The following is a 113809-nucleotide window of genomic DNA, read 5'->3' as shown; positions in this document are numbered from 1 at the left end:
ATATTGATAAATTCTATTATTGCATTCATTACATAGAAGATTTTACAAAATCATTTATTCAGGAACAGTTATCATCACATGGAATTATGCTTCTGTGGGAGAAAGAAGAACAAACCTTTCCAGATTGAGTATTGAAATAAGAAAACCATTGTTACCTTTTTTTTGCCTAGGTAGAACGAGCTTGGTTGGTTTTGTTACACTAAAAAAGGATGACGGCTCAATTTGTAAACAGCATAATAGCTACAGAGATTTTGAGCAGAAAAATAAAAATGGGAAAAACCAAAGACCCAGAATGGCAACAGTAGTAAACTTTAGTTGGTCATTCTTGGCATTCATAAAGCATACAAAGGGATTGTATTAAGTATGCAACAGATGTGACCAACACATATGGCATGAAAATGATTTATTGAATTGAACTGATTATGTTGTCTGAGTAATCCTAAATAAAACGACAGGATGACCTAGAGCAGAAATTCATTGACTTAAGATGATCCAATGGCTTCAGGAAATGCCATTGTTTGAAAAGAATAGATTAGGGCAACCCTTTACCTGGAGTGACATAGCAACTCTCCTCCTATCAAAAACAAACAACTTTGCTAAGCTAAAGGTCAGAGTTGTTTGTATGTGCATGAGCTGCTATGTGCGCCCTTCCTACTGGAGTTGTGTATTGTAATAATCATTTCTGAACAACAGGAAAGAAACAAAGGGAATAAAAAGAAACTGGGGGAAACAACAAGCAATGCAGGAAGGAAGCACGACGGGGCTATTTTCAGCTTTTACTGCGTACAGCCTATAGATGGATATTGCCGCAGAAGTGAATATGCTGCTGCATATTTTTCCCCTCCAAAGTGGAAGATTGCAGCAACGAATGCATACAATTAGCCTTAAGAATTAATTATAGGTTATGTGCAAAAAGAAATGGCATTTTAAACAGCAGCAAGACATCATGAGCCAGGTAGTCATTTATGGGCTAAAAGAAAACAAACAAACAAAATTGACATCTTTAATGTATCCCTGAAGCTCATCTGGAGACAATCCTTTCTTTCCACCATCTGATGATATTGATAATGTTCACTTCAGCATCAGACACAGATACAGTACATAGAGGTGGGTGCTGTCACTTAGATCAGGGGTCTCCAACCTTGGCAACTTTAAGACTTGTGGACTTCAACTCTTAGAATACCTCAGCCAGCAAAGCTGGCTGAGGAATTCTGGGAGTTGAAGTCCACATGTCTTAAAGTTGTCAAGGTTGGAGACCCCTGACTTAGATGATCGAGGCCAGATGTCTACTCTGAGCAAAAATCCAAGCAAAAACATTCACAGCGCATGCCCGTCCTCTGCTCCCTCACAATCAGCAAAAGGAAGGCAAGCCCCTTCCTGGATTATTGGTTCCATTCTTCAACTGCTCTTACCTGAAGGCATCCAGAATCTGCCTTCCTATAATGTTGATTATTGTTGGATTCCCTCTGAGATAATACAGTAGATAACCTGTTTCAGATAGTGGAATATCTTCTGGTGCCACATGGGCATTGTGGTGTCAGTAATGTAGGATATAGTGGAACTATTCCTTTCCATGATTTGAAACTTATACAGGTTAGTCCTCAACATACTACAGTTATACATACTACAGTTCATTTAATGACCATTCAAAGTTACAATGATACTGAAAAAAAGGGACTTACGACTGTTTTTCACAGTTACGACTTTTGCAGCGTCCCCATGATCATGTGTTCAAAATTCAGATGATTGGCAACTGGTTCATATTTATGACTATTGTTGTGTCCCAGGGTCACAATAATGACCTTCTGTGACCTTCTGACAAAGTGAATGGGGAAACCAGGTTCACTTAACAACTGGGTTACTAACTTACCAACTGCAGTGATTCACTTAATAATTGAGGCATAAAAGGTTGTAAAATGCGGCAAAACTCATTTAACAAATGTCATATTTATCAACAGAAATTTTGGGCTCAATTGTGGTCGTAAGTTGAGGATTACCTGTACTTCTTTTGATGCAGCATAACATCCCATCTTTTTTTTTACAATCACATCATATTGTTGATTTAAGATACCATTTTTTTTCACAAACACTTTCACCAAGCTATCTCTGTTTTGGTGTACAGGTAGTCCTTGACTTATGAACACAACAGAGCCTCAAATTTCCATTGGTTTTTTTAAATATTATTTTATATTATATAATTTTCTTCGTTATATATAAAATTTACATAGCCAGAATGGCAGTATACTGACTGGGTATATCTTTTAAATACAAATAATAAATCTTATACACACAGTAGCTATAACTATTATTCTCAAAATCTATTCATTAATTTTCAATGTTAATTCAACCATTTCAGCACATTCTAGTATTTTCATTTCTTCTAGCCACATTTTTATTTTTAACCAATATTTTTTTGCCTAAGGACAAGTCCACCACATATGATAGTAAGAACTTGGTATCTGTTTACATTTCCAACATCTGAGAGATACGTTTTGGAACATTTTTGCCATTCTTGTTGGTAACAGATGCCACCTATAAAACATTATTTAGATATTTTCTTTGTAGGCTTTTGCCCAAATTTCCATTGTTAAGGAAGGCATTTGTTAAGTGAGTTTTGCCCCATTTTAATGATCTTTTTTGCCAGAGTTGTTAATTGAATTACTGCATTTGTTAAGTGAATCATTAAGCACATCTGTTTAATGACTTTGCTTGTTGGAAACTGGCTGGGAAAGAGACACATGACTCTGGGACAGTGCAGCTATTATAAATACAAGCCAGTTGCAAAGTGCCTGAATTTTGATCATGCAACCATAGGGATGCTGCAAGGGTCGTTAAGTGAGAAAAATGGTTATAAAACACTTCTTTTCTTTTTTCAGTGCCATTGTAACTTGGAACGGTCACTAAACAAATGGTTGTCCTAAAGGTGTTTTTTTTTTCAAGAGGCACCTGGACTTTCTTGTTTTTCTTTGAAGATGTTTCGCTTCTCATTCAAGCAGCTGCTTCTTGAATGAGAAGCAAAACACTTCCAAAGAAAAACCAGAAAGTCCAGTTGCCTCTTGAAAAAAAAAGTACCTTTGGGACAACCATGACCTGAGAATCTCCATAGACATTGATTGAATTGTTGTAAGTCAAGGACTACCTGTATTTGATTTTTATTTTCTAAATGAAGAATGTATGGATTCAGGATCACTTGTAACCACAATGCATAAAATAAGGGATAAAATCAGGGGTTTATTTCAGCAGGTTCTGACAGGTTCTGGAGAATCAGTAGTGAAAATTTTTCTCTTTTTAATTCAGAGAACCGGCAAATACCACCTCTGGCTGGGCCCAGAGTGGAGTGGGAATTGAAATTTTGCAGTATCCTTCCCCTGGAGTGGGGTGGGAGTGGAGATTTTGGAGGATCCTTCCCCTGCCACGCCCACCAAGCCACGCCCACAGAACTGGTAGTTAAAAAAATTGAATTCCACCACCGGATAAAATGTCCTACATATCTGCAGCAAAGAGATGCATGAGATTTAATAGCATCACACATCAAATGGTGGTTTGCAAAATATCGTGAACAAGAGGCATCAAAACCACCATGATGAGTTTCTCTTATATAAATGACGAATGCAAGTGTTGTTGTCACAAGAATAAAGACAAGCTTTGTGGCAGAAATTTTTTTCTTTTCTTCCTTTATTCATGAATCATCCCATCATATAGCACTAGGAGACTTGGCTACGGGACTCCTGCTGAAGAATAATTTGAACTGTATGAATAATTGTAAGTCTATGAAAAGCTGCAGGCCCACACAGAAAGAAACACAGTATGTGACCCTTCATAGCTTTGGTAGGCAAGTAGCTAGTAATGAAAATCCGTTGTTTCCAGCTGACTTTGCCTTCATTGTTGAAGTGGTTACCCTTTTGTTTCATTATGAGCTACAATTATGAAGTACAATTATGGAATGCCTGCTTGCAACAAAGATGTGTTTATATGTAAGAATTGAGCATTCAGGAAATCTTTGAGAAATTTTAGGCATAAATGTTTCAGCATGGGTGTATGAGAGTGCCTGTTTTAAAATTAATGCATCGTGGCCAATTTTAAATATTCTAGAAAAAAAACACAAAAAAAATTAAATAAAACTTGATGATAATAATTATAAACATTGTTTCATGTGTCACAGCAATAACTGGTCCTGGAAGGAACCATAACAGGGTTGAATTTTTTGTTTCTGATATCTCAGAACTTCAAAGTATTTGTAGCAATGCCTTGCTAACTTTTTATGTTTAAAGAAGACTAAAAGGTTTTTTTGAAAAAAAGCACATACTCAAATCATTTTATAATTATAGAAAGTTTGTGTAGAGGTATTCTAAATTAATTTAATATCTGGTTAAAGAAAATATTGTATTTATTTCTATCTTTTTTCAGCATCTCCATCTATTGATTTTACCCGATCATGACCAGTAAAATAACTATCAATTTCCACTGGACATTTTAAAAATAACTATTTATGGAATATTTATATCAGTGGTAGTCAACCTGGTCCCTACCACCCACTAGTGGGCGTTCCAGCTTTCATGGTGGGCGATGGGGGTTTTGTCTGATATTGAAGCACTTTCCTTTTAATTTAATTGACTTTTAAAAAAAATTCATAGCATTATTTAAAAACATTTTCATTAGGTTTTCATAAAATTCCCCGTGACAATTTAAATTTCTGAAAATATACTATTTGTATCGCCCGCGCATAAGTTTAGTTCACGTTACGTAAGTGAAACTAAATGGCGCTATAGTGCAACCGCAAACAAAAGAGCCTTGTCCCAGAATAGCTCGCGCATCTCCCCCCACACTACCTAGCTGTAACAGATAAGCAGAGCTGGTAGCCGGCGCCCCCCCCCCAATCCAATTCACGATCCGCGAGAGGTAAGCACAGATGACGATACACGACGCATTACTGTGGAACCGGTGGGCGGTTAGAAAGTTTTACTACTAACAGAGATACAAAAGTGGGTGGTCGGTATAAAAAGGTTGACTACCCCTGATTTATATAGTTTCATATTCCAAAGCAGTGTTTCCTAACCTTGGAAACTTTTAAACTGTCTGGATTCCAACTCTCAGAATTTCCCAGGCTGCACATTTAACTCCAGGCATCTTAATGTTACCAAGGCTCTAAAGCCCCGTAATATGTGTATGTAACTGTCTGATTGTCTCAAGGTGTGAGAAAAAGATTCCACTGTAGCAATAGCAATTCCAAAATGTTTTTACCTGATGCACTGAGAGTTGAGAAAAAATCTGATTTTGGAGGGAAAACTCCTAGGTCAAACTCCCTTTTCCTTCCCACCATTGTATTTTTCAAAATAAGACAGAGGAGAAAAAACATATTACTAGAAAGATCTATGGATCTACTGCATACCTCACCATCTTTCAGCTAGACTGAATTAATTCCCTGTTATTATTTCTAATGGGATGGAAATAAACCATGCAAACCTCTTTCTCTCTCATTTACTTCCTGCACTATGAACTGAAAGCAAGCTTGCAGGGCTTTCCAATCTATACAGAAGCAACCTGACTACCTCTATCATTTCCATACTTTAATGAACATATTCATTGGGGTACTTCACAAAGTAATTTACAAGTACCAAGGCATATGTATTGCCTTTTCTTTTTGCTTAGGAAACTTTAACATATGAAAAAAAGAGGAAAGGAAAAATAATTATTGAATGTTAAAGAAAACAATAGTAACAGATATAGGAGATACTTTATCTTAATTTGTAAACACATTATTAAAAATTTCACAGCATGAAATAATACTGATGCATTGAAATTTCATGCCATGTGTTGCAGATTAGCAACCAAATTTTGGATGTCTCTCAGCGAATATTTCCAAACTCTATTATGTAACTTGATTTATCCCTCTCTATGTTTTTCGGGCACCAAGAGAGCCTTTCCATTTTTGATTACTTGTTGCACAATAAGGCATAATACAAGAAAGGATCTCGGAGATAAAAGCTATTGGAAGACGTAATTTTGAATTGCCACAACTGATTGTACATAATGAAGGACTTTGTATCACAAGGAATTCATTGCTCTTAGGGCTTAGATTTCTGGCTGCTGAACCTATTTTGTCATGGGTACACCTAAGTACCATCTCACTTTGCATCCCATATCAGGGTAAGGTCATCATTCATGGGATGGCACATCTTTGCCAGAAGGCGGGGATGGTATATAGTTAATTTTAGTGCCTTCTCAATATTTTTCACATCAACAAACCACTGGAACTAAAGTAGTTTTTGCTGCAAGATTACACTTTTGAAATGCTCTCTACATGGGGCTCCCCTTGAAGAGCACTCGGAGGCTCCAACTGGTCCAGAATGCGGCTGCGCGGGTAGTAGAGGGAGCAAGTCGAAGCTCCCACGTAACACCTCTCCTGCGCAAGCTGCACTGGTTGCTGGTGGTCTTCCGGGTGCAATTCAAGGTGTTGGTTACCATCTTTAAAGCGCTCCATGGCATAGGACCGGGTTACTTACGAGACCGCCTGCTGCTTCCAAATGCCTCCCATCGACCAGTGCGCTCCCATAGGGAGGGCCTTCTCTGTGGGGGCTCCTGCCCTCTGGAACGAGCTACCTCCAGGGATACATCAACTCCCTGACCTCCGGACCTTTAGACGCGAGCTAAAGACATTCTTGTTTCATCGCGCAGGGCTGGCCTAATAGTTTTAATGATGGCTTTTAAATTGAGTTTAGTCTTTTATTGAATTTTAGCTGTTTGCCAAATTGAATAAGTCTTTTAATAATGTTTTTAATTTTTATATTTCTGTTTTATTCGGCTGTAAACCACCCTGAGTCCTTCGGGAGAAGGGCGGTAGATAAATCAAAACAATAAATAAATAAATAATAAATAAATAAATAAATATATTGCATTTTAACACCATCATGGGGAATGCAAGATGATTGTACCCTGGAACTTCCTCCATTGCATGATGCATACATAATCCCAGGTAAAGCACCATGTATCTTGGGTTACCAGATATCTGAACAGTCAAAGAAAAAGAGGAAATCTAGGTGGGTGGGTGGAAAGGGAAACACACTTTCTGTTTAACTTTCTTGGCAACTGTGACAACAATTACAGTGAAAACCTGCAAACCAGAAGTACTTAGATCTACATGTATATGAAATTCTTTTTTCCAGTGTCAGAAAGACTGGTTTTTCCGATGGCAGGATTGGGCTAGAGTCAGTTAGGAGACAAAAGACATCAATCTGTAACTGATTAAGCTCTTGTCAATTTTAGGCATCAGTGCAAGCTGGCTGGAGGATACTACTTAATTAATTAAAGGCACAGAGCTGAGCTTGTTAACTTGTGGTTAGCACTTATTAGGGAAGCGCTGTGCCCCTAAGAAAAGCTGCTCAAGAAGAGACACTAAAAAACTGAGACAATATTTGATTGCAAGATTATGCCTGATGTACTGAGGAATAAAGGAAGACACGGCATCCTTTTGCCCAACATCTGGTAACCCTGTGTGTACCAGAATACAATACATGATCAGAGTTGGTTCAAATATGGGAAAAACAGGGAACAATCTGGAGGTTATACAGATATCTGTGCAGCTGTAGCACAGGCAGTGGTGGGTTTCAAATTTTTTTACTACTGGTTCCGTGGGTTTAGCTTGGTGGGTGTGGTGTGGCTTGGTGGGCATGACTTGGTGGGCGTGGCAGGGGAAGCATACTTTAAAATCTCCATTCCCACCCTACTCCAGGGGAAGGTTACTGCAAAATCCCCATTTCCTCCCGATAAACTGGGACTCAAGAGGCAGAAAATAGATGGGGGCGGGCCCAGTCAGAATTTTTCCTACCGGGTCTCCGAATTTATTCAAAATTCCGCTACTGGTTCTCCAAAAATGGTCAGAAGCTGCTTAAACCCACCTCTGGATATAGAGTATTGAGCAACTATTCAAAGTTACCATGTGTCATTGGATCCTGGTTTGAAGGAGGAGGAGGAGAGGAGGAGGAGGAGGAAAGGAGGAGGAGGAAGAAGAGGTCCAATGGAACCATCCAATGGGAATGGCACTTCCCCTGGAATGTTTGGAGAGGCCAGGGCTGAGGATGATGCTGTCCCAGGCATTTCTGGCATTGGGAGATGGTCAACCGTAGAGAGAATTGCCTGCCCTCAGTCACAGGGAAGGATCGGCTGCAGACAGGCAAAGATGAGAGGCAGCCAATCCCCTATAATAAGGAACAGCTGCCTCCCCCACTGATCCAAGGGCATGGAGAGTAGAGTGGAGGCAAGCTCAAAGGAGGTCTGCGAGGCTGCTCGGGAGAAGGTCACCCACCCCTTCTCGCAAGGAACACCTGGCTTGACTTAAACAGAGACTGGGGGAGGTTGTCTTTGTCAGGAACAATTGTTTGCTTTGGCATGGACTTCCCTGGCCTTGGGAAAAACTTAGCCGTGACTCATGTTTCTACCTCTGCCTTGCCTTGTGCCTTTGCCTCATGGACTTGCCTTTCCCTGTGGACCTTGACCTGTGATCTTACATTCTCTCTTTGGACTTCCTCTCTGCCTTTGCAAAATGGTTTTGTTTCTTACTGGCTTTTGTTTGTGGGTCTGTGAGTGGCTGCCTTCAGGGAAGTTTGGGGTGGAGTCTTACCGGCTGTTGTAGAATTTAATAGAGCAATAAAGGTCTCTACAGAAACCTGCTTCTGCCTAGGTGACCTGGGTATTGGTCCTCATGCTTAGAATCATCAGAGTATCTCCACAACCACATGATCAAAATCTGGGTGTTAGGCAACAGGCATGTATTTGCAATTTTGTAGTGTCCCAGGGTCATATGATCACTATCTGCAGTTAGCTTCTGACAAGCAAAATCAATGGGGGAAGCCAAATTTAACAACTGCATGATTTGCTTAATAACCAGACTGATTCACTTAACAGCCATGGCAAAAAGATCATAAAATTGGATTCAACTCACTTAACCAATTTGCTTAGCAACGGAAATTCTTCAATTCACACAATTCCAGTTGTGGTCATAACTCGAAGATTACCTATACACACCTACCGCATCTTACTTTGTGAACTTTCATTGTCAGGAATAAACATCGCTTTTCAGAAAAAGTATGCCAGGAAATGCCTAAGTGTTACGAGTATTGTAGTAATGGTAATCAATAGCATTTTAGAAAATTAACGTATTATTAGATCTAGCCAGGGGTGAAATATAAAATTTCTGTGGGCGTGGCTTGGTGGGAAGGGGGGTAATGTGATTAGGTGGGCATGGCCATCTTTTTTTTTTTTTTTTTACTTTTAAAAGCATTTTAAAAAATGCTTTTAAAAGCCTCTGATGATCAGGCAACTCAGCTGGGATCACCAGAGGAGCCTTTTAAAAGCATTTTTTACAACTTTTTCAGCCAAAGAGGTTATAGAAAAAATGCTTTTAAAGTGTTCTGACGATCCCAGCTGAGTTGCCTGATCGCCAGAACCTTTAAAAGCATTTTTTTACAGCCTCTTCGGTCAAAGAGGTTGAGAAAAAATGCTTTTAAAAGGTTCAGACGATCCCAGCTGAGTCACGTGATAATCAGAGCCTTTTTTTTAACTTTTAAAAACATTTTTTTGGCAGAAGAATAAATGCTTTTAAAAGTAAAAACAAACAAACCTCTAATAATTGCGTAGCTCAGCTGGGCATGCAGGGGGTGCTACCGGTTCTCTAAACCACCTACCACCATCGCTACTGGATCAGGTGTTCCAGTCTGAATCGGTAGCATTTCACGCCTGGACCTAGCATATTTACACAAAAACTTTCATTATAATAAAGGATAAAGCCTATCCTTTGCCATAACACACAGTGCATATAACTCTTGATCTATAAATATGAATCTATAAACTAGCAACTTATATCATGTTTTATTGTTTGTTTGATTATGGCTTAGCATGCATTAATAATATTAAAGGAATCAAAAAATATTAATCTAGAAACACCTAAAAAACTTTTTACATCTAAAAAATAAATTATTTGCTGACTTTATAGAATGGAATAGAATAGAATTTTTATTGGCCAAGTGTGATTGGAATTTGTCTTGGTGCATATGCTCTCAGTGTACATAAAATGTGAATATTATTTGAATATAAATATTATTTATTTATACTCAAATAAGGTTTATTGGTTTAAAGGTTTATTGAAAAAGTTTATCACCCATCCTTTTTTTAATTAGTGCACTTTGTCTTTATTTGCATTAGGCTTGCCAGGAAGTAAATACTTGGTTCTAATATGATGGATTGTTTTTTTAAATGATTTAAAAACCAACAACAACCAGGGACAATCTGCTCAACAGCAGCAAATATTTCCTTTCCTATCAGCTGCACTTCCCTTCAATGTTAAGTTATTTTAAAGGCAACTGTACAATTTTCACCTGCCCACATACTGTATCTTCTCTAGAAATTCCCTGTCCACTCTCCGCCTACTCTATTGCTGGCCTTTACTGAGCATGATTTAAATGCTATAGTTAGCACTAAATTTTGGGTGGGTGGAAGATATGAGGTGCTGTTTTAAAAACCTTCCTTCCTTTGCCCATGATGAAATATCCAACATCCCAATAATATTTAGTGCAAGGAATCACTTTTTATGAACGATTTCTATAGGGTTTCATACACAAAAAGGGCCATGCAGATAGCGATCTCTGTGTCCTTCCTAACATCAGAAGAATTTTTTTTCTGCAATCGCTAAGTACAAGGAAGGGTCTCTCCCTGAACAGATGCAAATCCAAGCATGCAACTTCAGATCTGGAGGTAGCGAAATGGAGCATACAATTCCCAGCATGCAACGCTTCAAAGGAATGGCGAGACGGAGAGAGTCCGTTCTAGACTACATACCCCACGATGCTTCTCGGCAGCCCGGCTAGTTTTCCTATCACCTTTCTGGCCTAGCGCCCTTATGGGATTTGTAGTCTTGGTGCCTTAACCCCATCTTGTTCGCCCGCGTCTCTGAGCTCGGCGCAGGCGCACGGCTCCTAAGGAGGCCGTTCCTGTAGCTTAGCGATGTCATAAAGTTTCTTTTTTTGAGGAGGGAAGGGGAGGAAAGCCGAAGCACTGTGAGGGAAAAGAGGGCGGAACGGCGCCGAGGACGGAGCGAAGCAGTGGCGGCTCTGCTTGCCCCAGAGGCTTCGCGGGAGCCAGGACCAGCTGGGCCGAAGCGGCTCTTCCCGCCCATTTGCTGCGCCCCGCAGAGGATCGCGCCGCTCCGGTGGAGGCGGAGGGCTTTGCCGGGGGGAGAAACGGGCGAAGGTACGCCTGGGTGGGAGAGCGAAGGAAGCGGGGGAAGACCCGAAGCGGGGCTGGAGAGGGATGCGGAAAGAGCCGATGCGGAGCCTGTTGGCGGGGGAAGGCTACGGAAGGCGCTTTAACTCTCGGGGGGTCCGGAGGCTCCGCCATAGGGGCGAGCTGCTCTTTCTCCCCTCGCCTCCGTGCCATCCTCCTCGCCCCTTTTTTATGAGTTCATTTCCATGGACGCTTTGCCTCATCATGGATGGAGAAAGGTCGGTTTTAGAGAGAAGTTAAGATTGGGGGTGGGGTGGGGACGGGACGGGACCCCTAACATCCTGGATGAAGCCTCCATGTTCAGAGGCAGCATGCTGCTGCTGCTAAACGCCCGGTGCTGAGTAGAAATAGCAGGAGAGGGCTTTGTGGTCTTCATTTTTATTTTATTCTTATTTTTGGGAAGCCTTTGGCTGGCCTCTGAAGGAAAGAAAGTGCTCGGGCTTTTGGAGGTCGTTTTAAGTCCATCGAGCCCCCTTTCTGGTCCTAAAGGTGCTTTTTTTTCCAAGAGGCAACTGGACTTTCTGGTTTTTCTCTGAAGACGTTTCGCTTCTCATTCAAGAAGCTTCTTCAGCTCTGGTGCCTTAAAAATCTGAGAACTGAGAATTTCCACAGACAGCCCCTTTCTTCTGCATCCATTGAGCAAGGGGCTGGACTAGAAGACCTCCAAGGTCCCTTTCAGCTCTATTCTATTCTGAGGAGGAGCAGCAGCTGAGAAGCCGCAAAGCTGGGGAAGCAGGGTGCATTGGGAGTTCAGGTGCAGGGTATGGTGGACCTCATAAGCCCATCTGAGGGGGTTGGGAAAAGGCAAGCTGCTGAGAGGAAGAGGAGATAAACAATGAATGGGGGAAAAATAATGGGTGTGAAGAGTTACCTGTTTAATAAGCACAATTAGGCTTGGCTTGGTTGTGTAGATGCCTGGTTTTTCTCTGGCAGGAACGCCTATATATTAGTATTATTTTTTGACTAGGGCTTTTGGTGGCTTTTTTACCTGGGAGGGAAATGTTGCAGTTGCGTGGTGTAATTAAACTGCTAAGTATTTGAAGATGGTGTAGCTTGCTTAGTGGCCAAAAAGGCTGATTGTGTCTAGGAGTCATTCTTGTTAACTTCAGTGTTTTTTGTTTTTTTTTATGTTTAGTATGACCTGGTAAGGGACTCCGATCTTATCCAGCTTGAATTGTAAGGGTGATTTCAGTTGTGGTTGCATGCTTTTGTTCCTATAAAGGATGGGTGGGGGCATGAATGCTTGCAACTCTTTTAAGTTTTCAGTTGTGCACTTCAACATGTCCTAGCCAACTGAAATCTTAGAACAGCTAATAAAGGACACATTAGATTTGAGTACATTTTTAATGGCTGAAAAAGCCTACTGTTGGTGGATTTTTTGTTACATTAGGCATTTCTTCTGTGTTTGGAATTTTTTATTGACCCAGTTAGTAATGTTGCTATGCCTATTATTGATACTTTGACAGTTATTAAACCTTTTTTTAAAAATTGCAGTGTTTTGGTATAAGTGATTCTGTACGAAATGAGAAATATTTTTTTTTCTGAACAACTGAATTTCAATATTGGTGTATTGTGTGGAGTAATTCCATGTGACATGCAAATATGCACTGCTCAGAGTCCACTTTGGGGAGAGATGGGTAGTTATATGAATTTGATTAACAAATAAATTCACATAAGTTCAAATGGTTGGTTGAAAGAAGATATTTTTTCTACACTTTTAAGAAAAATGTATTGAAAAAATATATTTTATTATTCAAATCATGATTACAAAAATCTTTTTAAAGTTATGGCCATATTTATTTATTAAATTTATTTTCTGTCCATCTCATATTGAAATGGTATTCAACAGATAGCTTTTAAAATCAGTAGCCATTTTTGGGGGGGAAATGGATTCAAGATGTTGAGATAATACTCTGTTTTGAAGCATGTATAATAAAAATAATGTTTTAAAACAGCAATTGTTGACTATAAAATATGATGTGGCTTAGCTTTATGTGTGTTAGTACATTTACTAACATAAAAACTGATTTTTATACATTTTAAAAAGAATTGCTGAATTGAATGCAACTTTTTCTTTACATGGTTTGCTTTTTTTAAAGCAACCATTTCCAAAGATGGTATTTTAACCTTTAGCATTAATTGAGAAGTGTACAATTAAGCCTAGATGTCATTAATTCAGTGACAAGCTAATGACTCTGTCTCTGCTATGAGTAAAATTAAGTTCTATCTGCCTTTCAGGGAAGAAGCTTGACTACTCCCTATAAATGCTTGTGTAAGAAGAGATTATTAGCTTCCCGAATTCTTAATTATTTCCTAAAACTATTATTTCCTGCTATTTTAGCTATTTCTATATTTACAAAATAATTAGGCTAATAATAAACATGTATGTTTTATATAGTATAAAAACAATATGTATACATAAAAAAGTTTCCTAAAAATGCTGTTGCACAATTGTTGAATGATAGTTATTTAGGATAATAAAGTTAGTCCTCGAGTTACAAATGCAATGGAGCCTGCCCGTTCCATTCGTAATCTGAGGATTCGTGGGAGTGAATCTTGTACCTTGAACGGGATCACTCCCTCCTTTCGCCCACGCATTCGCTAATCAAATGTGAGACTCGTTAAGTGCACATGAGGTATTTCAGGGTGGGGAAGGCCATGGAAACAGGCCATCTGCCTAAAACTACCCAAGGCCTCCCTGACCCACTGAAATATCTCATGCTCCCCACAATTGCTTTCCCCATCCACCCAACCTACCATGCTGGATCAATTACTTTGTGAAGATCTAGCAATGAGTCTCCTTTCCAGCCTTTCAGCCGCATGCGCCCCTCCGATGTGCAGGATGAATGTTGCAGAGACTCTGTGGTTGTTCATAAGGGTGAACAACTACCATGGTGCTGCAAGATTCGTAGTTTAAGGAGTTGTTTGTAAACGCTAGGGGGTTCCTATCATGTAACTTCGAACATTCGCTAAGGGAATACTTGTAACTCAGGATACTAGTTATATCTTAACTGCTTTTCAGTTTTCACATTAAATCAAAAAGGAGCTAGAAATATTAATGAACATCTGCATAAATCTAAAAAAATAAAATAAACTGCAATATTGATTACTGTCTCCAGTGAAAATGGGATAGTTGTGTGCTAAACTGATGCTATTATGTACACACACACACACTCATTGACACATACACATGGGAGAGGGAGATTATTTTAAAGAACTGCATTGATAATTAAAAATTAAGGCAACTTGATTTTTGAAATTTGAATCACAGTGTACTGTAATTTTTGCCAATTTCTTTAAAATAAGAAAGGAAATTAATGAAGTATCTTTAAAAATAGATACATTTTCTTAACGAAAATACAATGACAGTGGTGTGTAAGTCTCCAAGTTTACAGAGCACAATATAAGAAAAACATGATTTTTTCATGTAAAGAATAGACATTTATATTTGGATGTCTAATATCTTATACAGCTTTGGGAAATAGCCAAGGCCTATAGCATATCTGGTTAATATATGAGTTTAAAATTTTATGAATTTAAGTGAAGTTATGTGAGAATTTATGGAATATATATATATTTTATTTATTCTGCTTTGTTTGCTTATATGTTTTTAATTTTCTGTTATGTCTTATTGGTGGCTTATTTGTTGAAAACTTTATAAACTGAAAATCTTTGCTGAATGGAAAAATAATATAAATTACTTTATGGGAGGTTAGAAGCAGTCAATATTGACAATGGACTAGGAGAACAGAACACTTTTCCTAGTAAGATTATGTGATTCAAAATTGTTAATACAATTTGGAGTTTTTAACAGAAAAAATTCTTGGCATAATGTCCAGAGAATTTTTTTTTTGCTTGTCCTAATATTAAAACATAACATCTTTAAATTTTGGATAACTTCTTAAATGAAGCAGACTAATTGAAGAAAGAATCAGGCTACTATTAAAACAGTACTATTAAAACCTTCAATATGCTGATCACCAGATGTGATTGAATTTTGGCAATTGTCGTAACACATCTGGAAGGGACTATCTGGAAAGCACCACATTAGAGTGAGCATATTTATAAAGAAATTTGATTAAGTTTGAAGGGTAGATAGAAATGAAAAAATGCTAAAGGCTTCCATAAAGCACATGAAACATTAAGTGCCACTATCATTTTCCTTGATCCTAAAAAAATGAAAACTACTTATATGACACCTTCTAATGCTACTGGTGTGCTAAGGTCTGCCTAGCAATAATTAAACGTGGATATAAATCTAAAACGTTGATTCTGCTCATATTTCAGTGATATCATAATATTGGCAATTGCTTAGAAATTTACCCTATGTCCAAATGCACAGTACCTTTTTTTAGGGAAAGTGATGGGAGAATAATGTATGAGAAATATCAGGTCTGCAGGCTAAAACCCCAGAAGCTGAACAAAGACTTGAAGAATATTTACATTAGCATTCTACTGTTTTTTTATATTCTCAGAAGTCTAGATCAGTGGCTGGGTTGTCCAAATTATACATAAATCTGTACAGTAATACAGAAAGTCCTCGACTTACCACCACAATTGAGCCCACAATTTATGTTTTTTAAGTGAGACGTTTGTTAAGTGAGTTTTGCCCCTTTTTATGACTGACAGTTGTTAAGCGAATCATTGCAGCTGAAAAGTTGTTAAGTGAATCTATCTTCCCCGTTGATTTTACCTGTCAAAAGGTTGCAAAAGGTGATCACATGATTTGGGGATACAGTAACAGTCATAAGTATGAACCAGTTGCCAAGCATCTGAATTTTGATCACATGATCATAGGGATGCTACAAAGGTTGTAAGTTTGAAAAATGGTAATAGGACTTTTTTTTCAGTGCCGTTGTAACTTTGAACGGTCACTAAAGGAACTGTTGTAGGTCGAGGACTACCTGTATCTCGTAATACACATACACACACTCACCACTTTTACTTTGCAGAAACCTTTCCCCACAACATATTCACATACATAACTATTCCTTGTTCTATTCCAACATGTACCCTGTAATATTTCTTTCATGTAGAATGTGACTTTGTACATTGTGAAGAGACTGTGTGCAATCCAGAGGAGTGAAAGGCAACCCAGTCCAGATATTATCTGTTCAAGAACGAAGGTGAAGACAGCCTCTCCCTGATAGTTTACAGAGTATATTGTAGATACAGTGAGTAGAGTCTGCTTTCTGGCAAGGTTTTGTCAGTAGGTGTGAAACAATAAAAAAAAGCTTCAAAGCTTCCCTCAAGCTGGGAAGAATCACCAAGTGTCTTCTTGATTTTTGGCCTGATATAGCTACTTCCTTTCAGTGTTAAAAAATACTGAATAAACTTCCGGAAAAACTTCACATATAAAAAACACAAACATTAAATGTGTCCAAATAATCTTGTAGTAGGTATTGAAGTGCAAGCAAAAAACAGTCTATCTATGATTATACATAGGAAAAAATATTGGTAGGATGTCAGATACCAGTCAAAATAAAAATTTGTATTTTTTTCTGAACACAAAGTATTAACATAACACTAAAAAAAATGTAGATCATATGAATTGTCTAAACAAACATCCATTTGTTAAAATACGGATTCCTCTGTTAAAGTAGTGAATTTTTTCAGATAATAGAACAGTCATTTGAAATGGACACTTATCATTAGAATCGTCATTAAAAAGGCACAACAAAGAATGTTTTTCCTGCGTTCTATGTCCTGTCCTATCTTGTCCTTTCCTGTCCTATCCTATCCTTAGCCCTAACTCTAACATTACTTCTATTTCTATTCTCAGTTTGACTAATATACAGAGCACTGTTGATATGTTGAATCCTTTGCTATTATATTTGAGCTATTAGAATTTCAGTAAATTGCCAAGCAGCAGATATCAGATAGCAACAAATATCTTGATATCAGAGATGCAGATTTAGTTTCTTTTTTAAACAGAGACCTGACTAGCCTTTTAGAAATATGTGTTTCTTGATAATTTTGTTAATAGATCAATACATAACCCAAGTGAAAACATTTTTTTTATAATTAAAGGATTTACAGTTCATTGGCTGGAGTTGTTTTTATTATTGTTAAAAAACAATAACGCCAGTTTGGGTGTATTGGTGTATAGCTGTGATGGCAAACCTATGGCATGTGTGCCAGAGGTGGCACACAGTGCCCTCTCTGATAGCAAACGAGCCATTGCCCCAGTTCAGTTCCACTGTGCATGTGCGTGTGCCTCCCGCCAGCCAGCTGCTCTTCGGGTCTCTGCTGCGCATGTGCGGGGGGCATGCAAACATGTGCAGGGGACCGGGTGCATGCGCCGGGGCCATGAATGCATTGCATTTTGAGGGTTTGGGAGCTTTGGGCACTTGGTCCGGAAAAGGTTAGCCATCACTGGTGTATAGGTTAAGGCATCAGGCTAGAAACAGGAGACCCATGAGTTCTAGTCCAGCCTTAGGCACAATGCTGGCTGGATGATCTTGGGCTAGTCATTTTCTCTCAACCCAAGGAAGGACGCAATGGCAGAACACTTCCCAAAAACCTGCTGGAATAGCCCAGGCAGTTGCCAGGAGTCAAAAACTGATTTGTAGGCTTGCACACAAATATGCAGAAATAAATGAAGTCAGCTATCTGGACTCCTCTTCATAGATTTGTTTCATTCTTTCACGTTAATTCAGATTAAAATTCTTTTTTTCCCCCGAGAAAAGAATGGTTGTTTTCAGCAGGTGAAGGAGCTCTGGAATCCATCTACACAAAAATGTGACATAGTTTGCAAAGGAAGAGTATCAAAAAAAACAATAGAATCTAATGATTGAAAATATGTCTGTGCTTGTTTTATCTCAGAAAATCTGGAGTATGTGAAATATTTGTCAGCTCTTACGTTTTGTGAATACTGTTCCTTTTAATGTCAATTTGGTCTTAAATATATAGTTTCTGTCTACAACTCCAAGGCATAGTGGTAAAATGTTGTAACTTGTTTCACCGTAGAATTTCTAGCACAATATAGATATAGTTCTCCAGCCAACTATAGCAGGAAATAATAGTCTTCTAGTATCTTAATCATTTCAAAAATACTTTAGCTTATAGATCTTGATCTATATACCCTAGATGTCTAATTCTACTGACAGACAATAAAAAGATGACACATGTCTCATTTTGAACAAGTGATAAAGCTAGCTTTTCAACAGTTATTTCTCAGTAAATATTTTGAATTGTATTCAGTATGAGTATATTGAGTAAAATATCCAAAGATTATATCTCTAAACCAAAATAGATTTTTAGTTATTAAAGTCTACTATTCAACTCAGTTTTTAATTCAATAAAATATCACAAATGCATTTTTTTCCATTATAGCTTTGGTCACCACACTTTGGTCTGGTGGTCAAAGTACCAGAATAGAAAGCAGAAGACCATGAGTTCAGGTCTCGCCTTAGCCATGAAAACCAGCTGGGTGACTTTGGACCAGTCTTTCAGGCCAAGTCACCTCACAGGGTTATTGTTGTGGGGAAAATAGAAAGAGGAATGTATGTTGATTTTGTTTACTGCCGTGAGTTATTTGTAAAAATAATAAAAGCAAGGTACAAATAAAATGCATTGTAAAATATGTAACCATAAATATACAGTACTGCTCTCACTTGCAATATAAATAAAAACAAGTTTCATAAAATTTTATAATAAAATGGCATAAAAGAAATAGTATCGTAATATTGTTAAAATTATTTTTGGAAAATCTGCATTACAGTTGGCAAACCCTTCAAGCTTCCTGAAATCCTTAAAATAAATAATAAACTTTAACATTTTCTAATTTCTATTGTATTTCTTTCTTGAGTTTTAGACTACTAACTAAGCCTGTTCTCTCTCTCTCTCCCTCCTCATTTTTATTTATTTTTTACTTAGTTTATTTATTACAGACTTATCTTTTCCTGACAAGAATCTCCTGTCAGGTTCTTTTGCAACATTTAAACATTACAATTTACAAATAAAACAATAAGAAAAATGCTAGACTAATAGAATTGGCATTTAAAATCAATGGTGTTGGTGGAATGGATAAAAACTAATCTTCAATAATTATCCAACAACCTTCTTTCACTTCCTCTCTTTGCACATGTGGGCCAACTATACTTAAGGAATGTTATGTACACTGCCTTAGGTTATACAAAATAAAAGTAGGATATAAATTAATAATATTTTATATGTAGGAAACAACAGTTGAGAAATCCACTTCTCGAAAGGGCTTCTGTTTCAGATGGGACATAGGGTTTCTCTTGCATGCTCAAAGCATGTAGAATGGCAAGAATGAAAGTTGCCATTCTGCAGTTACATCCTCTGTAATTAATTTAATACTTTTAAATACTCTTAAAACCAAACACAAAAAACCCAATTATATGAATATTGAAGCTTTTGCAAATTCACAGTTGAAGAGGTCATCTCTGGGCTGGGCTTGAATTGTCCCAGGACAATTGTCTTGATTTCAGTGTCAATGCTGTTGCTGTTAATTCAAAGCTGTCTCAGGATTTTATGACTACTGGCACATTGGGACTGTCCAGAAAATTGCAGACATAACGAATATTGCAATGATCACACTTTAGGCTCTTGCTAGCATGCCTATCCAGCTGTAGCAGGGAAAGTAAGTGATAAAATTTCGGAGGGCCTTTTAATTGAGAGAGTGATCTCCACTGCTTTGAAAAAGGGAAGTTTTGAACAACTGTCAGTTGTAAATATCCCTTTGCTGGACAAAGTCCTGGAGAAGGTAAATGTCACTTAGTATGAGCATTGTTGTTAGTTGCGAAGTTGTGTCCAATCCATCACGACCCCATGGACAATGTTCCTCCAGGACTTCTGGAGTCTACCATCTTCTGGAGTCCATTTAAGCTCACGCCTACTGCTTCAGTGATTTCATCCAGTATTAGGCTCTTCTCTAGTGAGTCCTTCTCATTAAGTGGCCAAAGTATTTCAGTTACATTTTCAGGATATAAAGAGCAGTCAGGGTTGATCTCCTTTAGGACTGACCGGTTTGATAGCCTTGCAGTCCAAGGGACTCGCAAGAGTCTTCTCTAGCACCATAATTCAAAGGCTTCAATTCTTTGGCACTCAGCCTCTCATATGGTCTATCTTTCACAGTCATACATTACAACTGGGAAAACCATAGCCTTGACTATACACACTTTTGTTAGCAGGGTGATGTCTCTGCTTTTTAGTATGCTGTCTAGATTTGCCATAGCTTTCTCCATCAGCTTTTCCCCCTTCATGGATTACTGCCTTGTCGTGGTGAAGGGGCTTGTGTAGCTCAATGAAGCTATGAACTATACCATGCAGGGCCATGAAGACGGACAGGTTGTAGCAGAGAGTTCTGACAAAACGTGATCCAAGTATGAGAAAACTTGAATAAAATACAGTAATTTTAGACTAGACCTAGCTCTGAATAGAACTAGGAAACTATTCTTGATTGTCCTGCTTAGTGGCCTCTATTGGGAGAGAGACATGAGAGTTTTACATTGTATTATAAGCAATGAATGACAGAATGATTCTTTCAGATCTCTCGGCAGCATTTGATAATGCTGATCATGGGATATTGGAATAAGTCAGTGTATTGGTCATTGAAGGAACAGTTGTACGATGCATCCATTTCTACCTGCAGGTAGGTTTTATCAGAAAGGAGATTTGAGACCAGTATTTTTGACACCACGCCATTTGAATGAGGGAATTATGCAAAGTTTCATTCTTTGTTTCCTACTATTTGTTATCTCCATGAAGTATCTTGTTCATGATCAAAGAATTTGTAGGCTGCCTTTGCATTTTAAGTTCATAGTCCCTTGAATTCATGCCATTGGACATTTAAGTTTATATTCAAATTTGGGATTTTGCTTCTTATTTGTTGATCATGGTATGTTGTGATGACTAAATTTATTGAATGGATGTAAGTTATTTTATAATTTAACAAAGATAAAAATGGATTTTTATGGGCTAAAACAGGGGTTCCCAATCACTGGACTATGGACCGGCCTATTGGGAACCAAACTGTGCAAGACGCGGGTGAGTGCATGAAGCTTTATTTGCACATAATTAGGTTGTGTGCGCGCAACCATCCCCTCCCTCCTCCCCTGCAGCCACCACTGCCGCCAATCAGTGGATCCAAAAAGGTTGGGAACTGCTAGGCTAAAATTCATTTTGCAATTCAAGTTATTCTTTTTTGCTTCTCTACCTGCTTGTGGATAGTAACATGTTATAATCTGAGTAAAATTGTTATTCTTTGCAAACAGTGCTAGATTGTTTCCTTAGAAATATAGGACTTGGTCTGATACAAGCTATTAGGATATCTCCATTATGTATTATAAACAATGAATGATAGGAGATCTTATAAAATTGACCAATATTGCACTCTTGAGATATCTGGAAAAATAATCTGACAACTAAGAATATAATGTCATTTAAATTCAAAAGCATAAGACCTTTTCCATTCTATCTGGAATTCATGAAATCTTTTTTTCCCACCAGCAATATTTACTTTTCTGTCAAAATCCATAGCCTGCAAGAAATGTTTTATCTTTTGACTCAGAATTAACAACCAAACAGTTTTGTATATTCTCTGCTTTTAGCAATGGTTAAGACATTTTCAGAAATTTTTGGTATTTTTTTTAATACTCTCAGCTTGAGTAATAATTCTGCCAGCATAGAAAATTTATCCTTGTGAATGAGTTGAACATGGTGGGTGTAGATATACATGTGATAGTAAACTATTTTTCTATAAATTTAAATGTTGATAGTGCTATGTCAGAAGCAAAATTCTGATGTGAGAACTATATCAGTATTTAGATACAGATCTCTCTGTGTCCATCCATCCTCTCTCATACAGACACACACAAACACAGACAAATGTAAAGAATGTTCTAAAAGTCTACTAAAATTAGTACTGGGTATCTTGACAAACTATTTGCTACTGCATGTATTTTGCCTCAGTGATATTCAGTATGACTATTATATATAAATATCTGGAGAAAAAGTTTCTGGCATCTCATTAGCATTTTACCCAATTTATCAGTGAAGCCAATGGCTTAAGTTTTATATATAGTTAAGAGGGTTTCAATTCATATAAGTACCGTGTAAATTGTTTATATATCAACCCTGCAGTAAATTTTCTATTTGGGTAGATCTATAGATTTTTGGATCTATGAATATTCTGGAACAGTAAGCTATTGTTTTCAGTTCTTGTTGATTTTGAGGGAATATTGTGTTTATTTCATAGCTACTAGTGTTGCATTCAAGCAGAACAACATAGAATGCAAGCATTGGGGTTTTATAAATTGGTGGTATCTCCTTTCCCCAACCTGTATTCTATTTCATTTTTGCTCCAAGTTTTAAAAGTCTAGATATTTTTAATTAACCAGATAGGGAAACAATAATTATCTAATTGCTACATGACTTTGTTGATAGAATTAAGCAAGTTTAATTATTTGAGAATAGTTTTAATATTTGAGTCAACTTAATATAATCCTATAATTTTAATGGCTACTAGAAAACTAACATTTTGACGTACAACATTGGGTATATTGTTAGATTTTTTTTTTACAGGTCAATGACATACATCTAAAAACCTGCTAAATGCAGTTGTTTGTTAAATCCTATTTTATGCACATAAAATGTTTGTTGGTTTATGCAAGTAATACATTTCCTGCAATTAAACTGAAAAGCTGAGTTTTTTAAACGAAACTAAAAATATAGCATTTTCAATTTACATACTTACAATAAAGCAATCTTTCTGTTTTGCAGTGTAATGTTCAGGTTCAGAAATGCCTTATGTGGATCGTCAAAATCGTATTTGTGGTTTTTTAGATATTGAAGAAAATGAAAATAGTGGTAAATTTCTGCGGAGATATTTCATATTGGATACAAAAGAAGATAATTTGGTATGGTATATGGATAATCCGCAGGTAAACTTCAACTTTTTTATTTTGTTTATACAAATTAGATAAATATTATTATATTTATTAATGTAAAATTTGTAAGTTTCTGAAAGATTCTGCAGCTTCTGAAAATACTAATTGCTAATCATTTCATATTTTTATTGTGCTAAATATTAGTTTAGAACTGTGCAGCATAGTGAAAACATTTATTTTTATAATTAAGCTGATAATCATTTAAAACTTTATATCTTTATACTGTAGATAGGCAGTTTAAATTCCCATCAACCTAGACAGCAAGGAATAATAAAAGCTGCAACCTGAAACATCACTCATTGCTGATTCTACTTTTATGTTATGGAAACAAATGAATAACTTAGCAAGTGTATAAATGGGATATGGTGCTTATTATTTGATTATGGGCTAAAATTGACAGTGGAGTGTGATTTAGAGAAATTTAACATTAAGAGTATATTTCAGTTTTAGTTGCTATTTCAGAAAATAAATAATTGCAGAATTTTGCAACTTAGGATAATATATAGCAGTGCAGTTGCCCTGAAGTAATGAAACAAAGCTTGTTAGAACCTTACAGGTAGTCCTTGATTTATGACTGGTCACTTAATGATAGTTCAAAATTACCAGGGACCCAGAAAGCACTTTTGACCATTGTAAAATGTATTGCCACAACCCTCCCCCTCCCAAAGTCACATGACCACATTTTGGCACTTGGCAATAAGTTCATCTTTATGATGGGTTGATTTTCAATTCTTTTTACCATAGGATAAACCTGGAAAAAGGAGTTTGCATGTACAACTTTGTCATTCACTTAATGAATGTGGATTTGCTTAATGACACTTCAAAAAATATGAAATTGGGTCTGGTTACTTGTGTGCCTCTATGATATTAATGATTTTCACCAGTAACCCAGTCCCAGTTCTGGCTTTAAGTCAAGAATGACCTGTACAGTTGGATAAATTTTGAAATATCTGGGTTGAAATGATAAGGGGTATGTGTGCGCACGCACGCATTTCTTTTATACTACTATGCTGTATTCTTAACTGCAGAACCTCCCCTCTGGATCTCCACCAGTTGGATCCATTAAACTTACCTACATTTCAAAGGTATGTGTATGCTTCTCAGATTATTGCATTTCTAAATTCATAATGCATAAAAAAACCCTTCACTTCTATATTTCTCCTACTCAAGCAAGGTGTTGGATGGTCCTTTCCAACTCTATTATTCTATGTTCAAAATAGAAGTTGGAATTATATTTAACTGAGTATGTAATCTGAAAGAGTATGTAGTTTGAAAGAGTTGAAAGTCATTTCAGTTTTTTAAAATTCATTTTGAGTGAAATGATTCAGTGGAAATTCAGAATTGTAAGAGACAATAAGGGCTTCTAATACAACAATACACATATAATATTATGTTTGAACGGACATTTTTCTAACATGAATAAGATATTAAAAATAAACATATGGCTGATTTTATCGGCCACTCATCGTATTTATTGTGTAAGGTAAGATGTGCTCTGGATTAATTGACTATATCATTTTTCTGGTATTATGTAGTAATTCATATTTCAAGCTTTTTTTATTTGTCCATGATAAATAAAGCTTATATAGTAACATCAGATAATAAAATATCCTTTTGCTTATTGTAATGTCAATAGTTTCTGTTTAGCTCCAGTTTTATCAAGAAGTTAAATTCAGGTATTCGCTCCTCTATGTCACTGAACAATTTTTTAATAAAATGTGTCCATTACTAGAATGTGTATTTCCAGAAAACTAGATTTTTAATTAAATGGATATGATAAATAGCAATGAATGGCTAAGTATGAAATATGTAAAATAAGGTAGGGGAGAAATTGGTACAACTGTGCATCACACTTTTACTTCAGAAGAAAAAAAGGAATACGTTGCAAAAAAAATTCAGAAGATAAAGCAGTTATGGTTTGAGATGAGTGGCCGTGCAAATCTTTTAAACAAACAAGAGTACCATGTTATTTATTCTCTTTCCATCTCAAAGAAGAGGTGTGGGAACCCATGATGAAAGTGATCGGTAAATATAAGATCACAAATGCATGTTACAGTTGGAAAAATGAGATGACATGAGAGGGCAATAATTAATGAATGAGCTCCTGGAAAGTTCAAAAACAAGGTATTGGTCTGTGCACGTTTAGAGAAAGAGTGAGACATGCTTTTATTATAGAGTACTTTATTCACAATCAATTTTTTCTCAGGGCTCTGAATAGCTAATAGGGATGCAGAATCCTGGACATAGCTAAACGATAACGCTCAATAGTCCCAGGTAGTATGACCAAGTCCAAGGAATGCTGTGAATTACAGTTCAACAACATCCAGGAACTCAGAGATTACATTAGGTACATAGAAGGAAGTTGAACATGATGTATTTTCAATAGGAAATTTATGTACATACAGGATAGCTTGTGCCTGTAAACTTAACACTTTATAGAGGTTTATTCAACAAATTTATATGGCTACCCAACTCACACACATGGTTAACTTTTCAGAAAGTATGTATTAGTGGTAGAATGTGACGGAACATATGAAACAAAGATTAAAAAATGCTGTTCTTGCATCAGTTCACTGCTTCATTTCATAGACCCACGTGAACAGCAGTGTGCTTGATTTATCTACATATTACAATATATAAACTTATACTAAAATATATACTATTTATACATGCTACACAATATAATGCCAGTGTTTCCACTTTGTTAGGTAAGTGATGCAACTAAACTGAGGCCAAAGGCAGAATTCTGTTTTGGTAAGTTTTAAAAAGGCTTTAAATTATGCACCATAAATAATTTTTGGTATGGAAATAAGCTTTTTCATTTTAAAACATTGACATTTTTGAATACTAGTTTATTCTATGTTTTCTTTCTAATACAAAGAGAACAATGTTTTTTTTTAAAAATAAAAATCCAGTATTTTATAGAACAAATATTAAAAAGGATGATTCTGCTGATCCTATAATAAAAATGGCAGTTGCCAATGGTATATATAAGAAATAACAACAATATTTTTGTTTTACAAGCTTTGATTTTGAATTCCGCTTGTTATGGCATATTTTTGGCTTGCTTTTTTGGATTTATTTTCTTGGTTTTTGAAAAAAAAATCAATCTTAAAGTACAATTTGGTAATTATTTTAATAAAATGTATATTAATATATCGTACATCAGGGGGACTAAAAAAATCTAAAGAAAAATATCTTCATGAATTTGCAGTATATGTACTAATATCAAAAATTATGGTTCCCAACTTTTAAGTCTTTTTTTAGACAAAGTGAAAATGTCTTTATTTTTCACACAAGCACATGTTGAATTTTTAATCTGTCTATATATTTTTTTTCTCTCCAACAGTCATGAATGCAGGAATGAGGAAATACTTTTTACAAGCCAATGATCAGCAAGACTTAGTTGAATGGGTAAATGTCCTGAACAAAGCTACAAAAATCACAGTAAGTGATCATTTTGACTTCTAGGTTATTCTGCTTAGGGTCTCATTAAAATGGGGCAACTATAAGAACTTTCATTAGTATTTCAAGGTTATATTATTTTGGCAGATTAAAATAGGTGTTTCCAACCACTCTGGGGCAGAAGGGGGCACTTGACATTTTGAGGAAATGTCATGGGCACTCAAAATAAATGGCTGCTATTTACAAAAAGCTGCCCATTTACAAAAAGCTGTACCACTCTCAAAATACTTTTCAAATCTACTTTTTTCTGAACAGTAATATATATATTTATAAGCAAAGCTTAGCTTTTAGAATTTTTTTTCTGTTCCATTAATAACTCAATCCTGAATTTCATGACCTACCAGGAAGAGGGTTTAGGAATGGGGAAATTAACAGTATTGTGAAATTTAGTCTCATTCTATTTTGTTTTGGGAAAGTTACCCTGCTGACATAATTGGATGGAGTTAACCTGTTAACATTCCATTAGATTGGAAAAAATAGCACAATTAAAAAGCAGAGTAGGACAAAAAGAGTTCTAGTAGTTAGGACTTAAGGAAATTCATTAAGATACCATGTTGAGATCCCAGGTTAGGAATTTTATGAACTCTTTTAGGTAATAGTTACCATGCTAGGATCTCAGTAAGTCATAAATGGTATATCAGATTCTATACTTGCATTATCATGTGGACCTGCAAATCAGAGCTATATGAAAGCAAATTGTTGTGTCTGCGCCTCCCAAGCCGGGCCCCCTGCCAGAAAGTGACTTGTGAGGGGGAAGGGCCATCAGGACTTACCTCGGGAGCACCGGCTTCCCTGGCTCAGCTCCAGGAGCCAAAGGCAGGCCAGCTGGAGGAGATAACGAGGCCTCCATTCCCTGACTCTTCCCCCCCCCAGGCCATGCCTCCAGATCCAGGTTTTGTAGGCAGGAAAGGCGGGAACAACAGAAGCAGGGGTGGGGCAGGCCTAGGAAGTGCTGAGTCATGGAGCACACCTCAGAGGATATAAAACCAGCAAGGGCTGCTATGCCTCTTCGTAGCAGGCAGATCAACTGCTTAACTAGAGCTGAAGTACTGTTTGTTCCTGGGTGACTCATCGGCATCAAGGGAAATAACAGAGTCACTTGGCAGACGCTCACTAGTTTGCTGCCAGAGCTGATAGTGCCGGCTAATTAAGCCATCGCTTGGATGGAGACGAAGGGAGACAGAACACAAACGTTACTTAAAATGTCTTGATAATTAGCAATAACACTTAGACTTATATGCTGCACAGTGCTTTACAGCCCTCTCTAAGTGGTTTTCAGAGTCAGCATATTGCCCACAACAATCTGGGTTCTCATTTTATTGAGCTCGATGGGAGGCTGAGTCAACCTTGAGCCGGTGAGAATTGAATTGCTGGCAGTTGGCAGAATTAGCCTGCAATACTGTATTCTAACTACTGTGCCACCACAGCTCCTATGACAAAGTCAATCAATCTTAGATATCAATGCTCAGCATTTTAGAAAAGAAGAAAACATTTGATCAATCAGGTGAAAATAGTTTTGATTGGAACTTCTTTAACTTGGAAGAGAATTTATGCTTATCGTGCTTGTTGCTACAAAGAAATCTTCTGATTTAAAAAAAATATCTTGATATTATATGCAACAATAGCTGCATCTATGCCTCACTCAATGAAATTAGAAAAATTTAAACTCTATGAGAAGTAGATGTGGTTTTGTTTGTTTTAGAATTTCTAAAAAAAACCCTCTGCATTTGTTGTTGAGCACCCTAAAAGAAAAGAATAGAAACCACAAAAAAAATTTTTTTTAAGAATGTGAGTGAATTTCTTGCATCAATATTGATTTTAGTAAGTGATGGAAAAACATACGATGTAACTTTCTTCACTATTGTTTCTGCACCATGTTCCTGCACCATTAAAAAAAATATTTCTGAAAGTCTGCCTCATCCTGGTAAAAGAATGAAATCTTAAAAATAATCAGTAGGAGGAGATTTAAGATTTTACATCTCAGCTAAGTTATTAAAGAATAAAATAGCTTTTTTAAAGCAACTTTTAAAAGATAGGAAAGTAAATAATTTAGCCATGTCTTAAGAAAGAGATCCAAAAGGGATATCGGAAATGTTGAACATTTGCCTCATTTCTCTTACTTCTGAATAATTAAAAATAGACAAGAATAGTCAAATTCTGAGAGAGCCTGATTTAGAAAATACATTTCAGTTCAGTATTTTTATAATGTTCTATTTTCAGGTACCAAAGCAGGCTGACTCATTGTGTCATACTGATAATGCATTGCATCATTCTGAAAATTTGGGAATAAGAAAACAAATGTCTTACAGAACAGAAATTGTTGGTGGTGTTCCCATAATTACGCCTACTCAGGTAACAATACCAGTTCCAAGATAATAGATATATTATTGGGATGTTGTCCTTCTTATTGATGTTGAATAAACTGATCTTGAAAAAGGGGTGAGGGATTGTCAAGATGCTTCATTGCCTTATGCTTGCAGCAGTTAAGATACCTCTTAATTTTCATATTAGAAGAAAAAATAAAAGTAGTTCTTAGATGGAAAGTTTTAGTTTGCCTATATTTGCAAACTCCTTTAGCTTATGATATGCTGCCTTCAGTGAAAGGAGGATTGTCCTTGTTCTTTAGCTTTTCTAGTCAGTGTGAAACTTACTGTATATCTGTGGTTGCATATGAGATTCTTTGATTTGTAGCTATATTATTTTCTGGGTCTTTGTGGAACACATAAAGCTCACTTACTTGTATGATAAGTTAGCATTTAAAAAGCAGTTTTTGAAGGTTGTTTATTAAATTTTGTGATGATGTCTCCAAGAAACGTGAAATAGTTGATCTCTATATTTAGGGTGTACCAAGGATATAATTCCAGAACAACACAAAGAACTCTGTCCCCAGTATCTTTAAAATGTTTGGTTTGCTTTTCAATGTACATTTATCTAGTGAAAATAATTTTTATATCACTTACTTGATGTAAAACATAGATGAAAGGATCATAGCTGTATAAATCCGATTCTCTCTAGATATGGAAGCAAAACCAACTTTTCTTTCTTTATTCTAAATTATCTTGTTTACTTTTTCTAGAAAGAAGAGAGAAATGAATGTGGTGAAACTGATAAAAGCTACTTGAAACGGTCCCAAAGCCATCTTCCATACTTTACTACTAAGTATCCTCCAGACAATCCAGTTATCAAAGCAGGCTATTGTGTTAAACAGGGAGCAGTGGTAAGCAGATAGAGTACCTTTTGAGATTAATGAAATACGTTATGCAATATATAATGCAAAGGTGTTGTTTTTTAACCCATGTAGAACAGATTCCCCAAAACACTAAAGAAATAATGTTTCTTGGAGTAAAAGGTTCAGAAAAGAAAAAAAATAGTATACTATTTGGTACTATTAGCTACATGTGTTTTGGTCACTGTTCTTGAAGAAAGGTTCTTAGAATTATTGCAACTGTTGTTGTTTGCCTGTAATTAGTATTTTTTTTAAAAAAAATCAAGGCCAAGGCTTTTTCAAATTCAACGCTTTGTTTCAGGTATTTCTGATATTTCTGCATTGATTCAACTCATATTCTACTTCTTTGGGCATGTGAACAATACTGTTTTGGTAACAGGACTGCTTATTGTAATATGTACTGGATGTGAAAATAGGACCATAGGAAATCCACTTGAAATTATCTCTATAATGAATTTTTAGTACATATTATCAGCATATTATCACTCACTAACCAAATATAGAACTGCATAGTGTACAGCAGTATGCATCATGAATTTTTTCATATAATATAATATAATTCCTGTATTGGAAACTTTACCATATTAATTATTTTGACCAGAGGTTCCCAATCTTTTTCGCCCGCGGCTCCCCCGGAAATCCGACCTGCAACTGCGCATGCGCACCAGACGCCCCAGAAATGGCGCATCAGCGCCAGACCCAGCGGGCGCAGATATTCAGCTCCTGGGAGCCGCGGCTCACACTTTGGGAATCACTGATTTTGACAATAGTATACCAGTAGTCCTCGACTTACAACTGTTCTTTTACTGACAGTTCAAAGTTACAATGGCATTGAAAAAAGTGATTTATGGCCATTTTTCACAATTAAGACCATTGCAGCAACCCCAGTCATGTGATTTACATTTGAATTCTTGACAACTGGGTCATATTTATGACTGTTGCAGTGTCCTGGGGTCATGTGATTCCCTTTTGCAACCTTCTGACAAGCAAAGTCAATGAGGAAGCTAGATTTACAACCATGTTACTAATGAAACAACTTCAGTGATTCACTTAACTGTGGCAACAAAAGTTGTAAAATGGAGTAAAACTCACTTAACAAATTTCTCACTTAACAACATAAATTTCGGACTCAGTTATGGTCAATTGTAGTTGAGGAATACCTGTAATATAAAGAAGTCCTCAATTTTACTTCTATTTGATGCCAAATTGGAGCCTTAGAAAATACTAGCAACAGCTGCTGCAGATGACCAGTTACTGTTATCTCTGTTACTGAATATGAAGACGTCTTTCCTATCTGAGCACTGAATTGATCAGCCACTGATTCCCAGTCTTGGGGACTTAGCATTCCACTCTTCAGATTCTTAGCAATGGCCATACTGGCTGGGGAATTTTGGGTGTTGATTCAGCAAACAATTCGTTTTGGTTTTTCTTCTCTTGTGGAGGAGAGCAAGTTGTAAAGGACTTACAATCAACTAAAGAATGAATTGCTATCTTTTTTCTGGTTGCTCTTGTTGCATATTGGACAATCAGCTTTTCCTGCCAATTTAGAACCATTTTCATCTAATGAATACTATAAACTTATGCAGTTTTTGAACCCTGTGCAAACATCCTCGCTTATACTCAAGTTGAATCAGAAAAATGCTTATGATTTAAGGAACTAGACCTGAATAGTGCACAAAATATGAATATGAGAAAAACAACATGTAGTCTTGATATAAAATGAATAAACAATGAATAAAAAAATAACATGTTTCTTTAAAATATATTTATTAAATTTTTGTTTATATACATAGATGAAGAACTGGAAAAGAAGATATTTCCAGCTTGATGAAAACTCAATTGGCTATTTTAAATCAGAACTGGTAAGTATCCATTTATATCTATTTGATTAAGCAAAACTTAAGAAGAAATATTTTGACCAAATGTATTAATGCATAATTGCTTTGTTTCCATTATTTTGATAGAAAAATCAGTTTTTAGAAACAGAATCTAGAACATAATTGTCTTTGTATCCATTACCTTTAATTGATGGACATTCTAATATATAGTGAATGGAGCAATAATTAGATTCCAATATAATGATGCTACTGACAGTTTTAAAGTGGATTTAATAATAGGATTATCACTTTCCATACATAACTTAGTGCTCTGAATAAGTAATGTTTCTAAAATGTAAACTGGAGAAAACATGAATTTTTAATAACTAAACACACAGAGATGTATGCACTTTATTTCTTTTTCTGTTATGCACATTGATTTCATTTTGAATTAAAGATGAATAATTAAAAGCAGTTGTTATAATTATCTATCCTAGTCTGAACATAATGCCAATATTTAGAATTGTACTATACAGATACTCTTCATTATTTCAAGGGTGCCAATGGATAATTAAAAACAGAATGAGCAACTTTGAGAAAATAAAGTCAGGAAGATATATTAAAAGAAACAGATATTAAGTTACACAAATTTCAACAACTGGATTACTTTCATTTTAGAGCCCAATTTATCTTTTAGCCTTTTAGGGCAAATATCTTTTCATTTGCTTTTTTAATGCTCTTTCCGTGAACCGTATACATTGTATGTGTTAATGTTTGCCCAGGTCTCTCCTGAATCTTTATCAGGTGGTCAACATAACATTTTATGTATCTCCATATCTAGAAGACTGTCCCTTATATTGCACATATGTAAAATATACAAAAAAAAAATACTTCAAAAGAAAGTTCTCCTCCAAACAGAAACACACACCAAAACCTGTAGTCATATGAAATCCTTTACAGCAGATAATAAATCTGAAAATTTTTCAGAATATTTATCTGAAAATAAATATTATCTATTATCTATTCCAGAGATAATGGAACCAGAAATAATAAGGATGGTTTATAGTGGTGGTTTTCTTAAAAATAGATGGAATGCAGTTTTAAAAGACAATAAATTAGAATATTAGAAAAATGCCATTCCCTTTATCTCTAGTTTTTTAGTACTATAGACAACCACTCTTGTTAATTTAAAACATTGAAACATTTTTCAAATAAGAAAAAAGGAGATTTAATGTTTTTGTATTAATAACATTTAATATACTTTCTAAACAATGTTGTATGTCATGTTGATTTATAACTGAACAGAGAATTATATACTTTTGATTCACTCATGCCTTATAATTATTCTTGCATATTCTTTATATTGTATTACATTTTTTCTATTTTAAATAGAAAAATATTCCCAAACATAATTTATCTTGTAACTATTGATGGTAACATTTTGTAAAGTTAAGCATGAAAAATGTACGCTTGTTGACATGGCTGGTGGTTTTTTTTTTTATTGTTGCTGTTTTATCCTTTTAGTTTCTGTTTGAGCTTTACTTGGTCTTGATCAGCTTTATTCTCAAAAGACATAAGTAGCAATAAAGATCTAATAATTATTTGTAGACTAGTTTTACTATTTTTAGAAGATTTCTTGATACAGTATAAATAGGTACCCTAGATCAGCTCCCCCTGACCTTTTGGGCACCAGGGACCAGTTCCGAGAAGAGAGGATTTCTGCCAACTGGAGGTGTGTGGTTTCGCATGCTGACTGCATCCCGTGGATGGGGCTTCACATGTTTGTGCAGGCCAGTTTCTGGCATGCCATGGTGCAGTGCCAGCCCCATAGATTTGGCTTGGGAACCCCTGTTTAGATGAGAAATAACCAGTTTTTTTCAGTGTAGATAGTGTTATCATGTAGGTTGGTCTTTCTATTATCTCCAGTGGCTAAGAGTTTGTAGATTAGCTTTGCATAATTGTCCTTACAACAGAAAAAGAACCTGCTTTACAGTTCTCCTTTGGAACATTCTTCAGGTCATGATGAAGAATTGACACTTTTTAAAATGGATTTCTAAAATTATTCTTATTCATCCTACCCTCTGTTTAGATATTTAGGGTGAGAAAAATCCAGCATGATAACAAACAAACAAAAATGTCTGCAGTATCAGAATTATGTGGGGGATATGGAGGTATAACAGGTGGAGAAATTTTCTGCCTGAGTTATTAATATTATTCAGTAGTGCCAGAAACTAAAGTTTGAGACTTTATAGTAGGAGCATGCCTTTAAGTCATTGCAGAGTATTCCTGGTTATTCCTGCATGGTTGCATCAAGTCACCTTTTTTTTGGTTAAATATATTTATTATGTTTTATCAATGAGAGTAAAATACAAAACAAAATCAACTCATCAATTTTTTGACTTCTACTTACAGGCTCTCAGAATGTAATGGTTTTTCAGTAGGGTTGGAGCTCTGATTCAGTAATCTTACAATTGACCCTTTCTTTCTATCAAGGGGGAACCTATTTCAACCTTCATTTTGTCACCTGAAGGTGGAAGAATGGCCTAAGTTGGCTAATAATTAAGGACCATCTCAGAAAGGGGGTTTCATGATTCAGATTGTGTCTCATCCACCATTGGTAAGAGAATATCCAGCACCATAACATCAAGGTGGATCAAATTGTGTCTCTCTGCTTCTGTTGTGGGGTGTTACAGCTGATTCCTTGAAGTTTTCTTGTCTTTTGTTTTTATGCATTAATGCATTGGAACTGACATTTATGCTTCAGCAGGGGTACAATCTGCAAATATAACAAGAAATCCAACTCTAGAATATATGGGCTATTCCATTTTAGTAAAATAAATTATTGCTACTATTATAATGGATAAGTGTACCGCCTTATGCACAAGCATGCTAACTTTCTGCTGAAGATTGTAAGGACATGGTGGACAAATCATGGACTGCCCTGCTCTGCCCTCAAGCCTTTTGGAAAAAACAATTTCTTTGGAAAAAACAATTTTAAGTCTCTAAAATTTTGTTTAAACCAAGTATATTAAATTAAACATGTTTACAACATTGAACTTGCTCTGAAAATGCTATTGTGACTTTTTTCATTGATTTCACTGCCCATTCCATACAGGTGCTCAGCTTCATTTTTTAAAATGAACCTGAAAGGTTACTCAGACGATTTGCAAGGAATGGCTCTCAATTCTCAGATTGCTTTTAACTGAATGTCAGGAATTATGTCTTGCTTTATGAAATTTGCTGACCATATTTGAGTTATTTTGCAGATTATAATCTCCTGAGATTTAAAAGCCTTTATTATGCTATTACCGTATATCCCAGAAAATGCTTGGATATAGATGGGATCATGCAAAGTAATTTGCATACCCTTCCATGTGGGAAAAATATTCTGCAAGTATCAAGTACTGCATATATATACTCACTATTGAAAGAAATAAACTAACGATAACATTTTAATTTGTTCTTTATCTAGATAGGATATGTTTAAAACTCTTTAACAGGCAAAAGCTTATATGTTTTTGTTGCTAAGCATTATTTTTTTTAAAAGTTGAAAATAATAAATTATAAATACAAATAAATATTTAATAAATTATAAATATAAATAAATATGTCAAGAATAAATGTCAGTTGTTTTAAAGTGATTTCTTGGTCACCGTGTGTTATGGGCTGTGAGAATAACTTTGGAAGGAGGAAGAGCTACAGCCTAGAGAACAGTCTGATTAGAAGTATCTCAGTATCTCAGGCCACAGGAGAAGTGGAGGTGAAGAAAGGGACCCTTCTAGTTCTCTGGAAAATAAAAGCAAGTGGGGAGGGAAATGCTTTCAGATTTGCAAGATAATGAAAGTAATATGAATACTTATGGTTTTGGTTTCCTGTCTAGACTCCCATGAAGAGCTGACACCTTGAATCTTGTACGAGAGGTACTAGATTCAGGTTTGCCTCTAGCTCTTTAAGTGTTCTTTGTTCTTTAAACAGGATGCATGAAAAAAGTATGAAAATTAAGAAACTTCACAGGTGATTAGTTCTTCCTATATATGACACTATGAGACTATAGTGTCAATGGGCTACAGAATGAATTATCTATAATAATTACTGGTATTAAGATAAGTGTACTTGGAAACAATCCTGCAAATATTCATTCCTGTGTATAAAGTATATAGGATCTCAGTGAAGATGTTCAAAACTGTCAAGTTGCATATACTTTTTAATAACTACCAGAACATCAAGAAGTATTCCATTTCTGAAATTTTTATACGAAAACACAATACAGATTCCTCCAGCAGGATCTTGATCAGAGTGAAGCATTATGATAAAAGAAAAAAAAACACTACTACTTACTATTTCTGAAAATGTAATTATAGTCACATTTCTGGCAGTTAATATTTGAAAGAACAGATGAACAGATTTGCTCTTGAAATATGAAACATTTCTGAAATGTCCTTTTACAATGGGACATTTTACATTAGCTTCATTTGGAGTTAACAGTGAAGTTTTAAGTGTGCATTTGCTTTCCTTAGAGCAACCACATGATGGCGCCCAGAAAAGGTTTTGAAAGATTATAGTTTGCCAGTTTGAGAAAAAGATCAATACATATCTTCTGCACCGTATTACATGAAAGAAAATGTAAAAATTAATATATTTATTCAGTCTTTTATTCTGTCACAAATTAGAATGTGTTCAGATATGTTCATGTGTTCTTTTTTAGTGCTGTAAAGTTTTCAGAAATCCTGAAATCCTTATTGCTTACACAAGAATTAACTTTAGATCAGAACCTGAATACATTAGTATGCATCAAATCTATATTTTCATTCATCACTCAACATAGTCAGAAATTTAATATGGCTAACTATCAGTTTTAATTCCCACTCTATAAAAGAATGGTGTGATATTTGTCCAGATTATGTTAATTGTGAATGGATAAACAAAAGTAATTACAGCAATTAGAAATATGCTCTCTTTAAATTATTTGTGTCTTGTCCTTGTTAATTTAAACCACCAGGCTAAATACTTTGATTTATATATTCTCTGATCAAGCATATATATTAATTTATTAATGTAATTAAAATACACTTATCACAAACTAAGCTCATTTTTATTCTGTTTCGAATATGCCTCTTTTCCTCTAAAATACATCAGGGCAAAGTTTTGATTGTCAAGAGATGGCACATTTTGAAGACAGGTTACTCTGGGAGATCATATGGCGACATCACATAGCTGGGTGGGTTCAGAAATTCAGCAGCCAACTCATTTGACCAGGATATTTAGCTAAAAAGTTAACTAGGGTTAGTCCTGCTTAATACTTAGGTGGAAAACTACCAAGAAATCTTTATAACCACCCTACTTCTGTCAAGAAAACATCTTAGTCAATTTGACTGAAGGCTTTGTTCATCTTCAGAAATTATGTAATTTTTCTGTATCCAAGACATCCTTTGGGAGCTCCATACAGATTGCAATTCTGTGTTTGGCACATTTGAAAATTATGTGCTCAGATCTTTCTGAAATCTGTAGCTATTAGGCACAATAATGTCTCTCCAAAAATCACAATGTTTATATTTTATAGTGACTGAACGTTTAAATAATATTTGTCCTTTAAAATTATAGATTGCCCTGTTACTTTAAAGAGACCAATAGGATGTAATTTTATATCCTTGAACTATTATTAAGCTCATAAGTTCTCTCTTCTCTATATGGTTGGGAAGAAACAGAAAACTATGTGTAAACTGCTCCTCAAGCCGAGTAAATTATAAATTGTATTATCTCTATTCTACATGGAAAAGATCCTAGTTATTTTCTCTACAGTGTTTTTAATATGTGTACTACTGGTATAACTAGATTATTAAGTCTTTTAATGTAAGCAAAATTTTGCAATAACTGGCATCTAATTTTGGTGAATATAAGTAATTCCCAATAAACATTACTATCTATAAAGTAATAAAAAAGGAGGAAGAAGATTATAGTGTAATATCATTTGGTAACCATGATATATTGTTTAGTGACTGCCACAGACAGCATTCATTTGCCGTTGTAATGGCAATGAAAAAGTAATTTTGACTTTCCCCCCTTCTTTCTTTTTCTGTCAGAGTGGAAAGATTGCCTAAATAAGTAACATTTTCCTGAGCTGCTTTCTTTCAGAGTGCAGCATGTCCCTAAAAATTGCAAGCCACAAGTTCTGTTCTTTGTGGCCTTAATTAGTTGGTTAGCATACTCCCTGCCATTCAGCTACTGCCTGAAATTGATGACACCCTAATCAGTTTTTCACTATAGGTGGTCCTGGACATAGCCACCCATTGTTTAACATTGGTTTGAAGTTACAGCGGCCTTGGAAAAGGTGCTTGATGGCTTGTAAAGCATTTCAGTCTGTCATAACATGTAACACCATGCCCTTCACCCCCATAGTCATATTCATATTTATGATAAGTTGTAAAGCACACTGTGATAATGTGATTGCCATTTGCAATCTTCACTGTCTTCCCAGAAAGTTAATGGGGGAGCTGAAAGGAAGATTATAAGCTGCTGCCTCCATCTGCTAAGAGGACTCCCCATGAGGAGGTTTCTGGAGGCTGGCTAAAAGTGTTGCCTGTTGAGGGGAACTAAAATCCTCCAGCGGGTAGAGAAACAGAGCTCAGATCCTGAAGAGCAGAGGTCTGTTCTTGCACCCCACCAGAGATGTTCCCTCTGCACCTTTGTGGAAGAGTGCAAGAACAGGGAACCTAAACTTCAGGGTGGAGTAATGTGCAGAAAAGAGACTTGACATTCTTTGGCAGGCAGCTCTTTCAACATCTAGAGTTGAGAAGGAGCCAAAATCTAAGCTAGAGTTTTAACTTCTTACCAGGGAGGCAGCATAGGTAAGGTAAGGAGCACAGGTTACCTCAGATGGGTAGAAAATATCTTGGGAGGCCTTTTGCAGACCACGCATGAGTGTCTCATCATTCAGGGCTGAAAATGCTGCTTCGGATTTCAGCAGGAAGGATTTTCAGCTCCTGGGGGAAGAGGCAGCATGATAAAAGAATGCTGGGTGCCTTTGGGAGGGTGGGGAAAAACATTAAGAAACATTGTCTTCCTGTTAATTATACCAGCACCAGGGTGAACATTCCAAAGGCCAGAGCAGTGGAGAAAAAGAGCTATAAGATTAACTCTTTTACACAGTTTCTTATGAGTTGAGTTCCAGAAACTTTTCTTGCTGTTTGGGCTTACTTATCTGTTTGGAGTCAAGTAAAATCAAAAACACAATTGCTGTCCCCTTTTTTTTAACTTAAGAATTGCTTTGTTTAAAATTAAGTTGCTGGTCCCCAATTGCAGTCACTAAATGAGGACTACCTGTATTATTTTCACAGAATGTTAATTGTGGAATACTGAAATAAACTGTTCAGTCTCCTTTTTGTTAAGATATTAACTGGCTATTTGAATTCTTTCTGGGCTCCTCCTTTCTCTAGGGAATCAACCTGGTATGGAAGAAACTGGGTTATTTCTGTTAACCAAACTCACAAAAAATGCTTTTATCCTTTTGTCCATATAGCTTTTATTTTGTCAATAAATTTTCTATTTGGCATTTTTCCCCTTCAAAACAGGTTTGTACAACACATATTTTTGATATTTACTTGCTAAAATTTTAATGATTCTAATTTTTCAGGATAAGGAACCTCTTCGGATTATACCACTGAAAGAAGTTCATAAAGTCCAAGAATGTAAACAAAGGTGAGAATTGTAAAGGCATCAAATCATATGTAATTGGAGTAAGGAACCCTGGTCACATTATTTCTCATCATCATTTAATGCATTTCATTTGCTTTATGATCAAGTTATAATATGATTAGATTGGGCAGTTTAAAAAAAAAGCAACTCATTTCCAAGGAGTGCTTTCAAAAAAACTGCAGAGAAATAGTCACCTTGAACATGACTTGAAAGGGCTGATGCTTTTTAACACATTTAAAATTGTCTGGAATTAAGTCTAATTAGTAGAGGAGCCAAATTTGCTGATAATATTAAATGTTTCAGAGTAGTAAAGGACTACCAAGCGCTCAAAGAAATCTCTGCGAATTAATGAAGCGAATATCAAAATGGCAAATGACATTCAATGTGAGCAGGTATAAAATGATGCATATGATGCCAAAAATGCTATGCTGACTTTAAAAAAAGGGTTGGATCAATTCGTGAAAGTCAGGGGGAACAGTGAGTATTAGTTTTGATGGCAGTTTGATTGCTTCTGAAAGCCATCTGCTGGGAGACTAATCGGCTTCTTTGTGCTGTTGGGTGGTCGCAATAAAAATAGTCTGCTGGACTAGATGGCCAGAAGTGTCATTTATCAGGGCACCACTTACGTTCTTATGCAAAGCACTTGGATAGAAGAATGAATAGAAGTAGGGGGATATATCAGATGTATTATTTTGAAAGGGTTGATTGCATTATTGTTCAGGGTTTTTAAAATAATGCCTTTGTAAAAGAATGAAAAATCACCCTGGGGCTAAATAAACTCTTTCCTAAAGATTTCCTAGCTACAAACACAAATAACACATCAAAGCATGCAGTTCATTAACTTACCAGGTGATTCTGTTATGGCATTATAAAGTTTCTTAGGACATCTTTTATGTATTTTTTATCCTGTGTTTGCCTTGTTTAATTTGAGGAGAAAGCTTAGGTAAGATTCAGCAGTGGACATATCTGCCTTGAGTTTTGAAAGAAGGAGATAGTAGGTAAATCTGGAAGTACAGGTGTATGTCTTAGCTTGGTCTTTGTCTGATTATCATCCTTATTGAGGTTGTGCCAAAAAGATGATAATAATGTACATATAATCTAAACACTAGCCAGTCTGGTCATAACTTCAAATACAGTAGCTATAACTTGCTTATCTAGAGCAGGGGTCTCCAACCTTGGCAACTTTAAGCCTGGTGGACTTCAACTCCCAGAATTTCTGGGAGTTGAAGTCCACCAGGCTTAAAGTTGCCAAGGTTGGAGACCCCTGATCTAGAGTCTTAATAATGTAAATGCTTTGAGCTGGTGGTAGAAGACGGGAGGTGGGGTATATTACATGCTATAGTGTACAATACATGTAGGTCTCAAATTGCAACCATTTGTAGTGATTGTTCAAAGTTACAGTGGCATTGAAAAAAGTTACTTATGACTGGACCTCCCACTTACAACTGTCAGAGCATTCCCACAATCATGTGATCAGAATTTTGGCTCTTGGCAACCAGCATGTATTTATGATGTTTGCGGTATCCTGGGGCCACATGATCGTCATCTGTGACCTTTCCAGCCAGCTCTGACAAGTAAAGTCAATGGGACAAACTGGATTCAGTTAACAATATATGATTCACTTAACAGTTAAAGTAATTTGTTTAGCAAAAAATAATAATAATCCACTAATCAGGTATAACAATTGTCTTAGTCCTTCGGGAGAAGGACGGTATAAAAATTAAAATATTATTATTATTATTATTATTATTATTATTATTATTATCATCATCATCATCATCATCATCATCATCATCATCATCAATGGAAATTCCAAATATTCATAAATCGGGGATTATCTATATAGTGCAGGTGGTCCTAATTTAACAACTATTTACAGTTACAATGCTGGTGAAAAAAATTGTTTTGTGATCAGTCCTTGCATTTATGATCTTTGCAGGTCCTAAAGCAGGGGTGAAATTTTGACTAGTTCGGAGAATTGGCAAATACTACCTCTGGCTGGCCCCAGAGTGGGGTGGGAATGGAGATTTTGCAACATCCTTCCCCCAGGAGTGGGGACGGAATGGGGATTTTGCAGTATCCTTCCCCTGCCATGCCCACCAAGCCACACCACACCACGCCCACCAAGCCATGCGCACAGAACCGGTAGTAAAAAAAATTGGATTTCACTACTGTCCTAAAGCAAAGAGAAGCCGAAATAAGATCATAAGCACACTAGCAGTTTCATTTAACAATTGTTTTGCTTAAAGTTGCTGGTCTTAATAGTGATAATTAAATGAGGACTACCTCCATGTAATTTGATTACTTTCAAAGCAGATACTTTAAAACTGTATAGAATACATTTTTCTGTCAGATACATGAGCTAGAATTTGATTTTAACAATACGTACATTTACATTTTTGTATGTTTTTCAGTGATATTATGATGAGAGACAATCTTTTTGAAATTGTAACAACTTCTCGAACATTTTATGTACAAGTAAGTCTTCTATTTATATATTTTATGTAAGATAACAAACTCCATTTGCTTTAAAATATATAGCCACAACTAAGGTAATTTTGCAACTAAAAAGAGCGTGAACTAGGGGCTCCGAATCTGTCGTGTCCCACTCCTCCGCTGACGGCCGGGTCAGGGAAATCCGAATCAGGCTTGCCTCTGCAGCTCTGCCCAAAGTCCTAGCAAAGTCCTCAGAGCAGGCAGGAGACCAGTAAGTGACTTCAGCAAGATAAGTTCGACTTTTGCCTGACTCAGAGACTGCCAGAAAGTAGATCCTTTATATAGGCCATGGGGTGTGGCTCCATGACTCAGCACTCATTAAGGCCTGCCCCTCCCTTCCCTCTGTTGCCTCCGCCTATCCAATCTTCTGATGCGAGGGTCACACCAATCAGCTGTTGGTAATAAACCCTCCTCAAGCTCACATGCTGTGGAGGAGGGGGAGGGGTCTAGCTGCTCCGTTTGCCTGGGCATGGAGTCAGGGCTGGGGCAGGGAGATGCTCCTTCTTCTGCAGTTTGTGTGGGCATGGAGCCAGGACTTGGGCCGGGAGGCATACATTCCTCAGTGTTCGGGAGCAGGTAAGAAGGCCCCGGCTGCTCTGAGGGCGGGCAAGACACAACAGAATCTGGGAAGATTGCTCTCTACCACAACCAATTAGCCATCCAACTTGCAAAGCATTTGATTGCAAGCGTCCATGACTTTTTAAAGGAGGCTTAAGAAACTGAAGTGGGACTCAACCATTTTTACAAATAAGCCATTTGTCTATTCATGATTTACTATTTATTAAAAATTTTGTTAGGTCAGGGCAGTGAGCTTCATAAATATCAAGGAAAGTCCTGTGGAATTATGTTATCCACTGACTGGTAACAAATATCTCAGTAGTATGGTAGAACTGAATGATTCTCATTCTCAGGTTAGATCTTCTGTATTTTAGAGTGACATAACTGGTCTAGTGAAATGTTTTGATTAACTTCTTAAAAAGCCTGCTAAGAGGATTTTTCCAGTGGTGTGCTATACTAATAGAAGAGAACATGCGTAGCTCAGGATTGAATTATAAAGTCCTTGGTACTTGCTGAACAGTTGTTTGCATATATTTCATTACATAATTAGGTAATATCTTTAGTACAAATAAGTGGGGGGTTTGCTTCTTGTGTATATAGCTTGTTCTGCCAGTGTTGATTAGTTTTCTCCTAAGGTGCAGTTCCTTAGGGTATTATTTTTTGCTTGATTGTTCATCTGATATTGATTTATCTAGCTGTTGGTTGCTGGAAAGGATGGGTTCTGGTCTTTTTGTTTCATTCTTAGCTTTTTAGTTATGTGTTTTGGATGGTGTGAAAATGTGGTTTATGTGTCTGTTGATGGCTGATTTGAATTCCCCAATATTTTTGGATTTAATTTGATCTAGGATGTTCATAGTTTCCCAGTTGAAACTATGGTTGAGTCTAAGCCATATATTGTAAGTTTTAGTTTTCATCATATCTTCCTGCTTGTAGTTGGTATTTATAGATGTGCTCTGCTAATCTTTGCCTGCCTGTCCTACATAGTGGCTGTTGCAGTCCTTACACTGCATGTGATGATTCCTGGTTTTTTTCCTTTTTCTTTCTTTCTTTCTTTCTTTCTTTCTTTCTTTCTTTCTTTCTTTCTTTCTTTCTTTCTTTTTGACTGCTGGGTCTCTTGGTTTACTTTAGATGTTTTGGAGGGTTTTGGTTGTTCTGTGTGCTATGGTGATGCCATGTCATTACAAATGGACTGTTGGTTTGTTTCTGAAATTTTCTAAGATTTTTTTTTTATGCACGGCAGTTCATTATAATTACTTGAGTTTTATAAAGTTTTTTTTCTTTTTCCCAATGAAGTTTTCAATTTCTTTTTTTGTTCATTTTTTAGAACGTTATAAATTATTCACATAATTTCAGTGCATATTGAGGTTAAATAACATACTGATGAATCCTCTTCAGTAGTTAGGTTGGTAACAAGTACAACAAGGAAGTTGTATTAATTATTAATGGGCTTTTCATATCCCTATTCATTGAAAAATATCTGAAAATAGCTATGGTCACCTGCCAGGATTTTTCTTTAGAGGAAGTAGAAAACGGCTTTAACTATTTCCAAAATAGTGACCACGATGTCATGAACTGTGCTTTAAATACACTATTGTAGTAAATCTTCAGTTTTTCATGAAAAAGTTTGTTTCTGACAGTCTAGATTAAATGTTTTAAATCTGTTTGTGACGAAAATGTTTGACATATTCTTATATTGTATAGTTAAAACACTTTAAATCTAAAATTGAAATTCCACAAAAGTTTTATATTCTTATTTTAGGCCGATAGTCCAGAAGACATGCATAGTTGGATTAAAGCAATTTCTGGTGCAATAGTAGCCCAACGGGGACCTGGAAGATCAGCAGCTTCCGTATGTTTTTAAACAGCTTAAATTATGACACGTCAGCAATAATCAGTACTGCACATACTCTTTTATCAGTCAACCCTTTCTTAGATCTGGGGTAACACATTTGCATGCATTACAACTTGCATAGACTATTACGTTTTTGATTCAATGCTAATCTTAAAAAAACCCTATTTCTGTCTTTCTGTATTATCTTAATATCTAGAAGTTAAACTCTCTTCTCTTAATTTGACCACAATGAAATTTGTGAATTTATATTATTGTTTTCTGAATTTTGTGCTTGAGACATCCTTAAATTGATTTAAAGCACCTTGGAATAGAATTCTTTGAAACTTTAGTTTTCAATCCTAAAGTTTGTAATTCAAAAAGATTCTAGGTTTCTTTTTTGAACAGTTGGCGTTACAATAGCTAACATTGTCAAACTGTTTGTTATAAGTGTCAGTAATTATGTAGTTGTTCCATAGATGGCATATTTTTTCAATCGAACATATGTTTATACTACTGAGTATACAATTGTTAAAATGTATTGCTGTGGTGATTCTTTTTTAAAGCTATTCTTAGCCATTCATTTATAGCAATATTGGTTTTTTATTTCTGTCAATATATTAGAAGTTTATTCTAGCTTGTATACAGCATGGTGATATTAAAACCATTGTGTTTCTTACACCAAATTTTACCTTTTTTGCAAAAATTGATTAAAACAGTCTAATTGCCACAATCCTTTAGAAACTCTCTCTGGGAATGAATGCATTCTAGTTGATGGAAAGGTTATTGGGAATGGGTATTCCTTTGTGTCTTTGGTGTATTTTCAGTTTTTGTGGTGGGATAACTCTACTAGTGGCTATCAGCAGTTCTTTTCTTTCCCTGTCCTTTCCTCTCTTCCTCCCTTCCTCTTCTCAAGTTTAGGTTACTCTAATCTTAGCTTTGCACTGTGTTCCAGATGCGGCAGGCCAGAAGGCTGTCGAATCCTTGTATACAGAGGTATACATCAAGAACTGGTGAATGCAGCACGTATGTGGGCTCTCATGTAAACCTGCCATTTCATCAGAGGGCTGAAATCCAAAACATTTATTAACATTATATAAAATGATGAACTTAATCTTCTGGTTTCTTCTGTTGATCATTATCACCATGAAATTACTAACTTTTGAAACATTCTCCATTGGCTAATAAATTTGGTCTTTCTAAATAAAATCTATTTTTCAGAATGGCAAACATTCACTTGCTGAAATCTGTTGCTTTCATTGAGAAGAAAAGCTCTAGTAGCAAATACATGGTGACAGAAACTATTTTTGGCCTAATTTGCATGAGAGTTCATATTTGAATTTAATCATTTTAAAACACAACTAAGTAAAAGCCACTCAGAACCTAATAGTTAAATAGTGTGCACATAAGTATGCACACTAAGAAAAACATAATTGACCAACCTGCATGGTTTTATTATATATGCATGGGATCATTAGTCAAGATGCAGGAATTGTTATAGCTTGCATTAGTTTGATTAACTAACCTATGGTTAATCAAAATAATGAATATAAGTCTTTTACATTCTAATCACAAAATTTGTATCTCATCACAAAACTACAAATTGAAATATTTGAAATGCTGCTGCAGCACAAATCTTGCTTGGGTTCAATTTAAAAATGTTATAGAAATATTTATGTAGTATTCACTTTAGAAAAGAAGTTTGTATTTGGAAATTATTTTACACAATCATTTTGTGTTAAACATATTTATTTCTGATTACTTTTAGAACAAAGTACTAAATTTCTTTATTTTCCTTCACTTCGATGATTCCTATAAAAGTTTCTAGACCAGTTCAGGTTTAATCTACTATCTGGATAATCTGATCATCATTATAAAAGTTTGTTGACCAAGCTAATTCTGAATCTAGCTAAGCAGCCATATTCTCCAGCTAATGATTTGTGTAATAGAAATGGAAAATTTTCTGTCAAGCCTACTATTCAAAATAAGAGATATTTTGTTCATAGAAGTATTAAAATGTGATGAGACACAATATAGCTTAAAGTAGAAACATATTCTGGAATGTTATCCTAAACCAGTCTTTGCTTGTTGTTCTAATGCAAATGTTAGAATTTTCAGATTGTCAGAGGCTTCCACTTTAGGTTGATTGATAAATAGATGTAGAACATTGGAACACTAATTCCAAAATTTGGCAGGAAATGGATAACATTTCTGGAACGACCGGTAGACTGCTATAGTCTTATGATCTTTCATTAAGAAGCTTCATATTCTGATGCAATTTTAGGTGAAATTCTCAACTGCTCCAATACAGGATAAGTTATAGTTGCCAATTTTCAGCATACCTTGCTCTTTGATTTTAGTTGATGAATATTATTCAATACTCTTCAGAATTGTTTTCTGATTTTTTTCTCAGTTTTCAAATTAATTGGCAATATTTGCAACCTAGCAAAATCTAGACCATATTCTTTGATGTTTCTTGCTTATTGTAGAAATTATCTTCTGCAGTTTTCATTAAGCATAGTATTAAACTCAATAATGGTATGATCATATTTAATGAAAAATACTGAATATAATAAATAGTCTATAACCAAAGCAACAACTACCATGATAGAGTTCAATATAGAAAAATCCAAACTGCATAACAGATTATATTACTTTCTGGAAATATTGACCAGCAAAATCAGATATTACTGCGGTTTCATAGAACAAATAACAAAGAAATAAAGCACAGTGAACAAAAAGAACCTTAACAGTGGAAGTTTAATTCACATAAAATTTTAAGAATTTAATTATACTTCTTTTTTACAAGTGAATACACTTGCATGAATTTATGGGATTAGTTTCTTGAAATTCTTTTAGGATTAGATTTCAAGAAGTATTTAATCCTATTTGCAAATTCTCAAAATCGACAGTTTCTTCAAAATGCTGCCGGTGGTCTGCTCACAATGGGCATGTGGCAAGTAAGGGGGAAATCTGTTCTGCTGGGAGATTGATAGCATTGGGCATAATAACTCGGTGCAATTGCACTGTCAGAATTAAAAGATATCATGCTAGATTTAGGGATTAGTCTTGGCTGTTTCAGCTTGCTGTTTCACAATGCTGTATGCTCACAGTCTTAACATTGTGCTGCATTGGAGAAGCTTCTGCTTTGTGCTCTTATGCCTTGCTTTGTATTTCCCTTTTCATTATTTCAATGACATAGTTCTGAATTGAGTAATTAACATGGAGTAAATGACCAACTTAATCAGATAATTACTTCTCCTTTACAGGAGCATTCCAGCTGCTCAGAATCCAGCTGTCCTGCAAAAACAGCAGCAGCCACCGCACATTCCACAACCACTCACCGCCCCACTTTGGTCCAAACCCCTAACAGCAAACCCCCTGTCTTGGAGAAGCGAAGATTTCATGAATCTTTTACCACGGCCAAACCAGGGAACTTCAAGATCCAGGCTGTCCCTTCAAGAAACTCAACTTCCAAAGTGACTCTGCAGGCCCTGTTGGAACCTCAAAACAAAAATGGCACTCAGGAACAGGATCCTGATCCAGTGGATCTCGATGATGCAAGCCTTCCAGTTAGTGATGTGTAATGATGGGGAAGAGTCTGGAAAATTAAGAATTGTTTTGGTCCTTGAATTTCCTTTCTCAGACTTTTAGCCAAAGATAGAAAGAACAAAACATAGAATGTTGCTTATGTTGACCTTTGTGTATGCATACATTCAAAATTTTGTATGTTTTAATAGTTATATGCTACCTTGCACTGTGTATCAGAGTGGACTTTTTGCTTTTTCTCAACCCTGATGACAAATCTTTTTGATAGCAAGGGGCCGAAATATGATACTTGATCTAAAAGTTATTTAAGCAAGGTACCAGCTGCTCTTCATCATCAATTTGGCAAAACTGAAAAAAAAAAACCTTCTCAAAGGTTTTTATTTTTTTAAAGCCAATTTACAGCTTAATGATCTTGTAATTCAGGCTATTGTCAACCAAATCGGCTTATTTTCTAAAAATACTGGCACAGTTTTTTTGGGCATCTATGTATACAGTGTTCTTTGATTGTCAGGACTGCAGAGTGTAACAGTAGAGGCAATGTAATGCACTTTTCCTATGCAAAGAGATTTTTCATGTTAAGAATATTAAGAAAAACACCATGCTGCAGTATCTGAAATGAGGTATGTTTTCCTTACAATGAATGCTTAGATTTGAGCAATCTATGTATTCAAGGCACAAAAACTGCTCATAACAAATATAATATTTGTTAAAGTACAATAAGTGAGAATCTCTATGAGAAAAGAAAGCTTATAAGAAAGGCCCACAGATTATTTACAGTAATCTAAATATGCTGACAATTGGAGCTCCTGATAAATGCTTTGTAAATCACTGCCCTTCCATAGAATCCAAATCCTTTAGAATTACAGAAAACTGGTGCTGTGAAATTTACATTACCATAATACAGCTATTTTGAATATTAAGCCTATTTTTGATGCACTCCTAAAGGTAAATTGTAATTTTTGCACATTTGGATATTGATGGACCACCAAAATAAAGGTATTATGTAGATTTTTTAAAAACTAGGGAACATAAACTAATAAATCTTTTAAAGGTTTAACGAAAATATTTTATAACGGGCTTTGCAGTAATTATTTAAAACTATTGTTCCAAATTTTGTTTTCTCTTGTGTGATCTCCACTCTCCTTCCCCCTTCAGTGAGTTGTAACTGGTTCCCATTTTATATTTTGGTCAGTAAAAGACTGAACAAACTCTGCTTCATGCTATTAATTGGTACTGAATTATTCCATCATGCAACTGTGGCCTGTAACGTCTGTGCACTGTATTTATTAAAAGTGCCTGTGGGTTTTTTCTTCGTGATACGTTAAAAGTTTGGGGGTTAGATAGATTTATTTTTCTGGTTTTGAGCCTTGTGTGATATGGTTCAGCATGTGTATAAGGTGAAACGCTTGTGCAATTTCCAGCATACTAGTATCTGAGCTCTGCATAATGATTTTGAAACTGGATATTTGTTCAGTTCCAGTGACAATAATAATAGGCTTAAGAAGCTGATGCTGAATAATTGATCAAAAAGAGAATGCACTATTTTATAGATAGGTAGTGAAAAAATCTGTTTAATCAACAAAATGCCCAAAGTTTCACATGCTGCTGCTTTATGCAATTCATATTTTCCATTGTATAATATTTTGTGTAAGTTATACTTGAGAAATTCTAAAGAACGAATGAAGATATTTAAGCAAAAAAATCCTCCACTATTCCAGTGAAGCAGGCATTCTTTTATGTCTTAGTGGAGCAAAAGCCAAAATTTTCGAATTAGTTGAAAGGGATGTTCCCTTAAGAGCAGAAGTGTGCTGTTCCCTTCAAATTTCCACTACTATCTTCTAAAAAGATAGAAAGGGGATGATTCTACAAACCTCTCCATTTCAGGAAGGAAATATAAATTTTTACTAAGCTGACTAGACTGTACATATTGTCACAGATTTTAAAAGATATTCTAATTTTAAAAATACTTGCTATTTGCTTGCTTAAATTAGTAGCAATGGGAGCAAGACACCTCTTATTTTATCTATTAGAGAAGTTCAGTTAGATCAGTGGTTCTTAAACGGGTGTGTATACGGGGTAATTTTCCTCAGAGGGGGTAGTTGAGAGTAATGAAGCAATTTGCAATTACATGCTTGTGAGTCAATCCAGTTTGGGACTGAAGCTGCCAAGATGTCTCTGTAAAACAACAGTCTGGACTTTTTTTTTTTTGGTGGGATAGTGACATTACTTGGAACAGCGAAGAGGAATAATTGAATCAAACAGTTTAAGAACCGTTGAGTTCAGCAATGACTAGCATATTCCTGCTTTTATTTTATTAGATTTTTATCCCACTTGTATTACTTTTATAAGTAACTCAAGGTGGTGAACATACCTAATACTCCTGTCTCTTCCTCTTTCCCCCAACAATAACAACTCTGCTATGTGGGTTGGGTTGAGAAGAGAGAGTGACTGACCCTTACCTGCTTTCTTTGTGCCATATGTGTAAAAGAGGGTGTATAGAGTAATACTAGAAGTCCAATTATGTGTTTATTTCCATGCATATCCTATTTTGTACACCCAACTCTTCTACAGTCATGAGCTGGGTTGACCTGCATCTTGAAACGTGACATTTTCATTTGCAGTTCATTTGTCCGTGCTAATGCTTGAGTATTTGATTTATGGTCCTTTTAACCAGAGGTGGGTTTCACATATTTTTACTACTGGTTCGCTCCCCGCATGCATGCTCGCTTTGCACTTGCACACACCTTCCGCGCATGTGCCCGGCCTTCTGCACATGTGCTTTGCTCGCACGCATGCCTTCTGCGCATGTGTCCGGCCTCAAAAATGTGGCTAAATAGGACGGCATGGCTGGTGGGCTGGCCCATCTGCGATTTCTACCGGTTCCCCTGAACCGGTCCAAACCAGCTGAATACCACCACTGCTTTTTAACCGCCTTGAACTAAATGGTCTATAGCTCCCAAATTAATTTCCCCAGCTATACCTTCCCCGCAAAATCTTGATCTCAGGCTTTATCTATGAAGCTTTTATATTTGCAATAAGAATCATTTGACACTCTGTAAAAGAGAACATTTTTGCCAACCTATTTTGTTTTTGCACATAAACTCAGAAGGCATACGTATTTTGTATCACTGACACAAACTGAATCAGTCACTTTCCAGATGTTTCATTAAGTTTGTCTCATGGGGAATTTTCACTGTTGTCCCACTTAGCTACAATTCTGTTTGTCATCAAATAAACAGTTTGGATCACAGAGTCCAGCTATTGTGATTGTGGAAATTTGCTAAAGAATTTGCCTTTTAAGAATACATATATTCTACTGTTAATTATACTACCTTTATAGAAAGTTATGTGGATCAAATCTGTAAATATTAAAAATTGAAATAAAAATGGGCAAGGCTTAAAAAGATAGTAGAATGCCAAATTTTTGTGATGTTATTTCAGATTGCTCCAATACAGCAGTACCTTTATATTTCTCAATTATAAGCTAAATATTTACAAGCAGTGTTTGTAAATTACATTTTATTTGCCTTCTCAGTTACATGTGAATTAAGGTATATGTTCTGTTCAGTCTAATTCAGGAGAATACATTTTAACTTGTAACAGATTTAGCAAATGTATGAAAGACCTTATTTTTCACAATATGTATTTTGTGGAAGAAACTGAGTTGGATTGTTTGTTGTATTGCCATACTTTGATGTTGTGCTAGGTTTATTGGTTCTGGTACAATTTCCACATTGCATGTTCATTTTATTCTTTGAATATTACCAGTTTTCAATAGTGAATTGTAATCAAAGCAGCAATCTAATGGATTTCTTTAAAATCAAACTGCTTAGGTAATTCAATAGTGTGGGAAATGCTTGTGGTTGGCAAATTGTCAGGACTTTTAATTTAACAGTACTTTTTTTATAGAAAATTGAAGAAAATTGTTAACTTATTTGGAACCTGTGGTGTTTTCTGTAAATGTCACACTTGTTAATAAATTGACATAAATAATGAACTATAATAATCTTATCAGACTACTGCATTTAGTGTACTTTAAAAGACAAATTGTTCAGTGAATGAAACTATTTTTGCAAACTTTGCTCTGCCCTTCAGATTTACCAAAATTCTTAAAAGTGATATTTTGAATTGATCAAATGAGCAAATATTAAAAATTTTTAGCTTCATTAGTACAACTAATCTTATTTACCAGAAACATTTTAAAGAGACAATATTTCTGAGTGGTTAAAACTAGGTTGTAAAAAACTATTGCTGAAGACATTTTGGTATGAACTGATGGCAGAGTATGTTATTAAATATGCCAGTTTGTAAACATGTGTTTTTATATGAGCAGTTCTCATAAATGACAAGTTAGCCTTGAATGATGCTGAAGAATGAGGCTTCAAAAACCATAGTTTACCCAAGAAACATTGACAACCCTCCATGTACATACTTAAAAATTCAGATGAAAATTCAAAAAGGTTAAATAGCAGTCTCTGCAAGTGAGATGAGCGGTGTCTAAATTAGATAAATAAAATTCTGAAATAGTATAATACCGGATTACAACACCCAAAATTAGAAAATTGAGGGAGAATTCTTTTAAGCTGAATAACAGTACAGAAAAATTATCAGGAAGGAAACTGGAAGTAAGCTTCCAACCAGAGTAAAGCTGGTCTTTTTACCTAGCTTAAAATCCTATTTGAGATTTCAGATTCATTTAATATGCTGTTGGAAGGAGTCCTGTTTTTAATATGAGAGAAGAGGGAACATCTGGTAACTGAACTAGAACTTCTGAAAGTTCTGATTATTGTGGCCAAATGTCCTGCTACCAGGAATTGTGATTCAATAATACTTGGCCAGCTATAGCTATCTCACTCCTGCCTTAATACTGGAGCTATGCCCAAAGCAGCTCTTTTTTCTTGAGATAGTATCAAAGTAGTCATACAGTTTACATCCCATTCTAAGACAGACTGACAAAAAGTATCTCTTATTATTTATATCATTCCTTGTAGGCTAAAAGTACTATCAAAAAGTTTACAAATAACATGATTTGTAAACAAAAATACAGTTAACAGCAACTAACAGACAACTGCCATCTTCATAGGGTAATTAATGGCTTTACAGGACAGTAAAAAAATCCAAGCTGAGATTTCTGGGGTGTTCTTTGCTCCCTCAGTAGTATTTCCTATATTTTCGATAGTATTTCCTATTCATAACAGAATAGGAAAAATATTGCATCACCATCTTGTTTGATACAAGAAGGAATCTCACTTGGCATTCTAAGATTCTAACTTATTTTTCTGAGCACAAATTTGCAACGCTGTATATCTTCACTTAGCATTTGAAAAGGCAGTCTTGAATGTCAGTAAGTGGCCTAACTTTTCCTTAGCTAAGTAGCAGGCTGGTTGTATTCCAGCAATACTACAAATGTATTAGCAGCAGCATAGGAAGGTATTCTGAGGACAAAAAGAATACTTTTCTGTGTCCCAGAAATTTGAAACTTTCCGGGAAGTCTGTATTTAGGGCAGAATATACTGATTCCGTTGGAAGGGTGCATCTCAAATTATAACCTACAGCAGCTCTTTTCTGAAAAGCATAGGCTGTTAATGCTTTGCAGCCATTAGCCAACCAATGTAAATATTCTGGAAAAATAGCATTTTGATAAACTAATAGAAATATTTTTGGGTTGCCTTATAATTATTTTTCATATGAGCATTTGCAAATTGAAATATAAAGTGGGTAGGTTGTAAAAACAAATAGAGAGCTTTAGATGGTGAGAAAATTTTGTAGGATAACGTGAGCAAAGGTCACATTCTTTGAGGCTGTGCTTATTGGCATCTTAGGTATCACCATTGCATCTAACAGTCAAAACACTGTTCAATTCCTTCGCCAGTAGGCCAACTATGTTAATTCCCAAACATAAGCATGTCATTTTTTAAAACTGCATTTTTGGTCCAATTTGCACAGGGCTTAAGATCATCTATATGTCCACCAGTGCAGGTGTTAACCTTCTTGAGGGAATGTTCTTTAAGTTCAACCAAATATCCCCCACACACACCCGTGAATATTTCGTAACTTCTGGTGGCAAGATTTAATGAAAGAAGTCCAAGAACAAAAGCATTGGAAGAAAAATTTGGAAGCACCTCAGATGGGGATTTTAAAAATGCTTTGTGTGTGTGCGTGTGTTTTAAAGGACAACATTTATTGTGCATTCCACAGGCAGCAGGATGGATCTGAGCTAAGTATGGAACTCTAGGTTGTCTGATAGGATGATCTACTTATAGGAAACAGTGCAGAACAGAGTTAAGGGAACGCTCATAATACCACCTGCTCCGCTAGATATAAACGATTACAGAAAATATATTGTATAATAACATACTATCTATCTATCTATCTATCTATCTATCTATCTATCTGAGTATATAATAATATACTCTTATGGAAAGTATGTTCACCTGATACAAATGACAGAACCAGGCCTTTCAATATTAATAAAAATACTTAAAAAAATTATGAAAGGGGAGGGGGGAAAAGTTCCGCGAGCTTGCTGCAGTTTGCACTCCAACTTGGCGCGGCAGCAGATTTCCTTCCCTTCCCCGGCCTTTCATAACGGCGCCAAGTCTCCTCCCAGACGGCTCCTCAAGCCACGCGCGCATCCAACCTCTCCGCCGGCGCCGGCTCCTTTTAAAGCAGCGCTTCCCTCCTCAGTTGCTCTCCGCGCTTTTGCTAGGCGAGGTTTCCAATTCCCGGCTCTCCCCGCGCGCCGGGATCCTCCTTCCCTCCCCACTTCGGCCGCGCCGTCCCAGTCCATTGCGCTTGTTTCGCTCGCTGGACTTTCTGCGCCTTCTTGTGAGGAAGTAATGAAAGCCCTTCTGTGGCCTTTGGCGCCCAGCGGCTGGTGGCCGTGCCTCTTCTTGCTCCTGCTCCCGGGCGGCTCGGCTCAAGTCTTCGGGCGACGTTACGAAGAGCGGGCTTGCCCTGACCGTTGCGACCGCGCGCGGTGCCCGGAGGTGCCCGCCGAGTGCGCGGGAAGTGGGCAGACGCTCGACTCCTGCGGCTGCTGCCCCGTGTGTGCCGCGCAAGAAGGCGAGTCTTGCGGAGGGTCACCGTTCGGGGAGCCGTCGTGTGCCGAAGGGCTGTTATGTGTGCTGTCGCCCGGGGGACCCGGAGTGGCGGCTTCGGCCACGGTGCGCAGGCGAGCGAAAGCCGGCCACTGCGTGTGTGCTGGGAACGAGCCGGTGTGTGGCAGCGATGGAAGAAGCTACGGCAACCTGTGTCAGCTGCGGACCGCTAGCCAGCGCTCCGAAAGCCAGAATCAGCCGCCCGTCATCGCCATCCAGAGGGGCGCCTGCGGTCAGGGTGAGAGCTTCGCTCCGAAAGACGGCGGGGCGAAGGAGGGCGCGCATCTCTCAACTTTTCTCTGCTAATTCCATAAATATTGTGGTGGGGGATATTGGAGCCCAACGCATCTAGAGATGCGTTGAATAGCTAAAGCAAATTGCCTTTTTTTCCCCTTCCCCCAAATCTGACTCCCACCCTACGCGATTCCTGGCGCTGAGTTAGAGTTGTATTCTTCTCTCTTCGTCGCTTTTTTTGGGGGGGAGGGAATAGTCTAAAATGCTATTACGATGCTAACTTATTTATAAAACTTAATTTAGCTTCTTTCTTCTTGACTGAAGAAGGGAGGGGGAAGATTTGAGCTGGGCGTGAAATCCTCTTTTCCGAGAGGGAGCTAAGATAAATGTTATCTTGCATATTTAAATGATAACAAAACGACAACTTTGTGGTGCCCAGGAGAATTTACACTTCTGGTTTCCAAGGTGTTGATAATACTTGTGTCCATGACCTTCTAGAAAGTGGTGGGGGAAGTACATAATTGGGGATGCTGATGCAGCATGGCTCAGGAATGCTGAATGGCCCTGGCTTGGGTCATGGAAGGAACAGACAGATGGAGGACATCTGTATGAAAAAAAAAAGTATGTTCCAAGGAAAGAAGACAACAAGATAGATATTATAGTGAAAAGACAGTGAAAGAAACATCACAGCTCAAAAAGAGAGGATTCAGTTTTGTTAGAAAAGTTGGACCAACCTCTAAACTAATTTATATGCTAGGCAAATATCTGGCTTTTGATCTAATGGAGTGGGAAGGGAAATATATTTGTTTGATTTTGTCATTTTGAAATCAATAGAATAGATTTTTTCATCTAACAGGAGCCCAACTTTTTTTGCATGTTGGGGAGCCTTATTTTGGTCCAGCAGATGTGAGTTTTACTTGTGTTTTTACAAGTTTTGAACTTATGGAATAGCCATAGTGGAAGAGAGTGGTATAACAAATCCAAATAAATAAAAGTATATTAGTACTACATAATTTATATATACCTTATAATATCCTGTTTTCCCCAAAGTAAGATATCCCGTGATAATAAGCCCAATTGGGCTTTTGAGCGCATGGCAATAACGCCAAGAGCTTATTTCAGGGTTCAAAAAAATATAAGACAGGATCTTATTTTCAGGGAAACACGGTATGTACCTACCTATAAGTGTTACTTTTAGCCCAATTCAGGTTTTTTTTTTAACCCAGGATGACTTTATAAATAACCAGTATGTTTCATGTGTTTTACTGTGGTTCTTTTTAGGTTGATTTATTTTGTAATGCTGTAGGCTATTTCAGCATTCCTTTTAATGGAAGAATAAGCTAAATAAATAAACAAATAACTACTGAGAAGTCCAGATGTGTTCTCTGGGTCTTGCCTCCTAGAAAGTATGTTTAAAATTACACCCCTAGTTCAGTTTTATGTTATATTTTGTATGTCTCAAAAGTCATGGTAAGTTAAGAATCGATTATGATCATTCATATCACGTTTTTAACAACCAAAACAACCTTGGAGGATAACCATGAGCATTGGCAGCCAAACAGCTGCTTAACCCTTTTCGTATATTTAATTTCCCAACTACATATGAGTCATTTTTCTGTTTGCATAGGGAAATCATGAGTACAAGTACTTTTTTTCTAGGGATGGAAAAGTGAATGGGTGTGCATTTTTAATAGAACAACAGGCAGCTGGAAGGAGAGGGGTTAAGCAGTTATTGCTCCTTTGCTTATACTTGCAGGGACCTGTGGTTGCTTTTTGTAAAAAAGTTGGAAGACTTTTGTTTACCTGGGTAAAACATCTGGTTTGGCTCTTATGAAAAATTTCCTAGAGATAAATATTTTCTTTGATGAGACATGACTGAAAAAACAAGGGTTTTGCCCTTACTAGTCTTTTACCTGCTTAGGCACAATCCAGTTAACATTAACCTATAAATTCCAGCAACAGAGGATTTTTTTAAAGCTGGATCAAGCTAATAGATTTAGTCCTATGGACAATTGTAAGCACAGGGTCATAGTAGATTGGAGGGGAAGTGAAATTCTGTTCCCTTTCCTACATTTTTCCCTTGAAAATATAATTTTCCAGTCTTTTTAATGCCTCCATTATGCTTATGTAAATCTCATGAAGGAGAAAAAATAATAATAAAATAATATAGCTTGGAATGGAAAACTGTAATAGGGAGAAAGTTCATATGTGGTCCTTGCATTTCACACCAACCCATTCTCTCTGTTTTATAGGTAATTGGTAGGGTCCAAATTGGCTTGTTTGCACAATTCTTTCCTGCATAGTTGAAACCTGATTTCATATACTGTACATTCTTAGACTATCCAGTAATATATGCAATCTTCTTTTTATAGACTTAAAAAAATTAAGTCTCAAATTCTAGACTTTAATCATTTCAGTCTAGAATGGAACTGTGCGCTCCAAATATGAGTTTATGTGACTCCCTCTTACACTGGTATAGGTTTAGTATTATTAATATATATTTGCTTATTACTAAATGTCCTTGATAATTTATGGCAAATTGAAGGAAAATGTAACCCTGATTTCAACAGCAGATTTAGGGTTTGCTCTATAGCTGTTACAAATACATGGATCATTTCTTAGCAATGCTTTGTTTTATCAAAATATAATCCATTTAACATGATGCATTTTGTCACAAGACTGTTAGAAATGCAAGTTTAATTTTAAGAAATGCTGATTCTTTGTAAAAGATTCAAAGAAATGGCAGCAAGAAACAGTGTGATGCTCTGGCCAAAAGAAACCTGGATTCTCATCCTGCTTAGTCACAAAACTGTCTGGATGGTCTTAGAGTTAATACTTTTCTTCATGCTCACTAATTCCTTAATACTCATTCATCTTAACCCTAACCTTAACCCTATTCAATTTAATGATGATGTATAGAAATTTACAGTGTAAATTTCTATACATCATCATCATGTATAGTTAATCTACTTCCCAGAGCTTTTTTTACAGGGACGATAATGAAAAAATCCATGTTATCTCAGGAATTGCATTCCACGAGAAGCAATCTTCTCTTTATTCTGCTTATCCAGCACACCTTCCACGGCTGACCAGTGGTGAATTCTCTCATCCACTACTGAGTTTCTTGCTTCTGGAGGCCTCATTTTATTGTCCTTCATTGCACTCACCAGAATCTGCCTTTCTAGCCAGCATTTTCAGCTCCACACCTTTCAAGAGCATCAGTTCAACCCAAGGGCCCATTGGAAGTTGACATTGCAAATAATATCAAAAAATGTGGTCCTGCAGGTACTGTATGTTGGTCCCCACAAAATTCACACAATTTTTATTTTCCGAAAACTCTAACCCCTCGTATTTCTTCTTTGGCTTTCTTCTGTCTCTTTTCAACATGTCATCAGGAAAAAACATTCTGCTCTCAAACCACTCATCAGGAGTGAGTTTTACTCAACACTGTTTTCTTTAGGTAACTTCCCACAGACCATTGGGATTTCTTATTAGCTAAATATTTGAGATACATGTATTTTTAAATTTTTAGAAAATATATATTTGAAGACATCAGCAAGGAAGCAGAAAAAAAGCTCCCTTCAATATTTTTGGGTCTTTTTTTTGTTTGTTTTTTTGCATATTGGAGTGAGAAAAGCAGGGCTGCTGCATCTATGTAAATTAAGTTCTGGATTTGGACTTAAATGTTTATGCTGTTAATGAATTAGAGAAAATGAAGATGATGTTTAAAAGTCAGTATTGTTTAGAAATTTCCCTTGAAGATCTGAGAAGTAATAAAAAAAAAATAGACAGAAAGCAGACAATAGGACTGCTGACAGAAATCCTCCCTTTTCTTATACAGTATATTATGTATAACTTTCAAAAGTTGATTTCTGTTAACCATACACTTTTCAATATTTTTCAAATTCTTCAACATGTTGCTGATTTTCTTTTCCTCTTGTCCTGCCCAGCTATGATGCAAATTGAGCAGAGTGATATTTTTGAAATAAAAGCATGACCCAGTTACCCAATTTCTAGATTTCCTTATTGGGTTTGCACACTTTAAAAAAAATTTTCCTGCACTATTTTGCTCCTTTGATTGGAAAGTGTATGTTTTGGCTATCTACTAATTAGGAACATTTGGAGAATATAGGAGTGCATTTCCTTTGGCTGGTACTTTGTCTGCGTGTCAGTAGGAAAAGGCTGGAAAAACATATCTCATCCTGATGCAGCAAAAATAACTGCAGAAAAATTGGTTAGAGTTATTAACTATACAAGGCTCTCTATAGAAGACTTTGCTAAGGAATAGGTTGAGTCCCAGAGCTTAAAACAGAATGTTAAGGGCTGTAATGTAGTTGGAGATCATCTAGTCCATGGGTGTCAAAGTCACTGCGTCATGTTACAGTCTCATATTGCCATGTTTTTTTCCCTTCATAGAGCTGGGATGGATGTGGCCTGCATGTGACTCATCCAGCCCATGGGCCGTCAGTTTGACACCTCTGAATTCTAGTCCAATCACTTGCCCAATATAAGAATCCATTAATACAATATTCGCAAGAAATTTCTGTTCAGTCTCTGCTTCAATACTGCCCAGCGAAGGAGAATCAATCTTCTGGAACAGTCTGCTCCATTGTTGAACAAATTTTACAATTAATACTTTTACCACTAATATCCAATTGGAATCTGTTTAGACCCGTTGTTTCTTGACTTTTCATCTATACAGTATTGAACAAGCCTATACTATCCTCTAAATGATAGCTACCAAGTAGCGTTAAAGGCTTCTCTTCTACTACTAAATCTGCATAGCACTTCTGACTGATTCTTTTATTTTTTTCTTTCTTTCAAGGCCCTTATGGTTTGAGTTGATATCATCCAGAAATGCTCATTTTCTCAATACTTTTTCGAAATTCTGGGCATGCCCAGAGTTGCACACAATATTCTAATGAGCATGGCTGGCTGGGAATTTTTATTAATTTATTTAATACTGTGATAAATAAATTTATATGGCCCTCCACCTCATGGGAAGTGACTCTGGGCAGCATTCAACAATTCAATTAAAACAGTAGATAAATAAGACAATCATTAGTTAAAACAATAAATTCAAACAATAAAACAAATTCAAACAATAAATTCAAACAATAAATTCAAACAATAAAAAACCATTATATAATAACTATTAAAAAGAGTTAAAATTATAAAAGCAAAGCTGAAACAAAAAATATATTATGGTAATAAACAGTAGGATATTAATAATAAGGAAACCACCTCACAAGTTCACCCATAATCTGGAGTCCCCAGACCTACTAGCATAACCTGGTCTTTAGGGACTTTTTGAAGATCGGAAGTAATGAGGTATACTTACCTTTCATTATTTCTAAAAGAACACAAATATTTGGCTTTAATATGACATCCCACAAGCCCCTTCAAGACTTGTTGATGTGATTGATCTGATCTTGGGGATGTGAAGTGTTGTATGTAGTTTGCTATATCTTTTTATTTGCCATTTCCTTTTTGTGTCACTTCTGCTTAACTGTATTTGATCAGAGTTCCCTTTGGAGAGAAGATTGAAGCCAATTGAGGACGTCAACCTTCTTCATGTCATCCTAACTTCTCTTCCAAGCAACCTTTCCTATTTTGTTCTCTTATATTTTTCTGGTTTTTCTCTGTCTTATTATTGAAACAAGCTCCAAATCTTTTGGTTGGTTTTATCTTTCCTCGCAGGCTTAAATACCTTTTTGTAAGCCTTTTCAACTCTTAATACTGTTCTTGCCTATCTTGTATCCATTTTTATACCTATGTCTTTTAACTTGTTTTCTTCATTCCATCATATCTGATTCTTGAAGATTTCCAGGAAAAATCCCTGCAGTTTTCTTGCCATTATATCCTTTGGGTTGAGAGACATTGGCCTGTCACACAGCAGGCATCTAAGGCAGGACTAGAACTCCCAGTCTCCCAATCTACTTAACCACTACAAGAAATGGAGTCTCTTAGCTGAGCTAAAATCTATTTTAATCTATAGTGGTTTCCTGAACTGCCCCTTATTTTTTATTGAAGTGGCAAGTAACTACTGTATGCTTTTAAATTTGAAATAGTTCAAGGATAAATTCTAGCATAAACATTTTTATTCCACTTAAAACATAGAATGGTGGAATAAGTAGATGATAATCTCAGTATATTAACATATAATTTTTAGTCAAATTAATGTATTCTAGCTCAGTATACACAGTCTATCCTATTTGTTCTTTTGACTAATCTTGTTTGAATGTATTAGGCAGATAGCTAAATAAGGAGGTAAATTATTTCTGGAACTACAAACAAATATTTTTCAAGTCTTTGAACAGACCTTTAACCAGACCTCTGACTTGTCTTCAGTAATCAGTTGATAAATGTGTTTGAACTATAAATCAAAGGAAAATGAAAATATTAGCATCATTATGATTTAATGTTGTTACAACTGTAATGTCAATAGTGATACCATTGATATATAAATAGGAAACTGAACTTCGGCAGCCATCAGTGAACAAATGTTCAGAATGACTCGGTATTACTCTTGTGTTATAATTCATTTTACACGCTAAATACTTTTATAGTATCATAAAGTTGAAAAGGATGTAAGCCAACTCCTTACCCAAGACAGGAATCCTGAAACAAATGTCCAAACTTTGCTTGAAAGCCTTCACTGATGGAGCACCCATTACTCCACTGCTGTTCCACTGCTTAATAGCTCTCATGGTCAGGAGACCTTGAGTACAAACTGCAATTTTCTTATTCCACTCAGCTGAACTAAGAACAACTAAGAGTTGTTAGCCAATTAGAGTTCATTATATCTTCAGCTAAGTACAAAGAAAGATGCAACAGACAGATAAACTGATGTCAAGGTGTGTATTGGTGAAAAGAGGCAAAAATTGCATGACACAGCTCTATTTCTTATTGCATATAAGGCAGAACATTGAGTGTAATCTATTGATTTTTACAGAAAAATAGACTTGTTAGTCATTTTGCTAACATTTTGAAAAGCCATTTCAAATTATCCTTGATTATGATAAATTTTTGTTCCTAAAAGATAAAGTAACTCCATAGGGATTATAATATATGAGGACCCAGATTGTTGGGGGCAATAAGTTGACTTTGTATATAATATACAAATGGATGAAGACTATTGCTTGACATAGTGTAAGCCACCCTGAGTCTTCGGAGAAGGGCGGGATATAAATGCAAATTTTTAAAAAAATCCAATCATTTTATAAACATTGATGAGATAAAATATGAAATCAACATGAGAAATTAAAATATTATAATTTTGATTCTGCTTTGTGTGATATAATACTCGGTGCTAAATGCTTTTTCCACTAACAAATTTGGGATAATCATAACCTACTTGTTTTTTTAAAAAATAAAATTAATAACATTTTGAATTGAACTTGCAGTTGTTCCTAAGAACATAAAATCAGATAAACATGATCAACATCCTGGAACAATTTCTTAAGATGTTTCCTATGGTTAACATAGCTGCACAAAATAGACCTTTGGACTGGAGCCAGATGAAGACTGATTTTTCTTTGCTCCCCTCCCACCCTTGAGAGTGGTTATTTAGATAAATCCTCAGTGATAAGCTACAAAGAGAATTACACTACCTTTTCCCTCTCTTGTTTTGGTGCATTTTTAACTCTGCACTTAATTAATGATGAGCTGGTTCCTAATGATGCTAAAATATTTTAGAGGGCAAATTGCAGCACATAAATTATATATGGGAATGTCATTAGAGAGCAAGACTAGATTCTCTTCCACAAAATGCAGATTGAAGAGAGTTATAGCTGCTTAAACAGGATAGGAGCTTGAATAGGCATTTGGCTTATTGAAAAATCGATTTGCCATGAGTAACAAAATGTAAATAAGCTCTTAAACACATCTGTGACAACATACATTAATTTTTATTAATAATAAAGTAATAATTATTGAAGTACATAAATTGCTAAAAGCTGAGAGCCCTTTGCTTTTTATCCATTCCCAAAGTCTTGGAGGCAGGTGGGTCAGTATTCTTTGAGCAGATGGAGAATTTTAAAAAGTTCAGTTTTTAACATGTAACTAATGTTACACAGAGTGGTTGATTTTTTCCCCAAAGTGTCACAATGGCAGTTTAGGGGAAAAAACATAAGAGCTAGAAATAAGCTGCAAATTTGCTTGTCACTAATGTGCGGCCAATTTTTGGAAAATGATGGTTCGAACCAGGATTTCCCAAACTTTGTAGTATTGTGATGATGCTACAGATAATAAATGAATTTGTATAATGTCTCCTCCAGTGACCAAAAATAATGGTTTGGGAGGAAGGGGGGATTAGGATTGTGCGGTAAGTAAATATACAATTTATATGTTATAAATTACATTTTCAATTTATATTGAAATATTGTAAGTTCTGGATTTTGCATGCTATAACTTTCCACTGATATTTGTGCAGGCAAAGTGAAGACTGATGCTTGGATTAAGCTTTGACAGGGGCTATCATTCTGCTTGTCCAGTACTGAACTTATTTTTTTTAATAATTGCATTGCCTTTTAAATTCTAGGTGGTTTCAACCCACAGTTTGAAAACTTCTGTTTAAAGCAATAAAATATTTAAATTTAGTTTGCTAGGGACTATTGTTTTGAAATTCGACCTTCTACCGTTAACAAAGTTTAATTTATATTTAATTTATAAGAATTTCATTTGCCATTACATTCATAGAATTGTGTGAGTCAGTTTGTATAGTGATTGAGACATCAGGCTAGAAATCAAAACATTGTGGGTTCTTGTCCCTCCTCAGCCAGCCGGAGAACTTGGATTAGTGATTTTCTTTCACCTCTAGGAAGGAGGCAATGGCAAACCACTTCTGAAAAACTTTGCCAAGTAAACTGCAGGGACTTATCCAGGCAGTCTCCAAGAATCAGACATGATTGAATGGAAGGGAAAAAAATTAATATTTGAGGTATTTAGAACAGCAGACTTTTTATTCATTGAAAATTCCCACAGACAACTGGTTCTCTGTATTCACAACAAGAATGTCTAATGTGCTGACTATTAAGGCTTATCAAATGCTCACTTTCTGAATTGAATGGTTGCTCCAGTTTTCTAAGACATAAATGTCAAAAATTTAAATAAAGCCCCCAAAAATGTAAATAAATGCCAAAACAATAAAGCACCATTTTGTTATAATATTTAAGGGATTTGTTGCTTTATTACAATGTTTTATATTATTCAGACATCTACAATGATCAAATCTGTTTGTACTGATCATGTATTCATTTGAATTGATAGATACAAATAAATATTTCTGTTAAAAGTGGTCTAAATAAAGAGTTAATTTTTATTCATTTCAGAGACTGGCTCAAATGAAACACTAAATTATAATTTGATATTCTATAGGTGATTTTCTCACCTTTCTTTCCCTGTTTCTGAACCTGTGTTTTGACCTGTGAACAAAGCAACTTATTACATTCTGATTGATGTATCACAGGGGCTCTCAAACTTTGTGGTAGAGTCAACTGCTGCTTGCTTTGGAGTTGCACAGGCAGAGTGAGAGCAGTGTTCAAACTTGTTCCTAGTTTGCTGGGAAAACCTATAGAAGCCAAACTTAGTTTGTATTTTGACAGTGCTGTCCAGTCAGGTCTGACTCTCAGCCCAATTGTTCGTGACATTTTGGAAGAATCAGAAGCCACAGTTTGAGACCTTATGGGGGTTCCCAAAACAAAAGACACTTTGATTCATTCGTTTTTAGTGGTTTAACAATACATTTTAGTGGTTTAAAAAGGGTTAAGCGATTGTACGCAGGCTGCAGCTTGCCTTTATTGTTAGCCTTTACAGTTCAATAATCAATAATTTCATATGACAGCTTTATTTTAGGGAAAAAAGCATCACTTGTATTTAAAGACATACAGTACCTAATTGCTATCTGTGTAGGCCTCTAAATTTAGGGTACTTCAAGTACTCAAATGAAAAACATTTAATAACAGGTCAGTTAATTACTTCTTCAAAACTTTGAAGTACATTGAGCCACTACATAGACCAGGGGTCCTCAAACTTGGCAGCTGTAAGACTTGTGGAGTTCAACTCCCAGAATTTTCCAGCTAGCATAGCTGGCTGGAGAATTCTGGGAGTTGAACCCCACAAGTCTTAAAGCTGCTAAGTTCAAAGACCTCTGGCATAGACCATCCTATAAAGAAATTTTTTTCACTGTGACCGTCCCAACTGACTGCTAGGTTGACCCCACTTGTCCTGGTTTCTCTTAATTGTTGAGATGTGATAATCTTTCTGATGTCACTGAAGTACAGCTCCCAGAAGTCCAGAATCCACACATTATTTCCACATCTCTGTTAAAGTATGCATAATATTTAAGCATACTGAACGCATCCAGAAATATTTTACAAGAAGAGTTCTCCGCTCGTCTGAAAACAGCAAAATACCTTATACCACCAGACTTGAAATCCTGGGATTGTCAAGGTTCCAGAAAAACCTCTTCTGCATAAAAAAAACTCAGAAGCCATTGTCTTTCAGAGTTCTTTACTAGCATGAGGAAACTGGCACACGATGAGTGAAATTCCAAAACTGAACTTCCGGATTCTTTTCCCAGTTATACAAACCCCAAGAGTCCCACCCCCCTGACCCCTTTGATGGTCACATGGTCCCACGTTCTCCCAGTTCATTCGAATATCTTCTCGCCACTCCTCCTGCAGATGTGAACACCATCCGACCTTGACCGCTTGAAGAATGTTACCATACCCCTCAACCCCCCTTCTTCCCCTCAGGGGAAAAATGTGGCAGCGTCTGGAACCCTAAAGTCTAGTATGGTTTCCAGGCCTGACAGGCGTCCCCCCTTGGAAAATAAGCTATATCCTAGGAAAGAAAACAAAGAATTAATAAAGAAGAGTGTCAGTGGTCCACACTTCCCTTCTACCCCCCTCTCCCCCCTCCAAGAGGTTTTTTAGGTTTGTCAGGGAAAGTGTCGTGAAATTGTTTAATCAAATTGTCCGCATTTACTTTCCAACTTTTGACCCAAGTAGATTCAGATAATGGATATCCCTTCCAGTGGACTAAATATTGTAATTGACCTCTGTATAGTCTAGAGTCAAGGATTTTCTTGATTTCATAGTGGGTTTCACCTTGGATTATCAAGGGTGGTGGGGGAGCGGCAGGTTGAGGTCTCAGACCAGATTGTCTAGCAGGTTTTAATAAGCTGGTATGGAATACCGGGTGTATTTTCCCCAACATTCGAGGGAGCTTGAGTTGGACGGTAACGGGATTAATAATTTTTACAATGGGGAAAGGACCCAAAAATTTTGGACCGAATTTTCTGCTGGGTATTCTCAACCTCAGATACTTAGTAGATAAAAAGACTTTATCTCCAATGCGAAAAGGGGGTTGAAGGGAACGGTGTTTGTCAGCTTGGGCTTTGTAATTCCAAGCTGTCACAGCTAAGGCCTTTTTTGTATTTTCCCAACCTTTTTTCAACGAATTCATCCAGTCCTTTAGGGAAACAGAAGTGGGGGGTTGCACGGAGAGTTCAGGCATTGGAACGAAGTCATGCCAGTGGTTACTTGAAAAGGGGTTAACCCCGTGCTGCTGTGTGCAGCATTATTATATGCGACCTCTGCAAATGGTAACAAATCTGACCAGTTTTCTTGTTGGTAATTTACATAACACCGTATGTATTGTTCCACCATCGAATTCAATTTTTCAGCCGCCCCATTGGTCTCCGGATGGAACCCAGAACTAAGTCCTTGAGACGATCCAATGGACCGTAGGAACTCCCTCCAGAACTTGGCTGTGAATTGAACACCCCTGTTGGATATTATCCTTTTAGGAACTCCATGCAGTCTGTAGATGTGTTTCACGAAGAGCTTTGCTAATTTTCTCGCCGATGGCAATCCGCTGCACACAGTGAAGTGGGCCTGTTTAGAGAACAAATCCACTACGGTCCATATCACCGTATTTCCCCCACTAGGTGGGAGTTCAACAATAAAATCCATGGCAATCTCTTCCCAGGGTCTGGTGAGTTCGGCTACGGGTTGTAGGAGTCCAGGGGGTTTCCCTGGTCTGGACTTCATGGTGGCGCAGGTAGCACAGCTCCACACATAGTCTTCGACATCTGATTTCATTTTTGGCCACCAGAATTGTCTTCTAGCCAAGTGGAGAGTCTTTAAAAATCCAAAGTGACCTCCTAAGCAAGAGTCATGGCTTCTCTGTAGTATAGGCAGCCGCATAGCGATGGGTACATAAATCTTGGTTCCCTTCCAGGGTATTTCATCCCTTAAGGTGAGGTCTGGCAAGTTTTCTTTAAACCAAGCATCGTCAGTGAGTGCTGATTTTAATTCCGCTAGTAGTTTATTTGGTGGGATGTTAGTACCACAGCGTGATCACGGTCGAGTAAGTGCTTGGCTGGCCGGTTCGCTATCGGGAATCATCGCATGTATTACCAGGTCTGGAACCCTAAAGTCTAGTATGGTTTCCAGGCCTGACAGGGATTAGAAAACTTAGAACTCCACCGCCTTTGACATGATCTGAGTTTAACTCATAGAATCATCTGTTACAATGTCCTTCCTGTTGAAGACTACTTCAGCTTCAATTGCAACAATACACGAGCACACAATAGATTTAAGCTTAATGTTAACTGCTTCAATCTTGATTGCAGGAAATATGACTTTTGTAACAGAATTGTTAACGCTTGGAACACATTACCTGACTCTGTGGTCTCTTTTCAAAATCCCAAAAACTTCAACCAAAAACTGTCTACTATTGACCTCACCCCATTCCTAAGAGGACTATAAGGGGCGTGCATAAGAGCACAAAAGTGCCTACTGTTCCTGTCCTATTGTTTCCTTTCATTATATCAAATTAATATAGTTATTGCATACTTTTGCTTATATATATGCTTATATGATGTGTTGTTGTTTTATGTTGATGCTTGTGTATACTGTTGTGACAAAATAATAAAAATATGCTTATCACCCATGATATCTGAAGACTATATGTGTCAGAATAAGCTTCTGAATAAAGTCTCAGAGACATGTTTGGTTTCAAAGTTATTTGCTGTAAATCTCATTTGTCATCATGAAATAAATATGTAGCCCTAGGTTATTTCTACAGTCTTTTGGCTGTAGAAAAGGAGTGTCAAACTCACGTCACGGCAGCATCATGTGATGCATCAAGACTTTTCCCCCCTTCGCTAAACCAGATGTGGACGTGGCCAGTGCGTGATGCATCTGTCCCGTGGGCCAGGAGTTTGAGAGCCGTGCTCTAGACTATCTAATTTATTTTTCTTGCTGTCTCATTAGAAAGCTTTCTTCTTAGTTGATTCTGAAGATCAGTAAATACTTTTAAAATACTTCTACTGACGTAACTTTCTGGCAGCTTTATCATTAGCACTTTGGGGGAAACTGGAAAACGTGGTTACATTCCACTGAGAATGGCTTCTAGAACTGCTATACAGTATTGCCTACACCTATCTCTAGACTCCCTTTCTTTAGTGAGAAATAGCTTATTTCTAGTTGATAATGTGATATTTCACAACATTATCACCTAGAAATAAGCTACAATATTTCTCACTAAAGCAGTTTCTTTCTGTATAATCATGAAGATAGTTGGCTGTTTCATACATCGTGGACTGTGGTTACAATTTAGCTAGGAGATGGTTTCCTGTTTAAAACCAAGCTATTCCTGTAAGAGAATTTATGGAACCAACATTATGACCTCATTGTCTATTTTGTAAAAATTAAATATTTAAAAGAACCAGTCTAGCCAGAAACAAGATTAGAAACTCTGAATTTCTGATTCTGATTCTGATATTATATCATCCATTAAAATTTCTTAAGTGGAATTGTAGAATAGGAAGAAAAGTATGCGTATTTTCATATGATATAAAACAAGTCATAAGAGAAGATCAGGAGGGCAAGAAATACTGTAGTGAAAAAGAACATCAGAATGATAAGAAACTTAAAAAAGAACACTTTTAGGACATGGCAGTCAGAGATCATGTATTTTATTTTTTTTAAAAGTGAGAAGAATTCTTAATTTGCTTTAATAATGGTGGATCAGGAATACTTCCTATAAATATAATTTATTTCCTCAGAAGTTACCTTTCCAATAGAATCAAATTAATTCATAAATTCTGTTTGTCACATTCAACAGAGCTATAAATCTTACCTTTAAAGTTATTGGCATAATTAATTTAGATTGTTTTATATAAGTTAACATGCCACTTCATTCTTTGTGAGAAACATCAATAAACTATTCTGAATATGCATAATTTGAATCATGAGTAATTATGTTCCTATCAGCATTACCTGTATCTTTATGGCCTTGGTGAATCATAGTTTGCAGTTAAATAATTGTACTATTTTTTTTGAATTTTTAAAATCACTGTTTGGTGCCCTTTCTTGCAAAATGTAATGCAGAACAATATATTTTAAAAAGAAACAGCAGAAAAGAAAAGAGGCAGCAACCTAATCCTGGCAGCATCTCAATTTGGTAATCCCAAATAGAATATGTGGTTTGTCTCATTCAGTTTCACAACTTTTAAACTTTTCATTGTGGATGCAAGAGAAAATTTCCATATCTTTATAATCAAATGATTCATGTACTATAGTACTTATAAAGCTTCCTCTTTAGTTGTAAGAGCTAGAATCCAGAAAAACATACAATTTTGTGATGTACATAGGTATATATATAGACATCTAAAGTAAGGGAGTAATGAGTAACTTAATTTTCCTTACATTAATATATTAATGTATAGCGATTCGTGTTCTGGCAACAAAGAATAGGTGATATTTCTAAATGTCATAAATAGTTGTGATCTAGAACAGAGATTTCACTCTAACTGACAATCTATACCAGCGGTGTCAAACTCACATTGTCATGGTGGCTTCACATGATGTATCAGGACTTTTTCTCCCTTTGCTAAACTGGGCGTGGGCATGGCCGGCATGTGATGCATCCCGCCTGCGGGCCAGAAGTTTGACAGCCGTGATCTAGACCAAACACAGCATGAGTATTGTTGAATTGACTGAAAGACTAGATAATTATTCACCTGATTTATACTAAAACAAACATACATACATACATATATATATACATACATATATATATATACATACATACATACATACATATATATATAAAAATAGCAAGTAATTCAACCCATTAGATTTCAAAAGAAAGAACTTCTTTAAAATAAGGGAATTGGTAAAAAGGAAGTTGCATGAGAAATTAAGAGAGTAAAATCTCTGGAATACTTGAGAGTTATTCAAAACCACAAAAAGGGAAGCTTAGTTATAATGTATACCACAAATCAGGAAAGTACCCTGCTCACCAGCAGGGTTAATGAACAGAAAACAAAAATGCTATTTAAATAGGGAGAACAAAAAAGAAACAAACACATTAAGTAGCCCCAAAAATAAAATAACAATAAAAACTGAACAACTTTTCAAACAATTTTAACACATGCTGCAATTAATCTCCAGAAAGTTGCTGAATCATTTGCTCTTGCTACCATGATCAGTTGCTGCCAAGTTTCTTTGTCAGCTTTTCTCTTTTCTGCTGTTAGTAGGGCCATTTTTCCCGATAGTGATACATGCAAGTAATCCTATGCAAGGGATTTTTCCTGTTTACATAAGAGGTTTTCTCGGTATAGTATCAGTTGAAGTCTCTCTGGCGCCCTTATATTTGTGATAAAACAGTGTTTAGATTGAATGCAATTAAATGATTGCTCATTTTTGTTATTGAAAACTATTAAATGCTGACATATTTAGGCTAAATTGTCATAGTTCATGATACTACTTTTCCATTTGATTTGTGATAATGGTGGAGGGAATTCAAGATACTGGCAATTAACATTTGTTGACCATCTTGTATAAGAGGCCCAAAATATATCTGTATCTAATATAAACCTAAATAAAGAAATGATAAATAGGAAATCTGTCTCAAGTTCACAGTAGTAAATATTTAAGTTTTTACAAAGTTGAATCCTCTAATTGTACATAACTGATTATACTGGATTTGTACTTGTATTTCAATGTTTCATACACACACACACAAACACACAAATGCCTACTAGTTTAAATATATGTGTCCCCTATATAACATTGGACTTAAAGCTTTAATATCCAAAGATAAGTAGACAATTTGCTTCTAAAACATCAATAGTAAATTTTGGTTTACTAATAATCTATCTTTTTTTTCTATTACAAATAATCTGTAATTTTTCCTCTTATGTTTTTCATCTTGCAAACCTATGTGTGGTGAAATTAAGAAATTGATTTTAAGTAGAATTAACCTGATGAATGAGAGGAGAGGATTGGCTCCTTATCTTTTGTATCAAATCAGAATCACACAGCTCCCTTCAATTATCATATAGAGGAATCTTGATCAGTCAAACAGTTCTGACAAAAATAATGAGTGGGAAAGAATAAATTATATCATTTTATAAGAAATTGAATTTTCTGTCATAAATAGAAAGGCTGAAAAAAATAACTGAAACTATCTTCAGTTTGCTCCTGACCCACTCTCTCTGAATCCTCTTCATATACTTGATAGCCATTCTGACAACAATTCAGAATATCAGGTATCTTCCTGAGAGAATCTTCAATTATGGCTTTACATTTTTGAGATTGCTCTGAAGATCTATGAAGAGATCTTAAATATTTAGGAGTCTTTCTTACTTCATCAAATGTAAAATTGTATAAGAATAATTATGATGTGTTATGGAAAAAAATTCAGAAGGAAATGAATACTTGGAAAAAATTACAATTATCTTTGTTGGGGAGAATAGCAGCTATAAAAATGAATGTTTTGCCTAAATTCTTGTTCTTGTTTCAGATGATACCAATAATTAAGAAAGACAAAAATTTGGAAGAATGGCAGATTGGAATTAATAAATTTATATAGGAAGGGAAAAAAGCGAGAGTCAAAATGAAAATAATGCAAGATACACGGGAAAGAGGAGGATTAAAAATGCCTAATTTAAAACTGTATTATGAAGCAGTTGTTCTTTCGGTAATAAGTGATTGGTTTAATTTGACGGAGGAAAGGATTTTGAATATAGAAGGTTATGATTTATTATATGGTTGGCATGCATATTTATTGTATGATAAGAAAGTAGATAAAGCTTTTAAGAATCATGTGTTGAGAATTTCTCTTCTGCGTGTTTGGAAAAATATTATTATAAGTTAAATTATAAAATTCCTATATGGGCAAGTCCTCGGCATGCAGTAGAGAATATAAATATAGAACAGGAACAAGAATTGATTACTTATAAAGATCTTTTATACAATGAGAGGGGAAATTTACAACTAAAATCTTTGGAGACATTAAAAGAAGAAGGGAGGAATTATACTTGGTTTCAATATGGACAGTTAAAGGCTAGATGGAAAGAAGATCAGAAAATTGGTGTTATTCAAAATGAAGAAAATTTGGTTAAACAAATTAGAAATCAAACCCAGGGACATATAAAGAGATTGTATAATGTGTTGAGAGATTGTAAGAGATTGTATATGATAAAATGGGCACAGAATATTCAGGAACCAATAATGTTGGAAACATGGGAAAAAATTTGGGTTAGAAATGTTAAATTTACGCAAGCGCAGAATTTAAGGGAAAATTTTTATAAGATGTTTTATAGATGGCATTTAGATCCTAAGAAATTATCATGTATGTATCCAGATATGCAAGCGAAATGTTGGAGATGTAATTGTGATGATGCTACATATTTTCATGTATGGTGGACTTGTAAGAAAATTAAGTCTTTCTGGATAAGAATTTGGTGGATTATGCAGAATGTTCTGAAGAAGAAGATAAAGTTCCTACCACAATTTTTCCTTTTGGGAATAAAAACAGATTGTACAGTGATTGAGACTAAATTGATTTTATTTATTGATTGAATAACAGCAGCAAGACTGTTGATTGGACAATAGTGGAAGAAAAAAGAATTACCCACAATAGAAGAATGGATATTGAAAGTTTCCAATTTGGCTGAGATGGCTAAAATCTCAGCCTTCTTGAAAGACAGTACTCAAGAAAAATATCTAAATGAATGGAAGAATTGGATTGATTATATTCAAAATAGATATCAGATTAAGAAATTTCAGATTGCCTTTGAATGAAGGACGTTGTTTTTGATTTTAATGGAAGAAGTCAGGTTATGTGAGAGAGAAGGATTATAATTGTGTTAGATTTTAAAAATTTAATGTATGACTGTTTGTTTATTGAACTATACCTTGTGTTTGCTCTGGGAAGTCGGGGGGGGAGGGGAGTTTTGGAGGGAGGGGGAGGGGGGAGGGGAAAAATGTAATTGTTGTTGTAAAACTTCTTTCAATTAAAAAAAAAAGATCTATGAATAGGGATGCTATACCTCAACTGATATGCTATGCCTCAACCGATGTCCATGAAGTGAGGAAGAGGTAGAGAAAGTACTTGAAGCATGATTCTAGTGGTTCTAATGGAATGCTGCCACCTGAAGTAGATGACTTGGAGGTTCCTCAGTATTATACTTAGAGCAGAAGTGTTCAACCTTGGCAACTTTAAAACTTGTGGACTTCAACTCCAAAATTCCCTAGCCAGCATAAGGAAGTCTACAAGTCTTAAAATTACCAACATTGGACACCTTTGCAGTAGAGTGTTTGGGGCAGTTAAACACAGGAAAGGTGCTTGCTTAGATTTTGATAAGACTGTTATTTGCTATCTCTTCAGCAGCGGCAGACATTGTGCTACAGGTAGTCCTTGACATATGACCACAACTGAGGCCAAAATTTCGGTTGCTAAACAAGACATTTTTTAAGTTAATTTTGCCCATTTTATGATCTTTCTTGCCACAGTTGTTAAATGAATCACTATAGTTAAGTTAGTAAGTGAATCTGGTTTCCGTTGACTTTGCTTGTCAGAAGGTCGCAAAAGGTAATCATATGACTCCAGGACACTGCAACCATCATAACTATGACTCAGTTGCCAAGCATCTGAATTTTGATCACATGACATGACTGTCACTAAACAGACTGTTGTAAATCGAGGACTCCCTCTATTGTGTTGGTTACTGTTTGGATAATCTCCTAAATGGGTATTAGGTTCTCATGCAAATATCCTTTATGTGAAATGAGAGACATTGTTCTCCTGGATCTGGCCCAGAGTCTGGCAGCTGTGCTTAATTTGATTGGGATTTACAGATAGGAGAACTCACTGCTTGTGAATATTTTAAATAATTTTTGTGAGTTCCAATGAAGGAAAAATAGCAAAAGAATTAATGAAGCTTTCATTATCAGAACATTCTGCTCTTCCTCTATATGCTGCAAGGAATGCTGGCCTTGTAGAAGTTGATAGGTTTTCTTTAACCTTGGCTGCTTTGGGATGTTGACATTTCTTGTTAGTTATCTTGTACAGCAGCTGTGTCTGAACTTTTATGCCTAGATACTGGTCCTTCGGAAAATTATGAAAATAAAATGAAAAGGAACTGATTAGCAACATTACTTGGATGCTTACACAGAACATCACCAACATTAATACCATCAAAGAGATTTTAGGTTTTTTCAAAGACTAGGAGGGTTCTTACAGGTGCCGGGTATGAAGACATTCAATCACTACTCATTAGATTGATAGATTGGATTTGACAGAACAAGGAAATCAGTATAGCTCTCCCCATTCAAGTTATTTTGCACAGGATAAACATTTAATTTAATTTATTGAAGCCATTGGATTGCTTTAAGAGAGCTAACATGGGGAGACTGTTTGATGTTTTCTGTATTTTTTTCTGCTGTTTCTTTTTTGAGTTTTTTGAGTTTTAATACTTTTGGTTTTTTTCTACCATAACTTTCTGCCTTTGTCATGCTAGAAAGAAGACCTTGAAACTGCCTTGTTAATAGTGTATCAGACTTTTCAAATATGTGGAAAATATTTGGAAACCACTATAGATTTGGCAGCAGAATTGCCTGAGTGTCTCCAGGTTTCTTATAGTCTCAACATGCAGAGTCTACTGAGAAATTAAGAAAATAGAATAAGCAATTTGAGCAGCAGATGAAACAGTTACTTCCCTTTGTATCTGCACCAATAAGACATTGTTTCTCTCCCAATTTTGCTCAAGGGACAGAAATGTAATCACAAATGTCTTGTTAAGGAAGCCAATTTGTGGATTCATATAGGATTGCTAAACATTTCAAATTCAAAACAGATCAGATTGGGTCTTTTTAATCTTACTGGAAGTATTTCAAGTTCAAGATGCTTCCAGTAAAACGGAAATAGTGTCAGGGTGCTTCCAGTGAAGGTAATTTCAAGTTAAAAGTGTCTATTTCACACTCAAAATATTTGAATTTAAATAGTTTGCATACTCCTGCAAACTATGCTCAATGTTCAGGAGGAATATAGTATATTTTAATGTTATACTAATGTAAGGCCAGAAGTTTCCCCGAGCCACTGAGATGCCAAAGAGAGTGAGACTCGAGACAAGGCTTGCAAAAAATAACAACTTTTACCATAGCTAAAGCTGGGTGACAAAACTATATCCAAAACATACCAACAAAATGCATGCAAGGAATAGCCACACCCCTGCGAGAATGGCTCAGAGTATTATATACATTTTACACAGACAGAAAGTTTACCCAATGAACCAAAGGTTCATTACCAACATGGTCTTTAAAGCGTTATTTTTTCAGCCCCTGTGTCTGTCCACTTTATCTATGGAGTATTCCCATAGCCTTGTGTAGGGGCAGTCCCCTAGCCCCTTTCGCCAAGTTTATTGGACAGAATGCTTTCAGGATTCAGAATTTATGAGGCAGGAAAACTCCCTACTCTGGTTCCTTTATCTATAGAGTCTGAATTCCTGGGTAACAATTTCTTCTATATTTTCAAGGATGTCCCTAGCTTTGAAGCCAAGAATAGAAGCGAGACACAGCAGTGAGATAACAAACTTTTCACTAATGCCAACCAGTATTAAGGTTACAATTTACTAAGCTAGAATTAGTTCCTAACAACTAATTTATGACAGTCTACAATAATATAAGCAGAAGCCAATAACAAAGCTTAATTCCTAATAAGTTATTTCTAGCAATATTATCAGAAGCAAACAGCAAATATTGGTTTAATCAGTAACAATTATATAGTAGCATAAGCAATTCATAATAAAAGCAAATAGCCAATATTGATTCATATACTCCTTCACTAATAAGGAGCTGCTGTAAACTGATGCCTTTGCTGCATATTACACTAAGTAGCAAAGTCCTGAAAAATGGCCTACATACCATCATTATTGCTGGGTAGAAGGTGAGGATGAGGATAATGCATGGAGAAGCACTTAATTCATACATAGTATTTATACAGGTAGTCCCTGACTTACAAATACAGTTGAGACCACAATTTCCATTGTTAAACAAGGTGGTTGTTAAATAAATTGTGCCAATTTTACAACTCATTTTTTGACATGATTGTTAAATGAATCACTGATGTTCATAAGTGAACAATGAATTTGTTAAGCTAATCCAACTTCCCCCATTGACTTTGCTTGTCATTAGCTGACTGAAAAGGTCGCAAATGGTAGAATACCATAACTGTCATAAATATGTGCTGGTTGCCAAATGTTTAAATTTTAATCAGGTGACTGGGGGGATGCTGTGATGGTCATAAGTGTGAGGACAATTTGTAAATCACTTTTTTCAGTGCCATTATAACTTCAAATCCTTGCTAAATGAATGGTGGTAAGTCAAAGGCTACCTGTATAGCCAAACTTTAAAGTACATTTTAAAAATGAATGGTATTTATGATCTATCAAGAGTTAACTTACAAAGCAAAAGACTCTTCCTTAATGTGAAATCTCTCTCTTTATCACAAATCTCATATGTTTGGTAGTTTGTTTGGGCAAGTATGTTTTGAACAGAAACTTAAACTGTTCTGTCTGCTTTATAGTACTTTTTCTTATGAATGTTACCACAATTTTTTTATAATCTTCATACTTCTAATCAGCTTCTTAGAAATTAAAATTTTTCCTCCCTTTATTATGGGCAATTAGTAATTTTGTGTGGCTTTCTTTAGGTCACGATGATACTGTATGACAAGTGTTTTTCTTTCTTTCTCTCTAGGTCAGGAAGATCCCAACAGTTTGCGGTATAAATACAATTTTATCGCAGATGTGGTGGAGAAAATAGCACCCGCTGTGGTTCATATAGAATTGTTTCGCAGGTAAACAAGATATTCAAACTACATTGCTGGTCCTGCTGATTATATGGATTTTAAAGATAACATTATTTTGAATTAACATTTTATGATACTCTTAAATTCTTTTCACCTTTTGTAAAAATGTACTGATCTGTGTCTATGGAGATTCTCAGTCATCCAGGTCATGGTTGTCCCAAGAGTGCTTTTGAATGAAGAACTGAAGAATCTTCTTGGATAAGAAGCAAAATGTCTTCAAGGAAAAACCAAGTCCAGTTGCCTTTTGAAAAAGCACCTTTGGGACATAGTGATCTGTGTGTTCTGAAGATGCTGAATATATAAATAATGACAGAAATTGGCAGAATAATATACAAATATCAAAGATTCATAAGGATGTTGTCATCTTCAGAAATTAATTTCCTTTTTTATATTGGCGTTGTCTTTTAGATTGCCTTTTACAAAAAGGGAAGTTCCTGCTGCCAGTGGCTCAGGATTCATTGTTTCTGAAGATGGACTGATTGTTACAAATGCTCATGTGGTTACCAATAAGAACAGAGTGAAAGTGGAACTGAAGAATGGTGTGACATATGACGCTAAAATTAAAGATATCGATGAGAAAGCAGATATTGCACTAATAAAAATAGATACTCAGGTGAGTTTATGTTAAGCAAAGTATTTCAGGTGCATCTATTATCTGAAGAATAGCCACATTTTTTTAAAATTTTATTTTATTATTTGTCACAACATTATATATAAGCATAAGCATGAAATAACTATACGATATATAAGCATATATATAACCGTAAGTATGTAATAACTATATGAAATTGTATACAATCAAAAGGAACATTAAGACAGGAACGGTAGGCACGTTGGTGCTCTTATGCATGCCCCTTACAGACCTCTTAGGAATGGGGTGAGGTCAATAGTAGATAGTATTTGGTAAAGTTTTGAGGATTTTGGGAAGAGACCACAGAGTCTGATAGTGCATTCCAGGCATTAACAACTCTGTTTCTGAAATCATATTTTCTGCAATCAAGATTGGAGCGGTTCACATTAAGCTTAAATCTATTGTGAGCTTGTGTATTGTTGTGATTGAAGCTGAAGTAGTCTTCAACAGGAAGGATGTTGTAACAGATGATTCTATGAGTTAAGCTCAGGTCATGTCGGAGGCGGCAGAGTTCTAAATTTTCTAAACCCAGGATTTCAAGTCTGGTGGCATAAGGTATTTTGTTGTAATCAGAGGAGTGGAGAACTCTTCTTGTAAAATATTTCTGGACATGGCTCAATTGTATTAATGTCTGAAATAAGGTATGGGTTCCAGACAGGCGAGCTGTATTCAAGAATTGGTCTAGCAAATGTTTTATATGGTTATATAGGTTAGTAGTGTAGTGTTTCTGGAGAAGAAACTACGCAAAATTAAGTTTACAACTCTTAAAGCCTTTTTTGCGATGTAGTTGCATACTAAAAAAGTAGTTCCTTTTCTTCGTAGTTGTAGTCATGTCCCCTTATTGAAAACCAGGAATTATGCAAATAAATTCAAGAACCAAATATTTAGGCCCTTCTTATCTGTTTTTCCCTATCTAGAACAGGAATGGTTTAAGATAGAGGCCCCCAACCTTTTGGGCACCAGGGACCGGTTCCATGGAGAGAGTTTTTTTCATGGACTGGAAGGGGCGTGGTTTCGTGTGCTTCCCGCATCCCACACATGGAGCTTTGCTTGTTAGCACAGCCCAGTGCCGGTCCACGGATCAGGGGTTGGGGACCCCTGGTTTAAAGAGTTAGAAAAACACATAATTGCTATTCTGGCATTAATCCAGTCTTCCCATTGATGTGCTTTCCAATGTTCTAAAGTATTTTATTAAAAGTCTCCTGCTGCCAGATATATTGTATTTTACAAACAAAACAAAAAAGAGTTACACATCTGATGAACTAAGAAGTTATTATTGTACAGATTTACAATAGGAAATACTTGAACAGTGGACCGTGGACAAGAGGGAAACACAGACAGCAGTCCTCACGGTTATGCATTCCTTATTTTGTATTTGAGTATATTCTTTCAGAATGCTTTTCAATCGATATGTCAAAAAGACTTTTGCTAGACCAGGAGATTATTTCTCTGAGATCAAGGCAAGCAGAACACTGCATTGTGGCTTTTTAATATAGGGCCATCTAAAATATAAAAGATACATTCTATCCCTACAGTGACTGTCCCTTTTGTTCTTCTTTGATGCAAGAGTCCAGTAGGAGACAGACAGTTCCTATGCAAATACGTCCTAATTCTACAATTTGACCTTGAGAAGCAGAATGCATAATTAAATATATATATATAGTTCACTTGCTTTGAAGATCATATTCTGGCACAGGTTTAAAGTTGCCAGAAGTGTAACATTTGATTTTCTTTTAAACTATTCTGGTTTTCATGTGGCTTGTCATTCAATTCATGAGCTGGAATTATCAAAGCTTTTTAATGCATTGCTGGTATGCATGTCTTTAGCATATTTGAAAAGATGCTTTTATTTTCGCACTGCTACATTGTTCAGGAAATGGAATACACAGGTACACAAATATTTATTCCAGAATTTCAGATCTTGAAGGGATATTCAGCAAGTATTAAACGGCTTGATCATCATTATATAAGCTGAATGACATTTTAGATATATGGCATAAACTTAATGGACATATATGCAGAAGAATTTTCATAGGATACACATAGATTGAAATAAAAATTCAGAGAATTTGATAATAGCTTGATGTTATTCATTATTGTATGCCCATTCAAAAGGAAACAAACTTATCATCACTGTCCCAAAATAAGTAGAATAATTACCATAACTTTAATATCTATTTTACTGGTTTGGACACAGGTTTCATAGATTTTCCTAGCTCATTTCAATTTTGCTTCAATTGTTTAGACTAGAGTAGAAGAAGTAGCCTAGGCACTGCACTAAACAGGTATATTTGGGTACAATTATTTGATTTGATTTGCATTTTCCCAAGGGCATAGGGGAGGGTGTCATGAAAAGAAATCTATTGGAGTGAGGGAGCTGCAATTCATGAGAATCAATTACAATCTAAGAATAGACCACGACAGAGAAATGTTAATTGTCTTCTTGGCTGCTTGACAAATTTAATCAGTTAATCTATTATCTGCTGTATTTGTTGAACAAATAATGTTCCCAGTATTAACATAGTGGCATCAAAACATCCTGAACTACTGACTTCAGCCTGGAAATCTAGGCCCTCTTGAATCAGCATTCTGGGAATCCTACACATACAATGAAAAATAATCTATGGATTCAAGCAAAACAGAGATTAGCAAAGGACTGAATGATTCCTAATACATTCTTGCTATACATCACAAAATACAATTGTTCAACACTGGAACTTGAAAGAGAGGGGAAGGAAAGGTTAGGGCAGGAATGGACACACATTCGGACCCAGTACATTTGGAATTTTGAGAGCATGCTGTGAGCATTATCACAAAGTCACTTTTATGGTTATCACAAATCAACCATTTACAAAAAAAGCAAATACAGTGTATTTTCTACCAACCAAACTTCCCTTTTATAGAAAAGTGGCTGTTATTATAGCATTGGCAGCAACTGCTCACATTCATTGTCTTATCTGGGGCTTTGAAGCATTCTTGTGAATCAAAGTGGCAAGCTGGGAGGGTGGGAATTCAACCCACTCCCCTCTGGCCACATATTTGTTATACCACGTGACCACTTTAGCAAAACCTTGCTCTTCACCAACATCATTCAGATGATAGGAACTTCCTGCAGATATTTGCACATTTGACATGAAGGTTAACGGGGGGGGGGGAGTCTTACATGCACAACTGTATATATCAGGGTACAGGCAGAAAGCCAATGAAGCTTGACTAGAAAGCTCACATGGACAGTGAACATTCTGCTTTCAGTAATGCCTGAATGAAATTACAGTGAAACCCTTTTCCGGCTATGCAGAGATCACGGGATGATAGATGACTGAGTTTTGGCAAAGATGAACAGAGGAAATAAGTTGATAGACACATACAGTAGCTGACTTCAGCAATTTCCTTTTAAGCATTGTTTCCTGAATTATTTCAAGCATTGTTTCTGGAAATAATGCGCTGCAGGAAATTCTTCATTCTAGCTAATACAAACAAAACTATATATACTCACATTATTATTTTTTAAGGTATTCTTAGTAAGAATATGTATACTGCCTGTTTGCGGCATTTTTCAATAAGTAGTTCCTTATACTGTAAAGGGCATATTTTTTTAAACTTTTTAATAGAAATATTAGAAAAAATAAATATGATTGAATAGTTAAATGAAGATGTCTACATGTTAAAAAGGAGTTGCTTACTGTTTTATACTGTTTTAATTTTTTTCTGAAGTTAGTATTCTTTTTAATGAATTAAAATTATATGCAATAGCAAGTTGACAAGCTGTATGATTAAAACATTGTCTTTTTATAATTTTCCATAACTGGAATATTTTAATATATTCAAATTGTTCTTGAATATATCCATTTAACTTTTTTTTTCTGCAGCATATTTTCCATCATCCTTCAGATATCTTCAGAACATGAAGACTTGCTGTAAGATTCCATGATACTGACAGTTCAAAAACAGATATGCTCTTATAACAGTTTTTCTTTATTGTTAGCTAAGAATAGGATGCATTACAAAAAAACAGGAAAGAAATTAACAAAGAACTGAGCTACGGGCTGCAATGGAATGAACTAGTTTCTAATTATTAATTTGTTTTTCCTTTGGAAAAGTCTTCAGCATAAATTAGAAACATATTTCTTTGAACTTTCCATAAAGTTGTGCTATAATATACATTGCACCATGGGCATCAGCAGAGGAAGATAAGGAATCAAATGACAAATGCTATCAATGCAAATTTTTGTACTTGCACCATGATGTCATATGTAACCATATTTATGTGAAGCTTGCATTATGACATCATGATGCACATTCCATCATTCTGACATTTCTGGGACGCCCCTGTCCATAATACTGGATTTGAATATGTGGAGAAAGACCAAGGATCTTTATAAATGCTTACTGAAGAAAGAGAAACAGGATAATTTTTAGAAATCTGTGATACAAGAAAATGAAGGAAGCACCCAGTGTTCTCTACAAAGCATCACTCTTAGTAGGAACATAAGGAAGGGAGACGATTCCTCTAGTCAAATTAATAACTCATCAGTTGAATATGAAATTATCAATTGATATTTCTTGATATCTATTCATTATTTTGTAATATTTGTCACTGCTCACTTATTTCAAAGAATCCTAAATGCCTCTTCATTCAATCCTATATACCCTACTTCATTTTAAGGGAATCCTCCTCACAAAAATCAAAATATTGAGCAAAATTCTTTTTACTTTTAACCAAATCTAAAATTGTTAAATGGGAATTGTTCTTTAATGCAATGTTCATGCTTTGGAGCAAATGGTAAAGCTTTTCCAAAGGAAGAGCTGGTGTTTTGGATCACTTAAGATTTGTACTAAAACCTGATTCACACATTATATGATTTCATTTTTGTGTTTGCTTATTGGGGTATCTGCTTATTGCACCATTGTTCACATGGTACATGGTATTGTGTTATACTGACTGTGCTGTTGCTATTTTACAGAGATAGAGATGGAATGGAGCAAGGATAGCAGAGTGTCTCTGTCAGATTTCAAAGCTTAATGAAGTTTTTCTGTTTCTTCAGCAAAAATGAACTGGATAAAGAGCCATCATGAATGCAGCTCATATCCTCTGAATCCACTGTGGCTGATTAAAGGCCAAAACAAATGGAACTGAGTAAACCTCCCACACTAAATCTTCTAAGATAGAAAAAATATGCATAGTTTGAGTACAAAGCTAAGAAATTCACGCAGTTTACCACAAACTGTCTTTTTTATTATTAACTTGGCAGCTAATCTTGGGAAAACCTGAAAGACTTAGAACCTCTGTATATCTCATCCAGAAATATTGCTAGATTTAGACATCTGACAAGGATTTGTCAACTGCTTAATTCAGATTTAATCATGAGAAAGAATAAGAATATTTGCATCTTAGAAATTCCCAGAAATGTTCAGTACCTAAAATGCTCTGATGTTGGTGTTATTTCTCTGTCTGGGTTTAGTTCAGAGATGGGGAACTATGGCACCTTTATGACTTGAGGACTTCAACTCCCAAAACTCCTGGTAGTTGAAGTCCACAAGTCATAAAAAGGCCTCAGTTCCCCATCCTTGGTTTAGATGAATTGATGAGAAGGGGATAATTAGAATCAATGAAAAAATATTTTATAAGCTTGTACTTTTATTAAGTTGATAGCAGGTGGCAGCACCTAGCTGGATTTAGAAACTAGGCAAGGACCAGACTGGTTAGTATTTGTTTGGGCAACATCCAGGAATATCAGCATTGTAGGCAAAATATCCCAGAGCAAAGTAGTGCCAAACTATTTCTGTATTGCAGCCAAGAATACTACATGAATTTGTTTGTAAAGTTACCAGGCATTGGATCCAATTTCAAAGAAGCTTTACTTTTCTGTTCATATAACTTAGGCAGAGTAAGTGTTTTAATCTTGGATATAAATTATGTATTTATATACATATACATAGAGTTCAAAGTTAATCTAATTCCTGATAACAATATCTGTAGCCAAAGATATACAGATAAATACAGATATTGTATGAAAGAAAATATTGGCAACTAAATACACAGAAAATAGCTGGTTTTGAATGATATATAATGAAAAGAAGCCTAAGTAAGCATTTGGCTTACGTGCTCTCTTCTTACTATGAGGAATTTGGAACCATTAATTTCCTTTATTTTTTATTTGAGTATACACTAGAATTATGTAATAATTCTAATGCAATTATATTTCTATGATTTACTAAAACATATGAGTAGATATGGTTTATTTAGACTGGTTTTAAAAAGTTGAATAGTGGCAATAAACAATAGTTAATCTTACTTTTTAGGTTTCAATCATATATGAAAAAGAAAGCTTATGTTTCACTTTGGTGGTGTGAAAAGAGGAGAAAGAATATTTGTCGAGGGAAATCTTGCCTATTCATAATAATTCATTTACCTAATTCATTACCCAACTACAGTCATAAATACTACCATGGTATTTATGGTGCATTGTGCATCATTAATTGAAAATCCAGTACAATGTCAATTAAAAAATAGGATCTAATTGCAGAAAGGGAAAAAAATTCTTATTTGTTTGTAGAATCTGAATGGAAACATGCATACTCGTAACTTATGCAATATGGCCTTTCTCAATACATCATTCATCAAGATGTCTCATTACAGTTTCCATAATTCTCATGCCCACATTGATTGCCGTGTATTTTTCAACACACATAAGAGAGAATTAGCTTATGCAAGGCTTATTAACAATAGGATAGTAAGGGCAAATGCTTTCATCAAACGTTCAGTGGCTGAGCTTATCGATCAGAAAGGTCAGTAGTTCGGCAGTTCGAATCCCTAGTATAGGTCTTTTGTGTGAGCAGGGGGTTGGACTAGATGACCTCCAAGGTCCTTTCCAACTCTGTTACTGCTTTAATACTTATTGGCAATTCCTCTCTTCAGTCATTTCCTGTTCAGATTTTGCTTTGAAGGAGGCCTTAAGTCTTCTGATGTGTTTAAAAACTAATTAATCACTACTACCACAATATACAAATAAAGAAAAAAAATGCCTTCTGAAGCTGTGGAATAACCTTATCCTTCAAAGACAGCTTTCATTAGATATCTTAAAAGTACCATAAGATAAACACATGAGATTAAACTTTCTGAGGTTTGGTTATTTCTTTTTGGGTACTTCCAATGTTTTGTAAAAGTCATTTCTGAAATGTGACTTAATTTATCTTCATAACTGCCATTTATTAGCATACTTATAAACAAATACGTAAAGTTTGCTTTACTGATTTCCATCGGCTGTGTACACAGGAAAAAAAAATATTCCCTCTGGCCACCCAAACAGTAACCACAGAACAAGAGAAACCGAGGGAACTATATGAACTGAGCAGACAGATTGATGGGCAAAGGAGAAATGGGGAGGGTAAAAGTTCACATTTCTTTCCATTCCTGATCATTAAGTAAATATGCAGAATAAGTACAATGGTCAGGATAAACTGGACCCAGCCTTTGCTGTATCATCACCCTCTATAGCAGAGGTGTCAAACTCAAGGCCTGGGATGGAATCCAGCCTGCAGAGCGCTTAGAACTGGCCCGCAGGGCTGCCCTGGAAACAGCGAAGGACTGGCCTGGTGTGCCTCTGCCAGTGAAAATGGAGCTCAGAGCTCTTTTTTGCTGGCAGAGGGTTGCAGGAGGCTGTTGCAGCCAAAAACAGAGCTTGGGAGCCCGTTTTTGCTGGCAGAGTGCTTGGGCTGCCACAGGCGCCCTCAACACGAGTGATATTGAGCTGGCTATGCCCCTAGGCCCCCCCCCCAGGTCAAACACAACCCTGATGCGGCCCTGAGTAAAATTGAGTTTGACATCCCTGCTCTATAGCAAGGGTCCCCAATCCCCAGGCCATGAACCAGCAATGGAAAGCGGGCTGCACAAGTGAGCGAAGCCCCACTCACATACCCGTGGGATTCAGGCAGTGCATGAAACCATAATCTCTTAGGAGAAATCTCTTTTCATTAAGCATAATTATTATTATTTTCTTATGTATCATCCATTCTTTAGATGCCTTATTCACTGTTTGACTTTAAAGTGGGATTTTTTTTCTTTTCTCCATTTAGAATTTGATCTCCAATAGAAAAAAATTAAGGACACCCTAGAATCTGATGAATAAAATTTATTGCAGGCTTCTAAAATTTAAAGTTGGAAGTTTATTGCTTCTTTTGGCATTAAGAAATAACACAGTGTTCCTGCCTTAATATAGAAAGGGCTTTCTAAAAGCTGGCCTCCCATGCCCAGAGAGAGATTGCTGTCCAAAGTTACTGCAGTTTCCTCTTATGCAAGTCACTGCCAGTGGATATCTTGATTGCAGTGGAGATGGGAAGATTGGCTGTATTATTGGTACAAAAAGAGAGTTTTCCATAGAGTTGCCTCTGAATGTTTCTATCTATTCTGATATTATTCTCTGAATATCAAAATAACCTTGCAAAAATTATATTGTTCCTTTTCTATAAACTTTTATTTTCAGTTTGCTGCAGGAATGCACATATTTCAGTTCTCTTCAAAATGGTATTGTCTTTTTACCCTGTTTTCCCCAAAATAAGACATCCCCTGATAATAAGCCCAATCAGGCTTTTAAGCTCATGGCAATAAGGCCAAGCGCTTATTTCAGGGTTCAAAAAAATATAAGACAGGGTCTTATTTTCAGGGAAACACGGTAGGAATATCATAGGATCCTGGAGAACTATTAATGTTAATGATAGGAATGCTATGGTTTGCCAACCTTTTTCTTGTGTAAAAGTGTATTTTAGTAGCAAGCCTCAAAATCATAGGGAACCTATCAGTTTGGGTACAATCTCAACAGCACTGCTCCCATTAGTGTAAATAGGAATGACATCTACATTATGTTCAATCCAATGACTGCTGAACGAAGTTTCTCTGTTATTCTGGCTTCCAAATATATATTTCTTAGGCCTTTGCTCGTGAAGAAAATTCAGGTTATGTTCTTTCAGCCTGTTTGTACTTGTACACTAGTAGGAATTGTTGCTCAACAGAATTACCATTGCTTCAAAACTCAAGCTAGGATTGCTTTGTTCTTTTCTGTATATGAGTCTGCAAGTAGTTTTTCACTGGAATTAATTATGTTAAAAATAAATTAGTCTTTCCAAACGTAAAACAATGTTGCCAGTGTGTACAGCATCAGCCCTGCATGAATGATACCATACTGGAAATGTTATTAGATGATTCCCAAAAAAGAGATTGAGAAAAAAAAAATGATGTTTTGCCCTAGGTTACATCTTGATTCAGCATGGCACAGGAGGAGATTTGTTTTTGGCATGTCTAACCTTTTCTTTATCCGTTGTATATTGCTGGGAGGCATGTCATTTCAGGCAGTGGTTTTATAAGACGCAAATTTTAACTATATAGTTCAGATAGGTATTGAGATGTTTATTGTTGTTCTTGATTAAGAAGATGAAAGGGAGAAAACATTAAAAACAAATCTGAACTCAAACTCTCAAAAATACAGATTACAGAGGAAAGTGTTCTTTTCTTACAGCAACAGCAACAACAACACACTTATTTCAGAATGATTTATTTCTGTTACAAATTTAGAGTAAGGATATGTCAACTGATTAAGGCAGAGTGGTGGTTCAATTTAATTAGCCAAATAAACTTAAATGCTTGAACATTTGCCTGTGCAAATAAAAATGCAGCTGAGTCACATTAGAATGAGGAGATAGCAGGTTTTGCTAGATTTATTTCATTTTGGTCAAAAAAATATATAATTTAGAATCTGGTGATGTTACTAACTCAGACATGAAATAAAAGTATGCTTTTATATTTTTTACATTTTTTTAAAAAACGTAATAAATTATGGCTTGTTTATCTGTGATTTGTTTCTTCAGCCACTATTTCTTGGGATTATATATGTTACGCTAATTCAAAAACCATAGTTTTTAATTTGAAGTAACTAAGTTGACACATTAGGCTAAACCCGGTAACAAAGTATGAAGTTTGAACTTATTCTTTTACTCTGTAATCTAGCAAAGGCTTTTGGATATACACTTAGGATTTATGCCTTATGTTGGCAAAAAGTGATACGAATAGGATATCTGGCCCATAGATCAGAATTTTGCAATGAGTGGGCCTAATAGGGTAATTGCCTCAGTAGATACTGAGAGGAAAAAACAAGATGCTTGAGAAGAGTTAGGCCCAAAGTTAGCCTCTGGCTTTCAAAATAGAAGAAGATATTCCTAAATGATGGCTCTTGAATAATAGTTAATAATAATAGTTCAGTAGTTAACTAGTATACAAGGAATGAGTGTGGGATGACATTCTTATTTCAGGTAGCAAAATGAGTGATAAACTGTGAGTGCAACATCACAGGGATTATTTCTGTTAAGCATTGATAATCTTTATAAATATGGATTCTACTTCCTATTTTTCTCAGTATCAGGGTGATAGTTGGTAGTGCTAACAATTTTGGACAATTGCACATGTATTAATAGCTTTGTGTTTCTTATACCTAACACACATATCAGATGTTTTTGTTGTTGAAATTCTGTGATTGGGAACACTTTTATATGGAGATAATGCTTAAATCACATTTCAGATAATTAATGTTGAAGAAAGAATTGTAGTACAAGTAAGCATGTTGGCAAATGTTCATATGGTTAGTCAGTTCTACCTCTTTAAAATTCCTGTGTAAAAGCACTCAGACTTCCTTAGATTTTTGCTATGTTTGATTTACTTTCTGAGCTGAATAAGATGTATTTTAATAAAATACAGGGAAGGCTTTTTAGTTTACAAGAAATATTTGCCATGCTGATAGAGGATAAAGGACACATTGGAAATGAATATCTCATACTATATTGTAAAATTTCTGCTGTCGGAGGAAATTTTTTGCAGATTACTTTGTTTTAATACCACAAAAGAGAAGGCTATCTCTCCAGAAAGCATGCTGAATCACCCGTGAACAGTTCTTGGCTCCAAACTAACGTTTTACCAATGCTGGCCTGGAGTTGAAGACTCAGCACAACTGTAAATGATTATATTACTCATCAACTGTTTATTACAAATCTCCTTTGTTTTCCCAGAAATAATTCAAGGATGTGTAAATATGTCTGTATCAGGAAATGCACTACTTTCATCAGGATTTCATCAGACATTAATTTTGGTAAATTAACAAAATTATCTGCAACACAAAATTATCTTGCTGTAGAGATGATACATATTATGTTTGGGATGGTCAGATTCTCTAAGAATGGACAAATGCCACTTGTTTGAGATCATTATGGGACAAATGGACAGCAATTGAATTTTGTTATTATGGGCAGCATATGAATGTTTATGTATTTGTTTTCCTTGCTTAATTTCTCAGATAAATTGGTTGTTATGGTTTTCTTCTTTTTCCTTAGTATAAGTATTGGGCAGAATCATGGGGTAAGATGAAAAATGCTGATTTACTAAGAAGGGCACTTACTCTGATATTCAGTCTTAGTTTGTAGACTATTTCTGACCAAAATATATTATCAAGCTATTTGTAGAATCATACAATGCTTAAATCCAACTTTTTGATCAATCTACAGTTCTAATCCCAAATACAATGGCATAGCAGCAGAACAATATTCAAGAGTTATTTTTACATTCTTTATGTATATCCCACATAATCAATTCTGAGTTTTACTCATAATTTTGCCTCAGTTGTGCATTTGCGCATGTAATCTCTATCTATAATGGTTTTTGATTCAAGGCTGTAACAGAAAAATAAGACTTAAAAGAGGGTTTTATATTGTATTTGTCAGTCTCTGCTCCCATCTATCCGTTTTACATTCATGAGTTTGAAGTTATTTGCTTTTTTTCTTACTGTGGGTTTAGGTTCACTTACCGCTAGGTCTAAATCAACCAAGCTCTGTTTCCATGCCTGTGATCTTATTGCTTTATGTTGATTTTTCCCCATATCTACTTGCAGAGGAAGCTTCCAGTCCTCCTCCTTGGACGTTCAGCAGAATTACGGCCTGGTGAATTTGTGGTTGCAATTGGAAGTCCATTTTCTCTCCAAAATACGGTCACTACTGGAATTGTTAGCACTACCCAGCGAGGAGGCAAAGAGTTGGGACTTAGAAATTCTGATATGGACTACATCCAAACAGATGCCATTATCAATGTAGGACACTTTTTATAAATCTCTTACATTAAATGCATACTTCTATATTAAAAGCATATAGAAACACTGACTTTTCTGGGGATGTCATGATTTTCTTTGTCTTTGCTTTCCATTCTAGCCTATGGCACTCTTATTTTTTGTGACTTCTCATCCAATAATAACCACTTCTGACCGAGCATAGCTTCTCAAGATTTGATGAACAAGAAGAACTTCATTTGGCCTATCACGCTATTTTATTGGGTCTCTGGTGTTCTGACATACCTGTCAAATCAGTCCTTTTATTTTATTTTCCTTTTATTTAAGGTTTTGATTACTTGTGGGGTCTTAATCCTTTTATGACTATGTATGTGTCATAGTTTAGCATGATTTGTCATAGAGAAATTCACTGATTATTGGCAGTGCTGGAAAGATCTGTTAAAGCTCAGCTCATCTTTATATTTTGGATTAGTGGTTTGGCATAAGAATTTTGCAATTATTCTACATTAATTAACTCCAGAATTATAGTCTTCCCATTTATAATGACCCTGGGTTTACCAACAACTCTCAGTTTCATGTTTTTTAGCACATAATATCTAAATGGATCATTAGTTAAACATTGCCTTTCAAACAGAAGTTGTACAAATCAATTTGTCTGGAAGGACCTTCTGTTAGATTTATTCCATTTAAGTTTTACTATTTACTTCCCTTTAAGAAATTCTATGAATAAGTAGATGTGAACATCATTTCTGGAATACATTAGGAAGCAAATATATTTTAAACCATAAAATATATTTCTAAATCAGTGTAAATTCAAAATTAAAATATATTTTCTTCCTAAATTTTATAGTATGGAAATTCTGGAGGACCTTTGGTGAACCTGGTAAGTATTTTTAAGTACTTTTATTTTTAAGTATAAAACATTGAGGTTTGGGGCTTTATAAATGATAATACGCTTTTCTGTGTCCCCCACAAATAATAGATTTTGTATTTATTTAATCACTCATTCTCGATTCTATGTGTTTTCTTTGGAGTTCAGCATTCAATCTTGTACTATGTACATATTTCAGTGTGCATTGATTATATAGTCCATTTTGTGACTGCAACAAGTTGGCATGAAAAAGTTTAAGGATATTGTCATCCAGTTATACCCAAATTGGAAATAAAGCTAGATTTTATTTTGAAGGCAATATTCAGTGTCTAGTTGAAAATCAGTTTAGAGGTGTAGATGCTATATGACCAATAAATCACAGATAAGAGTACTAGTTCAATTTGCAGAATAGGAATTGGATCCTTTGTTTGAAGAGTTTATGCTTACTTAACTATTCACATTACTACAGGATGGGGAAGTGATTGGTATTAATACTCTGAAGGTCACTGCTGGAATCTCCTTTGCAATACCATCAGACAAAATTAAAAAATTTCTCGCTGAATCACATGACCGACAATCCAAAGGTACTGTACTATACTATGCAATAGTAGGGAGACAAAGGTAGAAGTCAACAGGCTTGAATTTTGAAAGGTAAGTTTCTAAATTCTGCCCACTTAATAAGCCAGTATATCATTGAAGAAACCATATCATCTGTTCCTCATTAGTGTCCTGGTTTTTATTGTACTGTTTATGTGAGGTAGCATTAAGATTTTATATCTTTCCTTTTTATTAGCTGAACCCAGTAATATCAAAGGTACATTTCATAGCCCATCATTGCTTTGGTCAATAGAAGCTGTCACATAATGTTTTTTTGTAAAATAGAATAGGCTAGATTACCAGCTTTAGTCATATCCTGATCACATTCAAGAGTGATCAGTCGTTTGTAATACGTTACAAACAAGTTCAGATTTGTTTGCTTAATAGTATTTATATAACACAAGCATGGTCATACTATTCTATGCAAGTATATTTAATCTAAAGATGGCCTTAAAGTCAGCATATTGTTCCCTGCTTCCCATTAGGGGCACCTTAAATGCAGTAATAATATAATAATAATAAAATGTCTATAGGAAAAGAAATGGAATGAGTAGAAATTAGACGTAAGGGAAGAAGATGTGGAATCTGCTTGGAACAGAGTGAAAGGAATTATATTACAGACTGCGCCAATTAGATTTGAAAAATTATACCTTGTGCAATGATAAAATGAAAGAGACTGGATATGAGGAAAAATGCATGTAATGATTACTGCAAAAATGAGGACAAGAAAGCACATATTATTGTATAATGTGTATATATAGATAGTCCTTGACTTACAAACACAATTGGGACCAGAATTTCTGTTGCTAAGCAAGGTAGTTATTAAGTAAATCACACTCAATTTTATGCTTTTTTTTGCCACTGTTAAGTAACTCACTGCAAATTGTTAAGTGAATCACGCATTCTAATGAATCCAGCTTCCCCCATTGACTTTGTCGGAAGCCAACAGGGAAGATAGACATGATATCAGGATACTGCAACCATCATAAAGCACCCAAGATTTGATCACATTGGGGATGCTGCAATAGTCATAACTATGAGAACCATTCATAAGTAACTTTTTTCAGTGTAGTTGTAATTTCAACTGGTCAGTAAACAAATGGTTGTAACTACCTGTAAGATGATAGAGTCAAGGTGATACAATCAATTTCCTGACAGTTAGAACAATTAATCAGTGGAAGGGCTTCCCTCCAGAAGTTGTGGGTGCTCCAGCAATGGAGCTTTTTAAGAAGAGATTGGACAACTATTTGTCTGAAGTGGTGTGGGGTTTCCTATTTGAGCAAGGGTTGGACTAGAAGACCTCCAAGGTTCCTTCCAACTTAGTTTATTCTGTTATTCTGTCAGATCATTGTCAAATCACAATCTGTGTATATTAGAATTTTTTGTTTTGTTGTTTTAGATGAGGGAATAATACAAAACTAATGTTTTTTCTTCTTTTTGAAACAGGAAAAGCTGTAACTAAGAAAAAATACATTGGCATTCGAATGATGTCTCTCAGTCAAGGGTAGGTTCTAAAATTACAACAGTCTTAATTGCAGGCACTCCTAAACTCAGAATCCTGATGCTTAATACCAGGCCCATTTTTAACAGCATTATTTTTATCCATAATCCATCCACAAGACAGTATATCTGATTCATACAGATCTATCTACTGCAGAAGGCAGTAGATCTGACATACAGCACCAAAACCTTGTCTGCCTGGTGTGAAATCTAAGGTATGTTTCATGATCCTATACCAACCTCAAGGCCAGGGCCACTGAGGGTAGTGGTGGCTCTGAATAGAGGATATCTTACCTTGGTCAAGAACGCTACTTCAGAGATAAGTTGATTTTGAATGCTTATATGTTGGATTGGGGGAGACAAGTTTGGGATTCTGTTGGCATAGTGATTGTCCTGATGTATGGCAGGATGGCATCCTGACTCCAGGACCCAGTCTCTGGGAGGTATCTAGGACAATTCGCCACAGCCAACTTACCATGGCCAGTTCACTGCAGGAAAATTCAGCACTGTATTTATTCTTTCATTCAATTACTTTTATTATTGGTGATCACGTTTTTGTTGAAATTATTGTAACTCTTGTATTTCTGGATTGATATTCTTTATTTTATTATTAATGCCACAGTTCCATTGAAATTAATTTAATTTTTGAATTTTGAATTGACCTGCAGCAAGTTGTCCTGGGGTGAGTTGGTTGTGGCAAGTTGTCACATTCTGTTCTGGGTGTTCTGGGGGATATATTTGACAAAAACCTGATTGATGTATTTCTGGTTTCTTTTTCACTCAACTGCAAAAATGAAACAAAACTTCTTAGTGTGAGTCATTAATGAACTTCTAGGCAAAATATTGTCCATTTTGTGAGTAAAAGATATTTTTATTTCATGGACAGTAATGTTTATTCCAGTAAATAAGTGAAAGAATCCTGTCTCTTATTTGTTTATGCCTTAATAGATTTGTTAATATTTCAGAAGCTATATGACTTAATTATTTCTGGTGCATATAAACATAGCTGTTACTTTTATAAATCTTTTGATCGTATCATTATGTTCTCACTAAATAGTCAATTCATGTGTTTTGTTTTCTCTAGTAAAGCTAAGGAACTTAGGGAACGCTATGAAGATTTCCCTGATGTTAATTCCGGAGCCTATATTATTGAAGTAATTCCAGACACACCGGCTGAAATGTAAGTTAAAGAATTCTTGTTTTGTGCTTATCAAAATGCTTATCAAGGTGCTTTGATAAGCACCTTTATAAAATAAATAAACAAGGAATTAATAAAAATAGAATCTTCTCTGAGATATTTGAGAAAACCTCCTAGATCCTCAATGTTATGATTAAAAAACTGTTGCAATTTTTTTCATCTTTTTCCACCAGTTGTTGAGAAGCTTCTATATTCATTTCTTTATCTTTAGATAGTCTCCTTATTGTCTCCTTATTGTTCTTTATAGATTAAGGAATACTTTTGAGCATCAAAATTATTCTTCATATCCCTTTATTATCTCCTGATAGTCCATTCTGTAACAATTTGATAAAAATTACTCAATATCCCTCTATAGTTCCAACGTCTTAGTGTTTAAAAACTCCAACAGAGCTAATTATTAATAAGATTTAGTCAATCCCATAGTTATACCTCCAAATCCTCTAAATTTATAATCTTTAAAGTTCTTTAATTTTTACAGCCTTTTAATTTTCCAATTATTTATCTTCCCAATTGTCCAGATTTTAAAGTCTTATTTAACTTTTCTTCTTTTCTTTTTTCTTCTATCACCTTTCTTCTTTGTCTCGTAGAAGGTTCTAGCAAATAACATTAATAATGCAAGTCCAAGTTAATCCACTTGTTTCCTCCAATCTTTCAAATTCACAATCCAATAACCAGTTTCAATAAAGTTTAGTTATTTGCAATTTTAATTTGCAATTTAGTTCATCTTAAAAATCTTCAAAAAAGAAAAGAAGCTCACTATTTCAAAATATCCAAATTGTCTTCTAAAATAGAAGCAAGTTCAAGTCTTCTTCCAAGTGCTGATTACTTTCTTCTGCTATGTGTATTAGACTTACCGTACTTTTTGGATTATAAGATGCACTTCCCTCCCCCCCCAAAAGAGGGTGAAAATTTGTGTGCGTCTTATACACGGAGTGTAGTCCTGCCACCCGCTGGCCCCACCACCCTTTGGCTGTTTTCAGCCTCTACACATCACATTTTCAACTTCTGCACACTGTTTTAGACCTGTTCCAGGCTGTGGGGATCGCCACAGCATATCACCACCTCCGTGCCTCACGTTTTTGGCCTCTGTGCTTCGCATTTTTGGCCTCTGTGCATCGCGTTTTCAGCCTCCAAACACTCCATTTTAGACCCATTCCAGACTGCAGGGATCACCACAGAACATTGCTGCTGATCGCTGCTTCTCATCGCATTTTCAGCCTCTGCATGTCACGTTTTCACTCTCCACACACTCCATTTTTGGCCTTGTGTGCCGCGTTTTCAGGTGGTTTCAGGTGGCAGGGAGCGGCACTGATCTCCACTGCCTGGAACTGCCCAAAAACATGATGCACAGAGGCCAAAAACAGGGTGTGTGGAGGCTGAAAATGCGATGCACAGTCTGATGATGGTCCGTAACAATCTCTGGAACAGCTGATTGGAGGTATTCCAGGAGGCCGATCCACTCGCCAATCAGTTGCTTGTGCTGAATCAGGCTATGATAATGTGCTGAAGCTGACTAGGCTGTTTGCTATTTGCTGTAAGGATGCTAACCAGATGAATACCGATGCAAGCTGGTAGGCAGAGGCAGAATTTTTTTTTCTTGTGTTCCTCCCCAAAAACTAATGTGTATCTTATACTCTGGAGCATTTTATACTCCGAAAAATATGGTAACACACTTTCATTGAAAATTCTCTCACTGTAATGTTCCTCTTCTTCCAGTAGATGGCTCTCCTACTCCCAATTCCAATATTAAACAGTATGTCAAAAATCTTTAATCTTCTCTGTGTGTCTAGTCGCCGCTTCCTTAACACTTGAAGTATTTTTAAAAATTCTTGAACTTGAGTTAAGTCTTTAAAGAGTTGAAGGTTATCCCATCTAGCTTCAATACTCTTGTCCACGGACAACTCCAGAACAAATCTTGTGGCCCCGATTGTCCCAGCTTGTGACTAGCCAAAAATGGCCGTCGTGCTGCCGTTCAGGAGAGCTTGCTTCAGACCTAACGAGGAAATTGCGAGTTCCTCGTGGTCCACAAAGCGCCTCTCTTTCTTTGCCACCCCTAAAAGATGGCTTGGACCCCATAGGGTCTCCTGACACCAGTTGCTGGCTGGATTTTGCAAGGCTTGGAGGAGCCCGCTATTTTCCAGCCGTTCTCGCCATGATATCAGCCGGAAGTCCCAGAATTCCTGAGCCATTATGGGCGACTTAGGAATTCTGCGAGTTGAAGACCACAAGTCATAAAAGGGCTATTGTTCTCCACTCCTGAGTTAGATGGTTCTGTGTGAAATATAAGGCAAGAGTAACCAGAACCCGGAGTTCTGAATTGTATTACTTTAATTCATTTTTGGTGCTGCCTGACTTCAAAATGATTCTGGGCAACACCAGAGTTACAACTAATTTGCAACTTGAATAGAACAGAACTGAAGGGTGTATGTGGGTATATGGCAGTCATATGAACATCCTTTTGACACACAAAACATATTACTATTCAGGTAATCTCTGCGCTTATTTCTTCAAAGGCTTAATTCTTCAAAGAATTCTTCATTTCTTCTTTATAGTCTTCTCAGCTTCAGATATAGCTTGAAAGTATTATCACAATTTACCCTTACATTAAACATTAATGTTTAATGAATGTGTACTCCCTATTAAACTAATTTTTCTGGAACCGTCATACCTACAGCAAGGATTAAGTTTTTTCATTTTCTTCATTTCGTGCTAATGATCTCCCTGAGCACTGTAAATGGTAAGCTGTCAAGAAATTAATAATTCCTGAAAAATGCTTCTTTTGAAAGAACTGCTTGTGTAAGATATTTCTCTTTGCATAAGCAAAACTTATGAAAGCTTTGTGGCTACATAAAATAGCTGTGCTTGGGGGTTGGTTCATGTCTCCGCCTGTTAAATGGGTTTGTCTTTCCATAAGGCATAGCTGGAGTTCGTCTACAAGACAGGACAAGATGAGGTGGGGAAAGAATGCTGAACTTTTCTCATTAGCTTCAGTGCCACCAATATGCTTGATTGATAGATTTAAAAGAAAGCAATAAAGGTTGCAGCTGTTAGATATCATGTAAGGTTTATTTCATGGAAATGTTTAAAATGTTCTTTAAAAAAGGAAATTGAATATATTTTACTTCTTAAAAATGATCACTGAAGTACTAACCCCTTCTCTAATTTAACAATTATATATTATATAAATTAAATAACAATTAGACAAGTGTATAGAACAATTATTATTTCAACTTTAAATCAATGTCCCAAAATCTGCTTATTTTCTTATTAAAAATTTTGTTGCTTTTATGCTGTCTTTCAACAATTAACCTCAGGACAGTTAATAGCAGAGATTAAAAATGAACCTGACTATTTTAAAGCTGCCATTAGAAACCTATAGAGATGAAATCAATATTAGTTCTGAAGAAAACGCATTTCACAATTTGGAATTGATAAAAGATCTTTCCAGTCTGTCTCAGAAAGTGGACCTTTATAAATAGGCCCCGTTTCAAATTTAATTTTTAATCTATCTCATACATAAAATGATAAGCTCATACAATTGTGCATTAGTTAATAGCTGCATTTTGTACCAGTTGGCTCTCTCTGGAATCTGTTACAGGAAACTAAATATAAACTACAAAGGCTCTCATACTGTTTTGTGCTTATGTAGTGAGAGAGTTGAACCAACAAGGCAATAAAGATGCTATAGGAGGCATAGTAGGAAGAAAAGGCAAAAATAGCATCCTATATATGTTGCATGTAGTACATACAAATTAATTATTATTAATTATTATATCAGCTCTTTCTTTACTCTGGGCAAAACTTTACAATGAGAGGTACGTAATCATGGATTCTTTATCAAGGGATGCATGTTCACACTTGTTTTGTCTAATATCACTGGAAACTTCCTTTCTTTTCCCAAAGTAAGAATACATATACTAGATTGGCCAAATAGTAGTTTCTTGATTTGAATTATGATATCTTGAAGTATCTTGATATAGAAAGCTGGTGTGAGTCTTTTATTAGGCTAATATTTTTTTCTCATTTATTTCAGAGGAGGCCTGAAAGAAAATGATGTGATTATAAGCATTAATGGACAACCAATAATTTCTGCCAATGATGTCAGTGACATTATCAAAAAAGACAGCACACTCAGTATGGTAGTACGCAGAGGGAATGAGGACATTATTGTAACAGTTATTCCTGATGAAATTGACCATTAGAGACATGAGCTGGATTTCATGCTACAAGCAGGCACTGGACTGTTTATATTATCTCTGTGCTGGTACAGAAAACAGTAGATTTTGACCAACTATACAACTATGTTTAGTGGTATTGTATTGCTAAATAAAGTAATTTTTCAATAGGTTAAGTGTTGAAGATAATACTTCAGCTATTCTTACTGTGTACTTTGTATTCTTTGTGGAGTCCTTGGTGCTCTTTGAGCTACAATTCAAAATAGACAATAAAAAAGCTAAAAGAGACTAGAATGCATCTTCTCCAGCAGCCTACACCCAGATAAGCAGGGTTTAACACCAGAAAAACAATCAAGCAGAAAGTAATATCCTACTCCAGGATCTACCAAGGAGAAAACTTCATTTCTACCATACAAACTACTCTATGTAAACAAGGAACAAACTCCACAGTCGCTAGCACTGATGATGTTATATAGTTACGTAAGAAACAGATGCAAACAAGCATCCAAGCTAGAGATCACCAAGGACTACAGTTGAGCTCCATATATTATTTTTTATGTATTTTTACTCCATCATCCATTCTAATCTGCAAGGTAAACCACCTGTATAACTTACATTGCAGTATTCCATTCTTAGTAGCTTGATATTTCCTGAAATACAACTGTTAACAATATAAAAATATTGGAAATAAATGACTTGTACACATGCAAGTCCTGAACCTATGCTGATTTTTTTAAAAAAAACCTACTGTAATATAATTAAAGCACTTTCACTTATATAATGTGTTATTGCTGATAAAAATTTGTTCTATTTTTTTAAGATAAAGGCTAGTTTGAAGATGAAATACCATTGATTTTACTATATACTATGTAATGCACATGCACAAACATTCTTGCTTACTCTATTAAGCCAATGCTTTTATTCATAATTTTCATATAAAGGAGCCCATTACTGTCCCTTGATAGTTCCATCCAGGATGTACTATTGTGAATGTAAGAAATATAATAGGCTCATGGTCTACGCTTTTTTTTTGTCATTGTACAGGATGTTCTCTAATTGAGTTGACTTTTACATAGTATCAAAGGCCACTGATTTGCTTCATCAGCAGCCTAACCTTAATAGATCAATGTGAAGTCAGCTGATGGTTCATTCCAGATCTGTGAGCTATTCATGTGCTTCCTCAGTCAATGCATAACAACATAATCTTCCAAAGTCAGTGTACTGAAATTGGAGAAACGCACAGTTTACATTGACAATTTATCAAACCACTAATCTATAGTTTTATGGAAAGGCAATTACATCCCAAGAATCATTATGTACTATGATGTGCAAATATATGAAAACTTTCTGAGAGAAAACCAGCAATGACTAGTTTGTAGCTGAAGATGATTAACTGGTTGGAAAGAATTCTGCCATGGAATATTTGATCAGTCAGTGCAAAATGACTAAATTAGTAGATTATTTTGACTTGCCAACTAAAACCATTTTTGCAGGAACTTCCTGACAATTTTCTGTCAAATCTTGATAGTTCCTGCTTCAAGTATTCTCTTTATTATCATTTCCAGCTGGGTTTATGGCATATATTCTATTTAGATGCAATAGGCTGTATGCCTAGGACATACAAAATTATTTGGGCGTACAAAAATATCAATAAAAATAAAACAACAAATAACAAATTGAAAAGCCATACTATACATCCTATCAGTAAACATAAAAATGTAATAAATAAAAATGAATAAAATAATTAAGGGATTGTTACTCCTTATCTGCCACTTATTACCTGGAACTTTTTAAAAAATAGATCCATGGAATATCTTTATAATTCTGATGATCTGGATTATTCCAACAGGAACCCACATGTTTAGGCCCAACAGGATCTTGATATACCCCTGGCTGGATTTGTATCTTTTCCCAAGGAACATGCAATAACCTGGGAAATGCTGTTTAACATCTGCAAAATTTAGAAATGCACTTGGGAAATATTTAAGACAAATTTCTGGAATATAGATGTACTGTAAAAGTTTAGAATTCCTAAAAAAATCTAAGAGGGAGTTGATGTTGAATCAATGAAAATGAGAAGATTGGCGAAGGGGTTAGGGGGAAGAACTGAGTGAAAAAAAATGGGAAAAGTCTCTAACTTGTGTGTCTCAACCTTAGCAGTTTTCAGACGTGTGGATTTCAAGAATTCCCCAACCCTAAAACTAATTCCAAATGTGTGTAAATTTTGCTTCCCTGAATTTGGTCATTACAAAATGTTCGGTAATCAGCCTTAATATTATTATATATTATTAATATCCCAATTAATTGGCAACTTACCTGTTAAGCAAAAGTTGGGTTTGATCCAAAACCTGTAAATGGAGATAAATTGAATGTTCAGAAAGAACATGTATATCATTAAAAAAAGCACAACAAAGAATGTTCTTCCATCGTCTCAGAAAGCTGAGATTGCCCAAAGATCTGCTGATACATTTCTATAGAATTGAGTCTGTCATTTGTACCTCAGTAACAGTTTGGCACAGCAAACAAAAAGGGCAGGGATAGACTTCAACAGATAGTTAGGACTGCTGAAAAACCAATTGCAACCAGCCTGCTTTCCATTAAAGATCTCTATACTGCACGAACCAGAAAGAGGGCTTAGAAAATATCTATAGACCTTGCATCCTGGACATAAGCTGTTTCAACTTCTCCCCTCAGGAAGCTGTTATAGGGCATTGCATGCCAAAACAACTAGACATGAAGATAGTTTTTCCCTCTGTGCCATCACTCTGTTGAACACCTAATTCCCACAGCATAGGCCTAAAGATATTTACCCATGTTGTAGGCTGTATTGTCAACTTCTCGTCTTTCTCATCTCATCTTTCCTACCACCTTCTCCTTTTGGTATCTTATGATTTATCACTTCTTGTTTGTATCTTATGATTAATGATTGTAACTATGACTTATGATGTATGACCTATCACTTTGTTGTTTGTATGTGCTCTGAGAGTTTATGCACCAGAGACAAATTCCTTGTGTGTCCAATCACACTTGGCCAATAAAGAATTCTATTCTATACAATTTTAAATCATCACCATCATCTTTCAAAGAACTGTAAGACCATAGATCTTCTGAGAAGGGCCTATGGCTTGCTGGGAAATTCTTGGACTTGAAGTCCATACATTAGAAAGTCACCAACATTGAGACACACTGTCTAAATCCTACAGATGTGCCTATGGCAAGGAAGCAGCATTTTCTCTTGTTATAAAGCTTAAACTATCTAGACCATGTGATGGTCTGGATGTCCTGAACCTAATGCAGAAGAACTTATGCAGTAATGGCAATTTGGACTGTGTGGAAATATTACTTCCCCTGAGTTTGGTCATTACAAAATATTTAGTAATCAGACTTAATATTATATATTAATTTCAACAATATTACAACTAACTGTAACCTTACCTGGCATTCCAGTTGGTCTCAATCCAGACTCTGTAAATGGAGATAAATTGAGTGCTCAAAAAGGACATGTATATACAACTTTAAAGAATCATCATCACCATCATTGTCAGTTTCACCATCATCTTTCAAACAACCATGATGTCCTAAGAAAGGACTATAGGTTCATGGTCGAGAAATGCTTCACATCAGAAACTTTCTGATTCACTTCTCAGTTGATTTAATTTAAAGACGAGAAAGCAAGTGATCAGTGTAACACTTTTGCACGAGTCTTTAGAAAATTCCTGCCAGGGATAATTTATGATGGTGGGACAGATAAATAAGTGCCTTGACTTGTAGCGGCTTTCTATATCAGGAATGATCTTTTTTACAGGATCAGTCCTGCGTTCCCTGTAGGGAACAAGACACTATCTCTCTGAAAATCCCTGTGAAAGTAATGAAGCCAACCCTTTATTATAATATTTTAAATCTTCCACTAATATGAAAAATATGTTTCAGCTAAGATTTTGGGTATGGATTTCTTGGAACAAACAAAGGAAACTATCAAGACAGTAGCTCCATTCCAACTAAAATCAGGCGTGATTTGCTGAGCAATGATGCATGGCTTAGTCATAATTCTAATAATTTTAATGAAAGTTAGTCATTACTTAGTTGGTTAAGACTCATATGGTTTAGGTAAAAAAACAAAACAGTCTGGTTAATTTTTTAGAAGACTCAAAATTCTAGCCTGAGCTGATTTAATAGCAAAGCAAACTTGCTTAGAAAGATTGCTCTTATTCAAGACAACGTAATGGTTGCAGCTATGGAATCGCAAAAAAGGTCTATGGAGACTTTTCTGAGATTCCAGCTAAAAAAAAGTAAAAGTGTTGTTCAAACTGTTATCACAAATAGCTCCTCTTGGGCTTGAAAATTGATATTAATTTGAGAAAGATCTGTAGACAAAAACTTTTATCATGCTCTCAGTGTGATTCTATTGATGCCATGTATTTTGACTCAAATAATACCCATGGAGCAAAAAACTGCGGAGAACTCCTTCTGCAGACTAGACAGGTACACATTAAGGACATTTACACTGAACAAAACCCTTTTTCTGATCCATCTCTAGAGAACTCTGATTAGATATTAACAGACGTTCATTGCCAATGAATCTGTGATCAATTCTAAACAAAGAATTGTTGATGAAAAAAACAAAAACTAAATTGCAGCTGAATATATGCGCCAAAGAAAGGAGAGCTACTAGTAATTCGTGAAGCTTTGCTGAACATTAAGTAGCATTTTAAAATTTACCAAAAAAGAGAGATTATTTTTGAAGTTATTTTTAACATTTTTGCATACACCATTTAATAAATGAAATGTTCAATCTTACTAACTGATATGCTCAATAGTTTCAAGATGATGCATGATGATGAGCTATGCACTGTGAATAACTGATAATAATAAATGTAGAAATAAATAACTTGACTAAACAATACAAAATCTCCTGAAGAAGAAGGATGACGTGCAAAATATATCTGAAAATTTTCATAAAGCAGAAGAAAATACCTACCAGAGCATATAACAACAGCATCGTTGTAATTTCCACATGTCGCAGGACGATATTTATATGGGCATGACAATAAATAATCTTCCGACCCAGAGCAATCTACTTTAGTCATCAAAGGGCCGCCGTTCCCTTTACCAAAAGAGCCATCGCTCAAGGCAGAAAGAGCAGTGCCACAGTACAGTTCATTGCAGACAACCTGAGCATCACTTATGTCCCAAGCTTCACTACAAACCACATTTCTCCAGTTGCCAAAATAAGTGACTTCAACACGACCAGCACATCGGTGTGGGCCACCCACCAGCTGCACAAGCAACACTTTAGCAGATAAGGAAAAAAGGCAAAAACAATTACTGTCAGCACAACTGATTATAGACATATTTTCAAAATTAAGAAAAATGCATAAGTTAAGGTTTTGTTTTTCATCAAAAAGAGAGGAATGATGGGAGCTGAATTTTAGTCAATTCAGGTAGTCCTCGACTTACAACCACAATTGAGCCCAAATTTTTTGTTGCTAAGTGAAACAGTTGCTAAGTGAATTTTGTTCCATTTTATGTCCTTTCTTGCCTTTCTTTCTTGGTTGTTAAATGAATCACTGTAATTGTTAAATTAGTAACTCGGTTGTTAAATAAGTCTGGCTTCCGTATTGACTTTGCTTGTCAGAAGGCCGCAAAAGAGGATTACAAGACCTCCGGACACTGCAACCGTCATAACTATGACTCAGTTGCCAAGCATTTTAATTTTGATCATATGGCCGTAGAGATGCCATATAATCGTAAGTCTGAAAAACGGTCATAAGTCACTTTTTTCATTGCCGTTGTGCCTTCGAATGGTCACAAAACGAACTGTTGAAAGTCGAGGACTCCCTGTAGTCAGGAAAGCTATGATCATTTTTAAAAGAGAGCTTTGGTGTCATTGTGACTTTTATTATTATTTTTTTAAAGTTGCGGATAGAAAACAAGTTGCAACCTTTTCAACAAGTTTACCGGATTATGGGAGGTCTGGAAAAGGTAGGGAGAGCGATGTGAAAAGATCTCAGGAGGACAGGCAAACTGGGTAGAATCTGGTGGAAGACTAGACAAGCAGCATTGAGAAACTAGAAGAGAAGCAGCCAGGGATGAGGAAAGGCCAAACAAGGTGGGCTGGGCAGGTGCAAATAAAAGAGAGGGATTGGCCAGAAATAGAGTAGCAGGTAAAGCAAAAGGGGTTAGGTCAGCAGGGAGGGAGAGGAAGAGAAGAATAGAAGAAAATATATGTACTGTAGCTCAGAATTGTGGAGTAGATGGGGCTCATCCAAGCTCAGAGAAGACCAAAGACTCCAAAGAGAATGTCGGAAAGTCTCAAGGACTGGAGGATTTGTGTGGTTCACTGGATACTCCATCAAGTTATATGTGACCCACAGGTCTTATATTTTGTAATACTTAATACATCTTTATGCTTTTAATGTGGAACTCTTTCATATTTAATAATAATTCTTTAACATGCATGCTACTCTAGAGAGAGAGAGATGTAGTTTAATAGGGGTGAGTTCTCTAAATTGCTTTTAAGAAACAGTAGTAAGTTTTATCAAGTTATAAATCCATAGTACCCTATTCCTTAGAGAATAGAGAGTCACAAAAATTAGGAAACAAGTAAAATTAGGATGAGATCACAAGCAGCTCACTTCCAATCTTTATCTGAATGAATCAACTGAACTAAAATGTTGATTACATTCAGAGGTTTTTCATTTGCTGAACTTTGTACATTCATAGTTTACTGAAAGTTTTAAAGAAACTTATTTCATGCAAAATATTTTAAAAGCTCCTGTCTTTTGTTTAAAAGAAAAGACCCTAAACACAGACTCACCATCTCCTTCTGTTCCAGCTGGAAGATATAATAAAATTTGATTATTAAATCTGCAATCTATTTACATCTACATCTACAGATAACACACACATGTGCACAAAGAAATAAAACAATTTCCCTCTTCACCGCAATAAAGTTCAACGTCTTCAGATATTGTCAGGTAATCAAATATTTAACAACATCACATGATTGAGGTTGTGCAATGTACACTAAAAACTAAAACAGCTGGTGAATTGCAATAGTAAAAGGTCATGCAAATACTGAACTTTTTAGAACTTTGTTTAAATTCCGGGTTTTAGTTTTCTATAATTAGATTGATCTAAATAGGACTTTTGTCTGCTGAATCACTGCATCTGCTGCTGCTAAACTGTAACTCTTTTCTTTTTCATTAGCTTTTGTGAATGAAATATAGCAGGCCACTAGCTTTCCTAGTGGAAGAATTCGCTGAAATTCATCTTTTTTTGTTCACATAAAAAATAGATTTTGTTTTAGAAGTTGGAAGTAACAGAATAACAGTGTTGGAAGGGACCTTGGAGGTCTTCTAGTCCAACCCTCTGCTCAAATAGGATGCTTTATATCAGTGTTGGCGAACCTTTTCGGCACCGAGTGCCGAAACAGGAGTGTGTGCACACACAGGGGAGCACTGTAAACTGGAAGAGCAGCTTCCAGGTGCGCACATGGGGGAGTGTCGGAAACTGGAAGAAGAGCTTCCCAGTGCACACATGCACACCGGAGAGCTGCTGTTCCTGTTTCGGGTGCTCCTGCACATGCAAATACCAACTGGCCATGTGCATGTGTGCGGTGGAATCTGGAAGAGCAACGGGTGATGGCTGGTGTGCCTGGAGAGATGGCTTTGCGTGCCACTTCTGGCACACGTGCCATAGGTTCACCATCATTGGTCTATACCATTTCAGACAAATTTTTGTCTTATCTCTTCTTAAAAACCTCCACTGTTGGAGTATCCACAACTTCTGGAGACAAATTGCTTCTTGTTCTTCCTTCAGTTGGCTCCTCTTCATTGTAGCAGCCTCTTAAATATCGGAATATTGCTATAAAATCACCTGTAGTCCTTTTTATTAAACTAGACATACCCAATTCCTGCAACCATTCTTCCTACATATTAGCCTCTAGTCCCTTAATCATCTTTGTTGCTCTTCTCTGCACTCTTTCTAGACTCGAGTGTCAACATCTTTTTTATATCATGGCAACCAAACTGGATGCAATATTCTACGTGCTGTTTTACCATGGTGTTATAAAGTGATACTAACACTTCCCATAATCTTGATTCTGTATCTCTGTTAATAAGTCTAGGCCTGTGTTTGCTTTTTTGGCAGCTGCGGCACATTGGCTCATATTTAAATGATTGTCCACTAGCACTCCTTCTGTATCTTGAGCTTATCTTTTGGAGTATTGGCTATTCCTGCCAGCTTGGTGTCATCTACAAGTTTGATGGGTTCCCTTTCTATCCCCTCATATAAATCATTAAAGAGTACTGGGCCTAAGACAGAGCCATGGGCTCCCCCACTGCATACTTCCCTCTATATATATAGAAGCAGTACCATTAAAGACTACACATTGAGTGTGGTTGGTCAGCCAGTTACAAATCCATCTGGTAGTGATGCTGTTTAACCCACATTTTTCTATCTTATCAAGTAGTAGGTTGTGGTTTATTTTATCAAATGTCTTACTAAAGTCCAAGTAAATTATATCCACAGCATTTTGCTGGTTTGCTAATTTGTCATCAAAGAATAAAATAAGTATTGTCTAGCATGATCTGTTTTCGCCAAACCCATGTTGGTTTCTGATTATGACTTTGTCAACAGACTTCTATCACTGGCATGTTAATTTCATACTTGTTTGCTTTCTTCATTTGGTTCTGAGCAATGCACTTTACTTTTGAAGGTAGAATAATCATATCTGACTAGAATTTCAGAATTTTGAATTAATCATATCCATAGTAATATCTACTAATGGTTTTATTCATACTCTTCCCTAAGAGCTATACTTTATGATGGTCTTAGTTTCATAGAACCTGCAAAATCACAAGCATTCAAAAGTTCATACCAAACTGTGAATCATTAATACTATTATTGTGAAGACTTTTAATGTAAAAATATTCCCAAAGTAGCCCTTTGCAACCTATTTCCCACCAGTAGTGATGAAATCCCAAAAAACTGGAGGATACTCGCTTTGATAAGATGCTTCACAGTTTGGTACATTATTATTATGCAAGAACATACAAAAATATTCATAAAAATGAAAGAGAAGACTTACATACCTGGTTTATACTTTTCATCTGTAAAAAAAAACCGTTTTTATAAAATTAAAGCATTAATGATTAATTAATCATTACCACATGGATGTTGTTTAAACTTTTTTATTTTAAGATCTTTGCTTCAGATACTGCTTAGCACAAATAGTAAACTGAACTGAGGGAAACAAGATAAGTAAGAGAAAAAAAATTACAGATACTTCTTGGTTAATGACTGCCTTGTTCAGTGAATTCTCATGGCACTGGTCCTCAAACTTGTGGCCATCAGAACATCTCTGCAGTCACATGATGACAATATGGGTGCTTCTCAACTGGCATGCATTTACAATGGTTGCAGTGTCCCACAATCACATGCTTGGTATCTGTGACTTTCATAGCCAGCTTCTGACAAGCAAAATCAGTGGGGAAACCTACAGTAAGTTGCAAGCCATGATCACATGATGTTGCACAGACTAATCTCTTAATTACTGAAGCAGTAATTAATTAAGAAATTAAGCTGGGCACAGTCATGTAATGTTTCATTAAGTGACTGCATTGTTTAGTATCAGAGTTGCTGTTTTCTATTGTGGTGTGTTAAGTGAGACTTGCTTGTGTTTTGTTCACTGAACCTGTTTAGAATGGCCTTCAAACTCAGATCAAATGCCAGCACTGAGCAAATTGAGCATATCATGATTGCTCTTGAGATTTTAATCTTAACATGATTAGTGTTTGAGACTCTTCTACAGTTTATTTCTGGATTGTATAGCAACTGAAAGAGTAGGAAATGTCAATGACATTAGAGTTGTGGAATGGCATTGTTCTACACTGATGAGCTGAACAATTAAGAATGACCATTTTATGTAATAAGGTTTCATCTTGCTTAGAATTTAATCAGTAATTGCTCAAACAATGTTTGAAATCCTGCCTTCACAAAGAAGAATTTGATTATACCAGACATTCTCAAATAAGCCTCTGCCATTCCTAGGGGACAGATAAATTATCAGAACTTCCCACACGATTCTCTCTTTTCATATGTTCATAGTTATCCAAATATTAGCAGAATGCCATGGGAACTATCATGAAAAAGGCAACAACCAATAGACCATACAGTATGCAATAGGGGATATGTGGAAGGGCCATTCAAGATTTGCCTTCAGCTGCTTGTTCTGTTTCTTCTTTCTAATCATCTTGAATAATTAACTAAAAATATCACTAAAAAGGTTGCATAGACATTTGAGGAAACCCAGATTTCACATACTTTAGTGTAACATTTGGTAAGACACTACTAATAGTTTAAACTAGGATTCTGTTAATAACAGCAATTGGGACTAATGTGTGCAGGAATTGCCCACTCTAAGTCATGCTTTATGACCACCCCACTTTGTGACAGAAATTCTGGTCCCAATTTCCATTGTAAGTGAAGGAGTAGTTTGATCACCTTGAAAGTTCAAGTGACTAATTTCCTCCTCTGTCATGGCCCCCAACCAGGGGTGAAATTTAAAAATTTTCCCTACCGGTTCTGTGGGCGTGGCTTAATTGGTGGGTGTTCGTTTATGGTCAGGTGACTGAATGGGCATGGCCAATAATAATAAATAATAAAAATAATAAAGTATACAAAACTTGGGAGCGCACCGGTCTACCTTCTTTAAAAATAGAGGCGTCAGTCTACCAATTGCCTTTTATTGGGAGGCACCGGTCTACCATCTTTAAAAATAGAGGGCTACCAATTGCCTTTTTTTTGGGTTGCACCGGTCTACCTTCTTTAAAAATAGAGGCACTGATCAGCTGTAGTGCGGCCCTTTGCAATGCCGTAGCAGTCATTTAAGGCCGTTTGCAGCTATATCACCACCGAGAGCTTCAGGGAAAAGAAAAGAGGAACAGCGAGGCTTGGGCAGTGGGGAGGGGCAGGGATTTTTGCTACCAGTTCTCTGAAATACCTGCCTCCATCGCTACCGGATCTCATGATCCAGTCTGAACCGGGAGCATTTCACCCCTGCCCCCAACCTCTGAAAAAGAATAGATAAGAACAGACTTCTCTCTTCTAGGGTTCCAGAAAACTTTTAAAACCTGGCTTTGTTCCTAGGCCTGGGGTTGATGTATCAGCATTATTGTGCTTTTTGTTTGCTTTTTGTTGTTTACAAGTTAGTTTTTCTTTAGTATTTTAGTTTTATGGATTTTCCAATTTTGTATGCCGCTCAAAGTCTAATGGATTTGGGCAACTAATACAACAAGAAACAATAAAATAGATATCTGTAGTTATGGAACCATCTTATCCCATGAGTGCTTCTACAGCAGGGGTCTCCACCCCCCCAGTCCATGGACCTGCATTGGTCCGTGGCATGCCAGCAACCAGGTCTTGCAAACAATGTAAGCAGCATGCAAAAACACACTCCCTCTGGTCCGTGGAAAAACGTTTCTCCATAGAACCAGTCCCTGGTGCCCAAAAGTTGGGGGCTGCTGCTCTACAGTACTATTTAGTGAATAATCATATTGATTCCACACTTCCAGTAAAAATCAAGACTTAAGAAAACCCGCACATACCTGTGCAGAGAACAGTAGCATCTTGTTGATGATTGCAGTTATGCACATCCCATCCAGAGTTCTCACAATCCCATAGAAGAAATTCATCTCCTTTGCATTGTACGTCACTTAAGACAATTTTGCCTGAGCCTGAGCCAAATTTAGGCCAGGACAGGGCTTCTACAGCATTCCCACATCCTAACTGTTGGCAAACGACCTGAGCATCTTTTATATCCCAGTTGTTGCCACAGACAGTTCCCCAGGCTCCTTCATAATACACTTCCACACGTCCTTCACAATAGTTGTACGTGCCGGCAAGTCTGAGAGACAGTCCTATGCAAGACCAGAGTGAACAGATTAGTATTATTTACATCTGGAAGTGAAAAGAATAGAGTAGGTTTAGTTCTTTCATTTCACAGAATAGACTTCCCTGATTCTGGGTGTACATCAAGTATCCTGAGAATTCTAGGAATTATAGTGCCAGCATCTGGAAAACTATCATACTGTATAAGTACCTTGAGACTGAAAATTTCTTCAAACACTACTTTAATGCAAAGTGAGTTTTAAATTGCAGAATAGTAGGCATTTATATGTATTTATTTTTAAGGAAGGGTAGTAGAAAACTCAGAGAAAATTCCAACCACTTACAGTAAGTACTTCCTTTTCCCAAGCTATCCTGGAAGTGCCTTATTTTTATTTTGCTTTATGTTCGGTGACAAACATCCAAGTTTCACATCTCATTCTAAGCTGAATTCTCATGTTTTACAATTGCACAGTTCTGTTCTACATATTTTTGCATGTATTTCTGATTAACAATAATGTTTTGCAAGAAATTTACTCAAATACAAATCATTTTTGAATGTCATTAGCACCAATATATATGCTTCCTAATCTGTGCTTCCTTAATATAAACATTTGATGGACAAATAGGATAAGAATATGGCATTGCAATTCAATTTTCACAAGCAATTTTCACAATACAATTTTGAACAGGCATATTAGATTAAAAATACAAAATAATAGAAAATTTTCATTAAAATGTGCACCAGACTAATTTCTTCCCAATATCTAAATGAGAATCTTCCTGTGATTGATTTTGATTATGTGTTCGGGGATGTGATATAAAAGAAAGTTGTGTTTTTCAAAGGGAAATTTTTGCCTTTGCAAAAAGTACATTTTCCTTAGACGCTCATTTTACTTTACTAAAGATAAGAAGGTATAAAATATAAGATTTATATATGCTAAGATTAAAAAAATTTTTTTTTAGTTTAGTTAGTCTGACATTCCATCAGACTAACCTAGTATTGTATACAGTCACACTAACCTGGAGTTGGAGGCGTCGCCGTGGTAGATAGAGCTGACACTAAATTGAGATTTAAAAAAGCATATAATTCAATAATTATCACCATCATTGCTATTATGATAATAATTTCCAAATGCATTCAAACCCTTTGATTGCCCTGTACAAAGAATACTGAATTCATACGCAGGAACATTGACTGAAACAATCAAAATCTGGTTTCCTCAAAATTAAGGCATAAGGCATAGTTCCACAAGGGGGAGCTAAATCTTTACTTTTAGTACCTGTCCAATGTAAAAAAATGGAGAGCAATCCATTATTATTATAGTAATATAATGTTAGGGATCCTTGCCATATTAATACTTGCTGTAAAAGTCGGTCATTAGAAGTAAAACCAAAAAAATCTACTGAAACCCAATACTCACATTTTGTGCTTGCACTAATTCAACTAGAAATTTATATTTGTAAAGCTACCACATCCGGGTGAAAAAATATCTGGCCAACTCCATGATGGCAATTAAAATGCTCTATACATTCCTTAGGGACATGGTGGCTCAGGGGCTAAGATGCTGAGCTTATCGATCAAAAGGTCAGCAGTTCAGCGGTTCAAATCCCTAGTGCTGCCGTGTAACGGGGTGAGCTCCTGTTACTTGTCCCAGCTTCTGCCAACCTAGCAGTTCGAAAGCACATAAAAAATTCAAGTAGAAAAAATAGGGACCACCTTTGGTGGGAAGGTAACAGCATTCTGTGCGCCTTTGGCATTGAGTCATGCCAGCCACATGACCATGGAGACGTCTTCAGATAGTGCTGGCTCTTCGGCTTTGAAATGGAGAAGAGCACCATTCCCTAGGGTCGGGAACGACTAGCACGTATGTGCGAGGGGAATCTTTACCTTTACCTTATACATTCCTTGCTGCCATCTTGTGGTTGCCGGAATTTCTCCAGATCAGATATAGTAGTCCAAAATAAATCCAATTGGTTTATTCATTTTGGATTGCAATTTGATTCCCATCTTTTTAAAAAATAATTGAATCAGATGGAAATAAATAGCTTTTACTGATAAATAAGGTTTGCAAGCCAATTATCATGCAAAAAGGTTTATTTCAAAACTACTTTTTATTTATCGCTCTTAACAGTGGCTCCTGTCCAAAAGTAGCCCTAAATTTCAGTGGTAATATTTAATACTATTTTTATATTTCTAAGCGCTTTAATTTATACAAGAAGTTAACATTGGATTTACCATTAATAATGATAGGATTAGCTTTGTAATACCCCAAATCTGGATACCCTGGATCTGTCTTTATAGTTCAAGGGAGATTGAGAACCCGAGATACATCATGTTATATTATATTATTCAGTTATTATATTATTGAACTAACAGACATGGTGCACCTGATATATTTTATTCTTTTCATTTTATTGGCAGATGCAAATACAGGTTTTCTGTGTGGCTAAATATTGTGCTATAGTTTATTCTGGACTAATCAATGATAATAAGTTTTCACTGACTGATTGCCTACAGAGTCTGGAATTTCCTCCCTACCTCCCTCTGAACCCCCCTCCCTCCCTCCCTCCCTCCCTCCCTCCCTTTCTTCCTTTCCACAAGTGGTGATTCCCAAACCATCAGTTAGTCAATTGCATGCAAAATTGGTGAGGTGCAATGCTCCATATTTGAACAGCATTTTTAATCGCTTTCACGTGTCATTAAACTAATAAAAATAAATACTGGGCGTAAATAGAACAGCAGTAGTAGGGAAAGACACTAATCATCTCTTTTCTTGTTGCTCCCTTTTTTTTTCTTTTTTGCAAACCCACAGTTCCCCAAATCTGCTAGTCCCAATTAAAAGCAAATTTGGGTTTCTGCTGGCATGCCACTGTTATATTGGTAACATATGCAAAGGATTTCACAACTTCACCAACTGGGTCCTAGGTACAGCAGACTTACACATTTACCGCCTGAATTTCCTCTTCTTAAATTCAAAGTCTTTAAAAAGTATTAAATGCCACCATTAAATAATAAAATAATAAAACTGTTAGCCCTTGTGCAATCATATCAGGATGATCATTGGCAGTTAAATCTGCTCTTCCCTACTCCTGATGCTAATTTCATTCTAATCTTTGCCCTTGGAAAACTTTCCACCTTCCAGAGTTCAGTATAGATGTATAGTAGGTATGTTACCTGAGCCAATATCCTGAAATACTTCTGCAATTAACATTAAAAACAGGGTGGGTTCCATGGCAGTATACATTCTTCTGGGTCTTTTCCTTCTGTATAAAGACAGTTTGGGTTCTTATATACATTGAGTGTCTAAGGGAGTGGCTTACTGTTTCTTTTGCCAATAATAAAAGAAGAAAAGAACGAGGTCAGTTAAAACACACTCTCTCTCATACACACACACAAACACACACAAACACACAAAGACAGCTGTATCCTTGATCACTGAACAATACATTTTTTTGAAAGTTTGCTTCCTGAAAATCGTTTGGTAATTATGATAGACCCCTTCCAACTGAATGCAAATATAAT

General features: G+C 35.9%; 3 protein-coding genes across 6 annotated transcripts; 2 read left to right on the top strand and 1 right to left on the bottom strand.

Annotated features, from left to right (window-relative positions):
* The first annotated feature begins 10939 nt into the window (after positions 1–10939).
* Positions 10940–51861, top strand: PLEKHA1 (pleckstrin homology domain containing A1). Of its 4 annotated transcripts, XM_058187768.1 has the most exons (13): positions 10940–11241; positions 23023–23183; positions 24218–24274; positions 25898–25943; positions 26539–26636; positions 28875–29006; positions 29731–29871; positions 31674–31742; positions 39328–39392; positions 41804–41867; positions 44203–44292; positions 45227–45267; positions 47541–51857. In XM_058187768.1, exons 2-13 carry the CDS (start codon positions 23043–23045, stop codon positions 47752–47754), a joined length of 1158 nt encoding a protein of 385 aa, XP_058043751.1. In that variant the 5' UTR covers positions 10940–11241; positions 23023–23042; the 3' UTR covers positions 47755–51857. The 4 variants fall into 4 exon arrangements, with proteins under 4 accessions (XP_058043751.1, XP_058043749.1, XP_058043750.1 ...); XM_058187766.1 differs by lacking the exon at positions 45227–45267 and having other exon boundaries at positions 10941–11241; positions 47541–51852; XM_058187767.1 differs by lacking the exons at positions 10940–11241; positions 45227–45267 and adding an exon at positions 11281–11492 and having other exon boundaries at positions 47541–51855.
* Positions 51862–54454: 2593 nt separating this feature from the next.
* On the top strand, positions 54455–99117 carry HTRA1 (HtrA serine peptidase 1). Its single transcript, XM_058187764.1, has 9 exons — positions 54455–55158; positions 77213–77312; positions 77733–77937; positions 89883–90077; positions 90904–90936; positions 91394–91508; positions 92968–93025; positions 94106–94201; positions 98253–99117. The coding sequence occupies exons 1-9, from the start codon at positions 54660–54662 to the stop codon at positions 98419–98421; spliced, it is 1470 nt and encodes a 489-aa protein (XP_058043747.1). The 5' UTR covers positions 54455–54659; the 3' UTR covers positions 98422–99117.
* Positions 98938–113550, bottom strand: LOC131200660 (deleted in malignant brain tumors 1 protein-like). Its single transcript, XM_058187770.1, has 8 exons — positions 113462–113550; positions 111307–111345; positions 110004–110315; positions 107490–107507; positions 105212–105229; positions 103373–103684; positions 101830–101859; positions 98938–100742 (listed from the first exon to the last, which is right to left on the bottom strand). The coding sequence occupies exons 1-8, from the start codon at positions 113529–113531 to the stop codon at positions 100714–100716; spliced, it is 828 nt and encodes a 275-aa protein (XP_058043753.1). The 5' UTR covers positions 113532–113550; the 3' UTR covers positions 98938–100713.
* Between the last annotated feature and the right edge of the window lie 259 nt (positions 113551–113809).

This window comes from Ahaetulla prasina, chromosome 6 (assembly GCF_028640845.1).
Source record: "Ahaetulla prasina isolate Xishuangbanna chromosome 6, ASM2864084v1, whole genome shotgun sequence".
NCBI lineage: Eukaryota > Metazoa > Chordata > Lepidosauria > Squamata > Colubridae > Ahaetulla > Ahaetulla prasina.
This window is presented reverse-complemented; position numbering and strand designations above follow the sequence as displayed.

Excerpts from the sequence above, each read along its gene's own strand:
- HTRA1 (XM_058187764.1), top strand. The coding sequence starts at position 54,660 with ATGAAAGCCCTTCTGTGGCCTTTGGCGCCCAGCGGCTGGTGGCCGTGC. Across the intron at positions 55,159-77,212 it reads GAGGGGCGCCTGCGGTCAGG|GTCAGGAAGATCCCAACAGT; the intron begins GTGAGAGCTTCG and ends CTTTCTCTCTAG. Across the intron at positions 77,938-89,882 it reads TAATAAAAATAGATACTCAG|AGGAAGCTTCCAGTCCTCCT; the intron begins GTGAGTTTATGT and ends ATCTACTTGCAG.
- PLEKHA1 (XM_058187767.1), top strand. The coding sequence starts at position 23,043 with ATGCCTTATGTGGATCGTCAAAATCGTATTTGTGGTTTTTTAGATATT. Across the intron at positions 24,275-25,897 it reads AACTTACCTACATTTCAAAG|GTAAGTGATGCAACTAAACT; the intron begins GTATGTGTATGC and ends CCACTTTGTTAG. Across the intron at positions 39,393-41,803 it reads GTCCAAGAATGTAAACAAAG|TGATATTATGATGAGAGACA; the intron begins GTGAGAATTGTA and ends TATGTTTTTCAG.
- LOC131200660 (XM_058187770.1), bottom strand. The coding sequence starts at position 113,531 with ATGTATACTGCCATGGAACCCACCCTGTTTTTAATGTTAATTGCAGAA. Across the intron at positions 110,316-111,306 it reads GGCGACGCCTCCAACTCCAG|GACTGTCTCTCAGACTTGCC; the intron begins GTTAGTGTGACT and ends GGTCTTGCATAG. Across the intron at positions 101,860-103,372 it reads TGCTGTTGTTATATGCTCTG|AGTCTGGATTGAGACCAACT; the intron begins GTAGGTATTTTC and ends CTCCATTTACAG.